The sequence below is a fragment of the Balaenoptera ricei genome, chromosome 13 (assembly GCF_028023285.1).
Source record: "Balaenoptera ricei isolate mBalRic1 chromosome 13, mBalRic1.hap2, whole genome shotgun sequence".
Classification (NCBI taxonomy): Eukaryota; Metazoa; Chordata; class Mammalia; order Artiodactyla; family Balaenopteridae; genus Balaenoptera; species Balaenoptera ricei.
This window is the reverse complement of record NC_082651.1, coordinates 87,685,367-87,818,816: the sequence shown is the minus strand read 5'-3', so window position 1 is coordinate 87,818,816 and position 133,450 is coordinate 87,685,367. Positions and strand designations below refer to the sequence as shown.

The window sequence follows — 133,450 nt, the reverse complement described above, 5'->3', positions numbered from 1 at the left end:
AGCATGGCACCAGGCAGGGCTCCTCCAAGGAGCTCAGGGGGTCCTGGTGGGGTAAAATGCCCTTTAAGTAGAAGACTATGAAAAAAAAAAGAAGACCATGAGTGTGTCTGCCAGGGGGTGGCCCATGCTCTGAAGTCAGCTCTCTAGCCCTTTCAACCCAATATGGAGGAAAAGTAGGTACGTTTGAAATCTTGCCTTTCTCTAATGAACAAAATAAAGAAAATTGAGGTCAGGGAGCATTTGATGGAGTCTTTTTATATTATAAAAATGACCAGTTCACTGTTTCTTTCAAACTGAGTAAATTTGCCCCAGATCAATGTATATTTCTTTGGACAGATTAGGAAGAGGAGGGGACTCAAGGAGGACACTTAAACAGAGAAAGGAAGTAGAGGGTCAGGGCTTGCCTTGACCCAGCTGATTCCTGGCCTGCTTGCTTCTCCTCCCAACCCAAATTCTGCAAGAAAATCTTCCTCCCAGAAGCTCTCTCAGAGTCCCATAGTACCCAGGACATGTGCCTCCTCAGATCCCCAATGACCCCTTGGAATGCCCCAGGGACGTCAGCCCATATGCACTGCTGTGGTCACCCTGTCTGCACTCTCACCAGTCCCTTCCTTGGGATTCCCCCAGACCTTCATAGATCTGACAACTAAAGGGTTAATGTCTGGCTGAGCAGAGGGCCTCTAGCCTCCCATCTGGAGGCACTAAGGCAAGGCCTCCTCCTGATTTGTGTTCCTAATACGGAGTATTAAATATTTTTAATATCCCTGTTGAGTCACTAACTGCCTTCAATGTTGCTTCCTTCTCCCGTGAGAGCAAAGAAGTTCCTGGAAGGCAGGGCCAGTGTCTCCTCCCCTCATTTATGTCGTTCTTCCCACGTACGCACAGGGCTTCCTTCTGGGAGAAAGGCTTGCTGTTGCCACTGGGGTGGCAGCTGGAGGAGAGAAGGTAGGAAGAGGCCGGCAGCTGTGTGTGTGGGCGGGGGGAGGGTGAACCTTGGGCACGGGGGCTGCCCCTTTGATGCATTAGGCACCTACATTGGCACAAGCATTCTCTGGGCAAGTTGACATCTATCAAAACTTAAAATGCACTTATCCATTAACTCAGGAATTCTGCTTCAGTGAATTCACTCTTCATAAGTATTTTCACCAGTGCCCAAAGAGGCATGTCTAAATGTTCACTGATAAAGGAACAGTGAAATAAATGTGGGTATTCCCACACCATGGAATACTATACAACACTTTCTTAAATTAAGAAGATGGTATGGAACATTTTTCAAAACCTATTTTTAGGTAAAAAATGCGATGCAAAGAATGATCTATATGTAGTATAGCCAACATTTTCTTAAAACAAAAACGTGAGTAAACATAGACTGCATATGTATATAGTAAAAAAGGTCTAGGGAAGGAAAATGGGATGGGGAAAGCGAAGGAGAACTTTAAAATTTTCTCAGTATTATTAAGTGTTTATAATTAGAATATATATATTACTTATATAATTTTTTAAATTAGAAGTTATTTACTCAATCAGTGAAGATGCTTTCAACCTCAACTAATAGCTTCCACTCAAGTCGCTTGAATAATAGGACATTTATTGCATGTACCTATACCTGTATTACCCACTCAACAGCCAAAAACTCCACAACGCTGGAACTTAAGCCCCTCCTACCCTTCGGCTCCGCCTTCTCCTCTGTGGCTCCACCTTCAAGATGGTGGCAGAATGGCAGCGTTACAGCCACGCCCAGAACCGAGGCCACCTTCTCCTAGTGTCTTTCTTAGGAGTAAGGAAATAGTTCCTGAAGTTCACTCCCCACCACACACACACACTTCTTTTCCCATCTCACTGACCTGAAGTGTGTCCCGTGCCTTCATGAAGCCAGCACTAGCCAGGGGAGCTTGAATACCGGTGTGGGTGTAGCTTAACCTTCTAGGGACTTTGATTTGGGGGAGCCAATGCCACATCCACTAAATATTTCGAGTTCTTAAAGAGTATGAGACGCATGTAAAGGCATTCTTCCAGACGATACGTTTTCAGAGTAACTTCTTCCCATTATGAAGCATTTTAAAATACCGTTAATCGTTTTACTGTGAACCATTTCAAACATATAATAAAAAATAAGGTTCCCTTATATGTGGAATCTAAAAAAATGGTACAAATGAACTTATTTGCAAAACAGAAATAGAGTCACAGATGCAGAAAACAAACTTATGGTTGCCAAAGGGGGAGAGGGGTGAGGAGAGATTAAACTGGGAGATTGCGATTGACATATACACACTATTAAATATGGAATAGATAACTAATAAGGACCTACTGTATAACACAGGGAATTCTACTCAATACTCTGTAATGACCTATATGGGAAAAGTATCTAAAAAAGAATGGATACATGTATATGTACAACTGATTCACTTTGCTGTACAGCAGAAACTAACACAACATTGTAAATCAACTCTACTCCAATAAAAATTCTTAAAAAAGAAAAATAATAATGTTCCTCAGAAAATTAAAAATAGAATTACCATATGATCTAGAAATTTCTCTTCTGGATATATACCCAAAAGAATTAAAAGCAGGGACTAGAACAAATATTTGTACACCCATGTTCATGGCAGCATTATTCCCAATAGCCAAAAGGTGGAAGCAACCCAAGTGCCCACTGACAGATGTATGGATAAATAAAAGGTGGTATATAAGTACAATGGAATATTACTCAGCCCTAAAAGGGAAGGAACATGCCATAACACTGATGAACATGCCATAACACTGATGAACCTGGAAGATTTTCTGCTCAGTTAAATGAACCAGTCACAAAAGGACAAATACCGTATGATGCCACTTACATGAGGTTCCTGGGGTAGTCAGACTCATAGAGACAGAAAGTAGAGTAGTGGTTGCCAGGGGTTGGAGAGAGGGGAGAATGAGGCATTATTGTTGTTGTATTTTTTTTTTTCTTGGCCATACCGTGCGGCATGTGGGATCTTAGTTCCCTGAACAGGGATCAAACCCATGCCCCCTGCGGTGGAAGCACGGAGTCTTAACCACTGGACCGCCAGGGAAGTCCCCATTTTAACCATTTTAAGTGTACAGCTCAGTGGCATTTAGCACATTCACATTGTTGTGCAACCATCACCATCTATCTACAGTATAGATCTTCTTTCATCTCCCCAAAATGAAACTCCATATCTGTTAAAAAATAATGCCTTGGACTACCCTGGTGGTCCAGTGGTTAAGACTCTGAGCTTCCCTGGGACGAAGTGAGAGAGTGGCATGGACATATATACACTACCAAATGTAAAATAGATAGCTAGTGGGAAGCAGCCGCATAGCACAGGGAGATCACTTCAGTGCTTTGTGACCACCTAGAGGGGTGGGATAGGGAGGGTGGGAGGGAGACACAAGAGGGAGGGGATATGGGGATATATGTATACGTACAGCTGATTCACTTTGTTATACAGCAGAAATTAACACAACATTGTAAAGCAATTATACTCCAATAAAGATGTTTAAAAAAAAGAAAGACTCCACGCTTCCACTGCAGGGGGCATGGGGTTTCATCCCTTGTAGGAAACTGAAATCCCGCACTGCCAAAAAAAAAAAGTTAATATGGTAAATTTTGTTATATATATTTTACAGTAAAAAAGAATACAAAAAAAGAACCTTCAATTGCAATCCTGAAAAAAGAATACTATAATGAACACCTGTACAATAATAATATGATGATGAACACCTAGTTTGTCAAATCTTCACATGATGTCTTTTTCTTTTTTTATGAAACGAAACATCATAGATTCGACTGAGTCTTCTCAATTTATATTTTGAAATGTATCCATGTTGATACATGTGGTGCTGGGTCATTTATCTTCATTGCTGTATTATAATTCTTTGCATGCATATGCCACAATTTATTCATCCATGGACATGTGGTTGTTTCCAGTTTTTCAAAATTACACACAGTGCTGCAGTCAATTCTTTTTTTTTTTTTTTACATCTTTATTGGAATATAATTGCTTTACAATGGTGTGTTAGTTTCTGCTGTATAACAAAGTGAATCAACTATATGTATACATATATCCCCATATCTCTTCCCTCTTGCGTCTCCCTCCCTCCCGCCCTCCCTATCCCACCCCTCTAGGTGGTCACAAAGCACCGAGCTGATCTCCCTGTGCTATGTGGCTGCTTCCCACTAGCTATCTATTTTACATTTGGTAGTGTATATATGTCCATGCCACTCTCTCACTTCGTCCCAGCTTACCCTTCCCCCTCCCCGTGTCCTCAAGTCCATTTTCTACGTCTGCATCTTTATTCCTGTCTGCAGTCAATTCTTATACCTTTCTCCTTGAGTGCATGTGAGGTTTTCTCTAGAAGTAGATAGAGCTCCTGGGCTATAGGTATAAATATCTTTGGTTTTCTTAGGAGTTGCTCTAAGCAATTTCTCTAAACAAATCTCTAAAGCTCTCCAAAGGGCTTACAGCAATTTACACTCCCAGCAGCAATTATGAGAGTTCCCATTTTTCTACATTCTACGTGACTTGACACTTATTGGATCTTTTGTACTGTGCCAATCTGATGCATGTAAAATGATACCTCATCACCATTTTGATTTTGAATGGCTCTCTTGCTGTGAAACATTTTGCTGAGGCCTTTTGTTGCTGACTGGACAGATGCTGCTTGTTGCTTCCCACATCTGTTTTACTCCGCTTTTTCAGTAAAAGAGCCCCTAAATTTCAGCTGGGCTCATGGCCCCTTGTGATAAAAACTACCTTTCCCAGCATCTCTTACAACTAGGTGTAGCCACGTGATTAGTGTTTTGCTGATTAGACGTGAACAGAAGTGGCGCACTTTCAGGGAAGTGTCAAAGGGAGGAGGCATGCCCTTCTCCTTCCCTTTTCCCTTTCCTTTTGGCTGGCATGCAGATATGATGGCTGCAGCTGGAGCAGTTATCTTGGACCACGAAGTGAACTTGGGAACTAAAGCATGCATGGCAGAAGAACAGGTTAGAAGGAGCATGGGTCCCTGACCCATGAAGCACCACGCCAGCCCTGGACTGCCCACCCAAACATACTCACGATGGAGAAATAGACTTCTGCTTTGCTTCAGACACTGTTATCCTGTATTTTCTATCCCTCACCAGCTAATCCAATCTAACCATATACTGATCAATTCAGTCTTCTACACAGGACCCAAGGGAGTGTGGGAGGACAGTTGTCCCTGGGGAGGACGGAGAGAGGAATGGCTCTGAGGATGCCACCAATACGCCCCTATAGGAGGAAACCCAGCCAGTTTCCTGGTCTTGGACTGTGCGTTAAATTCTGGATTTGACTTGAGTCACCTAACAACATCCGTCCCCAAAAGAAGTATAGACAAGAAATATCTTGTTGGAATGAGGGGGTTCTTTCAGAGTCTGAAGGGTGTGCAGACCCTTTGCTTCTCTTGGGGACTGCTCCTGGGGACCGCTCTCGCAGGGTGGCAGGCAGGCACGGCCCCGACCTCCACGGAGGCTCAGCATGTAGCCCCTCCCCCAAGCCTGCTGTGGTGCTGGGCTTGAATCCACTGGGAGACAGGAAGAATAAAAGCCGTGGGACAGTTTTGTTTCTTCTAAGCAACTAATGTACTTGTTCTCATAGAAAGTGAGAAAGATGTAACTGCATGTGTTCTGTTTTTACTGAAACAGACCAACGGGTGATTGGGTTATTACCAGTGTACTGGACTGGACATCCTGCTTCTCTGGTACCATCCTCACACCCTGCCTCACCCCCCATGCTACCTGCCCACTTCTGATGTATAGTTTCCCTCGCCTTCTTTTTTTTTGGTGGGGGGATGAAGTAGGAAATAATAGCTTTATCGCTTTCCCACAGCAGGCTAATGCCCTCAAAACTGTGTGTCCTGACCTGGAGGGGGTAGTGAGGAATTTTATAGTAATGGTTCAAAGAAGGCGTGATCAGCTTGTGGACATTCTTCTGATTGGTTACCTTCCGTGGTGAGGTAAGTGGGAGTCAACATCATCAAGCCTTCTGGTTCCAACCGGTCTGGGGTCTACATGCTTGTGGGCAGCATACAGTTAACTTCTCCCACCTGGTGATGGTTTCAGTATCTGCAAAACAGCTCAAAGATATTATGTATATCTCTTGATGGGGAATCCCTCGCCTTCTAAGGTGCCTGTAATATTTGATAGAATATCATCAGCAGGGGAGAGAATAAGTACATCCTATGTAAATATCATTAGAATTTACCTGTCCAAATCAGAGTATTACTTTCCCAAAGTGGTGCCCTCCGGAGACCGTGCTTATCTCCTGATGCAGTTGCTACCCATCCCATCACCCCAGGGAGGAGTAGGACTCTTTGTCTATGAGAATGACTTTTTTTTTCTTTTTGAGGAGAGTGGAGTGTAGTAGTTCATGCACTTGATAAATGTGTCCAAAGTAGCAGTGTTGCCCAACTCCCCGGAAATGCCATCCCCAGTGCCTTCCAGGTAAACAGTGTCCCTTGGGATTGTGCCCTAGGGATTCACATCCCATAGCACCTGGCCCGAATGGTGGCCCTGGAATTGGGCAGTGCAGCACTGCGACAGCTGAAAGAGTACCTGCTGGAATCAGCCCCCAAATAAGGTTCTCAAGTTTGAGGAAGTCATAATTTTGGGGAAGAAACAGATATAGACAATCATTATAAAACAAAGAACAACGTGTCATATCAGCCTGTTTATTGATAGCTGGAGGGAACAATTGATTCAGAAGGCAGAAAAAGGTTTCCTGAAAGTTTCACGGATGGGGGTTGGGAAAGCCATTAGTACCTGTCCTTAGATGAAAAGAGGGTTTTGCAGTGTATTAGTTTCCTGTGGCTGGTGTGACAAATTACTACAAATTTGGCGGCTTAAAATAACACATATTTATTCTCTTACAGTTCTGGAAGCCAGAAGCCCAAGATCAGTTTCACTGGGCTGAAATCAAGGTATCGGCAGGATTGCACTCGCTCTGGAGGCTCTAGGGGTGAATGTGTTCCTTACTTCTTCCAGCTGGTGGTTGCCAGCATTGCTTGGCGTGTGTCCACCTCACTCCAATCTGCAGGGCTCTCTCTGCTCTGTCTTAACATCGCCTTCTCATCTGTGTGCAGTAAAATCTCCCTCTGCTTCCCTCTTTTAAGGATACAGGTGGTTGATTACCTTTAGGGCCCACCTGGATAATCTAGGATACGCTCCCCATCTCAAAATGCTTAACTGAATCACATCTGCAAATCTGCAAAAGACCCTTCTCTCAGATTTTTTTTTTTGTTTTTTGGTTTTTTTTTGGTTATGTAAAGTAATATTCACAGGTTCCGGGGATTAGGACATGGCTATTTGGGGGCCATTATTCAGCCAACTACAGAGAGAGGACTTTCCCGACCTGGTTCCAGGTGGGGAACCCAGCAAAGAACAGCCAGGGAAGCAAGAAAGAGCTTCAGAGTGTTCTGGAAGTGGAAGGAGTCTGGACTGGCCAAAGCACAGGCCCCCCGGAGAGCTGGGTCAGAGGTCAGAGGGAGACAGTTTCCACTACCTGGGCCACACCCAGGCCAGAGGAGCCACCGAGCAGAGGAGGGACTCAATCAGGGTCGTGTGTTACGAAGATCCTGTGACCACTGCATGGAGGACTGGCTGAAGGGGAGACTTCTGGATGGGACACAGGGAAAGGCAGCAGAGGGAGAGGGGACACGCCTGCCTAGAGAGGGTGGCATTGAAGATGGAGGGGAGGGCAGGATGGAAAACTACGGAGGAGGTAGAATGTGATGGAGCTCGGAGATGGATGGCGGGGAGGAAGTGTGGGATTCTGAAAATCAGCAGTGGCATCTTTCCACCTGGTTTATGTAAATAGCGCGCGTCAGCGTGTGAAGTGGCCGCCAGGGCTGGGGCAGCGCCAGCACTGAAGTCAGGCAGCGAAGCCCCCTGTGGCTCGTGACGCAGCTCTGGGCTACCTTGGGAGCCCCCTTTGCTGGGACAGGAAGCTCTCCGCAGGCAGCTGTGCCAATACCAGCCGTGCCTGCCCAGGTGCAGCCAGGCAGATTATTCCTGAGCCATTCCTGGGGGGGACCGCTTGCTCCTGGCCCACACCAGCCCATCCCCACTCGGCCATCATCAGTGACCTGGTGTCTGCGAAGCCGCCTGGCTCTCTGACTCAGTCCCGGGTTGGGAAGGGGCACTGATACCGCCCCGTGGAGGGCCAGGGAGCAGGGGAGCTGAAGGCCAAGTCCATCCCACCCTCCCCCTCCCTCCCAGCTAACGATTTCCTCTGACAAATTCTTAGCACTACTTTAGCTGTGTGACCTTGAGCAAGTAATTTAACCTCTCTGTGCTTTAATTTGCTCCTCTGTGCATCGGGGAAATGCTAGCATCGACCTTGGAGAGTTGGGAGGATTAAATGAGGTAAGCACTGTGAGGGGGCAGGCAGGGTGCCTAGCACACACACAGGGGCTCCCTGCACGTTGGTGATGCTGAAGATGTGACAGTGGGACTGGGAGAAACAGATAGACTGGAGTTTGAACTTCAGCTTTACAGCCTGAGCCCTGTGTGACCTGCAGCAAGTTCCTTAAGTATTCTGAACTCCAGCTGTTGTGAAGTTGAATGAGAAAATGCACATACGACCGTTAGCACCTTACCCGGTTCCAGGCCAGGTAAATAGAAATAATTTTTAGAGAAGTTAAGCATTCTAAAGCCCCCCAGGGGAGACCCCGAGGTGGGCTCTGAAGAGATTCCTGAACTCACAGCAGTTGGGCTGTAGAAGACATGGTGTTATGTGGGTGCAGGTACCTGTGTGTACACACGTGTGCACATCTGCACACACACGTGAGCCTCACGTCCAGCCCCAGGATACATACGCAGATTCACTCCACAGATAGTGACTTCGAATTCCATCTGTCGACTGAAAAAAAATGCACAACCTAAGAGTTGTGAGTTATGTGTTTTTTTAATTTCATAACCATAAACTTAACTTGGCAATTCAGCTAAACTTGGAGGGGAATAAGGAAAATATGGAACCCAAAGAAGTGCAATGAGAGCACAAAGATTATAGTATATTTTGAGCAGATGGGAATGAAGGGGTGCTCTCCTGAGCTACAGAAGGAATGATCTGGTGGTTAAGATAAAACACAAGTCAAATTCATTATTAGATTTGTCCACAGTCAGCAATGTGATCTTCTTGCTGGTCTTGCCATTCCTGGACCCAAAGCGCTCCATGGCTTCCACAATATTCATGCCCTCTTTCACCTTGCCAAAGACCACATGGTTGCCATCCAACCACTTAGTCTTGGCAGTGCAGATGAAAAACTGGGAACCGTTTGTGTTGGGGCCAGCATTTGCCATGGACAAGATGCCAGGACCCGTATGCTTCAGGAGGAAATTCTCATCATCAAATTTCTCCCCATAGATGGACTTGCCACCAGTGCCATTATGACGTGTGAAGTCACCACCCTGGCACATAAATCCCGGAATTATTCCGTGAAAGCAGGAACCTTTATAACCAAAGCCTTTCTCCCCAGTGCTCAGAGCACGAAAGTTTTCTGCTGTCTTTGGAACTTTGTCTGCAAACAGCTCGAAGGAGACACGGCCCAAGGGCTGGCCGTTGACGACGATGTCAAAAAACACGGTAGGGTTGACCATGGTTGGGCAGCGAGGGAGGTTCCGGGGTGGCGGCGTCTGCAAAGCCGTGAGTTATGTTTTATTCGGCAGACTTACTGAGGACTTAAGCCCAGGATACACCTCTCAGATAGCTCTGAGAGACAGTTCCAAGGGGGTAAGGGAGGAGACAGGATATATAAGAGTTCCTGCTGAAGAAAACAAAAAAACAAACATGTTGTTGGACTTCAAAAGATTACTGCCAATCATAAAAAACCAGACATCTCAAGTTAATGCTTTTAGTGCTTTTCCATGTATGAGAAGATGCAAGAGTCTAGGCTCATGGAAATTGTTCCTTTGCTATGCATCTTAACTACCTAGGGTTAGTATCCTGTTTTTCTGAATTCCCTTCAGGGTACACCATGGGGAGGGTGGGGGAGTGGCTCCCGTGGCTGATGGCTTGGTGGCCGTAACATCCTTTGTTTACTGAAATGGCAGGTGACATTCTCTGTCCACACTTTACAGAGACTGTATTAGGCAGAGGTTGCAAACTGATAGCTTCTAGGGCTGCATTTGGCCTGTAAAAGTGTTTTGCCCTCACAGTGTTTTACTTTTTGGCGGGGGAGAGGTGGCACGTCACACGGCTTTCAGGATCTTAGTTCCCTGATCAGGGATTGAACCTGGGCCCCTGCAGTGAAAGCGCCGAGTCCTAACCACTGGACCGCCAGGGAATTCCCACCCTCACAGTATTTTAAAAGAGATTTCCATAAGTGATTACACATAAGAATCCAGATTTCTGCTTTCCTAGAAGAATGAGAAGAGCTAGTAACAACGGACCCACATCCCTTCACGGCAAAGACCAAGGACCAGCTGAAGCCTCGAGTCGTGAGGTGTGTGCATTTCCAGCTCATCCACCAGCTGCTGGGCCTTGCGGGGGTCTGAGTTCCAGACTCTGGCATCAGATTGGATTTGAACTCTGGCCCTGCCTCCCTGGACAAATCATACAACCTCTCTAAGCCTCAGTTTCTTCATCTGTAGAATGGGTATAATAATTGTACCTTCGTCATGCATTGTGATGAGGGTGAAATGAGATACTATATGTAAAGCACTTAGCACCTGGCCCTTAGGAAGCATGCTATACTTTCCACCTATTGCTGTTATTATTGCTTCTGGTACCAGCCCATGATTTTGGGATCAAAGCTGATCTCTATGAAGACTGGGAGGAAACTTCCTTAATTTGGATAGCTTGTTTTCCCTGGTCTCACCCCTGCCGGTTGATAATCCCTGGGGACCGCACTGTAGGAACCAGAACTCTCTCCCCAGACCTGATGTTTCCACATGTGTACGTGTTGACCACCCGATACTGTCCCCCCACGTTGCCCAGACTTTTTAGGCCTAATCAGGAAAAACACTTATTGTTGACGCAGAACCCCTGTGAGTTCTCATGGGGTACCATATTTGTTTATCTCCCTATCCTCCTTTTGGAATCCCGTGGTATGGAATGTTGGTGAAGCTGAAAAGAAATTCCTTTAAGTGAATATCAGGACTAAGCTGTGGGGTCAGTGGAGGAGAAGATGATGCTTGCTCTCTGAGACAGATGGACATGCAGGCAGACAGACACTTATTCAGGATACTCGGCCCAATAGGAGCCAGGCAGTGAGGCCAGGCAAGTTCAGAGGAGGCCCCTGAGATGGTGGGAGCTTCTAATGACAAGTAGGCCTTGTCTCTGCAGAGCAGAAAGGGAAGGGCCCTCCAGGCAGAGGACACAGAGTGAGCAAAGTGGGAGGGGCTGGAAAGCGCCTTGTTTTACTGGAAACCAGATCACTGGGCTTATGCTGGGAAGGTGCAGTGGGCTGGGGTCGTGGAGGGCTGTGAACGCCAATGCTGGGTGGTGGTCCTGCACCCGCAGGTGGTGGAGAGCCCTCTGATGAGAAGGCAATTTCCCCACACTTCTCCTGGCCTGAGGGGGAGCGTCTGGGCCACCCTCCAGTCCTCCAGACGAGCCCTCTTTGGGGAGGAGACAGGCTAGGAGTGAGAGCCTGAACTTCCTGCCAAAGGGTCTCTTAATTTACCCATCTTGTTGATCCATTCAATCGTTCAGTTATTCATTCATCAAACCCTTCCTTAGAAAATGGGCTTTATTGTTATTTTTAAAGTTTGCTGATATATTTGAGGTGGATTAACCAAGATGGCAGAGTAGAAGGACGTGCTCTCACTCCCTCTTGCGAGAGCACCAGAATCACAACTGTCTGCTGGACAATCATTGACAGGAAGACCCTGGACTTCACCAAGGAGGATACCCCACGTCCAAGGGCAGAGGAGAAGCCACAGTGAGACGGTAGGAGGGGCGCAATCAGAGTAAAATCTAATCCCATAACTGCTGGGTGGGTGACTCACAGACTGGCGAACACTTATACCACAGAAGTCCCCCCACTGGAGTGAAGGTTCTGAGCCCCACGTCAGGCTTCCCAACCTGGGGGTCCGGCAATGGGAGGAGGAATTCTTAGAGAATCAGACTTTGAAGCCTAGTGGGAATTGATTGCAGGACTTCGACAGGACTGGGGGAAACAGAGACCCTACTCTTGGAGGGCACACACAAAGTAGTGTGCGCATCGGGACCCAGGGGAAGGAGCAGTGACCCTGGGGGAGACTGAACCAGACCTATCTGCTGGTGTTGGGGGGTCTCCTGCAGAGGCGGGGGGTGGCTCTGTTTCACTGTGGGGACAAGGACTCTGGCAGCGGAGGTTCTGGGAAGTGCTCCTTGGCGTGAGCCCTCCCAGAGTCTGCCATTAACCCCACCAAAGAGCCCAGGTAGGCTCCAGTGTTGGGTTGCCTCAGGCAAAACAACCAACAGGGAGGGAACCCAGCCCCACCCATCAACAGTCAAGTGGATTAAAGTTTTACTGAGCTCTGACCGCCACAGCAACAGTCAGCTCTACCCAACACCAGAGCCTCCCATCAAGCCTCTTAGATAGCCTCAACCACCAGAGGGCAGACAGCAGAAGCAAGAAAAACTACAATCCTGCAGCCTGTGGACCAAAAACCACAGTTACAGAAAGATAGACAAGATGAAAAGGCAGAGGGCTATGTACCAGATGAAGGAACAAGAAAAAACCCCAGAAAAACAACTAAATGAAGTGGAGATAGGCAACCTTCCAGAAAAAGAATTCAGAATAATGATAGTGAAGATGATCCAGGACCTCGGAATAAGAATGGAGGCAAAGATTGAGAAGATGCAAGAAATGATTAACAAAGACCTAGAAGAATTAAAGAACAAACAAACAGAGATGACCAATACAATAACTGAAATGAAAACTACACTAGAAGGAATCAATAGCAGAATAACTGAGGCAGAAGAACGGATAAGTGACCTGGAAGACAGAATGGTGGAATTCACTGCTGCGGAACAGACTAAAGAAAAAAGAATGAAAAGAAATGAAGACAGCTTAAGAGACCTCTGGGACAACATTAAACGCAACAACATTCGCATTATAGGGGTCCCAGAAGGTGAAGAGAGAGAGAAAGGACCAGAGAAAATAATTGAAGAGATTATAGTCGAAAACTTCCCTAACATGGGAAAGGAAATAGCCACCCAAGTCCAGGAAGCGCAGAGAGTCCCATACAGGATAAACCCAAGGAGAAACACGCTGAGACACATAGTAATCAAAGTGGCAAAAATTAAAGACAAAGAAAAATTATTGAAAGCAGCAAGGGAAAAACGACAAATAACATACAAGGGAACTCCCATAAGGTTAACAGCTGATTTCTCAGGAGAAACTCTGCAAGCCAGAAGGGAGTGGCATGATATACTTAAAGTGATGAAAGGGAAGAACCTACAACCAAGATTACTCTACCCGGCAAGGATCTCATTTAGATTTGATGGAGAAATCAAAAGTTTTGCAGACAAGCAAAAGCTAAGAGAATTCAGCACCACCAAACCAGCTCTACAACAAATGCTAAAGGAACTTCTCTAAGTGGGAAACACAAGAGAAGAAAAGGACCTACAAAAACAAACCCAAAACAATTAAGAAAATGGTCATAGGAACATACATATCGATAATTACCTTAAACGTGAATGGATTAAATGCCCCAACCAAAAGACATAGACTGGCTGAATGGATACAAAAACAAGACCCATATATATGCTGTCTACAAGAGACCCACTTTAGACCTAGGGACACATACAGACTGAAAGTGAGGGGATGGAAAAAGATATTCCATGCAAATAGAAATCAAAAGAAAGCTGGAGTAGCTATACTCATATCAGATAAAATAGACTTTAAAATAAAGAATGTTACAAGAGACAAGGAAGGACACTACATAATGATCAAGGGATCAATCCAAGAAGAAGATATAACAATTATAAATATATATGCACCCAACATAGGAGCACCTCAATACATAAGGCAACTGCTAACAGCTATAAAAGAGGAAATTGACAGTAACACAATCATAGTGGGGGACTTTAACACCTCACTTACACCAATGGACAGATCATCCAAAATGAAAATAAATAAGGAAACAGAAGCTTTAAATGACACAATAGACCAGATAGATTTAATTGATATATATAGGACATTCCATCCAAAAACCGCAGATTACACGTTCTTCTCAAGTGCACACGGAACATTCTCCAGGATAGATCACATCTTGGGTCACAAATCAAGCCTCAGTAAATTTAAGAAAATTGAAATCATATCAAGCATCTTTTCTGACCACAACGCTATGAGATTAGAAATGAATTACAGGGAAAAAAATGTAAAAAAGACAAACACATGGAGGCTAAACAATACGTTACTAAATAACCAAGAGATCACTGAAGAAATCAAAGAGGAAATCAAAAAATACCTAGAGACAAATGACAATGAAAACACGATGACCCAAAACCTATGGGATGCAGCGAAAGCAGTTCTAAGAGGGAAGTTTATAGCTATACAAGCCTACCTAAAGAAACAAGAAAAATCTCAAGTAAACAATCTAACCTTACACCTAAAGAAACTAGAGAAAGAAGAACAAACAAAACCCAAAGTTAGCAGAAGGAAAGAAATCATAAAGATCAGAGCAGAAATAAATGAAATAGAAACAAAGAAAACAATAGCAAAGATCAATAAAACTAAAAGTTGGTTCTTTGAGAAGATAAACAAAATTGATAAGCCATTAGCCAGACTCATCAAGAAAAAGAGGGAGAGGACTCAAATCAATAAAATCAGAAATGAAAAAGGAGAAGTTACAACAGACACCGCAGAAATACAAAGCATCCTAAGAGACTACTACAAGCAACTTTATGCCAATAAAATGGACAACCTGGAAGAAATGGACAAATTCTTAGAAAGGTATAACCTTCCAAGACTGAATCAGGAAGAAACAGAAAATATGAACAGACCAATCACAAGTAATGAAATTGAAACTGTGATTAAAAATCTTCCAACAAACAAAAGTCCAGGACCAGATGGCTTCCCAGGTGAATTCTATCAAACATTTAGAGAAGAGCTAACACCCATCCTTCTCAAACTCTTCCAAAAAATTGCAGAGGAAGGAACACTCCCAAACTCATTCTATGAGGCCACCATCACCCTGATACCAAAACCAGACAAAGACACTACAAAAAAAGAAAATTACAGACCAATATCACTGATGAATATAGATGCAAAAATCCTCAACAAAATACTAGCAAACAGAATCCAACAACACATTAAAAGGATCATACACCACGATCAAGTGGGATTTATCCCAGGGATGCAAGGATTCTTCAATATACGCAAATCAATCAATGTGATACACCATATTAACAAATTGAAGAATAAAAACCATATGATCATCTCAATAGATGCAGAAAAAGCTTTTGACAAAATTCAACACCCATTTCTGATAAAAACTCTCCAGAAAGTGGGCATAGAGGGAACCTACCTCAACATAATAAAGGCCATATATGACAAACCCACAGCAAACATCATTCTCAATGGTGAAAAACTGAAAGCATTTCCTCTAAGATCAGGAACGAGACAAGGATGTCCACTCTCACCACTATTATTCAACATAGTTCTGGAAGTCCTAGCCATGGCAATCAGAGAAGAAAAAGAAATAAAAGGAATACAAATTGGAAAAGAAGAAGTAAAACTGTCACTCTTTGCGGATGACATGATACTATACATAGAGAATCCTAAAACTGCCACCAGAAAACTGCTCGAGCTAATTAATGAATATGGTAAAGTTGCAGGATACAAAATTAATGCACAGAAATCTCTTGCATTCCTATACACTAATGATGAAAAATCTGAAAGAGAAATTAAGGAAACACTCCCATTTACCATTGCAACAAAAAGAATAAAATACCTAGGAATAAACCTACCTAAGGAGACAAAAGACCTGTATGCAGAAAACTATAAGACACTGATGAAAGAAATTAAAGATGATACCAACAGATGGAGAGATATACCATGTTCTTGGATTGGAAGAATCAACATTGTGAAAATGAGTATACTACCCAAAGCAATCTACAGATTCAATGCAATCCCTATCAAATTACCAATGGCATTTTTTACGGAGCTAGAACAAATCATCTTAAAATTTGTATGGAGACACAAAAGACCCCGAATAGCCAAAGCAGTCTTGAGGCAAAAAAAATGGAGCTGGAGGAATCAGACTCCCTGACTTCAGACTATACTACAAAGCTACAGTAATCAAGACAATATGGTACTGGCACAAAAACAGAAACATAGATCAATGGAACAAGATAGAAAGCCCAGAGATTAACCCACGCACCTATGGTCAACTAATCTATGACAAAGGAGGCAAAGATATACAATGGAGAAAAGACAGTCTCTTCAATAAGTGGTGCTGGGAAAACTGGACAGCTACATGTAAAAGAATGAAATTAGAATACTCCCTAACACCATACACAAAAATAAACTCAAAATGGATTCGAGACCTAAATATAAGACTGGACACTATAAAACTCTTAGAGGAAAACATAGGAAGAACACTCTTTGACATAAATCACAGCAAGATCTTTTTTGATCCACCTCCTAGAGTAATGGAAATAAAAACAAAAATAAACAAGTGGGACCTAATGAAACTTCAAAGCTTTTGCACGGCAAAGGAAACCATAAACAAGACGAAAAGACAACCCTCAGAATGGGAGAAAATATTTGCAAATGAATCAACGGACAAAGGATTAATCTCCAAAATATATAAACAGCTCCTTCAGCTCAATATCAAAGAAACAAACACCCCAATCCAAAAATGGGCAGAAGACCTAAATAGACATTTCTCCAAAGAAGACATACAGACGGCCACGAAGCACATGAAAAGATGCTCAACATCACTAATTATTAGAGAAATGCAAATCAAAACTACAATGAGGTATCACCTAACTCCTGTTAGAATGGGCATCATCAGAAAATCTACAAACAACAAATGCTGGAGAGGGTGTGGAGAAAAGGGGAACCTCTTGCACTGTTGGTGGGAATGTAAATTGATACAGCCACTATGGAGAACAATATGGAGGTTCCTTAAAAAACTAAAAATAGAATTACCATATGACCCAGCAATCCCACTACTGGGCATGTACCCAGAGAAAACCGTAATTCAAAAAGACACATGCACCCGAATGTTCATTGCAGCACTATTTACAATAGCCAGGTCATGGAAGCAACCTAAATGCCCATCAACAGACGAATGGATAAAGAAGTGTGGTACATATATACAATGGAATATTACTCAGCCATAAAAAGGAACGAAATTGAGTCATTTGTTGAGACGTGGATGGATCTAGGGACTGTCATACAGAGTGAAGTAAGTCAGAAAGAGAAAAACAAATATCGTATATTAATGCATGTGTGCGGAACCTAGAAAAATGGTACAGATGAGCCGGTTTGCAGGGCAGAAGTTGAGACACAGATGTAGAGAACGGACATATGGACACCAAGGGGGGAAAACTGCGGTGAGGTGGGGATGGTGGTGTGCTGAATTGGGCGATTGGGACTGACATGTATACACTGATGTGTATAAAACTGATGCCTAATAAGAACCTGCACTATAAAAAAACAAACAAAACAACTAATACTAAACTTTCATTGGGTTATTTGTATGGAAATATGTTAATATAAATGTTTCAGACATTACATGAAATTTCTAAAAATCTTATATTTGTATTTGTATGGAAATATGTATGGAAATATGTTAATATAAATGTTTCAGACATTACATGAAATTTCTAAAAATCTTATATTTGTATTTGTATGGAAATATGTATGGAAATATGTTAATATAAATGTTTCAGACATTACATGAAATTTCTAAAAATCTTATATGTTCTGGTATAATGTTATAAGTAATAATCCTAGTTATTATTTTAGAATGTATATCTCAGAAATAACTAATTTTCTTGTCAACTGCATTATTATGAACTTTCATCAAAAAAAAAAAAAAAAAATTATTTATTTATTTGGCTGTGCCGGGTCTCAGTTGCGGCATGAAGGATCTTTAGTTGCGGCATGTGGAATCTAGTTCCCAGACCAGAGATCAAACCCAGGCCCCCTGCATTGGGAGCACAGTCTTAACCACTGGACCACCAGGGACGTCCCTCTAATGCTTTTCTTAATGCATTGTCTAGGGCCCCCCGCTTTATGCTGAATAGCGGTGGCGATTGTGGACATCCTTATTTGCTTCTGTCTTTAATGGGATTACTTCTAATGTTTCAACATTAAGCTTGCTGTTTGCTTTATTTGTTTATTTATTTATAATACAAACACCAAGCCATTTTATTTTATTTTTTTAATTAATTAATTAATTTTTGGCTGCATTGGGTCTTCACTGCCGCATGCGGGCTTTCTCTAGTTGCAGCAAGTGGGGGCTACTCTTCATTGCGGTGCTCAGGCTTCTCATTGCGGTGGCTTCTCTTGTTGCAGAGCACGGGTTCTAGGCACACGGGCTTCAGTAGTTGTGGCACACGGGCTCAGTAGTTGTGGCACACAGGCTTAGTTGCTCCAGGCATTTGGGATCTTCCTGGACCAGGGCTCGAACCTGTGTCCCCTGCATTGGCAGACGGATTCTTAACCACTGCATCACCAGGGAAGTCCCACTATTTACTTTAAATTTTTGATAGATACTACTTTTTAGGTTAAGGAAGTTTCTCAACATTGTTAGCTTGTTATGAGTTTTTATCAGCAATGAGTATTGAGCTAGCCACCTGAAACTAACACAACATTGTAAATCAACTATACTTCAATAAAAACTTAAAAAAAAGAAATGGGTATTGAAATTTATCAGTTACTTTTCTTACTGTTTGATATGATTTGTTTTCCCTTATGTATTAATGTACTAAATTACATTAATAAAATTTCTAATGTTCAACTATCCTGAATTCCTGTGATAAAATTCTGCTTGGTCATGAAATATGACTCTGCTGGATGTGATTGGTTTACATATTACTTAAGAGTTTTGTATCTATACACATAAATGAAAATAGCCCACGGTTATTGTTTGTGTGCGTACTATCATTCTGTGTTGTTTTCCAGGTTATCATAGTTTTGTAGAATAAGCTGGGAAACTTTCATTATTCTCCATGCTCTGTAAGTTTATATAAAGTAGGAATTACATGCTCCTTGAAGATTTACAGTAGGTTCACTGCCCAGACAGTCTGGGCTTGTGCCTTTATTTTAAGGGTATATCTTTATACCTTCTTTTTTCTTTCTTTCTTTCCTTCCTTCTTAAACATTTTCAAGTGTACAGCTCAGTAGTGTTAAGTATACTCACATTGTTGTGCAACAGATCTCTAGAACTTTTTCATCTTGCAAAACTAAAATTCTATATTCATTTAACAGCGACTCTCCATTTCCCCCTCACCCCTCCAGTTCCTGGCAACCACTATTCTGTTTCTATGAATTTAACTATTTAAAATTCCTCATTTAAGTGGAATCATACAGTATGACTTTTTGTGACTAGCTACTTCACTTAGCATAATGTCCTCAAGGTTTATTCATGTTGTAGCATGTGTCAAAATTTCCTTCTTTTTTAAGGCTGAATAATATTCCATTGTATGTATATACCACATTTTTTTATCCATTCATCCATCAATGGACACTAGGGTTGTTTCTGCCTTTTGGCTATTGTCAATAATGCTGCTATAAACATGGGTGTGCAAGTATCTCTTTGAGATCCTACTTTCTTTTGGATATATACCCAGAAGTGGGATTGCTGGATCATATGGTAATTCTATTTTTAATTTTTTGAGGAACCGCCATACTGTTTTCCATAGCAGCTGCACCATTTTACATTCCCACCAGCAGTGCACAGGGCTCCAGTTTCTGTACATCTTCACTAACACTTGCTATTTTCTGTTTGATAATAGCCATTCTAATGGGCAAGGGGTAATATCTTATTGTGGTTTTGATTTGCAGTTACCTAATGGTTAGTGATGTTGAGTATTTTTTCATATGCTTGTTGGCCATTTGTATATCATCTTTGGAGAAATGTTTCTTCATATCCTTCACCCATTTTTTAATAGGGTTGTGTTTTTTCTTCTTGAGTTGTAGTTCTTTATATATTTATATGTATATATATATATTTTTTAAGATTTTTTTGATGTGGACCATTTTTAGAGTCTTTATTGAATTTGTTACAACATTGCTTGTTTTATGTTTTGGTTTTTTGGCCAAGAGGCAGGTGGGATCTTAGCTCCCCGACCAGGGATGGAACCCGCACTCCCTGCATTGGAAGGCAAAGTCTTAACCACTGGACCACCATGGAAGTCCCATGTAATTTGGATATTAACCCCTTATCAGATACATGGCTTGCAAATATTTTCTCCCATCCTGTAGGTTGCTTTTTCACTCTGCTGATTGCTCCCTTTGATGCAGGCATTTTAAAATTTGATACAGTCCCATTTATCTACTTTTGCTTTTGTTGCATGTACTTTTGGCATTACATGCAAGGAATCATTGCCAAATCCAATGTCATGAAGCTTTTCCCATATGTTTTCTTCTAGGAGTTGTATAGTTTTAGGTCTTGCATTTAGGTCTTTAATCCATGTTGAGTTAATTTTTGTACATGCTGTAAGGTAAGGTCCAACTTCCTTATTTAGCATGAGGATATCCTGTTTTCCTAACACCATTTGTTGAAAAGACTGTTCTTTCCTCTATTGAACGTTCTTGGCACTCGTGTTGAAGATAATTTGACCATATATGTGAGGGTTTATTTCTGCACTCTCTCTTCTATTCTGTTGGTTTATATGTTTGTCTTTATGCTAGTCCCACACTGTTTCTGTTTGTCTTGTTTTGATTTTTTAAGATATAATTGACACATAACATATTAGTTTCAGGTGTACAACATAATGATATGGTATTTGTATGTATTGCAAAATGATCACCATAAGTCTAGTTAACATCCAAACACTGTTTTTTGATTGCTGTAGCTTTATAAAAAGTTTTGAAATCAGGACATGTGAGACCTTCCTTCAACTTTGTTCTTTTGACTACCTTCTTAATTTCTTTTATGACTATTGGTCTGTTCAAGTTTTCTACTCTTCTTGAATCAATACTTTTTTTTTATTGAAGTATAGTTGATTTACAATATTGTGTTAGCAAAGTGATTCAGATATATATATGTATATATATACACACACACATATACACATATATGTATATATATATTTCAGATTCTTTTCCATTATAGGTTCTTACAAGATACTGTTTCCTGTGCTATACAGTAAATCCTTATTGCTTATCTATTTTACGCATAGTACTTTGTATCTGTTAATCCCATATTCCTGATTTATCCCTCCCCCGTTCCCTTTCCCCTTTGGTAACCATAAGTTTGTTTCCTATGTCTGTGAGTCCGTTTCTGTTTTGTATCTCAATTCATTTGCATTATTTTTTAGATTCTACATATAAGTGGTATCATATATTTGTCTTTCTCTTGAATCAATTCTTGAACTTTATATTGTCCTAGAGAATTATCCATTTCATGTGATTTTTAATTTACAGGTAGACTTTTAATATAAATGGTCTCCTATAATTAAAAAAATAGATGCGCAGCCTGGCGAGTACGCGCCTCAGATTTCAGGCAAACAATGAGCAAGAAATTCCCTTTCATCTTAGAAGTTTATTACAAATCCATTGAACACTCTGGAATGTATGGAATCAGAGAGCAAGATCAAGAAAAATGGCTGAACAGCAAAAATTAGGATTTGACCATCGATCAAAGTTTGCCCTATTTCATAGTATCAGGCAAGATTAAAATTCCAAAGTTGACATGGATGGATTTTAGACTAAGTGTAAACTCTAATTAAGTCAGAGGTTTTGTTCTTTGGACTGTGAAGAAATTGATGGAAGGTTTGTTTATTATGTGATAAATGTTGTTTTGCTTACTACTCAAAATAAACCTGTTCTTTAAAAAAAACTCCCCAGTAATTCTAAACATATAAACCTTTCAAAATAGATAAGATAGTAAAGTATCTATTTTTAATATTTATTACATTTTTTCTTTTCCATTATAGTTTATTACAAGATATTGAATATAGTACCCTGTGCTATACAGTAGGGACCTTGTTTATCCAATTTATCCCCCTTTCCTTTGCCCTTTGGTACCACAAGTTTTTCTTCTATGCCTGTGAGTCTGTTTCTGTTTTGTAAATAAGTTCATTAATGTTTATTACATTTTAACTCAAACTATCTAAAACTATATTAACTAAAAATATTGCTTTTATCCATTTTCACTTTACCTGAAACAATACTTAAAACTCTACATCAATGTCTCTACTAGAGCCACTTTGGAATAAAATTCGTCATAAAATAAAAAAAAAAAAAAATAATAATGTTATATCTGATTACTGTTTGCATCTTCTATTTTTCATAATTCAAATTTGCCAAAAGCATGTCTAATTCATTATTGTTTTTAACTGACTCTGTTCTTTTATGTGGGGTTTATTAATTCCTTCTACTTTTTTTTTTGGTAACTATTTTATTTTATTAAATTATTAAATTATCTTCAGATATTTTTTGCTAAGCATTTTCTCTGAATAGGCTTTGGCTCGAATCCCCCAGGTTTTGTATAGCACTCTCACTGTAATTAATTTTGAAGTTAGCCCAAATAGTTTATTCCAGATTAGGTTAGGTCTTTTACCTAGGAGTTATTAAGAATGAACAGTATTTTAAAGATTCCTAAGATATATTTCTCGTAATAGATATATTTCTAAGATATACTTTCAGCCTCCTTTTTAAATTCTATTCAGTGAATCCTACTGCATTCCATTCAATGAATGTGCCCTGTATGATTTCAGAACTGAGTTTCAAAGAAGTAGGGGCAGGGAGGGCTCCCAAACATCCCTCCTCTCCTCTGGGTGATGCACATGCTTTCCTCCTAACCTTTGGTGTAAGATGGGCCCACCAGATGTTGAGACTCCCTGACTTTTCAAGGCTCCTTCTCATGAAAGGCCTGGGTGAGACTGAGGCGAGAGATGGGAGTTGGCAGTTGTAATGGGAATTCTTTAGCTCTGTAACTCGCAGAGCTAACTTCACCCTCCCTCCAGTTTCTCCCTACTTCTGATGCTTTGCCCATCATGTAGGTGGGTCCTTTCCAGCACTGCACTTGTCACTCCCTGCTCAAGAACTTATGACGATTTCCTATTGTTAACCACAGCATTGCTTCAAGGACCTCATTCTTTGAGGTGCTCATCAAATACAACTGTAAGAAAACATAGTAGCTGATGCCACAGCCTCAACCCCAACCTCCCAGGTCCTCCTACTCATCCTAGTGTAAGTCTATTCACCTCTCCTTCCCTTTCCCAGCCCAAGGCACTGCATCCAGTGCTGTGCTTTTCACCAGTATTTATCTTTGAAATCTTGATTTCTGTCTAGATTTAAAGCTATTGAGGTAGAAACTAATTTTTTCTCAGGCTTACTCTCTTTCCAAACAATAAATGGGACATAATATTTTGTCAGCATGATCTTACTTGATCATGGAATAGATTAGTGGTGTATTCTTCTCCACTGTTTACCATTCTTTCCATAAGCCCTGTCTGGCCATGACCTAGGTTCTGGATACACAGTAAAGACCTGGTCCTGAACTTGAAAGGAATCTCCTACTCAACTGCACGGGCACCAGCACTGCTCCTAAAATGTCTGCTGAGGTGGGAAAATCATAATCTTCTCAAGCAGCCCTTGACTTGCCTAGGAAGTCAGACGGCCATGTCCATGAGGAGTTATCGGGCAGACTCTGAAGGCTGAATTCTGTGATTGGTATCAGGAGTTGGGTGAGACCCTCTGGGTTTCTGATTTCTAAACACCTACTTTGAGGAGACTTCAGCTTGTCTTAACATTGTTGTGCAGGCAGATGCCAGAGGGATTGATTTAGAAGGCCAACAGGCATTATTTGTCTCAATTAAATGCTTTCCTTGTTATAATAAGCCAAATTGGCAGAAATTACTGAGGAGTGTTACTGTGGCTTCAAGTCACATCAGTTGGATGGACCCATACAGAACGCTTTTCCTCACTTGGCTATCACTAGAGCTCACCTCTCAAAGCAAGCAGATACCCATAAATGATCCAAAGCGACTCTTCAATCTTACACTCAGCAAAGCATCAATACAGGGCTTCCCTGGTGGTGCAGTGGTTGAGAATCTGCCTGCCAATGCAGGGGACACGGGTTTGAGCCCTGGTCCAGGAAGATCCCACATGCCGCGGAGCAACTAAGCCCGTGCACAACTACTGAGCCTGCACTCTAGAGCCCGTGAGCCACAACTACTGAGCCGGCGCTCTAGAGCCTTCGAGCCACAGCTACTGAAGCCCGCGCACCTAGAGCCCGTGCTCCGCAACAAGAGAAGCCACCGCAGTGAGAGGCCTGTGCACGGCAATGAAGAGCAGCCCTCGCTTGCCGCAACTAGAGAAAGCCCGCATGCAGCAACAGACACAACACAGCCAAAAATAAATAAGTAAAATAAATAAATTTAAAAAAAAATCAACATATTGGCAGACCACTCTTTTTACTGAAGCATAATCCCAGAACCAAGGGCTCCCAAACTACTCAGTGAAAATGATGTAAGGGATGGGTGTGAGGAATGGCAGAGACCAAAAACCTCAGTGGCTTCTGAGCCTCTAATATGCTTTCCTAGGTGTGTGTGTGTGTGTCTGTGAGAGAGAGGGAGAGAGATCTTTCCCACCACATTGCCTTTGATTTCCTCGCGTTGCCTCCATCCTGGCAGCCATACACATCAGGGCAAAGCTACTGTTACCTGTATTAGTACCAAGAAAAAAAAGACTAACTGTACCAAGAAAAAGAATTAAAATGCTGTAAAGTTCCTTACTCCTATCTTCAGTAGTTTTCCTACTTAGTGATTTATCTGCAGCTTGAATCGAGAGCTCATTTGCAGAAACATGAGCTCCAAGCCACATGTTTTGAGGCTGTATGTAGGCAAATTAAAAACAAAAAACCCCTTTTCAGTTAACTGTAACAGGAGGCACTGAGTACTCACTGCCCCCGCATGTCACACATATTTTCATTTAATCCTCACAATTTTAGGAGGCGGGTATTTCTTCCCTTGCCTACACATGAGGAAATTAAGGCTTAAAAGATGAAAGTGCTTGCCTAACAATGTAAAACTAGAGGAACCTGGGCAGTCTAGTTCCAGAATCCAAACTGAACCATTACATGCTAATGCCCAGGAAAATTTGAATCTTAAGGTAGCCAATTTCTTTCTTAAACTATCAAATAGAATACAGAGCTATTTCATTTAAGTTCCTGGTAAATATTTAGAAAAAAAAGTTGTATGACTGGAACATAAACAAGAAATTACCTACAGGATGAGGAGGTAATAAAGTTCAACAAATATTCAACCTAATTTTGAGCTTCCCACAGGATCCATCCTGTAGTTGTAAGGTTTTTAGCATCAAAAGTACTCTCAGATCTGAGGTTCTCTGGGAAGTCAGGATATTATTCCTACTTTACAGATAGGTAACTTAAAGGCCTAAAGGGTTACCATACAGACCACACGCCTCAGGGCCCAACCTAGGCCTGACCCACTCCTTTTCCCTCCGCAGTGCCTTCCAGAGGCCCACTGCAGCCTCTTCCAAGTGGGCACTATTCCTTCTCACCTCTGTCTAGAGATGAATTTACTAAATGTCTGTAGCATCCAAATCCCATCAGATATGTTAATCCAGTCCTTTCAAGTTAGATGGGTAAGGCAGACAGTGAATGCTGCTCTGTAGGGCTTTCTCCGCCTTCCCCTACTCGCCCACCCCCTTCTGAGAAACCACTGTCATTAGGGCAGATATTATAGAACACTACCCAGGTCACTTTAGGAAGCTACTCTTCTGAAGTTGATAAGCTAGGGTGGGAGGACATGACATTTATTTCCTTTTTAGGATCTTTAATTTCATCACTACAAGTGGCGCAAGTAAACAACTCCAGAGGGGCTTTCAGTTTGGAATAGAACCAAACCAGGATAAAATTAAAATGGAGGATAAACAATGTGTGTGATGAAAACTCCTTTTCCCATTTAGTTTTATAAGATCACCATTTTGGATTCTACTGAATTATCTGTATAGATTAAAAAAAAATTAGCTATAGAAGGGAAAGGAAAATGGAAACAGTATTAGCAGCGGTTGAGAATTAGGTTCTAGGTATCTTTTTATATATATTCTCAATTCTTAAAACCATGGATTTAAAAATAGTTCCATCTCATAGTAAAGATGAAGGCACTGAGGCTGAGATAACAGACCTAAGTTCACAAGGTTTGTAAATAGTGAGGTTAAATCCATGCCTGAACCCAAACTGTACTTAATCTCCTGAAGTGCATGTGGAAAGGAAACAAACACGTGTGGGTGAAGATATGTGATTTAATTTGATCCTCAAAAACCATCATTTTATCAGTATCATTTTATCAGTAAGGAAACAGGCTTAAAGTTTCATCATATGAGGTGTGTAATCACGCTATGTAATTAGATTATGAATATTAAAAGACAGAATTAATACCATCAGTGTAATCAGTGGCCCTAGACTAGCATCCATGTGATAAAGATATTTTTGTTTTCCTTAAATCAGAGTAAACCTGAATGGTCAATGGAACTGTAATTGAGGTACAGAGGGGTATTTTATCTAGAGAAAAACACAAGACCAGGTTTATTTCATACAATGTTATTCACACATTTTTCATTTTCTAATTTATACATAATATACAAAGAAGTGAAGATAACATTATTTCATATGAACCAATAAGAGCCAGGACTTAAGACAAACTGGTCCAGAAACAATCCATATCAAGACACCCAAGAGTAAAGCCTAAGTGGCTCTGCCCAATTAAGTTTATTCTGAAATGTCATTTTCAGATTATACCAAAAATCCATGCCAATTTATTAAAAGGTGGAATTAGAGAGGTGGGCACCAAAAATAGCAGATCGCAAAATTTCTAGAAAACAAAATAAACCCTAAAATACTGGGAAGATTGGTTGTCAACACTGGGATACATGGGAACATCAGGAACCCAAGACAATTGCTCAGTTTCCCAGTGTGCCATTCTCTAGGACTTTCTAAATTTGCAGAAATAATTTGCCTGTGTGAACAGAAGATAAGGGTAAAGGAAAACCAGGAATTCAACTGTGCAAATCCAGGAAAGTCACCACCAATCTGCAACAAGGACAACTTTGATCCTGAAACCATGAGCTGATACTGGGAACAAAAGTTCAACACAGGTCCAAGACATTCTGAGGCTGGCAAAACAAAGTGGGGAAGAGTGGCAGAGAGCAGTTTTGTATGGAGGGAAAAAAGCTCTGTTACTGTGACTGGGACATGCTGATGAACTAGTGTGACTATGAGAAGGGACCGTGACAGTGACAAGTGGTTAAATTTTATGGCCTCAACACGGAATGTTGGGTTAGAAAACTAGAATAACTCAACATCAAACATGAAAAAGTATGCCTGGCACCCCAAACTTTATGCCGTTATTCTTAGGTTCATGATATGAACAGCTATGTGAAAAAACCTTTATATTCAATATTGTGCTCAGAAGGTAGCTTTTCTTCTGCAGACTTCTAATAAAAAAATCCCTCACGTGTTCATTTGAAAGAGATAGCATGGTTCATTAGTTTTTAGCACTAAACATAAGTGGGTCAACATAAAAGTTTTATACAAAATACTGACTTCAACAAAATACAAAGCACTTTCTTTATCTTTCAGAAACTGAATATACAAAGCAAGTTTTTTTTTCCAAAATATTTTCATAGGCAAAGGATTAAAAACGATTTTAATTATACACATATGGTCACAATTTTGCCTTAAAAAGATTGTTGGGAAATGTACATAAGGCCGCTTGTAAATGTACATCATGTTACTGTTATGTCTTATGTCCAGAGAAAAAATGTTATCATACAGATTTGCTACTACTTGGGAGTAGGCTATTCAAAAATACAGTACTCTTCTGTACAAAGAAAAAAAGTCACATCACATTTAATAAGATGGAAAAAGCATTGGCCTCCATGGTAACCAAATATCTCAGTCCAATACTTTCTATTATGCACAATACCCTGACTTCTTGAAAGTGATCCAAATCCTAGCATGTCCATATTAACAGAGTCAACAACTATGTTATAAAACAAAATGTTTTTCACAATAATAAAAAGAAAGCTGGTTCATACTTCTGAAACCATATAAAGATAAAAAATTTTTAAAAAATCACTCTTGATTTGGAGAAATAAATTTACATTATACAACACTATATGCCAGGTCAGAGGGCAGGGACATAAATGTACACTAAAATGCAAATGTTTCCCAAAGAGATAAAACAAATTCCATTTACAGCATTAAGGTTTACAAATGTACACCTGTACAACCAAAGAAAACATCATTACTAAATTAGCAAGGCTTTTTATAATAAACATTGAAACATGATTTGCTTTCAAAGTGTAAACTTACATCTATTACTACACACACACAATGCATATATTTATAGGAAGCAAAAAAAGCTATCTGAATATGTAATCATGCTTAAATGTTGAGCTATCAAATTCACTTTTCAGTGGCCCCTTTTCACCTCTATCTGGTTCCTACTTTCTGAATCTACTATGAAAAAGCAAAATAAATCTCAACACTTTTTCAACATGTCCTTGTAATTCTATAAGCAAAACAATATACAAATCTCCACTCTTTCTCATCGCAAACCAAACTGAAAAGTTAAAATGGAACTTAACTTTTCGTTTAGCGTACTTAACTGGAAGTGTCACCATGATTTTGTTTTTTCTACCTCTTACAACAATTACATATGTAAGTATATACAATACTTCTGTACATTGCCAGAGACATTTTGGGGGGCAGTATTTGTATTAAAACCACATCTACTGTAAATAATGTAAGTTCTTTTCATTTCAAATCACTTAATTCTTGTCTTACTTGCCGAGATTTTATTTGCATGATAGTTTGTGAATTACCAAAATACAACTTAACTTTCTTTTAAAAATATTAATAATATTTATGCAGTTGATTGTTAATCTGTTATAAAAGGCTTCACACAAAGGACAAAAAAACCCCATAAGGACTATATTTCTATGTACATTTCTAGAAACCTGTTGTGCTATGGGGTCCGTAGACCTACCAGACTGCAAGCCAGTTTATTAAAAGAATACTGTACTTTTTCCTTTAAAAACTATTTTTGTGACTTTACAAGGTAAAAATTTACAAAATATGTGACAGCATTTTTTGATACAGTTACATCATATACAGGCATTCTGTGCTTTGCCAGCAATCCAATCTGATAGGTCTCCACTCAGGGCTGAATATAATTTATAATTCACCACCCCCCACCCCCAAATATACACAAGAACCTTAAAAAATTTACAAATGGATGAATAAAGTCAATAAATAGTTTCACTTTAAAAAAAATTTGAAGATTCATAGTTGAGTTGTGTTTTGATAATTCACAAAAGAAATGTTCCTCTCACACGGTTACATCATCTTCTCTTTTCCTTTACAGCATTCCATTTGGTGGTCCTCCAATAGGCCCTAGATCTGGGCTATTTTTCAAATAATATTTTTCCAACTTGGCCAGTATATGCTTCCCATATGTGTATTTGCGCAAAGTAGTAATGTGAGGTCGAATCTGAAAAATAAATGATCTGCTTAGGAAATCTAAGTTATTTTAGTTTCTGATTCCTTAAAAAAGCGCCCCCAAATTTGGGTGATTTGGAAGAATAATTGAAATTTTAAAATTCAAATCCAAAGAAAGTTGTTTGCAAAAGCAGTTCTGTTCCACTCAATCTCTCCCAACTTCTACTCTCAAAATTGTTCAATGAATAAACAAACCACTATTCCTATAAACTATTACACATGCAAACAAAACAGTAGAGGGGCTCCAAACATAGCAGAGAAGTATCACTAATGAGCTATTATGTTCTTGTAAGGTTTACGAGGGCAAAGTTCTATAACTCTAAGCAACTGGACAAAAATTCAATACAAAATGGAGCAAAAGACACAAACAAGCAATCAGACGTGTGATGGCTAATACATTTAACACGTTCAATATCTCCTTAACTGTTTTAAAACTGGAAATGAGAAGAATCATATCATTATCTTTCCATCCAGACTGGCAAAGATTTTATAAATAATAACTGGTATTGATGAGATAACAGTAAAACAGGCACTTTTCTCAAATACTAGATAGATGTGCAAACTTCTACAAGATTTCTGGAGAGCTACTTGGCAGAAATCTATTAAAATGTAACATGTTCACATACTCTGTGCCAGCAATTCCACATCTAGGGATTTACCTTACAAAAACACTTAATTATGCAAAGATGTTTATATAAACACTGCTAAGAACAGTTATTAAATAATCAAAATGCCCTAAATATGATATTGATTAAATAATGCAGTTGTTAAAAATAAGACTGAAAAAAATGTTATAGTTATATATTCTTAAGCAGAAATACTAAATTTTTAAAAACACAGAAAATCAAGAGGGCAGTGTTCTTTTTAACAGTAAGTTTTCCTGTGGAAATTAATGATTTCTTAAAGAATCATTTGATTCTAGCAGGACAGAGAGAGAAAACAGCTTAATTGATTAAAAAAAAATTAAACCGATATAAATTTTCTCTTTAAGAAAATTTACTAGGTTGGTAAGAAAATTTAATCAGATTTTAAAATCAATGTTCAGCCAATGTATTATGGCAAATCAAATATACCTAAATAAGATGGTGAAGGGAAAAACAATGCTAACGGTAGGTAAATAGATGAGAAATGAATGTGATTTTACTGAGTTGATTACCTTAAGAATTTAATAAAGGGGTATATCATACCTACATCTGCCAATGGTTTTCCACTGATTTTAAATTTTCTGCAGTTGTAACAATTCTGAGGAAATTAAAGCCTAGGGAAGTTAAATGAGTAGCCTGAAGTCACACAAAGTGAATCATCTATTTTAAGTGCTATAAACTGTATTACCTTGTGCATGATTATCTTTCTCTGAGCAGGTTCAGCCATATCAATCATCTTCTGAACTACATAGTTGGCATACTGGTCCTTCATCATGGTGTATAAGGCACTGTGAGGACCATCATTCTGGCAGCAAACTTCATCAATCAGTAATGCTCTCTCAGCACGGGACGCATGAGTAACACACTTTTCTACTACATTGCTAAAAAATTAAAGTACATACAAAAAAAATTATTTTGTTATTTTTTAATAGAAAAATCTCCTTGGTTTTTGAAAGAACTTGCTCAATGCACTGGAAGACAGAAGAGCCAAAATAGGATTCTCTTGTAATTCTCTTACAGTTACTTTCAAAACAGAAATTAATATCATAGAAGAACCCATATTGGATACCTGCAAGTTTAATTACAGGCCTCAAAATTATAATTAAATAAAAATTAAAACTGTAATTCAAGTGTGGGGGAAGTAGGTCATTAATAAGGTCTGAGGCTTTCATGAACATGCACTAAATAAATTAGATTTGCATTTATTTACACATCTTGGGGAGAAATAATTTTCCAAATACACATTTCAAAAATGGAATACATGAGGGCAAACCAATTTGTTGTGTAGATTCTGTAAGAACAAAAACAACATTCTATTATGTACCTTTTGCCTCTACTAAAAAAGACTATATTCCAATGCTATATTTTACATGCATTTCTGTGCTTACTAATAAAAGCCAGAGAGTTGAAAGACTTGACCCCTGGAATTAAAACATAACGCAATACCTGGCAAACTTGTGTTGACTCAGGGCTAAGACCTTTCCTCTGATTTCAGAAACAATTTTGCTCTTGTCTTCAGGTCGACCATGTTCCAGTACATGCTGAATAACATAATTGCCATACTGATCCTAAGTGCAGATATTAAAAAATTACTTTCCTTAAGAATAATGGTAATTCTTTAAAAAGATGTTCGTCAATTTTCTAAAAATCCAATAGTACAATCAGGAGAATACAACAGGCTTTTGTCTCACTGAGTGTTTCTATAATGTGTTAACAATAAATTGTATTTCCTTTTAAAAAAGTCAGAATATTTTCAAAAATATATAAACATTTCAAAATATTAGGGAGTTTATACCTGTACCAACTGCTCTGTATGTTGGTGAAGTTCTTCTAAGATAGGTAAGGTCTGTTCTGCAGTGCAGTGCTCTAGGATGCGCTGGATTACTCTGCAGCCATAAGGATGAGTTGAAAGTACAAACACCTTAAAACAATTAGAAGAAATAAATTTCCATTTTGTGACATTTTTGGAAGGACAAGGTTTTGATGACATGCTGAATTAATTTAAAATAGAACGGGGAATTCACATTTATTGATAATATGCCAACTGTCATGTGACAAAGGCTGGGAAGCAGGGTACTGAATTTAGGAGCTAACGGATATCCTTTTTGTTTGTTTTTATACTGATTTTTTAAAAACTTTTTATTTTATATTGGAGTATAGCCGATTAACAATGTTGTAATAGTTTCAGGTACACAGCAAAGCGATTCAGCCATACATATACATGTATCCATTCTCCCCCAAACTCCCCTCCTATCCACGCTGCCACATAACATTAAGCAGAGTTCCCTGTGTTATACAGTAGGTCCTCATTGGTTATCCATTTGATATACAGCAGTGTGTCAATCCCACGCTTCCTAACTATCCCTTCCCCCACCGCCGGTAACCGTAAGTTCACTAACGGATATTTTGATCAAAAGGAACCTAATCAGAAGATGGAAGGCATGTAATAATGACAAGGAATGGATTGTGCAGTAGGGGTAGTGCATGTTGTAATTAGAAGCTATTAATTATTATGTTATTAATTACTAACTGATATTTATTTTGCCTTTTATTATACAGTCCTAAGTCTTCTTCCCTCCTCTCCCTCTCCCAGAAAATTTGGAAAACACTGTTGGGCTTACAATTCTAACAGTAGTTGTCTTTACTTCTTAGAGTAATATAAATTAAACTCATATTTCTACATTTTTCAGCTGCAAAAAATGAAGCTATCTATTGACTCACTCTATCAAAGAGGCAGAAATTAAGGCACATTCAGTATTTATCTCCTATTTTTGTATGAAAGTACTGGGTATTATCTTTTGATTTATAAAAAATATGTTAGTTAACACTCAAATTCTAACTAATTAGAAGCCAAAAAACAATCTTACTTGTCCTTTGAAAGCATCAATGATGAACTGTAGTGACTGTGGCTGAACACATTCAATACATTTTTGTACAACATGGTTTCCATTTTGATCTTTCACACATTTGAGTACATGACCATCTAGCTCCTTTACCATTTCACTCTGCAAAAGAGAAAACATTTAAATTACCTCACCAAACAGCATAGAAGGATTTTACATAAAAGTACTGAGATAGGAACAAAAGTACACTCAAAAATTTATTTGCAATTTTTTATATGTCACAGTTTAAAATTCCCACCCCATCCCCCAAAGTGTAATAAGCAGAAGCCACTGAAGGTGAGAATTACTAAAACATTTTACAGGATTATAATGTAAATGATACCTGCTGAAATATAACTTAGTGATACTCAATTTGCTATACACTACTATCTTCACTGTGTACATCTTCCACTTATCTTTCTCAGCTGACAACTAATACAATGATTTTAGAATTCTACGTTTTTTCTCTACTGAGCATACCCCTTCCCCCATTTAATAATAATAATTATTATCATTTTTTGGCTGTGCCACACAGCATGCGGGATCTTAGTTCCCCAACCAGGGATTGAACCTGTGCCCCCTGCAGTGGAAGTGAGGAGTCCTAACCGCTGGACCGCCAAGGAATTTCCCCAAATAATTATTTTTGATGGCTCCTTGAGTTTATCAAGCACCCGGAAAAGGGTAAGGAGTTGAGTGAGCACTGATGGGCTATGTGATTTTCACGTAATATCTCAATTATGAGAAGAAATTATTGTTGAGCATTTTACTCTTCTTTTTAATAATCTTATAACAAAGAACTTGATTCAGGGAATTCCCTGGCAGTCGAGTCGTTAGGACTCCGAGCTTCCATTGCTGGGGCCTGTGCTCGATCCTTGGTCGGGGAACTAAGATCCCACAAGCCGCTTGGTGCGGCCAGAAAAAAAATAAGAACCTGACTCAATATAACTTTCCTTTATCATTTGATACCTTCTTCAGGGACAGATTCTCAGGAGATTTTAGATTTTTGCTCATTTAATGGGCAAAAATGACACCTTTCAATTTATATTTGATTACTAATAAGGTTAAACTTATTTACAGTAAGGTTTATTTACTAGGTGCATTTTCTTTTAACTAACAATCTTAGTATTTTAGTATACTAAGTATAATCTTAGTATTCTCATAAGTTTGTAAGACTTCATTAAATAAACATCTCAATCCTTAGGGAAAAATACAGGTAGCCACACAATAACCTGCGTGCCTTATTAGTGCAATAGGAAATAGTACTGTGAAGAAATGGAGTACACCTAGTGTAAACATATTCACATTTTTTTTTTTGGCTGCGCCGTGCAGCATGCAGGGTTTTAGTTCCCCGACCAGGGATCGAACCCATGTCCCCTGCAGTGGAAGTGCAGAGCCCTAAACCCCTGGACCACCAGGGAATTCCCGGTATTCACATTTAAAATTTCTCTCACCCAGGGACTTCCCTGGTGGCACACAGGTTAAGAATCTACCTGCCAATGCAGGGGACACGGGTTTGATCTCTGGTCCGGGAAGATCCCACATGCCATGGAGCAACTAAGCCTGTGCGTCACAACTACAGAGTCTGCGCTCTAGAGCCCATGAGACACAAAAACGGAGCCCGCACGCCACAACTACTGAAGTCCACGCGCTCTAGGGCCCTCATGCTGCAACTACTGAAGTCCCGCGCCTAGAGCCCGTGCTCTGCAACAAAGGAAGCCACTGCAATGAGAAGCTGCGCACCACAACAAAGAGTAGCACCTGCTTGCTGCAACTAGAGAAAGCCCGCGCACAGGAACGAAGACCCAACGCAGCCAAAAAGATCCCCAAAACTCTCTCACCCAAAAAACTCTCAACTGTATTCTGACATAACTAGAGGAATCCTTGAAGTCAAGATATCACACAAATGTTAGTTATAAACTAAATATGAACTAAATTACAAAATCAAATGTACTTAAGAATCCAAACAGGAGGGAATTCCCTGGTGGTCCAGAGGTTAGGACCCTGCACTCTCACTGCCGAGGGCCTGGGTTCGATCTCTTGTCAAGGAACTAAAATCCCATAAGCCATGCAGAGCGGGGTGGGGCGGGGGTGGGGGAAGAATCCAAACAGGAAATGTAATACCACTAATCATCTGAAGCTTACTCCCAATGCTTTATATTTTCAAATATTAAAGACACGTAAAATATCGTTTTTTTTTTTTAAAAAGAAAGAATTGGGGCTTCCCTGGTGGCCCAGTGGTTGAGAATCTGCCTGCCAATGCAGGGGACGCGGGTTCGAGCCCTGGTCTGGGAAGATCCCACATGCCACGGAGCAACTCGGCCCGTGAGCCACAATTACTGAGCCTGCGCGTCTGGAGCCTGTGCTCGGCAACGAGAGGCCGCGATAGTGAGAGGCCCGCGCACCGCGATGAAGAGTGGCCCCCGCTTGCCACAACTAGAGAAAGCCCTCGCACAGAAACGAAGACCCAACACAGCCATACCATACATACATACATACATAAATAAAAAGAATGTAAGCAGACAAGAATAGCATTAAAAAATAAAAAATAATTTAAAAAAAAAAAAAAAAAGAAAGAATTGGAAATTTTTACTCAAGCCAAACTTGAGGATTATAACCTGGGAAGGGCATCTCAGAAAGCTCTGAGAACTGTTCCCAAAATATCTTTAAAGTATCTATACCAGTCTGAGAGTTAAGAGCAGAGAAGTTCTAAGTACCAATACAATCAAACTGTTACTCTCTCTCCATTATGACACATCTTCAATGACTCTAAAACTCAGGATTTCCTCAAGAGGAACAATGCTATTTTCTCACAGATGTTCACTGCTGTGATTAATGTATATACATAACACATACATATCCATCCATCCATCTATATATTATTGCCTTTAATTCTGGTATTTATCATATGAATGTAGGTTGAGAGTCAAAGCCAATCTCTTTCCAAACTTACTAATTACCAATACCTTTTAAGAAATATTTTCTTTACTCTTATTATATTTCATTGTAATACATAAACCAGTTATATACAGTATCTATGGGAGGTTATGAATTTCATTTTAAAAGTCTGTTTGTTTACCTCATGCGCAAACCATGCTAGTGATGCTACACAGTTTCTTTAAAAAATCTAGTGGATAAGCAATTTTCCTCATCCCTTACTCTCCTTAATATCCTTGTCTATTTAAAATAATTTAAAAATTTATTTTGATCATTTACAAGAAAATTCCTATGAGCACATAATTGGAATTGTACTAATCCCTTTTTTACTTAGAATACTTAGACCTTTCCATCCAAGAACATTGTATACTTCCCAATTAATTTATATGTGCTCTCTTTTCTCTTAAAGAACTGTAAATCTTGTTAAGAGGATGCTTTAGGCTACTTTTCCTGTTGAATGAAATTTTAAAAACTTTGTATATACTTTTTTTTTTTTTGGCCACGTCATGCGGCTCGTGGGATCTTAGTTCCCCGACCAGGAACTGAACCACTCCCTCAGCAGTGAAAGTGCGGAGTCCTAACCACTGGACCACCAGGGAATTCCCTGTATATACATTTTTAACTGGCATATAGGAATGCAATTGGTTTTAAAATATTTATTCTTATGACAGAAGTATAAGTGCAATCCAAATAAACACTGGGAATAGTAAAATATATTCCTGATACTACAGAAAATCAAATGAGTAGTGGTAGCAGAAACACCCACCATCTAGCACTCTGCTTGACATATAGTAGGTACTCAAATACTTTCACTTAGAAATGAAAAGATGAAGAAAATGAACAGAGGACAGATCAAAGATCTGTTGTGTAACTTTCAATTAATTACATACTCTTTTGAGATAGATTTAAAAAAATATTTTAGTCTGTGGAAATATTTAACATTTCACTCCAAGATTATTGTAAGATAAAAATTTAAAAATTGGATAAAATAATACAAAAATTTTGTCTTAACTTACAATTACCTGCTGGTCAGATGAAATAGACTCTAATGCTTTCTGAATAACACGGCAGCCATACATCTGCAATGCTAAGGGTAGAACATGACCACGAATACGAGTAGCCAGGGCTAATTTTTGATCCAAACTCCCAAACTGACAGAAAAAAAAAATTAATAAAAATGACTATAATATTACTTGGTTAAACTTGAATAACCCACTGTTTGCAGTCTATTTAATCTATTTATAAAATATCACATTTGGCAAGTATGTAGGGAGAAGGCATTTAGGTAAAAGCGAATTAAGATAGACCCAGAGGTGCTTGAAATAGTATCACTTTTTAGAGGGTAAGTCATTCTATATCTACTATTCCCTTTTTACTAACATATTAACCACCTGTTATTCTTTTAAAGTAAACATCTTCACTCTTCATTTCAAACAAACACCCCCACTGTCTTTTAATAAAATTAATTTCTGAGGCATACATTCAGACCAGATAATTCTCAACTATATTCTGACTGTGGAGGAAATCTGTTAAGTCAAGCTACAACATAGATGTTTAGTTATAAACTAAAAAATTTGCTGAATTACAAAATAAATGACACCTAACAAATCCACATAAAGACTGTACTACTATTCATTAATTGCTTCACATAAGACTTACTCCTAATGCTTTATATTTTCAAATATATTTCAAATATTAATCAGGATTGGTATTAAACTTCTCATTTAATGTAAGACCATACACTTAAAAAACATATACCATAAAATATGACATTTTAACCATTTTTAATTCAGTGGCATTGACTATATTCTCACCATGTGCAATCACCACCACAATCTGATTCCAAATCCTTCCATTGCCCCAAACAGAAACACTGTACTCATTAAGCAATAACCCCCTATTCCCCCTCTTACCCCAACCGGTCTACTAGTAAGACTAGGAAACCCTAGCCGACTTTATGTCTCTATGAATTTGCTTATTCTAGGTATTTCACATAAATGGAGCCCTGTAATGTTTGTTCTTTTGTACCTGGCTTATTTCACTTAGTTCCATCCATGTGTAAGCATGTATCAAAGCTTCATTCCTTCTTATGGCTGAACAATATTCTATTGCATGTATATACCACATTCTGTTTATACATTCATCTGCTGGATTGTTTCCACCTTTTGGCTATTATAAACAATGCTGAAATGAACACTGGTGTTTAAGTCCTTGTTTTCAATCCTTTTGGGTATATACCTAGGATGGAATTGCTGGGTTATATGGTAATTTTATGTTCAGTTTTTTGAGGAACTGCCAAACTTTTCCACAGTGGCTGCACCACTTTACATTCCCACCAACAATGTACAAGGGTTCTCATTTCTCCACATCTTCACAAACATTTGTTATTTTCTGTTTTTTAAATTACAGCCATCCCACTAGATGTCAAGTAGACTCTCCTTGTGGTTTTGATTTGCATTTCCCTAATGACTAAGGGTGCTGAGCTTCTTTTCATGTGCTTACTGCACATTTGAATATTTCCTATGGAGAAATGTCTATTCAAGCCCTTTGTCCATTTTTTAACTGAGCTGTCTTTTTGTTGTTGAGTTTCAGGAATTCTTCATATATTCTGGATATAAAATCTTTATCAGACATATGATCTGTAAATATTTTCTCTCAAGCTCACATATTTTTATATGAAAATAAACTCACCCAACTTTCAGAGCTTTTCTAAGCATTAAGCATATACAAACATGTATGTGTGCTTACCTCAAAAAATTTCTGTATAACATAGTTGCCAAAAACATCTGTCATTAACTGATAGGCTGCTTGTAGAATTTCATTAAATACCATCTGTCGCTCAGCTGGAGTAGCTCTTTCTAGCTTTTGCTGTATGAATCTATGTGGGAAAAATTTTAATGCCATGACAGTATATTGATAATAAGCTCCAGCAATATCCGAATCTGACTCGAGTATTATACATCCCGATATATATTGGATATATATATATACATGGATATATATATATATATATATATATATATATATATATGGATATATACATATCCACATAAATAAAATCATTTCCAGAAATAGTACTAATATATTTTATTCAATTTAAAATAAAAAGAACAAAAGTTATGGAGCATTTCTTTGTTAACACCTTAATTTAAAATAACTTCTAGTTAGACTGGCAAAAAATCTGGACATGAAGATGTTTAATGCCTCTTAAGTTAGTTCTGGTTGTATTATAATCAATGAAAAACTACAAAGATATTACTGGTATTCATTTATTTTTAATAATCATATTATTACTAAGTATTTTTAGAACATAATAAAAGAAACCTTTAGCAATAAAATTCATGAGACACAACTTAATTCCTAACTAAGCTAGCCACTGTGGACTTCCTTGGTGGTCCAGTGGTTAAGACTCCATGCTCCCAATGTAGGGGGCATGGGTTGGATCCCTGGTTGGGGAAGATGCCGCATGCCACGGCCAAAAAAAAAAAAGCTAGCCCTTGTGAGTGACACAAGGTCGATTTGCTACTCTTAAGGAACTTTAAGAACTTTCAACCATAGGGAGATAAAATTTGTATGCAACTATATAATCAAAAATTATTTAAAAAAATTTTAGATTTACTCTAAAACTATAAAAAGATACCTCAAATTTAATAAATGTATTAGAATTCTACTACTCTTTTCCTTTCTGTGTATTATCTTGAGAACACTAATTTGCATGTACCTCAAGCATTACAGTACATGTGGTCTGTTTAATGTAAACTTTGTTTTAAACATTTTTTTAGACAAAGTATATATATCAGGGACACAAGTCCATAAATGTAATTTGGAGTATTATTTTCAAAAGGAAATTTAAAGAAATTAAATGTATTCTGTCAATGTAATAAAGATAATCCAATAAAAGGACATTGCTATATTTTTATTATAGAAAACTGAAGAACCATAAAAAATAAATTAAAAACCTGTATTTTTATAGTTCATCCTAACAGGAAAGAAAAATCCATATTGGATATTTATTTTTTAAACAATTCCAACTTTTATAAAGGTTAAATCATTCTAGTCAAGAAAAACTTTGGCTCTTTCAAAGTAAAAATGCAATAGAAAGTATCATAAATAATAATCACCTACCTAGAACCATGCTGGTCTTGAGAAAACTCAACTATGTGTCCAATCAAGTCTCTAAGTTGAAGGTTTGGGAAGCGGTTGTTTCTGAAATCTTCCAATAATCTACTTCGGCCAGAAGGCATAATATCAGACCTATTATACCGAAGCCGAGAAGGAGGAAAGAGCTGGCTGCTGGAGCTAAACAGACTGGAAGTGCCTGAAGCACTTCGATATTTTGCTTCTGCTCCAGGTGCTGCAGAGATATATCGACCACTACCATTTGTCAGTCCTCCTACAACAAAGCAGCTGTGGTCAGCAAATATTTTTGACAAAGTCATTCCTCAAATAAAAGTCATTTAAACCAAAAAGTCAGTCAATATAGAAATATTCACCCCACTAATTCCTATACGGTATAACAGAAAATTAAAAGTTGAAGGAGAAATCTCACACATTTACTTTTAATGTGTGTGGCTATAATATGGGGGAAAAAGAGACTAGAAAACATAAGAAAAATAAACCTGTATTTGTTCTTGGCAGTGTAGTTTAAAAACATCTAATGTCATACACAAAACCTGTATTTGTTCTTGGAAGCTTAGTTTGAAACATAATTATAACAACTAATGTCATACATACTAGTATCAATACCAGAATACTGAAACCACCAACAAAATTTTCAGTTACATTAACAAGCAAGTTACAAACAGCTAGCAAACTCAGATTTTAAGCCACTAAAAGTTTAATTGAAATTTACTCACAGTGTTAATAGAACACCAACTAAATCTGTACTTTTTTGGAATATATAAAAATTCATTAAGTCATATATACTTGTATGTAAAGAAAAATGATTTCTTAGTTAACCCGATTAAATTTCAAACTTAAAAAACCCACAATATCAGATAATAAAGCCAAATAACACACTATTTAAATTTTTTAATTAAAAAATACTCTCCATAAAATACTACTGTTTTACAGACAAGAAATAGTAGCAGTAAAAATATTTATCATTCCTAGAGCTTTAATGTTGACCATTTAAAACAAATGAATAAAAAGCTTTTTTAACTTATATCCCATTCCAAAGAATACTACTAAAGGGCAGTTGATAAAAACAATAGAAGCAGGTAATTGTTTTTATTACAAATAACCATTTAAAAGTACTTGACAGTGTCCTTTTAAAAAAGAAAAATGTATAGAAAATTGTAAAATGCAGATTTAGTAGTTCAGATAAACAAAACCCACCGTCAGCTTTATACTATTGTGTATCACTTCTATTTAGAGTAGTGCTGTATGTACAATCCAGGCCACAAAGTATAGATGGTGCCAAGGACACACTGTCAGTGCAAAGTTATAGAGAGGCATTGAAGGCCAAAAAGAGTTACAGGGACAAGGAGCAGTAAAAGAGTTATAATCCTGGAGGGTGAAGTGGGTTAGAATATCCCTCTTTTACTTTCAGTCCCCACTGCCCTAGCTTTATTTTTCTTCATTAAATTTCCCATCATCCAGTATATTATACATATTTATTATTTACTTGAATCCTCAGCCCCATTTCCAATGTAAGTGCCATAGAATTACATTCACCTACATGCTAGATATGTGGTACCTAAAACGATGTCTCATAGACAGTGAGTACACAAATATTTATACATATTTAATGTAATATCAACTGTCTACGGTCTAGTTCTGTAATATCTTTCTTAAAAGTGTGTAACTTTAACAAGCCGTTTTATACACCAAAGTCATTGACATCAAATTCTCATGTTCATTCCAGTTCTACATAAACTCGTGCTCATGTATGAAAAGTCTAAAAAGTAAAAGAATTCAGCTTTTTAATACTGTCTCGATCTCTTCATTATTAATCCTTCTAGTCCCCTATTTTTATTTCTGTTTATAGTACCATCAACCGTTCACAACAATAACTGATCATTAGCCCATTCGAGTCTCGATAACAATTCTTGAACCTTTTTGTAGGGTAGGGGCGCTCTGCTTATCATTCTAATCTGTTTTCATAAACAACAATTATATCTTCCCATTCAAAGGCCACTTTGACGATGTCATTTTATACTAAAAACCTACAGCATCCTGCTAGAGTACCTTCTCTATGTTCTTCAGCTTACTTTTCAAGTCATTATTCCAAACCTACTTTTCACATGAATTTCCTAATAGTACCCTAATTGTTCACTTCTCTCCTTCTTATTCATTACTATCTCTGTACCACTGCTTACCACTACCTGAAACAAGGCCTAATCCTACCTCTTTATTCTTAATGCACTAAAGATTTCAACACCAAATTCAAAATACATACTTACCCCAGAAAATGACAATTTTATTTGGTACCTTCCAAGTAGTCCTATCAGTATCCAACAGGAATTCCTCCTGTGTCTAGATATTTCTTGATTATATTCTATCAGCTCCTAATATACCAAACTCCTGATGCACTTTGACAACTTAAAATGTCTAATGATGCCAAATGCCTTGAGTTTTAAAAAATCTTGGAATTTCAGTTCTAGAAGACTAATTATAATTAGCACTTTCATTTACAAAGTTGAAAGATTAATTTCACAAAGGGTCAGGATACCTTCGTTTCCTTACAAATTAATTAAATAAGCATTTCAACTCAATTTAAAATATACATTAAACATTTAAAATTTGGTTTTTTAGGGAATTCCCTGGCAGTCCAGTGGTTAGGACTCCTCACTTTCACTGCTGAGGGCCTGGATTCAATCCCGGGTCAGGAAACTAAGATCCCACAAGCCACGTGGGAAAAAAAAAACAAACAAAACTGGTTGTTTTTAAACACTGAAAGCATGTCATTCAAAACTATTTTGGGATTGAGGAATATTTTACAAAATTGGCCTATACCTTTCAAAAATGTTGAGGTCATAAAAGACTGAGAAATAGTTCAAGATTAATAAGAGTCATGACAAATAATTGTCATGTGTGAGCCCCCAAATCAATCGCCCTCTCCGCCCCAATGCTCCCCCCCATCGCCTTTCTTGTAAAGGATATCAATGAGACAACTGGCAAAGTCTGAATAAAGTCGGCTGATTTGACAGTAATATTGTTAAGTTCCTGACTCTGACAAAAGAATGTCCTTACTTTCAGAACACACACACACAGTGATATGTTCATGAGTAAGGGACACTGTGTCTGCAACTTCCTTTCAAAAGTATCAGGGAAAAAAATGGGTGTGAAGGGACAGGCAAATGCAGAGAGGGGAAGCGAGGAGAGGGAAACAATAATAAAGAAAATTCAGTTAAATAACATTTGGAGAATCTGGGGATAAGCTAGATTTTTTTTAATTGTTAATGATTTCCTCTTAAGTCTGAAATTATTTCAAAATTAGTTAAAAACAAACATACAAATTGGTCATCTATACTCATACCATTGCTACTGGTCATCTAAAAGATGCGTTCTGCACCAAAGGTGTTAAAAGGTAACAGTCCCTTCAACTTATCACTGACCTCACCCTATCATTCATCACTTCTTAATCACGAGCGTAGTAAGAGCATATGGGACGTGGAGGTCTGCACTGTAAGTTCACAGATGAAACCGCTATAGCCCGAAAGTGATGCGACATGCAGCTAGGCAGCCAGGACTCTCAGGCCAGAGCTCATCACACAGAGGTGTGCTGCCCCTCATACGCTATTTACATAGGTATCTATCAAGTTCATCCATGACAACTGAAGGAAGGCAAACACCTCATAACTATCCTAGTAGAAATAATATGATTTTGTAAGTTTTCATTAATTTCCTTGAGAAGTCCATTGTTTTAGAATCCTTCCCTATTTAATACCAGAAATCAAAAAGATCTTAATACTGTGAAAAACACAGGGGAGAAAAATATAAAACAACTGAAACCACCACAAAATAAATCTCACAAGTTTTTTCTTTTCATTATTTTCCACCTCCCTGGGATCTGGAGTAACAACTCCTGAGCCTATTCTTTTATATATTTACCTTTTCTATTTTTTAAAAAATAAAGATTCTCAAATCTTTCCCAGTGGATAGTTGTTATTAAAAAATAAAAAAGTCTACCTGAAGATTATTCTGATAGAGGTTTGGAGGCTAATAAATTAGAATCAAGATAAATGAAGGTTTCATTTTAGAGCAGGTTATCAACTACTAATTTCAAATAAAAATGGTAATCCAAGTAGATTCAGGGTCCCGAAAAGGGTACAACTACATATAGGCTACTAGGCAGAGTCCCTTTCAGAAGGCGAGGCTCTGGAAAGCTCAAGAATGATAAGATGATAATGAAAGATGACTAGTTAGTTGGAGTGGGCGAAGAATAAATGATAAAGAATGCATACGTGGAAAAAACCTAAAATGAGGATGACCTATTTCACTTTAAGGTATTACCTTCAGTTACTTCTAACCCAGAGCCCATACACTTAGTACTTTCAGTTCGTTATTTTTTTTCTCTGATTACTTTTCAAAAGAAATATATGGCACATTCAGAGTAGACTGTAACAGCCATGTTAACTCCTTTCTTCCTTCCAATTTCTGCCTTTTGCAAATGGGACTGTCTAACCTATGCCTGTCCCATGACTGTATTTTGGAGGCAGATAACTTGTTTCCTAGGTTTCACAGACCCAAAGATGGAGAGGAATTTTGCCACAGGATGGACCACATTCAGAATCTCAGCTGATTTAGAAAATAAGATTTGGGATTTTTGGAATGGTTCAAGACTCTTGGGGATGCTGGAATGGGGTGAATGTATTTTGCATGTGGGCTGAACGTGAATTTTGGGGGACCGGAGTTCAGACTGTACTGGGCTGAACTGGGCTTCCCCAAAAGATATGTTCAAGTCTTAACTCCTGGTACTTGTGGATTTGATTTTATTTGGAAATAGGATCTTTGCAAATGTAATCAAGTTAAAATGAGGTGTCATGCTGGAGTAGGTTGGGCTCTTATCCAATGACTGGTGTCCTTATAAGAGAAGGAAAATTAGGACAGACACACAGGGAGAATGCCAGGTAATGATGGAGGCGGAGACTGGCGTGCTGTGTCTACAAGCCAAAGAATGTTATGTGTTATCAGCAACCATCAGAAGCCAGAAAGAGGCAAGGAAGGCTTGTGCTCACAGCCTTCAAGGGGAGTATGGCCCTGTTGACACCTTAATTTGACTTCTAACCTTTAGAACTGTGAGACAATAAATCTGTTTTAAGCCACTTAGTTGTAATTTGTAACAGCAGCCTTAGAACACTAACATATAATGCTATCTTAACAACACTCTGAGACAAGGATATTATCTCCATTTTACTTGTGACACAATAGGCTTAGAGAAGCTAAATCCTTAATAAATCCTTATTCAAGGATGCATAGCTAATAACTAGACTGAGTTTTTTTTTTAACTATTATATCTGAATAATTCCCTTAAAGCTTTCGGTTATATTCTGCTATACCTCATGAAGAGCATTTAATGTCATATACCATACTTAAATCTGGGATATGCTTGAGGTTACATGGGAGAATAAACCACGTAAATTTTTTAACTATAAAATTTTAACTATATATTTGCCATACAAAGACACAACATTTTTACTCAGGAAAAACCAAGGCTTCAATGAATTAAAAAACCTACATAATTCTAGTTAAAAGTATAATCTTCCACATCATCTTAACAGACTAATATAAAAAGCAAAAAGCATAAGTATGTCACGTGTGCTACCTTAAATATGTACATTTTATGACCATATGTAAGCAAACAATATCAGGTGCAAACTACAAACCAAAATAAAAATCTGTTGTTTCCATTTCTATTGCTTGTAATTCTTTTCTAAAAGCAACTAAGTAATTAATCTACCTTTTAGCATCTAGTGCTTCAACTTTTTAAAAATATAAAGGTAAGAGGGAGGCCATCTTCACAGAAGATACTTAATAATCTTCTCTCATTCATCAAAGAGCATTTAAACAGACTGAGTTTTTAACACATGAACTATGTAGCTCAGACTAGTATTATATCTCACTTCTACCTCTACTCACCTTGCCAATTTCCATGATTCCATCAAAAAAGGCTTATGTGATTTCAAGAACTGTCTGACTCTTACATCTTTACTGAAAACTAAACTACTTCTGTGATTACTGAACATGAGGACACTCTAAAAACCTACCCCTATCCCAAACCAAAGAACAATACACACAGGCAAAAATAAAAACTCACAACTGTCATAAAACTTCTCAAAGTGCAGTACTCTATAGAGTATGATCTTAACACACTGATCAGAGAACACACTGACTACCAGTCAAACAATGCTTTAATGTAGAAATCTATGTAGGATGTAAAATACTTTTTTTAAACAAGTAGCCAGTGTCCAAAAATAAATTCATCGATAAAACAGAAAGAAACAAAGCCACTCAAATTACTCCAACCATTTTGTTGAGATCTGAATACAGCTGACCCTCGAACAACACGGGGGTTAGGAGCATCGACTCCCATCCCACCAAAGTGTATGTATAAATTGTGACTCCCCCCAAACTTAACTACTAGTAGCCAGCCTACTGTTGACCAGAAGCCTTACCAGTAACATACAGTCTATTAACATGTTATATGCTACATATATAATTATAATTTTATGCATTCATGAAATACCTAACTTTTAAATTTTTTTGATATTTCTATGCAGTCTGTGAATTTTTTCAAGTTGTTGCAAATCTCCAAAAAAATTTCCCAATTTTCCCCGTACTTTGGGGGGAAAACAATCCATGTATAAGTGGACCTGGGCTGTTCAAACCTGTGTTGTTCAAGGGTCAACTGTACTGTTAAAGCTGTGGAGAATGGTTTCAGCTTTCTTGTTTCTAATCTAGTAGGGAGAAAAAACCCAGAAACAACTCTAATATAGTCTGTGGTTAATTTGGTACAAAAAAACCAGAAAGGAAAGATAATAATTCTAATGGAGAGAATCACTGTGTTAAATAAAGTGCAATAAGGCAATAGCATTACAATCATTATACTGTAATTGCTGGTTTACTCATCTGTATTCACCACAAAAATATCAAACTTGATGATGGTAGGTAGAATGATGTTTTCTTCAACAGTGTCTCTCAAGTCAAGCACAGTCTGATATAGGGATTTGACACTGGTTGAATAAATTAAGTGAATTAATTAAGCAAAATAAATTAATTAAATAAAAACTTTACAGGTTTCTGGTAACTGAATGTACTGCTGAACTGAATGAATAAGCATTTTCAGAACTCTAATGAAAAACTGATGAACTCATAAAAGTGCTAACAAAAGATCAAGATGAAAAAAAAAATTAATTACATGGGACTGAGTGAACTGATGAGGATGAGTATAATTTTTGTGACTTTCTATCTGAATTAAAAAAAAAAAAAATCCAACAAGGACTCAGAGGCAAAGAATATACAAATCAATTTTCACTGCAAAGTAAAGGAGCTGTTACAGTGGAGGATAACTGGACTGAATGTCAATATTATGACATAGTATGAGTGTGTTTCATGTTTGGTAATTGCAATCATTGTTGCTTTTGTTGTGGTCATCCATGTACAATGCTTGGTGTCAGTCTATTTATCTCTTGTAAAAATGAAATACAGTGTGTGTGTGTGGAAAAAAAAAAAAAGACAAAATAAATAAATAAATAAAAAACAAAAAAACTTTCATGAGACCCCAGAATTCTTAAATGGGGGCCAATAAAACTACACATAAAAGATAAACATAAAATAGGGATTAGTTTCAGTATAAATTAAGCTTATTACTATTCTATTTAGAATATCATGTAAAGACCCTTATCTGATCAGTTTTAATTTAAAAATTAGCAATAAAATATTATGAGATCCTTCAAGTAAAAAGTATTTAATTTAGATTAAAAGTCAATTGCAGGGGGACTTCCCTGGTGGCACAGTGATTAAGAATTGCCTGTCAATGCAGGGGACATGGGTTCAAGCCCTGGTCCAAGAAGATCCCACATGCCGCGGAGCAGCTAAGCCCGTGCGCCACAACTACTGGGCCTGCGCTCTAGAGCCTGCGAGCCACAACTGCTGAGCCCGTGTGCTACAACTACTGAAGCCCGCGTGCCTAGAGCCCGCGCTCCACAACAAGTGAAGCCACCGCAGTGAGAAGCCCGCGCACCACAAGGAAGAGGAGCCCCCGCTCGCCGCAGCTAGAGAAAGCCCACACGCAACAATGAAGACCCAAAGGAACCAAAAAAAAAAAAAAAAAAAAAGTCAATTGCAGGCAAGTGAAAAATGCCAATATACTGACATTCAAACTCACTTTCCCCACCAACTCACAATAGGCTAAATATATTTTACCACAATTTTATAAAAAGTTCACAAAAATTCTAAACTTAGGGAATAGGAAAAGATCCTTTATTTATTTAGAGCGATAGTAGACAGAAATAAAAGCATTCTTTGAGAAGCAGTGTGACACCTTGGAATGAACCAGGTAGACCTGGACTCAAAATTTTTGTTCCTTACTAACTTCATGACTACAAGCAAGTTCCTTGATTGCTTTGAGAATGAAGTTGTGTGTGTGTGTGTGTGTGTGTGTAGTGTGAAAGAGGAGGCAAAGTTAATTTCTCCCCATTTGGATATTCAATTGCTCCAGTCCAACTTACTGAAAAGACCATCCTTCCTAAATACACCAGAGTGGCACCGTGGCCACAAATCAGGTAACTAAATGAGCAGGTCTATTTCTGGATCCTCTATTCCACCAATCTATTTCTCTACCCTTGTGCCAATACCACAATTTTAGTAAAACTACCACTGCAGTTTTAATAAGTTTGATATCTGGCCAAGTTATTAAATTCTAAATTTGTTCTTCAAGACTGTCTTGACTACTCTTGGCTCTGTTTTTCCATTCATATTAAATAAATCAGCTTGTCAATTTCTTTAAAAAAGCCTGAAAAATTCTTATTGAGACTGTGCTAAATCTATACATCAATTAGAAGACAGTTGGTATCTTTATAATACTGAGTCTTTCAAGCCACAAACATGACATGTCCTTTCATTTATTTGCCTTCTTTAACTTCAGTCAGTGCTTTTATGGTTTACAGTGTAAAGACTTTGCCCTTCCTCCAATGGACTATTCCTGGTTAAGGAAACAGTCTCATGTAAAAATATTCTAAACATAAGTCAATTTTCAGTATTACCCCATGAGACCCATGCTGCATTCATTTTTAAAGGTTATTTGGCTAAACTTGCAGATCTCTCATGAAGCACATCTGCCTATATTTTAAGAGTTAGTTTTTTGATCCTATGTTTACTTAATGGACATTATTTAGTATATAAACAGTGCAATAATGTAAGTTCTTGGTGAATTCTTGATAGATTGTTTTTAAGGCACATGAAGACTTATTTGATATCAGTAAGAAGGGAAGGTAGAGAAACAATTGAGGGAGGAGCTGAAATGCAAATATGAAGGAAAGGTAGAGCCAGTGAATAAAAAGTAAAACAACCAAATGATAGTAAACAATGATATACAGAATTATAGTCAACAACATTAAAGAAATGTCTCCAATTTGCAAAATACATATCAAGGAAAAAAATATTTAAAAACATATTCAGTAAGAGACCAGACTTTTCTATTTTCTCTCATCCCATAAGCTTTTTTTCAAAAATTTAAAATATGCAATGGCAAGCAGACTTCAGGTCAACAGAAGGAAACAAGGCAGGAAGAAAGAAATCCATTAGGGAGATGATGGGGGACAAGATCAAAGGCTGATATAACACACTAGAGATCCAGGAATTATGAGTTACAAAGAAGTGTGAACTGGAGTAACGCCTTATATAAACTATGAATTGTTCCAAGGTGTCTCTCTTCACGTGAGTGCTACTGGAAATTTCAGTGGGATAATCCTTTTTAAATGAAAAGTTTAGCATCTGGCTGCTGGGTATTTAATGTCCACAGAATCCCCACAATCATGATGACAAGCAAAAACTGTTGCCACACATTTCCAAATCGGTCACCTCCTCACTCTAGGTATTTTAAACAAGCGCTCCGAGTGATTCTGGTATGGTAAACCACTGAATCGAATCATCAAGTATTTTTTAATCTCAAATCTGAGATTACCTTAACTGAATTAGCTGGTGAAAACATTCTCAGTCATTAGAAGCACAAAGTCATAGATAACATTATTAGAGGATAATGGATAAAACATAAGGGCAAAAATTAATCATTGTGACCCCAAACCAGAACTAAGACTAATGAATTTGTACACAGAAATGAAACATAAAATAATAAATTCTTCCACACAAGTAATAATTTTAGAACTTTTTCACAACATATTTCATACTTTTCAACAAATAAATGACTTTTAGATGCACCAATGGGTTGAAGCAGTGATTTCATTTACACCACCATGAGAACCTGTAAATAATATTCTGTTGAGAGCTGAGTATGTTGTCCTATCTATTCAGTCCTGTTGTCCAACATATATTCAGTCCCTGAATGGCCTGCCTTATGAGTAACACATATTCTTATTTCATAGAGTAGATAAGAGCTTTTCTATAAATCTCAAGAATAACTGAGAAAGGGATCTAGAAGTCTAGTAATCTTATATACACATTTTAAAAACACATAACCTACACCATTGTGAGGTTAAATTTGAGAGGCTGAGTAGAATATTGTTTTTGATATAATTTGTAAAATTGTTCAATTCATTATAGAATAGCAGAACAGAAAAAGAAAAGATAGTATCAGGAGTAAGAACAGTGTTCTAGCTTCAGTTCTGCCATTTACTGGTTTGGGCAAGTCTCTTGGGTTCATATGACCTATAACTGTTTCATCTTTAATGGGTAGATCACTCAGCCAGTCTATGTTAACAATTAGGATGAAATGAAATAATGAATATGAAAGTGCTGTAGAAAACTATCAAATGCTATTCAGTTACAGGGAACTTGCTACTTAAAGGATAATACTTTCAATGAAAACTTCAAAATAATTTATATTGTTTTCTGCTTTAAGGACCATATATGAAACTCAGAAAAATTGCACATAGCCTTACAACCAATTTGGCCATACTTGTTTTAATTCTCAAACATCTCATTCTAAGAGAAGCGGATGACCAAATCTGCCAAAGGTCAGCAATTTCAACAGATTAACTACTACTGAACAGGGAAAATGACTCTAACAGTGAATATTACCATGTCTACGTTTCAAATAAAATTTTCTGTGATTAGGAGAGAAGATAGGTTATAAAGTTTTTAAATCTACTGCAAGTTAAAGCACTATGTGACTACTGAATACATGACATTAAGGAATCTTCAAAACTGACAGCCACCTTTGAATTAACTAATTTCACTGAGTTCAAAGCTGGAATTAGACTTTTTATCACCCTTTTCTTAAGAAAAAACAAGCCAGTTCAAAAATGAAGAGGTACAGGGGCTTCCCTGGTAGTGCAGTGGTTAAGAATCTGCCTGCCAATGCAGGGGACATGGGTTTGAGCCCTGGTCCGGGAAGATTCCACATGCCATGGAGCAACTAAGCCCGTGAGCCACAACTACTGAAGCCTGCACGCCTAGAGCCCGTGTTCCGCGACAAGAGAAGCCACCGCAATGAGAAGCCCACGCATTGCAACGAAGAGTAGCTCCCACTCGCCCCAACTAGAGAAAGCCTGCGTGCAGCAACAAAGACCCAACACAGCCAAAAATAAATAAATAATTAAAAAAAAAAAAAAATGAAGAGGTACAAGGGAAGAAGCCATTAGTTTGTCAAATCCTAAGTTAAATAAAAACACAAAATGTTACTTGATACCCAAGAAGTTCCGTATCAATCTTATTATGAGCATAAAGATTAAATAAGAAATCACTAACAAATTTTAAACGTTTACTCAAAGAAGAAAAAGAAAGGAAACAAGGAAGGAAAGAACTAGTTAGCTAGCTCCAGGTAGATGAATAAAATAATACTTGAAATATTTAATCTTCTTTTACTGGGAGTAACGTATCTCAAAATAAAGAGACTGACTTCTATCATAAAGAATTATAAAAAACAACTACAGGTAGAAGATTTTTTCCCCCCAACTCTATAAATCAGTATAACATGAGAAAATAATTCACTTAATATTCAAGGCTGAACTTGAAGCCCAGAATTTGACATAGCTCTTTGCATTTCAAGATAAAAACCACTAATCTTAAAGTTGTTCTCCTTCCTTGTTCTTTTCCACTTGTTTCTCTGATCAGTATTTTAAGTGCTGCTTTTAACAAGTTGTAGTCAACGTGGGAACCAATGTGAAGGGACTCCAAATGGCCAAAGATAGTAATATTTTAGCATCAAGAAAAGGTATAAAAAGTGTTATCTCCCAGTCTGCAATGGACAGAAACATAACAACTATCCTAAAATCCATCAATTTACACTACAGGGAACAATGATGATTTAAACACAAAAACAAAAAAAACCCCTGCAACCTTTAGAAGTTGCTAGGGCATCAACTCATTCTCATTCTCAATTCTCATTTCCCAAGGTCAGAAAATGAAGAAAAATCAAGCATTATCCTGACTCCTACATGAACTATATATTTTAGGGTAACCTCACAACTGATGAAAGTTCTTTTCCATAGAAAAATTCCAGCTAACAAATGTAAAAGGAATGACAGAGCATCACCATTCCGCAACCTCTGAAGAAATACTTAGGTGATGATGAAAGGCTGCTAAGCCATTAGGTGGATTTGACAGACAACCTCACAAAGGAAATAACCAGACATGTGTCTCCTGATATGGTGCAGCAGAAATACAGACCCAAATAGCAAAGCAAACAACCAGATCAAACCCCTAAATTTAATTCCATTTTACAGGAAATTCAGAGAATAGAGGAACACGTTAAATACCACCATGGAGAAGAAACCATCGAGGTCCAGAATGTGGGATATTCAACAGGACAAAGTTTCTTCAACAAATAAATGTGAAGGAAAGAAAAAAGAGGATGGGGAAATGGTTCCATATTAAAAGACATCAAACAAATGACGGACCTTATTTGGACCCTGATGGAAACACAACAACTGTAAAAAGACATTTAAGTCAATTAGGGAAATTAGAGTAATGAGAATTTATAAATTTTAAAAGGTATGATAATGATTTTGTGGCTATAATTGTTTTTAAAAAAGGAATCTATCTCTTAGAAATTTCATACTAGAATATGGAAGATAAAATTACTTTTTCATGTTTCTGACTTCAATATATTTAAAAAGCAACAAGGTTGCAAATCTTAACAAAAATATTTTAGGTTACAAAAAAATGAACAACCAAAATTTATCAGTTGAAATACTTGTTCTTCAATCACAAAGCGACTACTGGTCATCCTGCTAAAAATACTTATGTTGATCAAATGACAACTATTTTTAAAAAATGAAACATCTTTGTTGGAAAGCCAGAAGCACACAATGTTGCTATTCACTCTTCCTGTGAATCAAGTAACTAGCATGAGCAAAGGCATAGGTGGTTTAAAAAAAAAGAAAGTTACCTGTTTCAGCCAATATTTTAAGAATATAGATATCCAGACCTACCAATAACTATAATGGTTACGTGTCTTAAAAAAAAAATCTCATAAGAAAATCAGCTGGAACTAATTAATTCCAACCAATTCTAATGAAACTGAGAATTTATCCCTATTTTATGATATTATATTCTTAATATGTGAACAGAGTAAGATTATTTTTTAAATGGCTATGCAAATTCATTTTCATAGGTATTTTATCAATCAGCAGCCTTGATAACTTGATTCATGAAGAAATCCACTTCAGGGATATATAACTTAAAATATATATTTTTTAGACCGGAGAGCATGTTAAGTCTTGCATCGTGATTCAATGACATGAAAACGAAAGATAGATTATTTCCATGAACACTATACAAAGAGCAAATTTATGAAATCTACTTAATTATTTTCAACTTGGCAGGGTCTATTCTTTGTTAACAAACAAGGTTGCTAGTCATAATATGACTAAAGCTAGAAGAAACTGGGGAATCACAAAAGAAAATAATCTACAGACAATTTCAATCAGAGGTGTGTTTAAATACTAGATTTCAAGGTGAAGCTAAACTAAGGAGTTTAGCTTAAACTATGGGCACAAAAGTATCAGGCTACAATGTAGAACTGCTGGCCCACACGATGATAACTTCTCATAATTGACTAGAATTCCTTCTAGAAGCATCTATATGCCTGGGTTCTTTATAGTCAAAAAAAATATCTAGATTGCTATTTAATTAGAGACATCTAAAAAGTCACTTATAATCCAATCTCTAAGCAAGCTATGTAGAATAATTAATGCCATTTACACAGGCACTAAAGCACAACGTAAGCATAACAGTTGACAGAAATCTGATCTGAAACTTATCTATGAAAAAAATGACAGGACGTGACAAATATAATCTTAACGAATAAAACACAAAACTACTACGAAAGGTCTATTTTTAGGTTTGCTTTGCTCCAAATTTTGGTGACAATTTCAAAGTCTCAAAGGCATGTTTTATATGGGAGTGGTTAGAGTGGGTCTGAATAGAAATAATAAAAATCAGGAATTGAGTAGCTCCTATGACTAAGAAAAGATAAATGAAGGAAAGTGGTAGGCTAAAAACTGGTAAGTTTACACAAACAGTGCTGCAAAGCAGATTTTAGGACCCCACTCAAATAAATTAATTGGTTGTATACAGTCAATATCCCCAAAAAGAGCAAAGGCCCAGAATTTGGGGTGGAGGACCAGTCTTTAAAAAAGAAATCTAGCCCACTTTGTAATAACATAAATCTAAATGATGATCACTGTAAAATATTCCTTTGTTACATGGACACTTACTATATTACTGAGCTTTAGGAAAAAATAACTATAGCCTTATGATGGGGGTGGCGGGGTCAAACATAATCACTAATTTACAATATATCTGCTTACAAAAGCAACATTACTTTTTAAATCACAAGCTGATTTAAATCTTCCTAAGCACATAAGAATCAGCAATAGAATCTCTCAGTTTTAGCTAAAATGACTAGAATTACAAAAATCCAAAATCTAATTTTAATAAAATACTTTATTTGAAGAGACAGGGAGGGATTCATACACAGCCTCTGATATCCAAAAACCCTTCAAAATATACTGTTAACTACATGGCTAAATACTTCCTGGAGTGGGAAAAAGGTAACCACCAATTCAAATAATCTTGGGGTGGGGGCGATTTTAATATACAGATATAAACCAAAGTTCTAAATGTTCCGATTTCAAGGGTACAACAAGCCTAGAACATTTTTTTTCTTAAACAATGTGTTCAAAAGTAAGAGAACTACATGGACCAAACCCATACATAATAAGATTCTCTAACTCACAAACATACTCAATTCATATACCCTGATATAACCCTGTGGTAAAATGGCCAGGCATTCAAAGGCCAAAGCAAAAACCATCATACTAAACTAAATTATTTAAAGTTCAATAACTATGTGACTAATGATTGCTTTTGGTGTGCACAAACTTTTTTTTTTTGAATTTTACTTTATTTTTTTTATACAGCAGTTTCTTATTACTTATCCATTTTATATGGTGTGCACAAACTTTTGATGGTGAAATCTCTTTCACTATCACATATAAATAATTGACTTTTCAGATGATCTAAAACACACACAAATCAAAAGCACAGACGAGAAAAAAAAACACACCACTGTATTTCATAAAAGGAACATACGATACAATAGGGGTCTTTACCTTACTGTACATTAGACCCTCACTTTGAATTTTCACAAAAGTAGAACTTTTTCAAAAGGCTAATGTCTACAAGCAAAAGCAATTTGGCATGTTTTATCCAACATTAAATATTTTACACATATTATAAAACACACACACAAACACACTCACATGTATACATACAAATAAAAAGGGTTTTGGTTTTTTTTTTTTACCTAAATGCAAACTGGATGAGGATCCATGTGATGAAAGTGATGGCGGTGGCGTAAGTGAATGTCCTGGAGTTTGGCTTGGCAGAGGCATGCCTATTGGACTTGGAGAGGAGGAAAATCCCAGACTATTGTAAAATGGTTGCCCTATGGGTGCTAGGCTGCTACTAGATCTTTTGTACAAGTCAGAGCTAGTAGATAGAGACTCTCTCCTTGTGGCACTACTACTTGCAGAACTGCCAACTGAAGAAGAAATAAAAAAAACCCTAATTACATACAGTGTTAACTGAATAAAACCTATCCCCAACTCTTGCTGGGAAATAACAGAAGTGATCACAATAATTATTTTTAGAAACATTATAGAGAAGATAATTACTGTGATAACTATACATACTAACTTATTAATCATAAAAGGGTATAAATGCACCCCAAGAAAATAACCAAATATTTAAGAGCAGTCACTCATATGTTCCTTATTTCACACATATTTACCATTGACACATATGATTACTGTGCTTTAATACCCTGGTATGATTTATAAACCCTGAAATTGTAAGTTGTCTGCTTTAGGATATGCTAGAGATTAAATTCCAATAAGGTTAAATTTTGGTAGTATCCTAATCTCTGGAACCAAGTTCTTAGACTTCAACCCAAAGCCAAGAAAAGATTATACTGATAAACAGAGTATTAATACATTTCCCTCACCATTCACATTTGATTTGGCTTCCAGCTTGTGTTCAAACCATAGTCCTTTAAAGTCCATATTGGCCCGAATATTAGTCAGCTGTGAAGTATAGATGGCAGCTAACTCCTCAGTACTTTTCACACTACACATTCTCCCTATCCTTCAACAACTAAATTACAAAATACATATGGAAAAATCAAACTTTCTCTTAGAAAACTGATAGCTCTCATTACTGTTATCAACCAAAGACATGTGTTCACTTACCCCTCAGGATCTTCCATTCCTAAGATTCTATTTCTGGCCTCATGAGCCCCATACTCAGGTAAAGGCTGATTAGCCTTTGTTTTCTTATATGGTATACAATTATATCACATCCCTTATTGTACTATATACCAAATTTTTTTTGTTCTTCACTTAATCCCCAATTCAACTATTAACCTTCTAGTTTTTTTCTTTTGTACTTCATAAAATCATAAAAAAATGGTAGGTTCACATTACCATGTAGCTATGCATGCTCAGAAAAGCAACAAGATCTGGCTGTTAATCAACATGTATTTGGATAATCAAATTCTTTACTAAGTGTTTAAAAGGGTTGTCCAAAACTCCCAATTCTTAAGTCTCACTTAGAGCCCATATTTTCCAGTATGTTTTTTACTGTTTCTAAGCCTTTTTTAAACTGAAGCCTTTTACATCCAAAATAATTTCATAATACATTTCTTAACCTATCAAGTTTTTTACGGACAAGCTCTATATTCGGACCAATATGGTAATTCTTTTCAAGAGAATTTTAAAGTTTCTATTAGGTTGTGGTTTTCTAATAGCAAGTCAATTATAAATAGATCATAAGGGTATAGATCAAAGAGAAAAATTAAGCAGAGCACATGATGGTAGACCAAGTTAAGCTTATTAATACAGATAGGAAACTTAATTACACTGGTTTTACCAAATTTAAAATTCTATAAAGGAAAAATACCAGGCTCACACTACTGTATTAAGCAAAATATTATATAAACAGTATTCAACCTTTTAAACCAGTGAGTGCAGTTTCTGGAAGACTGATCATGTTTTATTGAAATTCTCACTTTTTAATATATATTTCAGGGAAATACTAGTAACTATATGCATTTTTAATAGCAAAAAATGAACACTATTGTAAGAGTGGTTTTGGCAAAACTGTCAATGTATGCTATATTAACTATGCTAATTTAAAAGGACACTGTCAAAGTGATTTTTCTAAAACATGGCTACATTTAAAATTCCTATTTATTTCAGAAAACAATTTAAATGACAAGGAAAAAGACAACAGCTCTGTAATGAGAGCAGCAGCACTATCATTCCCCTGGCAGATAATCAAAGAAACCATAGTTTTGACACATGCGATATTATTTTCCTCTAAAAAGGAAAAGCCAAGCCGAACATTTAAAAGTAATTCAGAAATAGCTTTACTTTAAACCTAACAAGCTGGCTCCTTAAATTTTACTATATGCCTAAATTATCTGCAACAGTATGACTACAAAATATAAAACAAAGTATACCTAAAATATCTAAGCGGCTAGACAGTGGAGTCACTAATCATTTATCAACTGTGGATAAAATGTTAAATCACAAACTTTCAATTGTAAAAGAACATTCTAATGGGTCATAGAAATGGTGATTTAATTACTTTATTACAATGGCTAAGCTTCCTGGTGAGCTGAGTTATAAACTAGGGTATTTAACACTACTAAGCATTAATAATTTCATCATATGGGTAAAAGAATGACTGTGTATATGTTACTGTGTGTGTACATGAGCACATGAACACATTATATTTTAGATTTCATATAGGTATGGAATTGCCATAATGTAAAAAGGCAATGGGCAGACTTCGAAGAGTACCTAAGTGCAGCACTTGAATGAACGCTCATGAAATGTCCAAGAGGAGGGAGATGACAGGTTATTTACTGGTATTTAGGGGTGGCAATTGTTAATGTCCTCTGAAGCAAGGTAAAACAGAGGTACCCCAAACTGGAAATCAGAATGGAGTAAGCAATGCTCATAAATAAGGGAGGAATGAAGATGATCAGTTTTTGGGAAAGAGGCATCTGCAGGGGACATCTGTAGAGAACAAAATGTTGATGGCTCACCAGTTCCTGAATGCAGGGGGAAGGCTCTTAACAACTAAGAGACAAATGGGAATTTGGGGTTCCTACAAATCTATACCAGAACATCAGTGACATTTTATTAGAAAAGGGAACATGAGATTTATCAAGTCTTTTCTCTATTTTTCCTGGATTATTTAGGGTCTACAATCTATAGAAACTAGTTATTTCCACAAAAAAAATTTTTTTTTATAAAGTTATATGTTCTTTTGATTTTCTCCAGCAATCTAGGATTATTTGGGGAAAATGCTTGTCAATTGTGTTAGAAACAAAAAAATGAGTCTATGGGAGCACTTGGGCTAGAGATAAAAAGACTAACCTCCAAAAGGAATGAAAAAAAATCAAACAGGAAAATTAAGACTAAACAGTCTCTATGTTCACTAGACTCTTCCTCGGAAGATCCCATGCCCATTTCTTTAGGTAATTTTGTATTAGGCAAATATATTTCCCTTTTGTATTTCATTGTAACAAAAAAGCATTCTGCACCTAAAAGTTTATAGTTGTTCTAGACCATCATATTTATAAATATGAATGTTCAAGAAGTTCAGAAGATACTGTCTTAGAAAATTGGCAAGCACAGTTAGTAATGACTGGCATGTGTTAGTTTTGCCATTTTTCACACCAGAAAAGAATATAATTTAATGTGGTGGGAAAACAGATGAGAACCAGATTTTAAGACTCAAGGACACGAGAGGAATAAAAAACCTCTTGAGGTGTGAATAAATGGCCCTGCCCCTCATAAAGAAAAGGCTGTCAATTGTACCAAGAGAATGAGAGTAAGCTGTTTTTTCCCTGTTTCCTGAATACTCTGGAAACACCAGAGACTGATAATGCAATGTGTGTCAACAGGGTGTCAGTGTGGGCCTCTTCTGATTTCAGCTCTTCCTCAGTTACAAAATCAGTTTGTGTGGGTAAATTATTTATTTTGGGAAGCTATTTAAAATTTGGATTTCTTAAGGATTATATATAGAACTAGGATATGGGAAAAAAAGTCCTTTTAAATGAACTTTTAGTGATAAAGGCTAAGTTGTTTAATATAAAGATAGGCATATTTATCTTAGGGGCTTCTGTTTAGAACATTACATCGTATTTTATTTTTATATATTATACCAAATAAAGATCATTAACAACCATTAGCATTTAATAAGAATAAATCATCTGATGAGAACACAAAGATTATTATTTTAAAACACCAGAAACTTAAGATGGCAAAAATATTTACTTCCTCGAACATTAATATTATAGAGCAAAGGGAAGAGCTAGTAATTAGCATAATATATATTATCCCAAACAAACCTTACTAAAACAAAAATTACAGTAATATAATTCTTAAAGCCAGGGGAAAATGTATTATATCTGAGTAAAGCATGGGCTGCGTGAAATGAGTTAAGCATTCCTAGATGTTGCAGGAGGTGGTTTTTCAGCTACAAAACTAAACCAATAAACCAGTATCTTATTCCTGTCCTTTCTACACCACAAGCTATTACTGTTTATATTAATATTAAAAACAAATACATATACCTCATGTCCACTTAGCAGAGTACACTCATCTTAAAAAGAAACTTACCTGATGAACCAAATCCACTGAGGGCTGAGCCTATAGCAGCACCCAAAGAGCTACTGCTTCCAAAGCCAAGAGATGTACTTCCAGGTTGGCCAGGTCCGTGAGAAAATAAAGAACTGCTCTGGGAGCTATTAGTCAAAGAAGTGCTCCCATAAAATGAATTAGACTGCAGATTAGTGCTTGGCTGCTGCGGCTGCTGCTGCTGCGGTGGTGGCTGAGTGCCAAGTGGCCGGAAGAGACCATTTGTGCTGCCTGTGAGACTATTTGCAGTTCCTCCAGCTGCTGCTGCCGCTGCTGTAAATTAAATTTCAGACACTTCTTAAAACTACCCAGAAAACCATTTTCTATTTTTAAAACATCTCAAACAACACCAGAAAAATATTATCCCTGAAAATGTCAGTTACACTTACCAGCTTGTGCTGCTGCTGAACTAATTAAAACAGGTGTTGGAGCCATTAATCGAACTGGAGCTCCAAGGCCAGTTCTTGCTCCAGGGCCAACCACTAAGGCACCAGTCTGATCATAATAGGCAGTTGGAGTTAGTACTTGATAGCCTAGATAATATTAAAATAAATGTTTACCAATGAAAACATTTATTATAGAAAACATGTATTTATTTTCCCCCGCATTTGTGTTTTTATCAACCAGAAAACACAGCTATTTATGCTGTTAATATAAAAACCGTTAGTCACCATATAAAAAGAAAACACAGCTGAGAAGATATTACTAAATATATGAAAATATAGTAAAGCACAAATAAATTTTTTTCCTAAATTTTAACAGGGATGCCTCTCGCTTATAGACAACAAAATGATGAGATATATTCCTTGATATTGAAACCATAGGTAATCAAGGGCTGATGCTTGAAAGTTATTACCATTTAGTCAGTTGTCCCGAGAGGAGAATGGATAGAAAGACTAAGGGAAGTGAGGGAGAACACTGTACGATTTATTATGCAATTTTAGTAAATTTCTAAACCAAGTGCCTCATTACCAGCATTCCCTTAGATTTTCATTTGTAAGCAGCCCTTTAAAAATTAAATCATGATATAAACAGATAACTCAAAATCATAAGGTTTAACAGTCAATTTGTAAAGGTTCTCAAGCTGGAGTCTGAATAAAAATCACATAGGCATTAGTTTTATTACAGCCTTTACCACAAGGCAGGTGACAATTTGCATTATTCAGAACGACAGCTGAGTGAAGTTTATCTCTTCACAGACCTTCTCAGTAGGGACTCCTCATCTGAACCACAGAACAGAAAATGACTATTTCAAACAGAAAAGTGACTATTTTGCCAATTCTCTCAAGGATGGTGCATAGTAAGTACCACTCAAGATGCATGGGAGAGAAGTTAACTATATATATACAGTGGATACTTTAAGGCAATAGGGCTTATTCTCTCCCAGAACGCAGGTTGAGAAAGGCTGTCTTATACAGTAACAGAGACTCAGGCTCAAAAGTCTGAGGACCACTTGCAAAAATGCACTGGTAACCTTGGATACTTTTAAATTTAAACACTACTTTCCCCACTAAGACCAAAACTTTCACATGCAAAGGCTGTTTTAATTAAATACAGTAATTCTGCTTCGCAATTACCATTTTACTAATACAATGGATATGAATTAGGAGAACCAGCCAAATGAAGAGAAGCATCGGGCAAAACCTAGGAGGGAATGTAGAGCTTTCAAGCCCTCTCCTCATGGAGTGAACATGATGAGTTTGAGAAGATTATTAGATATCCAACTGTAACTGTCGCATAGGATATGCAAGTCTAGAGTTCAGGAGAGCGGTTCAGGCTGGAATTATAAATATGGGAGTGGTCAACATAAGGATGGTATAAGCTAAAAAGGACGAAATCACCAAGAAAATAAAAGGGCAGGGCTTACGGCCTGAGGGTACTTTACATTAAGAGGCTGGAGAGAGCAGGAACAAGGGAAGAGACTGAGGAAATAGCCAGTAAAGAAGAAAGAAAATTCAAACAATTTGGTCTCTTGGAGGCCAAAGAAAAAAGAATTTGAACGAAGACTGAGTGATCAACAACGTCAAATGCTGCTAAAAGCCATTAAGAGTCGAGAACCTGACCAATGAATTTAGCAACATGGAAGTCATTCTGGTAAGGATAAAAGCCAAACTGTAGTGAATTCAGTAAAGAATGGAAGAACCATAAACAAGTACAGAAATGCTTTTGAGGAGTTTTGCTGTAAAAAAAAAAAAAAAAAAAAAAAAAAGGACCAGAGGGGAGCTACAGAAAGGGGGCTAAGAGTAATTTTTTTCTTAACCAGAAAATGTACTTGATTAGCAGAGCATGATACTTAGGTGTTTAAAAATTTTATTGTTATTGTGAAATAAAACACATAAAAAGTACAAAAAACAGTACATTATAATGACTACAACACAAAAAAGTATAACTACTATCCAAGCCAAGAAACAGAAAACTGCCCAGCATCCCACCTCTCCAAAGTCCCTGCTCTACCAGTTTTCTCTTTCCCTTAGAGTTACACATTCTACTTCCCATAAATGCTTCTCTCTAAACAATCATTTGGTTGAATTATTTAAAAAATTTTAGGTACGATTCATCCATGTGGTTATACATAGACCTTCTAGTTTCCATTTTCATTATTGTATAGCACCTCATTGGACAAACACCACAATGAATTTATCCATTCTACGCTTACACGGTTCCCAGTTTGGGGCCACTGCCGACAGTACTGACATAAACATTTTTGTATATGTATGCTGGTGTGTTATGTGTACATATTTCTCTAATCTAAGGTATATATCTAGTAGTTGACACCCTGGGCCAAAGGGCATGTGTATTTTCAAACTTTGGCAAATAATGCCGAGCTGCCTTCAAAGTGGTTGTGCAAATTTACACGCTTACCACCTTGGTATTAGAGTTCCCACTGCTCCATGACTTCAGTAATACTTGACAATGTCAGACTTTTAAAAACTGGCCAATCTGAAAGATAGGCAGAAGCATTCTGTTGTGGTTTTGATTTTCTTTCCCCATAAGGAGGCTGAGCATCTTTTCATATGCTAATTAGGCATTGGGATTTCCTCTGGGGAAACAGCTGTTCAAGTCTCTTTCACCCATTTTCCTATTGGTCTGCCTTTTCTTATTGATTTATAATTCTTTATGTATGCTGGATTCAGGTGTTTCACCGTTTTAATGTATTACAAATATCTTCTTCCATTCTTAGGCTGACCTGTGATTCTCTTTATGGTGGCTTTTGAAGTAATGGGTTCAAATTTATTATTTCCTTTATTTTCATAAAAAAATTTCCCTATATTATCTTCTAATAGCTTTAAAATTCCACTTTTCCACACTTAGGTCTAAAATCCAAATGGAGCTGAGTACTGAACACAGGATAAGGCAGCGGTTCAATTTGTTGCCCAAATCATCAATTTTATTTCATCTTATTTATAAAACAAGTCATTCATTCCTCCCTACTGCTTTTTGCTGCTTTCTTTGCTATTAATTAGGTGGCCATTTCTTTTGGGATCTCACTTTTGGGGTCTCTACTTTGTTCCACTGGTCTGTTTGTCCATGCAGTAATTCAACTGCAGCTTTAGAGTAAATCTTACTCTGTAAGTTAGAACAGAGCAAGTCCTACTACTTATTTTTGTTCTTTAAGAATGTTTTGGCTAATCTTGACTCTTTGCATTTTCAATAAATTTTAGTATCAGCTGTCAAAAAGAACCACAGAAAGAACCCATCGGGTTTTTGATTGGAAATGCACTGAAACTACAGGTAAATATGGGGAGAACTGGCAAGTTTAAAATATTGCGTTGCCCAATGGTTTGTTTATTTAGGTCTCCTTTAACGTCTAAACAAAGCTGCTTCCCATAGAAACTGGGCACATTTCCTGTCAGACTTATTCCTAGGTACTTCTGACTACTGTAAATAATAACCTTCAAATTTTTCATTTCAAAACATTATGGTGTTGGAAGTTCCCTTGCAGTCCAGCGGTTAGGACTCAGCGCTTTCATTGCTGTGGGCCTGGGTTCAATCCCTGGTTGGGGAGCTAAGACCCCGCAAGCAGCGCAGCATGTCAGAAAGAAAAAAAATAAGAAAAAGAAAAGGCTGTTGGTTAACAGAAAAAGATTTTTAACCTGATTTTTATATCCAAAAACCTTAACAGAAACACATTAATTCTAACACTTTATCTGCAGATTCAGTTAATACAATCATATTTTCTGCAAATGACAGTTGTGTTTTTCTATTTACAGAACTTTTTCATTTTACTAGAATTTCTCTCATGTTATATACTGGCTAGGCTCTTTCATATAATGCTGAAGAGAAGTATTGTTAGCAGAAATCCTTGTCTTAATCCCAGTCTTAGATGGAACACTTTCAAGTATTTCCTATAAATAGGAAAGTCTATCATCCTTGGGAAGTGGGGTGGGGTGTTTAATTCCCTCCCGACTCCCCAGCATATTAAAGATGTTATCTTCTGGTTCATATTTGTTAAAGAGGTTTTTTTTTTAAAAAAAGTCAATATATAAATTTATTATGCTTTTCCTGCATCTTTTGAGAAGTTCTTATGATTATTATCTTTTTTTTTTTTTAATTTTTATTTATTTATTTATTTACTTATGGCTGTGTTGGGTCTTCGTTTCTGTGTGAGGGCTTTCTCTAGTTGCGGTGAGCGGGGGCCACTCTTCATCGCGGTGCGCGGGCTTCTCACTATCGCGGCCTCTCTTGTTGCGGAGCACAGGCTCCAGACGCGCAGGCTCAGTAACTGTGGCCCACGGGCCCAGTTGCTCCGCGGCACGTGGGATCTTCCCAGACCAGGGCTCGAACCCCTGTCCCCTGCACTGGCAGGCAGACTCTCAACCACTGCGCCACCAGGGAAGCCCGATTATTATCTTTTAATGTGGCGAATTACACTGTGATTTACTAATGCTCATCTTGCGTTCTTCGGATAAAACCAACTTGTTCATGATATATTATCCTGCTTTATATTGCCACATCTGGTTTGCTAATATTTGAGGATTTCTAAATTCATGTTCATAAGTCTGATGAGCCTACAATTTTCCTTTTCTGCACTGTTTGACGGGTTTTAATATCAAGATTATGCTAGTACCATAAAATGGCATGGGAAGAACACCCTCTTTTTCTGTTCTCTGGAATTTTAAAAATTGGAATTGTTGGAATTATTTCTTCCTTGAATGCCTGATATCATTCACCACTGAAGTTGTGTTGGCCTGGAATTTTCTTGGAATATTTTTGATTACTCAATTGATTTAATGGTAATGAACTTTAGATTTTCTATATATCCTTGAGTGTGTTTGGTTACATTTTTCTAGTTATTTGTCCATTTTGTCTACAATTTCCAATTTCTTAACATGAGATTGGTTCCTAATACCCTCTTATGATTATTTTATTTTTCTGATATTGGTTATTATGTCTTCTCTCTTTACTTTTTTTTTTGATGAACCTCTCAGACATTTATCAATTTTATTAGTCCTTTCAAAGACGTAAATTTTGGGATAATCTGACTCTTTTAACTATATGTTTGTCGTCTATTTCATCCACATCAGTTTCTATCTTTATTATTTGGCTTCCTTCTACAGTTCTTTGGGTTTATTCTCTTCATTTCATGGTTCCCAGATAGAAACTTATTTTCTAACGTATGCATTGAAGCCTATATACTCCTGCCATTTGCAGCAACATGGATGGACCTAGAGATTATCATACTAAGTGAAGTAAGCCACACAGAGAAAGACAACTATCATATGATATTGCTTATATGTGGAATCTAAAAAAAAAAAAAGATACAAATGAACTTACGCACAAAACAGAAATAGACCCACGGACAGATAAAACAAACTTATGGTTACCAAAAGGGAAGGGGGGGTGGAAATCAGAGAAGTTTCGGATTAACATATACACACTACTATATATAAAATAGATAACCAACAAGGACCTACTGTATAGCACAGGGAACTATACTCAATATTTTATAATAACCTATAAGGAAAAAGAACCTGAAAAATAATATATATATATAAATATAACTGAATCACTCTGTTGTACACCTGAAACTAACAACACTGTAAATCAACTATACTTCAATTAAAAAAAAAAAAAGGCCTATATACTCCTCATCTATGTTTTGTTTTTAAGTGTAGTCCACAAGTCTAAATATGTAGCATTTTCATAATCATTCAGTTCAAAAGTTTCTAATTTCTATTGTATTATCTTTTTGTTACTTATCTAAAAGACACAAGAGATTAAAAAAGACATGGTCCCCACACTCAAGAATTATACAATTTGTAGCAAAGATAATGTACTATATTCTTAATTCTAAGATGCCACTTATTTTCAGACATGACATTGATCAAATAACTTTCCTTAGGGAGAAATACATAACTCTTCCACTTTAATTTTAAGACACTTTACACCTCCAAACCTGGTAAAATAATTAAATTAAGAAAACAAACCACAAATAGCTAAATGAAATGCAAGGCAGACAGAAGTAGTAAAGAAAGGAGCAAGTTATGTGCCACAAGAATGGCAAAAAGAATGATTATTATTATTTTTCTTTTTTTTGGCTGCGCCACACAGCCTATAGGATCTTAGTTCCCTGACCAGGGATCGAACCCACACCCCCTGCGCTGGGAGCGCTGTGTCTTAACCACTGGACTGCCAGGGAAGTCCCAGGAGGAACAGTATTAATGAACAAGCACTGGGAAAGATTTGGGAAGGCTTCATGGAAAGGATCATATTAAACGATGAGAAGGAAAGTTAATCACAAAGTATAAAGCAAGGCTTTAAAAAGGAAAATGTAAAAGTATATACCCCAATTTTGCTTAAAATTTATAAAAGTGTATTCTAAACTAAAAGTATTAGCTAGGGCTAAAGGCATAAAAGGATGTTTGTGGAACAGTATGTGGTCTAGTGTGTTAAAGCATAGGACCAGGACACTACTGATTCGGTTAAAAGGTATCAATATTTTGGAGCTATATTAATGAAAATGTTAAGAACCAGAATGGTATAAACTAACCTGTATTTTTGAAAGGTAACTGAGAGGAGAATAAAAAGATGAAATAAACAGAAGAGATTGGAGGCAGACAGAGTTAGTGGGAGGATACAGGAGAAGCTGAACAAGAATAGCAGAGATGAAAAGAAGTGAACATGAGAGAATAAACAACAATTGGCAAGTCATTGAATGTGGAGCACAGAAGAAAACCAAGAGTTAAAGATGACTCTGAGAATGAAGCCAAAAATTTCTAGCTCAAGGGGATAGCGGGGTTAATACTGAAATAGGGTAAACAAAAAGATAAGCAAATTTGGGAGAGGTGAGTTCATTTTTGGACATTTTCAGTTTAAGGAGTGGCAGGAACATATACAGGCTAATATCTTGTACAAATGTAGAAATGTGTTAAGTGTTCAGAAAAGAATCCAAGATGCAGACGTAAACTCACTGGTTTACTGGTATAGGAATGACAGGTGAAAAGATGAAAGTAGTTAAGACTCTTCCACCAAAAAAATATAAAGTATCCCTGTTTTTCCAATATTGAAACTAAGGTTCAAAGAGGAAAGTAACATGGCCAAGGTCACACAATTAAGTGGCAGAGCAATATGGCAGATCTGACTCCAAAGCATCTAGTCACTAAGCCAGAATGTCTTTTACACTTAAGTGATATACAGAGGAAAGGGAGACTGACAAAAAGCAATGAGAAAGATGGGAGAGCCGGGAGAGTAAAATATCACACAAATGTAGTGGAGAGGAGTTGCAGAAAGTTGGACATACAACAAAGTTGTGTAATACAACAAAGAATTGAGAAAAGTAAGGATGGAGGACAGAAAGTCATACTTTGGCACTGTTACATTAGAGCTACTGAAAAGGAATCGTGGAAGCGGGGCTTAAAAGAAGTGTGGGGTAGAATGTAAATTCTGAAAGGTAGTATAAGAGGGGAGCACAAGAGAGATAAAGCTTTTTAGGATGAAGAGGCAGACTAGCATCGTGGTTATGGAAAAGGAGGTGACAGAGGGAGAAAGACGGAAAATACAAGACTAAAAAACAATGATGGCATATATAATCAAGCAGAAGGATTGAAAGTCTATAATCAATACAGTACAAGGAACAGGGATTTGATGGATAAGAAGTGAAGGGTAGAAGGTGGAAAAGCTAAGGACTGCATGAGATTTGAAGAAATAAACAACAATTTTCTAAGCAAGCTTTTGTATTAGCTTTATATCTTTAAAACGTATAAAGATACAACACATAAAACTTTATATCTATGTAACTATTTGAATAAGGGAGAATTATTTCATCATAGTCCTGGGCAGAATAAAGTACAGAAGGTATTAGAGAAAAGTTTTACAGTGAGGGAATCATATGAACAGTCAACAAGTCACTTAGGCACACAAATATTATTTCTAGTAAAGCCCTTTTTGTGAAAATGATTTTTACATTTACAGTTGTAAAGGGACTAAATGTTGTGGCTTAGAAGGTTAGGTAAAATAATCTGTTTTTTTTTTCCTAAAAGTTTTACCTGCTTTTAATTTTCTCATCACTCCGAAGATAGTCAATTGTTTTTAGACAAATATCGTGTAAAAAGTGGTTTTCTTTTAGGAGTACCAAGACAGAGTTCACTGATGAACAGAACAAAACAAAACAAAAAAAGCAATAAAGAGCTTTCTTATAGAATGGAAAGAAGTGAACATAAAAATAAATTTTGAGAAGACCAAAGTTGATAAAATTAATAGCAAAATACCTTGATGTTTTTAGTAAGTAAGAACATGAGCTGAATATGAGGAAGAGGAGCAAAGGCATTTATAAGAAATGGATAATAGGACCAGCACCAAAAGTCTAAAACAATAAGCAATAAGTTAAAGGGAGAAGCAAATAAACACAGGTCAGAAGCATTCTCTTAAATCAAAATCCTACTTAGAATCTAGTAAGACAGGACTGTTCTACTCCATGACTCTTCTCCCTTTTCTATTTATAGCTAAAACCCAAGAGGAACCCAAAATGGTCTTAGCAGTGGCTTTCCTAAACCCCCAGCTCAGTTCTTTTTAGCCCTGTTCCATGTCTCTCCATGTGCCTACAACTTCTGCTTCACAGTCCATTTCACTAAGGGCTGCTTTTGCCAGGGTCTCTAATCTACAGCAGCTCTGGGACAGCAGCTTCCATGAAGCAGGTATACAGCTGGGGTAAAAAAGGAAAATAATGAGAATGTCCCCATTCTATCATCATTTGTACTTCAGGGACAGCAATATTAACATCCTTTTTTTCATTCAGTAGGCTAAACAAGATGATAAACTCAGACCTTAGAATTTCAGAGAGAACAGAATGAATGTAATTGATACAGAAATCCTCAAAATAATATACAGAAATATTTAGCAGCATGTAAAAAAAAACCCCTCAATCGTGTAGTCAGGATCGTTTCCAATGCATTAAACACATCTCCTAAATGATCTGAATAGAAAATTTATCTACAGTACAATTAATGAAAACTGGAACACGTATTTCATTAATCAGTATAGTTGACTCTTAAACACTGCAGGGGTTGGGGCACCAACCCTCTGTGCAACTGAAAATCTGCAAATAACTTTACAGTTAACCCTCCATATCCACTATTTTGCACCCGCAGGATTGAACCAACCACAGATTGTGTAGTACTATAGTACATATTTATTGAAAAATATCCACATATAAGTGGACCCACGCAGTTCAAACCCATGGTTGTTCAAGGGTTAGCTGTAATCTACAGCTGAAGGAGTAACTACTCATATACTAAAAGTGAAAAAATGGCATGCTTGAAAGTGAGTCTTTAGGAATGAAGAGAAAAGAAGGAATAGAATGGGAAGTGATGCATTATCTACGGACGTTCAAATGTAGCCTTTAAAAACATAACAAGTGCTAACAGATAACTAATAAGAACCTGCTGTATAAAAATAAAATAAAATAAAATTCAAAAGAACCAAACATAACAAGTGCTGCTTCATTAGCTTAAGAAAAATACCTTCCTTCCATCTTCCACTATTATTATTATTTTTTTAAATTTACTTATTTATTTATTTATTTATGGCTGTGATGGGTCTTCGTTTCTGTGTGAGGGCTTTCTCTAGTTGCGGCAAGTGGGGGCCACTCTTCATCGCGGTGCACGGGCCTCTCACTATCGCGGCCTCTCTTGTTGCGGAGCACAAGCTCCAGACGCGCAGGCTCAGCAACTGTGGCTCACGGGCCTAGTCGCTCCGTGGCATGTGGGATCTTCCCAGACCAGGGCTCGAACCCATGTCCCCTGCATTGGCAGGCAGATTCTCAACCACTGCGCCACCAGGGAAGCCCTCTTCCACTATTATTAAAGTACTAATTTTGTATTTAGTTTCACAAATTTACTTCACAAAAAATGTATTTTGTTGGCCTTTTCTAAAAGTTGTACTGTGGCAACGGGCAGAAAACTTTAGTGAATACTGATGCCATTAGGTTATAAAAACCAACAGATTAAAATACTATAAATGTGCTACACAAGACTGAACAATGTTCTAAGTGGAAAATGTTAGCTGTACACTTTTCAACATTAACTAATTAAATGACTATCCTTGTAAGGCAGAAATGGCAAACAGGTTTTGTCTGACATGCCACCTAATGGTTTTATTTCTTAAAGCACTGCATTAAGAATCCTGGGCTACACTCCACTGGAAAGATGCTATGATTTACGCCATAAACAGACTTAAGAAAAAAAGGCTTTTGAGAATTCTAACACATATTTGCCATCCCTGTCATTAAGTCTCACAAACAATACTGATTTCAACTATTGGCACCTGAGTTGTAAATAATGCATTGCAGGGTAGGCAAGATTTAAAGACATTTCTTGATTATTCTCACTCCTCAGTGTGAGAATCTACATTTAACATTTTAAATCTATTCAAATTTCCACAATTAACCAACTATATACCTGGCATGCCGGTAGCAAGACCCTGACCAAAAGCCAAAGTTGGATTTGCTGCTGCTAGTGATTCAGCTTGCTGCCCTTGCTGGCCCTGATTGGGAGTAAGAGGGCGCTGACCTGCTCCAGCACGAAGAACCTACAAAGGACAAACAATTTCCTTAAAAACGAAATTATAAAATAACAAATAAATTTATCTCAGACAACTCTGTATATATTACAGATAGCCTCTGGATATTCTTTGAACATATTTACATTCAATGAAATGTCAGTTTACCATAAAAAAATACAAATAACGTAACACCAAAAACATAATCTATTAAGCAACATGGTACAGGGTCTTCAGGAACAATTATTTCTAGTATTTGTGCTCTTTAACCTACCAAAGTAGTATTAAAATGAGAGAGATATTTGGGCGGTGAGAGGGGAATGGCAAAATCTTAGATGAAGACAAAAGTTTAAATTTTATTATTTTCTGAGACTGAAAACTATAAATTAAGTATGATTATTCAATTCATCTGGTACGAGATTGTGGTAGAGTGAAAACTTCAAATTGAACCAAGTTTTCAGAATTCAGAAGCTTTAATTAAAGTGAGTAAAAAGCTGCTTTTTACTGTAAAACCTTAGGGTTAAAAAAGGAACACAAGATTTCATTAAAAAATGTGAAAACTCTTAAGGCTGGTCAAACTTTACGGCTTCGTAATACATAGTTGTTGCAGTGACTATACACAAGCATGATACACATTAATTTCACAAAGATAAATACTTAAACAATTCAGGACAAGGGGGATTCATCTTAAGTCCATCCGTGTAAGTAAGCATCACGCACAAGTATATGTAATGTTTAGGCAATGTGATATTTTTATCTGCCCAAAGAAGACACAGATTTAAAAAGAATTTATTAAATGGTGCTGTGGTATAATCTACAAGGACTGAGCTAAAGGATAGCTTTAACAGAACATCAATATAGTTTAAAAGAAAATTCAACTGCCAAGTAACAAACATTATACTTGTCATTAAGTTGCTTCTTTGGTATAAATATGATAAATTTGACAACCAGAATTCTGGAATTTTTATCAGAATTTTTCTTTTACATTTATTTATAAAAATAGTTCCAGAAAAGTGGCTGAAATTAAAAAATAAACATTTTCTGTTTTAAGAAATTAAATCTAACCTTTAGTGAAAATATTTCATCTTTCCTCGCTTAAAAACAAAGTACCCAGTAATCTCCTTTTTCTGGTCAGAAATATATTAATATTTAAAATAGTAACTTAAATACCCAGAAGAAAATAAAATGACAATTACTTTGATAGAAACATTATGAGCACACTGTAAGAAGTGATGAAAAGAAAATTAAAAATTGCTAGAGATTTCAAGACAGTTTCAATAATAGAAATGTTGAAGTGGAATACAACCAAATCTTTAAGTTCATATATATGACTACTGGAGAAAAAAAAACACATAATCAATATTTATATACCAACTATATGATAAGTACTGTGCTACATATTGGGGAAGATAAAAAGAAAAAAACACAGATCTTGAATGCAGGGAGCTCATGAAATTTCCAAGACTCTTCAGGTAGTATTTAATGAAGGCAGGCCTATACCTGTTGCTGTCCAGGCTGAGCTTGTGATGCTGCTTGCTGATTTGCTGTGTTGTTTGCCGCAGCTGCAGCCTGCTGCTGAAATAAATTGGCTGGATACACCCCCCACGGAACACCATAATACTGAGGTGGAACCACTGCCGGACCTAAACCCCACATCCCACCCCCCCAAAAAAAATAAAAAAAGTCACTACATTTTATAGATAAATAAGGTCAGTTACCATTAGATCATAAAAAAGGGACAGTGCATAAGACTCAGAGCAGATGTCCTTACAATCCTCTACCCACATACAACTGTCTTCCTCTTTCTCTTTTTCCCAATTTTACTAGAGAAAGTCTCACTGAGGTATGGATTATTAAAAAAGAAAGTATTCAGAGGTGACAGCAGTCGTCTTAATGAAAAGATGTGAACTAAACTCAAGAAGACCAATGAATTGACAGGACACTGAACCATCTATTCAACACCTATTTAATGCTAGTTTATGCATCTGATATTGGCAAATAGGAACATTAAACACCATAAAACTGTAAGATTTCCTATACTCAATTCAGCATTTTCTTTAAAAAGGAATTTTTAAAATTGAAAACATTTTTGGCTTTTAATTTGTAATCTATAACATAAAACTAGGGAACACGTTGGTACTAAGCTTGCTACAACTGTATTTTAATTGTAAACTGTGAATTTTAAAATATTCTTCATATCTGAAACAGAATTAGTTACAATTCTCACAAAACAATTGAAAATCACATAAAAACAAATGAAACATCAGTGTCTTTATGGTTAGGAAGATGGAACTAGTAAGTTAAGACAAGAAAGAACTATGAAATATAATCATGGGCATAGACATAAAAAAGCAAACCAGGAAAAATAGAATGAATTCTTGCTCTATTTTACTTTATTCAAGATAAAATTTGATTTCTGGACAGTAAATAGTATCACAAAATAAGCCCTGTCATTAAACTAATGATTAGGATGTCATGTTTCCTGACTGATACATGTCCCTAAATTCCACTGATATGATTTTAGTATATCTAATGTATATACTTTAGAAAGTCAAACTCTTGGTTTCACTTTGTTTTGGAAGAAAATAAAGCCCAGTGTAACTGACTGAATCACTAAAATGAAAAGCTGTAAACAGTTTAAAGGTAAAATATATTTCTAAAGATAGTTTAAGCACAATCTACAATGAAGACTCTTAAAATATAGAAAAGGATTTATGAAGAAAGGATACACTGTCAAAACAAAACAAAAGAATCAGACATCCATCTAGAACCTCTCTGTCCAAAAGTAGCTAGAAGTCATCTGTGGCTAAACAATTAAAAGCTGGAGAGCCTGAGTTAAGATGTGCTGTAAGTATGTAATACACACAGGATTTTGAAGACTTAGCATTAAAAATAAATAAAATAAAGTATCTATTAATAATTTTTAAAATATTGATTACATGATATACTGGGCTAAATCAAACATACTGAAATTAATTTCACCTGTGGTTTACTTTTATAATGTGGTTACTCGAAAAATCTAAGTTATATTATCTGGCTCATGTTCTATTTCTACTGAACAGTGCTGATCTTAGAAAGCCTAAGTAAGTTCAGAACACCAGGAATCCTTATCTCAAAACTAATGACCTCTTAAAGTTGCTTCTTTCAGTTCCATAGATTAATGATTCTATGTATGTATGATATGCTAGCACTTTACATACTAACATCCGTTAAGTAGTACCAGGAAAGCTCACATCTTTATGGAATCACATGCAGATCTATACCAAAAACTACTGAATGTGACAGGTTAGTTTCAGTCTAAGATATCAAACAAGAATTTGAAATTAACATTTTTTTCATGTCTTAAAGTCTTGAGTATAAAAAAAACGCCTATGAAAAGACTAACTGTTCTGCAGTCACAATAATAAAAAACTACCAGAAGCGGATTTAAAATTAATTGATCAGTGATAATTCAGTGAACTTATCAGTGACAGCTTAAAGTTATGAAAAGTTAGCCAATCAGCAGACTCAACCCAAGGAACACACTTCTATGGCTGACATCTCCCTCTTCCTGCCTTGGTAACCAACATAAATCATGCTTAAGACAAATTCATTCCTGTCTCTGTAACTAACTCAACATAAAACAACCTTCCCCCTAAACCTATAGAAGATAAGCAAATCACTCTGCTCAGTAAGACTGTGCCTAAATGGTACACAACTCTCCCTTACTTAAATAAGACATAAATACAGTTTGGTTTTAAAAAAAATTTTTTTCCAGCTTTATTGCCATACAACTGACATGTGACATTGTGTACTTTTGGTTTTTACTTCAGATTTTGAGTGGTGGTTATCAGGCTTTGACAGTTAATAAGTTCTTTCCACCTCAATCCCACCTTTTTGTTCCTCAGCTTGCCTGCACATTTTAACATTGCTAATTTAACTTTACTTTTTAGATACTCATTCTCTTCAGATCACTGAACCTCTTTACCTTGTACTATCCCTGACCTGGGTATTTATAGCAGCTACCCCCAGTTTATTTTCTGAGAAGTAACTTTATTTGCACTGTCTCTGTGGGTAATGGGATCAGTCACAAGAATAAAGATTTGTGGCTGCTAATGTACGATTTCTGAGACTATAAAACTAAAATGTAAAACAACTATGTACAGGAGGAAACGAGTTATCAGACCTAGGTTTTCTCCTGTAGCATTACAGTCGAAAAATAAACTAACTCTGGAAACTTCAGTTCATTCTGGATAAATGTTTCAGGTTTTTCCTAGAAACTTCAGTTTGCCCAAACAGACAAAAATAAAGCTTATCCCAAAATTAAAACTAAATCCATAACAAGCAACAAGTATGAACAGTAAGTTACCTGCTAATGTTGCTGCTGCAGCCAATCCTGCTGCAGTATACGGATCAGTCCCTGGAGGAGCAGCACTAATAATATATGGATTTGGCACAAATGCAGCTGGAGCAAGGCCTGCTGAGAATACACCAGCTGTATTTTAAAGGGGGAGAAATAATAAATAAAAAAATATGTATGATTTTCTTCATCAGGTTAAAAAAAAAAACATTTCTTCTGAAATTAGGGTTGGTGGGGGAGGAGAGGGTGTATAATGATTCTAATTCTTATTAACTAAGTGACCTTGGGCATGTAATACAACCTGACCCTGGGGTTCTTTGTTTATGAAACTGGTTTATCACCAGTGATTTTTGTTAAAATTAAATATATATGACTGTATAGTACTAGCATATACACACAATAAATGTTTAGAGCTAGAATTGCTATTGTTCAATAGTGGTTTTTCATTCAATCTTTATTAAGCCATACTGTTAGCTAGGGATTCAACACTGAGACAGATAGGATCTGCCCTCACAAATCACTCCATCGAGTGAGAAAAACAAACAAGTACGTTGGCAATTAGAATACAGTGTAAGTGCTATATGAGCACAGAAAGTAGAGGGGTAGCCAAGAAGCTTTTGGTAGGATGGAGTGGGGTTGTAGTGTATAAGATAAAACTGGAGCTATAATCTGAATGAAGACTCATGAAGAGTTTCCTGGGTCATGCTAAGTAGTTTGGACTTTATCCTGAAAGTAAAACAATGAAGAATTTTAAGCAGGAGCGTAAACCCACTTCTGAGTCTAATATATGCCAATATAGATTTGGTTAAGGCTACGAAAGATTTTAAAATATTCATTTGCAGTACTTATTAAAGAAAGAAGAAAACTGCTGGTATTGAGCAGGAATCAGTATGTAGACCTTTTATCATAAGGTACTAAAAAATTACTTTGAAAATATACTGCGAAGAGTTTCCTCTTCTGGAAACCGTGACAAGTACAAGGTAGGGAAATAATTAAAGAGAATGTGTTTAAAGTTAAAGGAGCTCAAAAAGGTTCAAGTTAAAAGATGATGGTGGGGAGATATGGGCATAAAGCAGGTGGACATAAAACGATTTTTAAAAAAGTATTCAAAAGGTACATTTATCTTAAAATCTAGGTCTTAAAATCAAGATTCAGAAACCTAATTCTAACTATATTAAAGTGGCTTCCACATTTTTTGACTGTGACCCACAATGTAAAATATATTTCCTTAGTGTCCATATACACACACACGCCACAAACAAAAATCTCAAAAAAATATTTATCCTTATGAAGTTCCAATGCACTGTTTTCTATTTAATTTTTCTCTTCATTGATTTCTAAATTACTTAATTTTAAGAAATATTGGCCATAAGCTACAATACTGATTTCATGCCCAGACATAGCATGGCCATTTGAAAAATCTGCTTTTAATAAAAGAAATAAGAATTAAACAGAGGGTTCAACAAAATCCTTGCACTATTTAAAAAATCATTTGCTCAAAGTTGCATTCTTAGCTATGCCCTAGGTCGAAGGTTTCAAGATTTCCTTCTGGTTCCTCTACTGTGATTATCTTTATGACAAGAATAAAGATGTACTGATATCCATGTTCTACTCCTATGACTACAAATCGAAAAGTCAGGGTCTAATTTTATATTCTATATTTTTATGATTAAAAAAGATTGCTTTTAAAAAATGAAATACTATTGAAGTATATAACGTGGAAAGCCAAAGTCCTCATGTAACCTTTACTGACAGGTGGTTTATAGCCTTCTAAAACTTTTTTTTTAATTTTAGACATGATTTTAACACAGCTCTCTCCATATTTATATTACAAAGCAGATAAAAAGCAGGAAGGTTTCAAATATTTTAAAAACAAGGAATTAGTGTGACCTAACGGATATATATTGAACCTTCTGCCAAAAAAATGAAGAAAACTTATTTTCAGCTCACATGATTCACTTAGAAATATTTGCAACACATTAGACACCAAACCATATGCTTGTTTGTGTACATACAAATATGTATATGTTTGCATGTATAAATACATGTTTTTGAATCTGTGTTTACATATGCACATATGTATAAATGTATACCCTTCTAAATTTTTACATTTATATAGACACACACTCATACATTTTATATTACAGGGTATAACGGTATTTTAATATGCTTTTTTCACTTGCCAATTAACCACAGATCCTTTCTATGTCAACAGATACCTATCTAATTCATTTTGGGGGGATGGGGGTGGGGGGGAGGCAGGGGTGCTGCGTGGCTTGTCGATCTTAGTTCCCCAACCAGGGATGGAACCCTAGCCCTTGGCAGTGAAAGCACGAGTCCTAACCACTAGACCGCCAGGGAATTCCCTAGTTCATTTTTTTATAGCTTCATAGTTTTGTATCCCTCTACATAGAAGGAACATGATTTAACCAGTCTACTACAGATATATATTTAGATGATTCACCAGTTTTTGCTATAAATAATGCTGCTATTATTCTTTAAGTATAATACAGTATCATCATATCCTCATGAAAATTCACGTAAATGGACAAATATATATAAATTCTTGATCCACATTTCCAGATTACCCTCCAGGAAAGTTATACCAATTTACATTACTACCATAAGTACATGAGAATACCACTTACACTCCCACTGAAATAGGATATTATCAAACTTTTTAAAAGCTGTCAACGTCAGAAGTAAAATAAAGCATTAAAATATTTTGGTTTTAATCTATAGTTCTTTGGCTATCAAAGAGAAAAAAAACATATCAAATCTTTTATACCTTTATTTTTTCTCATTAAAATTTTTATTCCATCAGGAATATGACCCAATTATCTCCAACTTATTCTCCAAAGATATTCTTTTATAATTAGTTTGCAATGTCAAGGTTAAAATTACCCTACCACTGCACCCCAAACACACACACACACCCATTTCAGAGTGTTCTTGTTTACTGATCGACTTGTATGTTTCTAGGCCAGTGCCACACCGTTTTAATCACTGCGGATAATAATTGTTTTGAAATATGGTTGAGTACGTCCACCTCTCATTTTAGTGTTCTATTTATTTTCTGGTTTCACTTTTCTGAGATAAACATCAAAAGCAAACTTTCAAGTTCAAAAAAAAAAAAATCCTGTTGGGATTCCAATCAATATATTAAATTCACAACTTAAGGAGAATTGACCTCTTTACAGTAATCAGTTTCCCCCAAAGGGCATGTGTCCCCATTTACTTAAGCTTTCAGAAAAAGTTTACAGTTTTCTTTACATACACCTTGCACTGATTTAGTTACTCCCTACTCCACCCCACATCTTGATTACTATGTGCTATATTTCAGTGTTCATAAGTTTTATCTTCTGGTTCATTTCCTCCTAGGTGATAGCTAGTTAATTATGCAACCCACCTATGTCTTTTTTTTTTTTTACAAGGTTCTGAAATGGTCTGTTTTCACATCATTCTGTTGTTTCAAGACCTCCGATCTTTGATGACTTAAATCCTTTATCTCTTAATATTCTAAATAAACATTTTAAAGTTCTTTTCAGAACTTCAAAGTTCTCTTATTTCTACATCTTGGGTGTAAATTCTACTATATGTTATATGACTGCCTTCTGACTGCTCTTTCTTGTTTGCATTGTAATTTCTGTTTTAGATACTATCTTATATGAGAGATTCTCTTACACTTACTCATCCCAATTGCCAACTACACACCATAAGGTGAAGTCTCCAAACCAAGTCTTTATTAGTGACTTGGGGGTCTAACCCTCCAACCCCAATCCTGGCACTGTGCAGGCCTTCTGCTTATTTATCCCTCTTGCAGCCCGCTACAGGCCTCACAGATTTATTTCCAGTTTACTCCTATGGATCACCTCTCAATTTCCTATCCTACAGAAATTCCCCAGCCATCAAAACAACCCCATCTTTTTCTTCTCTCTCTCTCTCTCCCCCTTTTGAGTGTGGCTGTATATTTTAAAACATAAAATGTATTGTATCTATACCTCTTTCTGGTCCAGTCCATGGGGCAAGTTCTAGCCTGCTACCTATTTTTGTATGAATTAGCTAAGAATAATTTAAACATTCTAAAATGGTTGAAAATAATAATTTGTAACAAATGAAAATTATACAAAATTCATATAACAGTGCCCATAGTAAAGTTTTATAGAACACAGCTGTACTCATTTATGTATTGTCTACGACTGCTTTGTGCTGTAACAGCAGGGTTGAGTAGTTGTGACTGAAACCATATGGCTTGCAAAATTTAAATATTTACTATCTGGGACTTTATAGAAAAAGTCTGTCAACCCCATTCCAGAATATGCACTGTCTGTTATGGTAGTTATTACCATATATAGCTACTGAGCATTTAAAATGTGACTAGTCTAAACTGAGATCTGCTCAACATGGGAAAATGCATACCTGATTTCAAAGACTTTATATGAAGAAGAGAATTTAAAATTTCTTATTAGTAAGTGTTATATTGATTACACTTGAAATATTTTGGATACAATGGATTAAATAAAATATTATTCAAACTAATCTCACCTACTTCTTTTTATTTTTTAAAATGTAGCTACTAAATAATTTTAAATTCTATGTGGCCCATATTATATTTCTCTTGGGACAGTGCTGTTCTAAACGAACTATCAGCCAGCTAAGAGATGACTGAGCACACCTGGATAAAAGGACTACGATCAACACTCTCTCTTTCTATTTAACTATGGAACAAAGATGAAAAGATGGGATCCATTTTGCTAAGTTATGCTTTCTTAGAAATTTCCATTTTATTCAGGTTTTCAAATTTATTTGCATAGTTTCCCAGATGGCTTCACAAAGTTGTTCTAAGTTGTGCCAAACCTTTAAAGATCATGTAAGACCGAATGTAAATGAAAATACTCCAAGGCATTAAAAAAAGGAACATTTCTAAATTATTTTTATGAAGCAAGTATATTGATATCAAAACCTAACAAGAAATGCAAAAATGCACACACACAAACTTAAAAACTAACTTCATTATATGTTGATTAAAAAAAATCCTAAATAAAACATTAGCAAATTAAGAGCTCATTAAAATAATTATATACAATTCTTCCAAATTCTAAGAACACAGGAATGATTCAATTATTAGAAAATATCATTCATAAAATTAATAAATACTAATCAAGAGCTTTCATAGATACCAATTGAAAGATATAATGAAAGACAGGAAGGTATTTACAATGATAGCAAAAGATAAAATACCAAAGAACAAACTTATTGAGAAATACGCAAACTTACATGAGAAACACTTTAAAGCAATCATAAACAACACAGAAGCAGACTTGAACAAAATTAAAGATACACTATGTCCTGGATAAGAATACTTAATGTCATAAAGATGTTGATCTTCCTAAGTTAAGATTTTAACCTGATCTGGAAGTAAATAAAAGGATTCTAAAGTTCATATGAAAAAGCAATAAGAACCAAAAACTTAAAACTCCCAAAAGGAAGAGCAATAATGGGTATCCTAGCCTGCCACATATAAATCATACCACAAAGCGTCAAGAAATAAAAAGTGCTGTACTGGCCCACGAGTAGACAGGAATCAGTATGTTTCTAACAACAAGTAAGAAGTACTGAAGGACAGGGATACAGAAGGCTGAAGAAAACTGGAAAAAACAGGTCCAGAGTACATGCTGCTATTAGAAGTCATCTAGAAATGTGTGGTCATCTTTGATTAAAACCAAAAATAAAATTTTAGACCTGGAAAGACTTCTTGGATTGACATAGAGCAATACACAGTTAAGGGAACAGAACCAACTTAGTATGTCCCACCCCCTGCCCCCAAACATACTGATGTTGAGAGTGTTCACAACTTTTCCAACCAGGAAATAAATCAAGGTCAGCCAAAATCAGGTGTAAAAACGGTTCCACGAACATGATAAAATAACATAAATCTATACACACACATTTACCAATGTCACACACCTGGTTTAGGTATTGTACTATAATTATGTAAGATGTAGTCATTTAGGGAAAACTGGGTGGGGAATCTCTTTGTACTCTCCTTGCAACCTCATGTGAATCAGTAATTATTTCAAAATAACAACAACAACAAAAAAATCCAAGACACAAAAACACATACTAATGCCTGAACTCTACCAGTAACACATATGTAATTGTAATAATTCACATTATAGTAAAGACTATAAAGGTCAAAGACTAAATAGCTTAATGAATTAAGGAAGAAAATATTCAAAGAAATTTTCTTGGGATTCCTATTTCCAACCCATTTTAAAAATAAACATTCTGACTTGATATGAACACCCATAACTACACTTGAATTTCCAAGTGTTTGATGCTCTCGACTTCACACTGAGAAAAAAACTTATGTGCTCGGACTTCCCAGGTGGTCCAGTGGTTAGGACTTTGCCTTCCAGTGCCAGGGGTGTGGGTTCAATCCCTGGTCGGGGAGCTAAGATCCCACATGCTTCATGGCCAAAAAAACCCCCAAAACACAAAACAGAAGCAATATTGTAACTAATTCAATAAAGACTTTAAAAATGGTCCACATAAAAAAAAAATCTTTAAAAACAAACTTATGTGCTGACAGTTTTTATCAAGTTATAGATTTTTATTTCACCAAGGATACAAATAAAAGCCAAACTGTTCTTCCCTAATCTTTACTCTTGCCATGTAATCTACTACTGTTTTATCTCAATGAGATGTTTCAAAAGTAATGAAATAACACCATTCAGTAAATACGAAAGGAACATTCTAAACACTTTAACACAAGATTTTCTAACAGTGTAATCAAAATGGTAAGTTATAAAGACTCACCTATATGTGGCTGCTGAGCTGTGGCTAATGCATATTGCTGCTGTTGAGCTGCAGTTAACTGTTGAACTGTCAGTGCATTAGTCCTCTGAAAGAGCTATTAAGAAAAATATTTAATACAAAGATTAGTCTCAGAGCATTTCATTTTTGTTTAGAAAGCTAAGAACAGAATATTATAAATACATATTTGAATCACTTTCTCAACTACAAGGACATTTTATTCAATAAAACACTAAATGTTCAAGAATACCCCTATTATTTATGTCAATGTCTCATAGCACTTCAGGCTATACTAGTACATAGTTAAGAGGAACTTCTTTAAAGGAGTGGCATGCTTTACCTGCTGCTGGGAGTTGTAGTCGAAAAGGCCTACAGTAGCTCCTGAAGAGTCCATTGGTACCTGATTACCAGGATAGTCAAACTGTAAGGAATCCAGACCAACTTGTTCCATGGCATCTAGATTCTGAGTTTCAGGATTTGAAAATTCTTCAACGAGTGGTTTATTAGCTGTAGGATTAGGAAGAGGCCCCAATCCTTCTGGGGGATTAGTATTGGGGCCCAGGCGCTCAACTACTTCAGTTGGAGAGGCTTGACGACTTCCAGGAGTACGACTATGTAAACAAAACAGAAATGAATAAAAGTAACAAGTATGTCAAAAGGTGAAATGGGAAAGTAGGAAAATCATGAAAAAACAAATGGCTGTAAAACACAGAGGGCAAATTAGGCACCCTAGGTCACTAACCATTCTACTTTATCACATTTTTTTCTGTTTAATCTAGCTTCCTCTTAAGAGCTGACATGGTTTCATTTTTTAAATATCATTAGTGACCATTGTCCCCGATTTGAATAGCATAAAGATATAACTCAATTTTACAGATAAGGAAATTTGACAATACCACAATTTAAGCTTAGACTACCCAAAACTTTTGTCTCAAATCAGACAAAATGAATCGTAGGTATGAACAGCAGACTATCAAGTGACAAATATGGGAAGGCTGAAAACCAAAACCCGCCTACCATACTCCCATCCTGTCCACCAGCACATAATTTTCCTAACATCTTGCTTAATATTTCAGAAAAAAAAAACTGGCCATAAAGAATCATATGGCCTTCGTGACTTAAGGGTATAAAATACACAATATGACAGAAAAGGGCAGTGAACCAAGACAGAAAGCTGACTCCTGATTCTATCTTTAAGTATTATTTTGAGCAAATCATTTCATCTTCCAGGCCTCAGTTTCCTTACTGAGACTGAAGAGGTGACCTTGTGGTTCCAAATAACAAGAACAAAAAGACTATTTGTGAAAACCTTCTATGAGCTCTCCAAAAACCATCTTTATCATACCAAATTGTTTCAGTTTAAATCATGAGAATAGAAATGTATAACATATTAATCAAAAATTAAGTATGCACATCAATGAAAAATATAATCCTACACACACAAAAAGCAACTTTCCCCACTGACTAGCCTTCTTAATTTTCTGAAGAAATTTATTAACATTGGACTAAATTTTAAGCACCGACTCTTCTCTTTTTATCAACATCCTTCACAGTCTAAACTTTATTTTCATTTTATTTCTTGACATAATTAATTCTCATTTACAGTCTCTTTCCTTCTACAGAAGTATTTTATGTAAGATCCTTCCCCTCACAAGAAACAAGTCTGCTCTGGAACCATCAGTTCATAGTATATTCAAATATAAGTACATTAAATAAATGGCAATAACTATTTTACCTGGCTTTCAATGTCAGTTGTTACACCTATGTAACTGACCCCAACTTCAGGTGCTTTACATTGGGATAAATTTGTTAACATGTACAGAACATTTCACAAAGCAATTGCTTAATTACAATAATTGTTTTCCAGATATTTAGGCAGACTTACATTTTATTTCAAAATTAACCATTGTCCTTGCAACATCAGAAGAAATTTCAAACTCCTTTCCCCTTTATCCGCACCTAATTTTTCATATGAATAATCCCAAGGCTTGTTTTTCATTCAGAATATAGGGGAAGAAAAAAATAAAACTGAAAGGGTCCTCTTTAAAATCGGCCAATTAGAAAAAAGAAAGAAAGCCTGCTATAGTTCTTTCATTCCTTTCAGTTCTACTCCAATAATATATATATATGTTGATGATGTATCAGTTAATGTACATAATAATGATGTGTTGCCATGACCAGATGACCACAGCTATTAGTTTGAAATGGTTTTATATTGTTGAAGACAATACTGTATCTGAAACATTTTATAAGCAATTTTAAATACATACCCCAAACTTAAACAGAATAAAATTAGAATGCTATTGAATGTAAAGTTCATATTAATATGAAGAAGTGTAGCCTCTCATACAAAACAACTCTAAAAGCAAAAAGTAGAGGATACAATAGAAAAAAGTCATTATGCTATGAGTGGTGCTATTTTCTTGCTATAGTTAACGGTGTATTAACACTTCAATTATAAATGTATACTCTGCAGGTTTATAGTCAACTCAGTTTTAAATGCATACCCTTGACTAAAAGATAGATTAAGTAATAGCAGAAGCGCTAAATCAGAATTAGGTCCTGAAACAAACTGAATAGCATTAATTTCTTGTCAAAAGAGGTTTACTGGTTTTGGATGCTTTTTTGTATTTACAACAGATAGAAATGGCACTGTTTTTAAGAAGCATTGTTAGTCTGCTTTTGATAATTAAAGGCAATAAACGTAAACATGTACCTACAACTAATTGATATTCCATGGTTCACAAGATCGCAAAGAAACAGCTTATTTTCAGGTATAGGCCCCAAGGCAACTGACTACTGAAGTATAAAGTATAGGAAATCAGTATGAAGAAACAACTCCCTGTACGAAGAAACAACACCCTAATATTTAGATAAATGTGCACTGCCTAATCCAAGTCCAAAGGTTAGAAGAAAAGAAACAATTACTTGTCATAAAGAGACAATAAAAAATCTGCAACTGAACTTAAATTCTGAACTTAAAACTAACTTTGGAAGTCTCTAATATGTTCCCCCCCTTCCTAATTTCAGCAAGATTAAGTATTAGCACAAACTCAGAGTAAAAGCGGGGATAGGAGATACAATACAGGGATAGAAGAGGAAACTCTACAGAAAGGTGCTCAAGAGCAAACCCAAGAAGAGTTTGCCAAGAAAAATCACAGATTAAACCTAAAATTCACTAAATTTTAGCAGGGAGAAAACAGTTAAAATTTAGACTACCATATTAGCAGAAAGGTAACGGCAGCTTCTAACATTATTCCTTCAATGGAATGCATTGTTTTAGAGACTTTAAAGAATTGTTTTTTTAAAAAATGGCACATAATCATTAACTAATATTCCTTACAAAAAATTTTAAATCTTCCTCCAGATTAATACAAGGTACAAAGGGAAATAAAAAAACCAAAATTGGAAAAATGTCTACATCAGTCACATCAGCTAGTAGCAATAATCCCTAAAGAGATATGCTTTTCTTCTTGAGAAAGTTAAAATCTTACTTAAAATCTTTGCAATCGGCATCCATTCCATTTGGCAAACCTCTGCCATTTATTTTAGAATCATCATCATCTCCTTGTTTAAGATCTCTGTTTTGGTCCTCCTCAAATGGAGAAGCCTTGCCTTTTTGATCTCCTTTCTCAGGTCCATCTGTTTCAGCATCTCTAGTGCCCTGAGGAAAAAGAGTCTGTTTGATTCTGAATATTTAATAGAACACAAAAAAAGGCACCATGAGGTGACCTAAAACTATACTATAGTGCATGTAAACAATAAAAACATTGAATCTTATTTTAATTTCGTAGTCAACTAATTTATAAAAGGCCAAAAAAATTGAGTACAAACCAGTGATTTATAACAGAAGGGCTAAGGCAACCTTAACTATAGCGGTGCTGGAAAAGCAGTAACACCACAAATCAGATAAAAATTCTACTTAATGCACAGATGATTTTGTTTTTTTACTTTCATATCAAGTACTATCATGAATATGCAATTTTAATCTTACAAATTTTGTTTTTTAATTAATATGGGTTTTTTTGGTAACATGGTTAAGATTAGAAATATTCCCAGTGGTTCTACCATTTCATGTATTTCAAGTGGCCAAGACAAGAAAACAAGAGCACCAATAGCTATGAAATTTCCTTTAGTTCTAGGAAGGGCCAGAAAAAGAAACTGGCTTAAGGACAACCAAATAACAATCAAGCAATTTAAAAACCTTTCTTTACTCAAAATACTTACAAAAGTTCCCTTCCTAAATCGAGAATCCAATTTATCAGCAGGAGAAGAACTTAATACATATTCTACCATGCTCACACCAAGGCCTCCACTTTCTGATCGCGGAGACAATATTGCATTTACTTCACTGTTTCCATGAAAACCCTGTCCAGATCTTCTCTGTACCATAATAGGCTGGGACATTGAATGGTCTGTTTGGAAGAAAGAACACAATTACACATTCGTACTTTTAAGCTAACAAAAAGTATTTACATGAATTAATATACTAAAGTAAGAAAAATCAGCATATTGTTTTATTTTGAATATTACTGTAATCCTTATAAAAAGATCTAGAGTCTGTTGAGACTCACTGACCTGGGCACATTTCTTGAGAATACAGATTAAGAAAGCCATTTGCTAAAAAGCAGGTAAAAGCCTATGTGAAGAACAGTCAAACCCAAAGTTCAATGGAGATAGAAACTAACTTGACATCTCCACTGCCTGTAAGCATCTTATTAAAAAGTTCTAAACAATTCAGAACAAAAAACTTTAGAGATAAAACCTGAAATAAAAGTAACTTCTAAACTGGCAGAGGCACTTCTCAAGCTCACAGTTACGTACTGGACAGATTCAGAACATACGGCTGTACTGCTATAAACACAAATGACTAAGTTGAGAAAAACCAGTAATATCACAGAATTTTCTATTCTTGGTATAAAAAATTAAGTATCCCTTAAGATTTTTTAAAAAACACCTTCTAGTCTAAAAGTTTTCCATTTATTTTTAACAAAAAATTCATCCATATGGTATGAATACATTTTCTACATATTTTTGTGACAAAAAGAAAAAGCAATACTTAAGATCTGAAAGCAAAGAAGATACAAACATAATAAAACATTTGAGGAAGAGTCACACAGATTTGCAGAAAAAAATTTTAAAAAGGAACCAATAAGCCACAATTTATATCTGGCTCATATGTGAACACGTACCACACTAAATACTAGGCATCATCCTCAAAGGGTTGAACTATCATAGAGGTATACTCACTCATCATCTTATTAACTGCAGTAATTTTTAAATGACTGGTACTTTTGTTAAACCATATTAAAACACTTCCATGTCAGTACCTTTATCCATGAGATTAGTCATTATATTTTTTCATTCAGTCATTCACCCATTCATTCACAGTTTAAATGTTGATTTACTGTCTCTCCTATGCTGGGCACTGTGCTATGTATGGGGAATCCAAGAACAAACAGTCCCTGACTTCAAAAGAGACTATAGGTGTAACAAGAGGCAATCATAATAGAGTAAAAGCACTTCAATAAAAATAACCCAGGATACTATGGGGAACAGAAAGAAAGGGCATCTATCAATTCTTCCCAGTCTTAGAGTGAATCCCAAAGAAGTGATATGAAGAGTAGAGAACAAAAAACAGGTGAAAATGGGAGTGGAAAGAGCATTTCAGTTTGAACATCCTGGTTTCTCTAAGGCCTAAAAGTGCAGGAGAAGACAACGAAATTAACAATTACAAGTAACTCAGTTCAGCTGAGAAGGAAATATGTGTATGATAAAATCTCCTGTAGTCATGGAAAGAATCCTAGAATGACAATTCTTTTAGGACAAGGAATGTGTTATTCGTATTTGTACATGCTTGGCATTCAATAAATGTTTGTTCAGTAAACACAATAATCCATTCATTTCTATTTTTCTCATTTCTCCTGGTAAAGACTAATACTCATCTTCAAAATTTTATCCGTACAACTAAAAAAGTTAAGTTGGAAGAGGGAGTGGTACAAGGAATTAACTAAAATTATAAACTTGACACTAAAAAGATACATCAGGAATATATAAACAGTTGCTTAAATGTTTTATTGCTGGTACTAGTTGTCCTCCAAATATAACATACCAAAGATATTTCCCCACCATCCATCTTGAAAATATCTCTCATTACCATGTTGTGCTCAAGATGTTTTGCTTTGGAATGCTTTAAAAAATTTTGGTTCTGGTAAATAGAGCAATTAACCATTCAACTTTCAAAATAAAAAACCAAACACGTCTATCAACCAAGTTTTCAAGCACATTATTTTAGCAAAGAAAGTGCCTTTTGTGGGAAAAATGTATCCTAGTCCTTATGAGTGCAATCTATATAGGTTAATACAAATCCAGAAAAAAAAATTCCTTGAGGATGGGGATCATATATCTCACTTATCTTTGTATTCTCCAAACCTGGCATATTATACTACATATTGTTTGAAATCAAAGAAAATTCCCAGTATTTTAGTCTAATTTAGTAGTTAGCAAAGTTTTCAATCTTTTTCAGTTTTGACTATAAAACAGTATTAATCACTAAAATTTTCCAGCTTTTCCTAACTTAAAAAAATTATTTTACCCCTTAAAAACAAAATTTAAGACTATATAGGAATTAAAAATCTTTTTAATAATTTGGAGAATAAAAAAGTACCTGGCAATTTACACCCAAAATATAAGGTTAAGTTGATAATTATCATCCAGAAATTTGTTTTTATATTACTTTGATCATTTTGTATAGCTTTAGTAAGCTGCATTAAACTTAGTTACAAAGGGAAACTTATTTGTAAAATACATGTTCAAAGTTCCATGTGTATATCTCAAATTTTACTAGTCAGAAACATTTAAAAATATAATCAGTACTATTTTAAGAATATAACTATGCTCTTTAATTTACCAATAAATACTGTCACCCTTGTGAGTTATACTCCTTACACCCCAGTTCCTTTTCCCTTAAGAGTTTCTTGGACCTATGTCTCTCTTCACTACTTACGGATATCAAAAACATTCAAAGTCTGCTCCCTTTCTGGGAATTCTACCTTACTAAGGGGGTTTACTTCCTTTGTGGGTGTGGCTGACGTCTAATAAAGCTTGACTGAGCTGCAATTAAATAAATCAGTCACTGTCCATTAATACAATTCAAGCTTAAAAATTCCTATGGTTAATGTGTCCTCTATTTTAATTGAAATTCAGAATTTTATAATCAGAGTTTAACCTCAAATAAAACTTCTTAATAAAATCTTATTGTGACAGACATTCCTAATCAATAAGTGGACCATTAGATATGAGTTACTTTACATAAGAAAATGTGCATTATAAGGATATATGAAATCCTCACAGATACTGCAAAGTTTCTCCAAATACTGTCTGGGGGGCAGGGTTAAAAGAAAATTCAAGTATTCAACAAATTCAGAACTCTCACACATACACCAATAACTTACGAGAAGTTCCCCATGCAGTCTCTCTCCATTCATCATCTCCAAGAAATATGCCTTTTTGTCCATCTTTTGTTGAATCATCAGGTTCCCAAAATTTTTTGGTAGGCAAAAGCTATTTGGAAGGGAAAAAAATATTGTATTTAAATTTTATTCTAATTACAAAGAGCTAAAACATAGAGGAAAGTAAACTTACCACCAACAGGCACAAGTTAGTTTTCAATGCTAATGAAAATTCAGATGACCTATTTCTTAATTTGTCCAGTTAACAATAACTCCCCACTTATGCTTAGATACTGGCTCTAATAATTCTAGACCTGAAAAGTCGACTTCAGACTTTTCTACATTTTTCAAATGGTTTTACTGTCATGTGATATTTTTTATAATTTTTTTCAAAAGACTAAATTTCTTAATACAGTAATACAATAAAAATATCTAAACAAATGATTAAAATTTTTCCTTTACTTCCAAGTATTGCCCTTGGATCACCTCCTATCCTACAGCTTCAATGATAGAAAATTTTCATTCTTACTTCACAATGTAATGGAGGTGAACTACACAATTCTTCCTAGGTCCTCAATACTAACAATCTATTGATCCCAAATCAGGAAGCTATGGGATGGCAGAAGAGACACATAGAAAAGACCCTTAAATACTTTTTGAGGTAACAATGTCAAAGCCCTGTGCCCTATCCTATACTGTAACATACACAAGTGTATAAAAATTGTGTTGATGTAACCATTCAATGATGATTCAAAATGTACATTTGGCCAATTCCTAATGAGACTTTAACGTTCATCCAGGTCTCCCCTCTCTACCTTTCCTGACACTCAGAGGAGGCAAACTGAGGATATGTTTGTTTGAAAAGAACAGACTGGTTTCTAAAACATGCATTTGACATTTAAATAAGCATCTGTAAGACACCCATCCCTCTCAGCCCATAATTAGGTCCTCATAATCAAACCTGTATATACTTCTATTACTACACTTATCACACTAAATTACCTGTGTTTGCCTCCTTAAGGGCCTGGTGACCTTATCTTCAGAGAGCTCACAAATATAAACCAACCATAATAAAATGAACTTAGTGAAACCTGAATTGGGTCTGAGAGATAAGACTGTATGTGTGTTGGAGGTTTAAAGTGTGAATGGAAGGTGGGGAGGACACAAGAAATTATGAACAGAGGCACAACTTGAGAAAATGCACAGTTTGTAGAATAGGGTGTGAGATGGAGGAACAGATGTGGAAGCTGATGTTGTTAAAGCTATCTAGGCAGACTATGAGGAACCTCAAAGACATGCTAAAGAAATACCAATAGTATATTACATTGAAGCAACAGGGACTCAAGAGAGGATGGCAAGAGTGACACTGTGTTTCAGAAAACAATTCAAGTTGTAAGTTCTAAGAATAATGGATATTCTAGACTAGAGGCAAAGAAATCATTAAGGAGAATTACAACAGAGCCAAGACGACAAGAGCTGAAACAAGGTACTGGCAGAAAGAACTGAGAAAATAAAATGGATTTCAGAAACATTCAGGAGAGTCAACAGGATATGAATAAAAATAAGGGGAGGTCTGGGACTCCCCTGGTGGTCCAGCAGCTACAGCTCCAAGATCCCAATGCAAGGGGCCTGGGTTCGATCCCCGGTCAGGGAACTAGATCCCACATGCCGCAACTAAGAGTTTGCATGCCGCAACTAAAAAGTCCCGCACGCTGCAACGTAGATCCTGCATGCTGCAACTAAGACCCGACACAGCCAAATAAACAAACAAATAAATATGAAAAAAAAAAAAATAAGGGGAGGTTGATAAAAAGAATAAAAGTTTAAAATGTGGGTAATGAGGTAAATGATACTACTGACCAAAACAGAAAAAAAACAGGATGAGCGGCTTCGGAGGGAGGAGGGAAAATTCAATTTGGGCATATATCCCTAGGATCTTTTGCTAAACTAAATATTATTAATTTTACTGCTATTTTAAGAAAGAAAACTTTTTGCATGTTAGGACCTTCCTGAGCTGCAAACGATTTGTATTTAAAGTATAGACATTTTATTTACTTATTTTTATTATTTTCAAAGATTTTATTTATTTATTTTGGCCACGCTGCATGGCTTGAGGGATCCTAGTTCCATGACCAGGGATCGAACTTGTGCCCCTGCAGTGGAAGGGAGGAGCCTTAACCACTGGACCACCAGGGAATTCCCTAAAGTATAGACATTTAAAACAATAATCTGCTCTAATAAAGATCCCGGTAAAATACAACCTCTGTTGCTGCGATTTTTAAAAATCTCACTATAAAAGTTTTATGAAAATATTCAAACAAAATGTAAATCTGATAATACAGTACTAAAACACTGAACTTGATATATTTAAATAATTGAACATTTATTCATAGTAAAACCCAAGTTAATCCCTTTAAAGTACTGTATAAATAAGCCATTTCAGGCAGAAGGAAATGGCTCCTGAGCAAATAATGCTTTTATCCTATACTTCATAAAGAAAAATGTTTTAACAGCAAAATAAGGATAACAAATAAGAAATCAGAAATGAAATTACAACAACTTAGTAGAAGCATTTATTACAGACATAGAAGTGGCTGAAACAAACTAATCTTCTGAGGTAAGAGAGATAATAGAATCTTTTTGAGGAGCCTATTCCAGTCTTTCGGGATAAGAGTCCATGTAGTACAGTAGTAGTTCATAGATCACTGCTTTGACACCCAAACTGTAAAACTGGGGGCGGGGGGGAGTCTATGTCAAGCACTTACCCAGTGTGCTTACTTTCTGCCAGGCACTGGGCTATGAATGTCTCTTCATTTTGCAAACATTTATAAGTTATCACGGACTGGCAAACAATTTAGTAGTTAATAAAATTAACACTTTTCCTAACAAAGGCCCTTATCACCATTCCAGAAACAGCTGTGACAGTACAGACACTGATTTCAAATATTTTTAGAGAAACTACTGGCTTGTGACCAAGAATTAAGGTAAAATGGACTAAATATAGGGGAAGGCAACAATTCAGGATATCCAGGATAGAACAGTTAAAAAGAAAAGAAATGAAAAGAAAAGAAAAGAAAAGATGAAGTGGTACAAAGGTTGGAATAGCAATAAAAGTAGTGTTTTGCCCCTGGAGACTCTTTTACTATAGTAGAAATGGGAGAGCACAAAAACAAGGGCTAAGAGATCTTGAAGATCTGTAAAACATATTATCCAATACTGTTTCATATTAGTTCCCTAATTCACAAAAGCTCTAAACCAAGGTCAAGCAACTCAGTATTTCTTGTCAGCCTACTCCTCCATCCTTCCAACTCAGAAATCACTGGGTGGACATACAAATTCATCCCTCCACTATCCACCATTTTATTAGTTCTTTCCTTCAAGAGGCACTTATGGCTTGCCCTTTTCCATCTCCAAAGAAATCAGTCAACACCATAGTATACTACCACAAAATAAATAATTATTAAAATTCCTGCTAGAATTTATACTATGAGGTGCACTTACACTTCAGATTTTTCTAATACAAATTGTTATGTAAAATCACCAAGCCAAGCAAATTAATATAATCCTAAGAATTAAAAGAACTTGAAGGCTCTATGTCTACATTATAGTGTTCATATAACATCCAAACTGGGACACGTTTGAGAAAGGGAGTGCTATTAACAATTATGCCACGAAAACACGTATCTGGACAGTCTGGGCAAATTAGGATGTAAGGTGACTCTATTTACAATGGAAGTTCATAAAAGATAGGCAGGCATAGATGCTAATAACCAAGTGTGTAGAAAACAACAGCCACAAGGGAACTCCAGAATGGTGCTTTTCCAGACTTTAATCTTTTCCGTTAATGAAAGATATCAATACTTAATGTTTTCAAATCATACTACTTCCCCGAATCTTCTACATCCCCAATATCCCTTAATATCAGCAGCAAATATTATTAGATGTCATCACTTCCAATGGGAAGCAGTACTGTAAATAGTCAAGGCACTCAAGAGTTCAAACTGCTCTTCAAGCACTGTTTACTTGGTATTGGGCCAGTTAAGTAACTGTTCTGAGCCTCAGTTTCTTCATCTGTAAAGTAAGGATAATAATAAAGCTACTGTTATAGAGTTTTCTATGAGGCAATAATGAAATAATATAAGTAAACTACTTAGAACAGCATCTAGCACGTGACAAACATACATATTACGTATCTTCACTACGAAAAGTATGAATCCTTTAATATTCTAAAACATGAGTAACACGCTGACCAGCAACATTTAACTGGCTGATTATTTTAAATGATTATAAGAGTATTCATTACAAAAATCTTGTCTATAGCTGTTTGCCTTCTTTTTTAGTTTGAGTATCCTAGGGGGATCATGAAACTACACTACTTACATCAATAAAAAACAGCTGCCTAATAAAGTCACATTTTGCATAAGGAAAAAGAATCAGAGGTTAAATAAACTATCCAAGATTACATGTAAGATTACATATATAGCTAGTAAGTGGCAGCATTAGGAGCTGAAACCATGACTGTTTAATTCTAAAGCCCATTTTCTTTACACTTAACTACCACAGAAGATGGTTCTTTCCAATCATAGTCTAACTCATCAATATTTCTAAAAATATTCAGTTATTAGGCCACGACTAGCCATAATGAAAAAAATAAAACAGTTCAAGATGTTATCAGGATATTCAGACTATATAATGTGGGAATTCATGAGAGTGGATAAAGTTTATGATAGAATGTCTAAGATAGGGATTTACAGACATTAACGATAATCAGCTATTTAAAACAGCTGGTTTCCATTCCAGTTATCCCTAACAGCTCAGATCAGAGCTAGAGCATTTGGGAGATATATGTGATTCATACAAAAGGCTATTCTTATTACTACCTTCAAAGAAGTCAGTCTTTCTCACTAGTGATACAGCACTAGTGATAGATCACTAGTGTTATATCACTAGTGATAGATCTGAGAGAAATATATAGCACTAGTGATAGATCTGAGAGAAAACAGAAGTCTCCTTACTCTTCTCTCCAGTACATTTTCCACTTCACCATACTACCTGGGATCTTAGTACAGAAATTTTCTCTAATGTTTTCTTTAAATATTACTGTGTCAGAAAAGAAAGGAGGGAGCTTTATCATACTAAGCTATGAAAATACTCCCCCAAAACACATTAACTCAGTGATTTAAAGTTAAATTCTGGGTTCCCTAAAGAATTTCAGCCAGGAGCCTCTTTTTCCATACACACACACACACACACACACACACACAAAGTTCCTGTTTAATTTTCATATATAAAAATAAATAGGCATGTGTCTCTGCAGTGCGGGTTTAAAAAACCACACTAATGAAGCTGAGTTCAACCGCCTATGGGTTAGCTTTGCTCTTTTTAAGCCATGTGACATAACACAAACTGTTAGGCCTTTTGACAAAAATGTGCTATGGAAAAAATTGGAAAGGATGAGTTTATGAATGGATGAATACAAATCTGCTCCTATTCTGGATGAACAACTAGAAGAAACCGCCCTTCTGATGATGAGTCAGTAAAAGTTATCATGATGTACATAACCCAGTACATTTGAAAATAACCCTGTATGTAAGGCAGTGCTTTGTACATTATAGATTTACAGCAACTTAAGACATAATAAGTAAAGCTTTATTTTTAAAGAAAAAGTCAAGATAGGGCAATATATTAGAAAAGGATGTCACATTAAAAAAAATAAACAAGCAATTTTAGAAAACTCAAGAGCCAGAAACTCAAGGCTGCTTTTAGGTTATTAAAATGAATGAATTCTGGGATAAAACAAAAAACCTCACCTGTCAGGAAAGGAGGAGAAGACTGGTGAGAGAGAGACAGGCAAAGAAGGAAATCCCAGAAGGTTCCCTGCTGCCTGCGAGATGAGGAAAGATAGAAAGGCTTGTGGGAGAGAGAACCCAGAGACAGAAACCTCAATAGGTTTCTTAGCTATCTCTTAGAGGTAACAGAATTAGTTGGTAAACTGTTAAGAAAAAAACTTAATTAGTGAGTAACAGCTTATTTAAAAATACATTTTTAATAGATGAAGGTCACAGAAGCACTGACCTGCTGCTACCTGCCAACAACCAGACAGCCTAACCCTAGCCATTTTTACTCTGCATATCTGACATTTCCATTAAGAAAAGCCTAGATTTAAGCTTAGATCATTTAACATGCTATTAAAACCAGCGTCTCTTCTCCAGAAACCTCAAATACCCCTCCCTCCACCCCCCAAATACCTAAACTCTCTCAACTACTGTTTCTGATCATGACATTTATTTTTAAAACTGCCAACATGTCTTTGGGTTTGTCAAATACTACTTAAAAAGGGAGAAAAAAAGAGCCAATTTGTAAATACATACACAATGTAGATCTGCAAAGTAAAGTGTCGTGGGGTCTAAACAGAATCAAGGTAAGGGTGTGACTTTGTCTGGTCTTTAAGAAAATCAAGTTCAAGTTTGTCACAGACTAGGCTGAAGCACTGTTCAAACCTGCTTTTAAGATATGTTATTCTGCTTTCTAAAGACCAAAGAAAACAAGTAACAGGGAAAAAAACAAAAGCCCTTTTCAACTGCTGCTTCTTATTCACCCATAGTGTAAATAATACCTAAGCCGCCACTGCAGCGCAGTGAAGCCGCAAGGTTCTTTTTTAGCTAAAAAATTATTCCCTCTCTCAAATTTTCTTAGGGCCCAGAGTTTTACCTTAAGCGCTGGACTAACAAGTTTACTTTGGCAATACTTATGCTTAAGCACCTTAACTCACCCTTAAATCAGTCCTCTGAAAATGACAAACTCTTTGGAAAACGCTGTTCTGAAGAAGGGGAGGGTTAGCTAGCTGCAGGGTGCCCTCTTGTGGCCCAGAAGAGTGACTGGACTCTTTTTCTGCATCTGAAGAGCACAGCATTGGATGGAGTGAGTCTCATGAAGGTCTACCAAAGTAAAATAATCTCCAGGAGCAAGCGGTTAATTACACATCTTAGGTCTGTTCATGGTTATTTTCTATTATCAAAGTCCACACTATGTTAGTACTACAGAACATGACAAAACAAAAATGTGACGGCAAGGGTTTTCATAATCAATTAAAGTTGTCTAAATATTCATTAAGTATATGGAAAACTAAGTATTTTTGATGTCTTAAATTATGTAATGGTGAGGTTAAATGGGATGCCCCAATGAAAATCATAGATTAACAGGACTGATAAAAGCCAAAATTTTAGAGTGCCCACTGTGCCCTAGTCATTCAAAGCTAACAATCTACAGAGGAGACTAATATAAAACAAATAAACTGTAACCAGTAATATAATAAAAGTATGTACAAAGATCCATGAGAAGTCAGATGAGGAAGTAATTAATTTTACTGCAGATATCAATGGGACAATTAAGAGTCTTTTTCAGTAGAGTCCTGCAGAGGATTAGAAGTTTATTAAGCAAACAATGAACAAGGAGAAATTTTTCTAAGAAAGAGCAGTGAACAATTAAGTGTGGCTAAAGCAAACATAGCATACATATATAAAACAGCAGGACAAAGATCAAGGAAGGCTCTTTTCTGATCAAAGTGATTAAGGTCCATTACCAAAATAGAAGACATTATCTAATCAGGTCAATCAAATCAACTAGACACAAATAACCTCACTAAAATTACTGCTAAAAGTTAAAAAAAAAAGCTGAAAATCCCACAACTATAGATTTCAAAAGCCCACATCATTTGGAAGATATAACCACTATTTTCAAGGAGATTTATGGTTAAAAAACAAGTCTCAATGGCTCAAATAATCAAAGTGAGGTATACATTCTTAGTATTCGTAAATATTTACCTCTCCCATTCCCCGAGATTCTAATGCAAGAGCTTGAAAATCATGATTCATTTCATCCACAGATCAAACCTGTTGAATAACAAAAAGAAACATTAGTAGAAAGAAAAATTTGAACAACAGACTGCATCAACTATTTTTATATTACATTGCTGCTATTACTGATGTTATAGCATGAGCTGAGATGGACAAGAATCCGTTTCTCTATAAAGACAGGTTTTCCTAAATAGAGCACCATAGCAATCTACACTAAAATTAGTGGGAAACCTGGGGTCAACGGTTCTTGGATTATTCTGTGTGCCAAAAGAAACCCCTACTAGTTTCCTGCGCAAAAGAAAAGATGGAAAGTAAAGAACAGAAAAAGTGAGCTCACGTACTAAAATACAGTTACCTTTTTTTTTTTTTTTTTTTGGCCATGCTGCGCCGCATGTGGGATCTTAGTTCCTGGACTAGGGATTGGATGCCTGCCCCCTGCCGTGGAAGCGTGGAGTCTTAACCACTGGACCTCCAGGGAAATCTCCAGTTATCTTCTTTTAAAAAAAATGCTGTAATTCCTATTGCAAAATTATTACTTTGCACTACTTCTTTAAGATTTCTCAAAATTTCTCAGAATTTCATTATTTGTACATCTTATACCAAAGATAAAAAAATTTTTTAAAGTGGTGATCCAGTTCTACCTCAAAGCAACATATAATCTGCTGTGAGAGTAATTATAATATTCAGAGGTTTCCTTAAGAATAATTCCTTTCCCTACAATAATCAAAACAGCATGGAAATGGCACAAACACATAGATCAATGGAACAGAAGAGAGCCCAGAAATAAACCCATGCACTTATGGTCAATTAATCTACATAACAAAGGAGGCAAGAGTATACATGGAAAGAAGACAGTCTCTTCAACAAGTGGTGCTGGGAAAACTGGACAGCTATATGTATTAAAAAACAATGAGAACATTATCTCATACCATATTAAAAAAAAAGCTCAAAATGGATTAAAGACCTAAATGTAAGACTTGAAATCATAAAACTCTTGGAAGAGAACATAGGCAGAACACTTCTGACATAAATCGCAGCAATATTTTTTGGATCTGTCTCCTAAGATAAAGTAAAAGCAAAAATAAAGAAATGGGACCTAATTAAACTTAAAAGCTTTTGCATAGCAAAAGAAATCATCAATAAACTAAAAAGACAACCAACAGAATGGGAGAAAATGATTGCAAATGATATGACTGACAAGGGGTTAATATCCAAAATAAACAGCAGATACAACTCAATTTAAAAAAAAACAAAAAAACCCCACCCCCAGCCAAAAAAAACACACATCCCAATCAAAAAATGGGCAGAAGACCGGAAGAGACATTTTTCCAGAGAAGAAATACAGATGTCTAACAGGCACATGAAAAGATGCTCAACATCACTAATTATTAGAAAAATGCAAATCAAAACAACAGAGATATCACCTCACAACTGTCAGAATGGCTGTCATCAAAAAAATCTACAAATAACACAGGACTTCCATGGTGGTGCAGTGGTTGGGAATCTGCCTGCCAATGCAGGAGACAAGGGTTCGATCCCTGGTCCGGGAAGATCCCAAACGCCGCGGAGCAGCTAAGCCCGTGCACCACAGCTCCTGACCCTGCGCTCTAGAGTCTGCGAGCCACAACTACCAAAGCCCGTGTGCCTAGAGCCCGTGCTCCGCAACGAGAGAAGCCACCGCAGTGAGAAGCCTGCGCACCGCAACAAAGAGTAGCCCCCGCTTGCTGCAACTAGAGAAAGCCAGCGCGCAGCAACGAAGACCCAACGCCACAATCAATTAATAAAAACATGGGCCAGAAATTCCCCTGAACTTGATGAAAGCAATATTTACGGATTCAAGATGCTCAGTGAACCCCAGGCAAGATAAATAGGAAAAACAAAAACGAGACCACACATCCACACACATCATAATAAAAGTGCTGAAAATCAAAGAGAAAATCCTGAAAGCAGCTAGAGGAAAAACATTATAAAAAGGGGGAAAATGATGAGTGACCACTGACTTTGCACTAGAAACAATGGGGACCAGAATAAAAAGGACAGACTTTAGAGGGCTGAAAGAAGAAAAATGCTAACCTAGAATTTTTATCTGATGGAAATATCCTTCAAGAATAAAGGCTAAAAGACATTTTTAGATAAAAGGAAAATAAAATTTGTTAAACAGACTTCCACCTCAGAAAATCCCTTAAAAAAATTCTTAGGCTAAAGGAAAAGGGTACCAGATGGAAATTCAAATCAGGAAGGAATTAAGAGCACCAGAAATGCTAAGTACGTGCATAAGTACAAAGGACTAGTTTTTCCTCTCAATTTCTTTAAAACACATATGCCCATGTAAAGAAAAAATTTCATTATGGGTTTGATAACATATGCAGATGAACCAATTTACATGTACAACCAATATCTACTATAAAAAATATCTCTAGCCATACCATCATGACACCTAGTGATTTAAAGCAAAACCCAGTTTGAGATCAAAATACTCTTATCACACAACATTATACAGTTGGCCCTCTATATCCATGAGTTCCACATCTGCAGGTTTCACCAATCAGGGATCAAAAGTATTAAAAAAAAAAAATTCCAGAAAGTTCCAAAAAGCCGGGAATTAAATTCCCTGAGGGCTGGCATTTATTTATCAATCCATAGCACTGACATTGTATTTACAACTATTTACAAAACATTTACATTGTATTAGGTATTATAAGTAACCTAGAAATGATTTAAAGTATACCCTAGTATGCACACAGGTTATATGCAAATACTACACCATTTTATACAAGGAACGTGAACATCCTCAGATTTTGGTATTGGGCTGGGGAGGCACCTGGAACCAATGCCCTGCAGATACCGAGGAACTGTACATCCATAAATACATACATAGTTTGGAGGGGCCCCCAATTATCTGATAAGTAAAGGAATCTTAGTCCAAATGTGTCCTACACTTCTCAGTCACGCAATCAAAGTTCTACATCTCACATGACACAATTCACTCTAATGTCTAGTATGGTCTGCTCAAACCATCTTTGATTTCCCTTGTTTCTTTAAAATTTCCTAAATTTGGGCAAGGTCCATTTTATTTTTCTATTTAAGTACTTCCTAGGGTCTCCATATTGCCCTAGACTCGATGTCCTTTATATTTTTTCTTAAGATGATTTACATTTGTGATTTCACTTTCTTTAAAACTTACATTTTATAGACCTTGTATTTTCTAGATTTCCCATCCCATTACAGCCTCAACTTCTTCCAAGCCATCAACTGTTTCCCAAACCTAATGGCCAATCATTTGAAAGCTTTGAGATACTGCTGACATGTTATCAGGAATCATGTATTGATATTTTCAGTCACCTAAAGAGGTGTTCTAATTTCTTAAGAACGCTTCAAATTTAAATCCTACCAACTTGACAACGCAGCCATATAATTCTGAGTTCATAATTCAATTTATGAACATACACTAAATGATATTAAGCCCTGAAATCTGGGCTCAACATACAAAGATCACACCAATTACAGTCATTAAAAAAAAATCTCGGGCTTCCCTGGTGGCGCAGTGGTTGGAAATCCGCCTGCCAGTGCAGGGGACACGGGTTCGTGCCCCGGTCCGGGAGGATCCCACATGCCACGGAACGGCTGGGCCCGTGAGCCACAACTACTGAGCCTGCGCGTCTGGAGCCTGTGCTCCGCAACGGGAGAGGCCGCGACGGTGAGAGGCCCGCGCGCCGCGATGAAGAGCGGCCCCCGCTCGCCGCAACTGGAGGAAGCCCTTGCACAGAAACCAAGACCCAACACATCCAAAAATAAATAAATAAATAAATTTATTTAAAAAAAAAAAAACCTCCCATGTGACATCTTATTTATCTGTATCCTCTGAAGACAGACTGTCCTTATTAAGATAATTATTCCACTAGGGCCAAAAACATAAGATTCTTATTATTTAGGATGGAAATAGTTCTAAAATGGATTCATTATTCTGCAATCCTGAAGAAATAATGGACAAATTTTATATTTAAGATAATGTGATAGAGTACAAATAGTATGTGATTTTGATTCAGAATATAAGAGTTCGAGTTTTAACTTTTGCCCGTTGTCTAACCTCTAAATCTTACTTATCTGCTGTGAAGATCAAACTAGATAATGTATCCAAAAGTGTTTTGTGAGCAATAAAAAGTGTTCAACAAATAACTAGTTATTATTAAGACCATCATTACATACTACTCAAGAAAGAACTGATACTTCCTTAGACTCTTGGGGTGCTCAATGTTTTGTGTTTCTTGTATGCTTCTGTTAGTATTTCAGCCTCCTGCCTTCTTGCCAGGTTAAATATCACTTGACTTGAACATACAGTATCCCTTCTGACCTTTCTAATTAGGTTGCTTTTAATTTGTAGTAATCTGTAGCCTCAGATGAGTGTGGTAGACTTGTAAGAGTAAATAAGCTCTAAGAAGGAAACTACCTCCAACAAACAAAAAAACACATTCTAAAGTTACAATCCTTTCTTAGGAAAGCAATTTGGCATCATATATACAGGTTCGTATATCTTGAGCCAGTCTCCCCAACTTTGAAAATCAATCCTAAAAAGAAAACCTAAATACAAAAAAGTTTTATGTAGAAAGATGTTTGTAGCAGTGTTGCTTGCAGATCCTGAAATTATAAGCTGCATAACTGTCTCACAATAGTTAAGTGATATAACACATCTATAAAGTATCGTGTAACTATTAAAAATATTAAAAATCACAATTTTTATTTTATTACAATAAATCTGTATAATCTATGAATGAGAGAAAGAAGATTTTTATTAGTAAAAAAGGAGTAGACTTAAGAAATCTTCTCAGGAGTAAAAGCATCAGAGCTTTACCAAAGCCCCTTCTTTGCTTACTTCTACATTTTCATCTGTGGTCCAAAGAGATAAGGTAATAAGTTAAAGAAACTTTGGATAAATGCGAGAGGTCTCTTAGCTATATGGATCCACATACTTTTGTGGTGAATCATGCCCTAGTGCAGGGGTCAACAAACTTTTTCTGTAAAGACCTGGACAGTATACATTTTAGGCTTTACAGGCCATATGGTCCCTCAACTTCTCAACTATGCATCTGTAGCACAAAAGCAGCCATAGACAATAAGAAAATGAACGAGCACAAATGTGTCCTAATAAAGCTTTATTTATCAACAGTGAAGTCTGAATTCCATATTTTTCATGTGTCACAAAATATTATTTTTCTTTTGATTTTTTTCCCCAACCATTAAAAATTCTAAAAGTCAATTCTAGAGAGCAGTTCAAACAAAAACAGGTGGTGGGCCAGATGTGGCCTGTAGGCCAAAGTTTGCTGACCTCTGCTCTAGTGCATTTACTCTCGACTGTTCCACAAAAAATCAAATGCAGATAATTCACTCTCAAACTCGAGCAGACCCAAAGTTAAGCATCAGGGCTTTGCTTTCAACCTTTTCATTTATACTCTCACCATGTACATTTTTTATTTTAATAATGAACGGGAATTTCAGATTACGTTTAAATGGAGGTTATTATTTTCTTTCAATGAACAGGGTGGGTTATGGGGAAAAGACTTTAAAAACAAGACAAAACAAAACTCACAAAGCAAGACTCAAGCTCAGCTTTTCAGTTTAAGGTGTTATCATTTATTTCAACTATGAGAACGCAAATGGAGGAGAAAGTGGGCAAAACAATGAGATACAAAGAAAATAAACACTTTCGATTCTTCTGCAATGACCTTCATATTAACCATAATGAAACTGCAGGGGTAGGGGTCACACATATGCCACTAAGGACTCTTAAAATTTCTGCGCTGGTGTCACCTGATGGCAAGGGAAAAGAATCTGGACATAATTTAACAACTCTCCCCTGCATGGTTAGACCTAAGGGAGAAAGGGAACAATGTCTTCTTTCAACAAGCAATGGAGTATCTAGCTATCAGTTATATAATACTGAACTAACTAGTTCCCTTGAAGAAAATGTATCCCAGAATTATATAGTACACACTATACTGCTTGGGGGTGTAAAGTCTGTCTTCATTGTTTTTTTTTTTTTTTTTTGGTCTGCATTATTATTATTATTATTTTTTAAAGAAGATCCTTGCAATCTAAGTTTTTTTTTTTTTTAAAGCTTCTTTATTTATTTATTTATTTTTGGCTGTGTTGGGTCTTCATTTCTGTGCGAGGGCTTTCTCTAGCTGCGGAGAGCGGGGGCCACTCTTCATCGCGGTGCGCAGGCCTCTCACTGTCGCGGCCTCTCTTGTTGCAGAGCACAAGCTCCAGATGCGCAGGCTCAATAGTTGTGGCTCATGGGCCTAGTTGCTCCGCGGCATGTGGGATCTTCCCAGACCAGGGCTCGAACCCGTGTCGCCTGCATTGGTAGGCAGATTCTCAACCACTGAGCCACCAGGGAAGCCCTGGTCTGCATTATTAAGCCATGAAGTTTTCCAATATTATTTCCTTAAACAATTAGAATTTGCTAACATAGAAAATACATAATAGAAACTTTTCTATGGACAAGACCATGTGTAATCTTGAGGTAAATTTAAATTAAAAAGTTAATAGTTTTTGAGGTTATGTTTCCTAGCAAAAGAAGGGTGTCTTATTAAGTTCTAAAATTTAACAGTATTAGCTAATTTTTCTGTAGACAACATTTTTACTAATTATGTGAGAAAAACAGATAAAGTACTTCAAATAACAACTTGGTTAGGTTTTGTGGGTTTTCATATTAACTAATGCATAAGCCAAAAGGTTTACAAATAGTTGGTGTAATGAACCAAGAATATGCATTATTTTCTCAGGTAACATCTGATCCAATTCCTTACCATATGCCTACCATAAAAAATAGGTTGGGGGGCAAAAACCATTTAAAGCTACAATAAATGGTATTAAAGCACCAGCATATAACACCAATTACATTTTCATAGTATTATAATTAGTTCTATTTTAAAGCCATAGTAGTAATTAAACTCTGGAGTTAAAGGGGCTAGGAACTGTGTCTTAGCCACCAAAATGCTCAATATATACTGAATTAAAAAAAATCATTCTATATTTTATGAAATGTAAATTCAGATCATGAAATCATCTAACATCTGGATAGTGACTGTTTATAAATGCCTTCATATATATTATTACACAATGCTCATTTTAATAGAGACGTAAACAAGACTTTTCCTCAGACTTTTTGTACAACTGAAAACATTTACCGAACATAAAATGAGTGCAACTTCCCATTGGCACTACTTCTCCAAACTGGTCCTCTAACACCTGGAGGCTGTTGCTACCTCATGCATCCATTACAAAAACAACAAAATTACATGAAAACTGGGACTTCCCTGGTGGTCCACTGGGTAAGACTCCGTGCTCACAATGCAGAGTGCCCGGGTTCAATCCCTGGTCCGGGAACTAGATCCCTCAAGCGTGCCACAACTGAAGAGTCTGCATGCTGCAACTAAGAAGCCTGCATGCCCCAACTAAAAGATCCCACGTGCAGCAACAAAGACCTGGCGCACCCTAATAAATAAATTTTTTAAAAATTACATGAAAACTTAATTGATTCACATAAGTCAATACACACAAAGAGTAACTTAAGCTGCTTACAAAATATTCTTAGTCATACTCCTTGGACTGTTTTTAGTGAACATAATCATTGAGCATTAGTGGTATCCATTGAAAACAGGTACTAAAGTCCTTAAGAATACCTTAGTCTCTCCAGCATAGTAAATCACGCAAATTTTCCAACAAAATTCATTTGTTTAGCAATGTCTTTTCTTATCCATATGACAAAGGTAAATGTAAATCCAGGTTTAAGTATTTCTGGTAGACCATTAGCCTTCACAGACTTAATATTAAAAATCTCTAGGAACCACCATCAACACCTAGTAATCTGTTATTTATCTGGGGGTACAAATTGAATCACATACTTTTCTAGTGGTGTTGGACAAGTCACTCAGGTGGTAGCTAAGCCAGGAGCCATAAATATTTTTTTGATATTTGCTACTCATTTGTCCATGTACTTCATGGGGGAATTACATACTTGTTTTACCAGCATTAAGAACAGTACTGTATAACTGACTTGACTATATTAAGGGAAAGTCAGATTTTACATTTTGAATAAAACTTGGCAAAAAAAAATGTGTTATCAATATACAGACTCCCAGAAACTAGAAATCTTCAGAGACCCTAGCTCAAATCTTCTAACTAAGATTAGAAATTAAGATTGTTTCAGCACCGGCATTAAGACATTAAATAAATGCTTACCAAATATTTATGTGCAAGAATACTTTAGCTCTTTGAGGATCAATCTCAGATATCATATTTCTCAAGGAGACTAAATAGGGTAAATATATACTTATGTAATGCAAATATAAGGCAAGGTATTTTTTTTTCCTTAGAATTCTCTCAAAGGCGAATCACCATATATTTGAGTCCTTACAAAGTCTCTTATATTACAAGGCATTCTCTCAATTGGTTTGGTTTAAGAAATAAAATACTGCTTATGGAAATTCTTTTTTTTCCTTTGAAAAACAAAATACTGTTTAGAGAAGATCTACACACTAAAACAACCTCAATCAACGCTAGTTTTTCATGCTTTTACATATCACCTGAGAGAAGTAGGTCAAATAACTTAGATGGAAATGAAGATAATTATTAGATAACGCAAAGTGGCTCTAATGAGTCCAAGATACATGTGAAATGTCCAAGATATATTATGAAGTGAGTCCCCCAAAAGCAGTATTTCTAAATTAATGTTCTTATATGTAATCTAATATGCCATCACCCTAAAAGTGGAACAAGCAGACATCATATGCCTCATGACATAATGTAATACAAAACAGTACCACCAATGAAGAATTACTGCCTAAAAAAAACCCCCAGTAAACATCAATCTAATAATAAAGCTGCTAGATCTAAATACTGATTTATCAGAAATATGAGACAGAGAGAGAGCAAAGTCAATAGATAACACAAGGAAGCAATCGCCCAATCTAGAATATGGAAAAAATAAAAAATTCACCTCATTTCACTATCAATGAAATTTTAAAAGAGGAGAGGGAGGATTATTATATACACTAAAAGACTTAAAAGTCAAATATATTGTATACACTTTGCTTGAATCCTGATTCTAACAAACCAACTATAAAAAAACTTTTGAGAAAATCAGGGAAATCTAGATATAGAATGGGTATTAGATGATATTAAGGAATTTTGTTAGCTGTGATAATAGCAAGAAGATTGCATTTTTTAATAAGTTCTCATCAGTAAGAGAATTTATGCTTAAACTGGCTACTGTCTGGGATTTGCTCTGAAAATACTTCAAAAAAGTAAAATATGGGTATAAAGATTTCACGCAATGTTGAATATGGATGATAGGTCTCCAAGGGTGTATTGTACTATTCTACTTGTGCTTGAAAATTTCCATAATAAGTTTAACAAAATAACAATATGACAAGCAGCCATGTGAAGCAGGTGGTATTTAAGCTGGGCCCTGAAGGATAGGTACAATTTGGACACCCCCCCACCACACACACACACACACACACACACACACACACTTTTAAACAAAACATTTATAAACTGCAGCTTGTAAAGGGGGTTACTCTCCAGAAAGTTAACTGACTTAGGGTCCAAGCTGTTGTTTAAACCTAACATCACTTATTATTTCAACCATATTTTTGACAAGTAGTATATGAAATTAAAAAAAAAAAATGATTTCCAAATGAGCATAAACCTCTTTGGACTAATTTCTATCAGACACCATCCCCCAAAGAGAACAAGAGAATGTACTGAGCACTTGATTTTATGCCAGAGATGACACTAGGCACATTATATTTAATTCTGATTACAATCCAGCAAAGTAGGTATTGTATTCCTACTTTACAAATAAGGAAATTGTGGTCAATTTACCTACCCTAATAGACAAAGCTACTAAAATGGCAGAGGATTCAACACCATCAAGACCTCAAAAGCTCCGTGCTCCTTTCCATACCAACCAAGCATAAACCATCACTCTGTTCCCCAACCTTCCTTTTGCTAAACTATTCCAGTCCCCTGGACAGCTCTTTGCCATTTATCTCTTCATGTGCAAATCCTACAAATCCCTTAAAGTTTGGCTCACATGCCACTTTCTCCATTAACACCTCCCCCAAGTCATCTTTTTCTCAATTCTCATGGCATTTAATTTGTATTTTTAAATGTATAAATATCATCTTATCCATTAGACTTTAAAACTTCTCTCAATCAGAATTATGATTAAAAAAACATAATATTATCAACTATACACCTGTTAAAAAGCATGAAATGGATGTATTTATGCATACATGGAAAAAATTCTAGGATACTAAGTGAAAAGGCAAGGTGAAAACAGTGTTTCTATCATTCCACTTTTGTAAAAACAGGAAACAATCAGAAAGAGTGACACAACCATTAACAGTGGTCACATCAGGAGAAGGGTATGCATGATTTTTATTTTACATTTTATAGTTCTATACTCTCTGAATATTTCCCATTTGTTACTTATATTTTTAAAATATATACATGTTAAAAATCACTAAAGTTAACTTGGAAATCAACAGTCTTATATGGTAGAACTCAAACATACATACTACCTATACATGAGAGGTATCATGACTTATAAACAAACATAAAAGAAAAACATTTTTTCAATAAATTAAGCATCACTTAAAAATATTCTCTGGGGCTTCCCTGGTGGCGCAGTGGTTGAGAATCCGCCTGCCAATGCAGGGGACACGGGTTCGAACCCTGGTCTGGGAAGATCCCACAGGCCGCAGAGCGGCTGGGCCCGTGAGCCATAATTACTGCGCGTCTGGAGCCTGTGCTCCACAACAAGAGAGGCCGCGATAGTAAGAGGCCTGCGCACCGCGATGAAGAGTGGCCCCCACTTGCCACAACTAGAGAAAGCCCTCGCACAGAAACGAAGACCTAACACAGCCATAAATAAATAAATAAAAATTAAAAAAATAAAAAAGATATCTTATAAAAAAAAAAAATTCTCTGGAATTCCCTGGCGGTCCAGTCGTTAGGACTCAGTGCTTTCACTGCCATGGGCCCAGGTTCAATCCTGCCCCTTATCTGTAAACTTCTAAGGGTTTTTAAGATGATATAAAGGAATTTACACATATACCCAATACCTACTACAGTAACTATCTCTAGCCACACCTTCATGAGACTTTGAGTTTAAAAAAAAATCAAAATCCAATTTGTAGATCTAAATGTTCTATCATCACCTGATTTAAAGGAATTACACTTGTGGTCAGCACTTAGTTTTTTAAATCTAAGTTAGTTCTACCTTACTCTTTGATACATTCCTGCAAAGTGTTAAAAAAAAAAAAATGGAGCCAACCAAATCATACATTTAAACACAATATATTTGACAGTATGCTATAATAAACATGATTTACATATTTCTAGCTTTCAAAGTATTTCATAGTATGTTCTTTGCTTTGTAAGTATTCTTTGACAAAAAATTAGGAAAGAAGAGGTGAACTGGTTTAGAAACAATTTACCATTACTCCCTACCACTCAAGACTATCACTGACCCGAATTCAGAAAATCCCAATGGAAGCCAAAATACTCCAGTTCTAGGCTATATTTCATTCCTAACAGCAATGTGAATACATAAGATTAATCACTACAGGAAGCTAACTCCAAGTCTGGTGCCCTGAAGGTTTAATTATCCGGGGTAAAATACACCACATTAAAATCTGGGATGGATCAAAGATGTGCCTTTCTCAGTACACATAGTGAGGATCTGTAAATTGATCCTCAGGAAGCTAAATGTGCTAACATTTTGGAAACACTTCATGTACTCCTCAGGGATATTAGCATCTCAATTTTAAGGTCACTGGTTCGCAAATCCTCACAGTGCATTAGAATCTAGACAGAAGGTTTGAAAACTACTAACACTCAGATCCCACTTATCTAAGACTTATTTGAATTAGTCTGGGCAGGGAGAAAGGCACAGATTTTTATTAGTATTTTTAAGCTCTCCAGGCAATGCTTCCCTGTGCAGATAGGATTGAAAGCCTTACATACACCATACCACCTACAGCTAAGGGATATATTCACAAGCACCCTAATGGTTTTCCAACTAAAAAATTTTGTGCCATTCATCATGGTGTAACAGAAACAGAAACCAGAACCAAAAGATCTAGAATATGGTACCATGTTTGCCTCTAACTAGCTGAATGAACTCAGACCACTTGAACTCTCTGGTTCTGTTTCCCCATTTACAAATGAGAATAACAACGCTTCCTCATAAGGTTATTGTGAAGACTAAATTAGATAATATGTGAAATTGCAATGTAAGTCCTTTCTAGAATACTGACTCACCATAATGAGTGAACATATTTTTTTCTGCTTAAGACTCAATATATAATCCTTTGACACAGTAATTTCTCTTCTGGTAATTTAACTTACATAAACAACAGCAATAACATAAAAGAATGAAGTGAATAATGGTATTTGCTGCAGCACTGCTTGCAGTGGTTCAAAAACAGAAAATGAACAACCTGAACTCGACAAAAATGGGTTAGCAAAATAAAAAACCATACACTAAGTATTAAAAGTTATTAAAGTTATACGTACTAATACAATAAAATATCCATGATATTAAATAAAAACACCAAGTTGCCTAAGATGTGTAACCTGATCCCAGTTTTGATTAACAAAAGAGGAGCAATGTATATGTTTGTGTGGAGTATGAAAAAAATAAACACCTAACTTTGGTAGGAGAGGGGTACTGTTGGCTTTATCTTTTTATATTTCTGTGTTGTAAGGCTCGTTGACATTAGCAAAATAAAGTTTTTTTTAAAAAGGTCCTATATTAATACAGTTTAAACACATTATAGTTTAGAAGCTTCATCACAGTCAATAGAGTACAAGCAATCTTGTGCTATTTTCAGTTCATTTTAGTACTAGGCTGAATGCCCAACAACCGAAGACTTGTCTCGAATGGCTACCTAGTAATTTTCAATTGTTACACAGTATCAATAGAATCAGTATGGCACCAAGGAGAAATAACTTAAGAAATGTTAATTAGGTTGTAACAGAGAACTAAAGGAAATCATTTGAGTTCCTGGTCTGAGACAACTGGAAAAAACAAAAACCACTTTAAGCAGCAGACTTCAGTGCAGTTTTTAAAATATTTTTTCTTCAGACAAAAATTTTCCAAAGTGTGTTCCTTAATCACCAACGCACAGTGTTCTTTAAAATAAGAGGTTCCTCGTCCAATACATTTAAGATATGCTGCTCCCCAGCACCCACTTGTTCTTTTGCAAGCTGAGTACACGGTCATTCTGGAATTCATTCTCTGTGATAATAACACAGTAAAGGCTCTGAGAAGTCCCACAATTAAAACTGTTTAACTGGGAATTTCCTGGCAGTCCAGTGGTTATGACTCCGCGCTTACACTGATGAGGGCCTGAGTTCCATCCCTGGTTGAGGAACTAAGATCCTACAAGCAGCACAGTGCGACATGCATGCATGCATGCATAAATAAATAAATCTGCTTAACTTTAACCCAGTATTATTGTAACTTTCTATAAGCATGTTAACACAAAGCTTATTATTTTGAGAAGCAGCTATTTCTAGTCATTTCCAAGAAAAAAATGAACGAGTGAGTTGCCTATTTCAACTTTCTTGAACTTTTGTCTAGGAAAAGTCATAACCTATGACGGTTAAAAGTTTTTAAAATGTTTAGTTTATTATGCCTATCATGAACAGTCTAAGAAAAATATTAGCGGTACAAATCTTTGAATTAAACAAATATGAGGAAATCCTTTAGGTGATGAATATGAATTGTGATTTTTTTAAAAAGTTCCTCAAATATTCAAGAACAAGCCTTGAATTGGTGATCTCTTTCCCAATGACTTTAAAGTGATATGACCAAACCAATTTCCTAAAGATATAAAAGTTAAAAAAAAAAAAAAATTCTAAGTTGTTGCTTAGAAAACAACAAAAAACCAAACATCTAGACTGCAGTGTCTGAAAAGAGAAACCAAATCTATGTCAGTTTCAAGGAGTACTAAGTTATATGCCATAAAGTGTCTGTGGTAGAAATATACTTGAGTATAATCTAAATGAAATTTACTCTATATTCATTTAAATAAAAATTTTTGGAAGAAGGCACACCAAGTAACTCATAGGAAATGTACACAATAAAACAAAAACTAATCTTAGGAAAGTAAGCAAATACTAAATAACAAAAACAGTAAGTAAACTTTAACTTTTGAAAGACACAAAGTTGGGGGTGGTGACAGAACATTACATAAAATTTTCATTATCCAATTCCTTGGAGACAACCTTATTTCTAACACTAAGCTTTAAAAGAAATCTCTTATATGGGGTATTATAGAGAACAAAGAGTTGTAATAGAAAATATGCTCAACAACTCTCTTCGCAGATGCAAGGTTTCAGAATCTCATTTTTTTAGAGTCAATCCCTGAAGGAAAGTCATGTGTCTAACTCCTCTAACACAAGGCAGGGAAAGCGATTCACAGTAATTATGTTAAGGTTCCTGGAAAATATAATCTAAATCTTCCCAAGATATAATCTTGGATCTCCAAAGTCTTCTTCAGAATTGTTCAAATTAAAAAAGGCCCTGGACTTCCCTGGTGGCGCACTGGTTAAGAATCTGCCTGCCAACGCAGGGGACACGGGTTTGATCCCTGGTCCAGAAAGATCCCACATGCCGCGAAGCAACTAAGCCCGTGTGCCACAACTACTGAGCCCACGTGCCACAACTACTGAAGTCCTCGCGCCTAGAGCCCATGCTCAACAAGAGAAGCCACGACAATGAGAAGCCCACGCACTGCAATGAAGAGTAGCCCCCGCTCGCCGCAACTAGAGAAAGCCGGCACACAGCAATGAAGACCCAACGCAGCCAAATAAATAAATACATTAAAAAAAAAAAGGCCCTTTAATCCAGTGTGCTGCTACCTGTATCTCCAATCAAATCTTTTCAATTCTCCTCCTTACCCCCACTTTAAGCTCTGCCATTCTCCCCTATCTGGGTCACTACACATACTAATCCCGCTGGCTAAATGCCACTTCACCCATCTCTTGACTAAATTAACTTTTCTAAGTCTTTTTATAGTCAACTTTACCTCTTCCGGAAAGCTTTTCCTGACCCCCTGCAGTGTCTACCTGAGTCCAGAGCACTTTTGCAACACCACCTCCAGTGGCACTTAGTGTACTGCACTGTGTAAACATGAGTTTAATCATCATCCTCTCCACTGTAAACATAAGCTTATAGTTACAGTAAAACTATAAGAACAGGGATCACTGTATCACCAACATCTAAGGACAATCTGGCACATGATAGGCCTGCAAACCTCAAAAAATGAATGCAAGTTTCTGGTAGTCTAGCTTGATGAAATGATACAACTAAGAATATCCAGAGTAACAAATGGACTGAAAGTCAAGTAATACTCCATGAGTATCTTCTCAACCAGACTTACCATAAAAATTAGCAACAATTTGTCTTTGGCAAGATCCTTGAATACTCCTATTTTTGCCAGTGTAGGAACCAAATAATTTAGAGATTAAATGAAGGCACCTTTGGATGAAAAGCAATCAATTATATTTCAACTGCAAGGTGGTCCAAGAAAACATCTGTAGGCAAAACCTGGAGCTATCATCTTCTCTAAACTTCAAATCTTAATTCTGTTTATGTTAAATTGGTTTCAAATGACTCAGGTTTTGCCACAGAAAGTATAACGTTTTGCATTAAATCATGCTAAAAGTGCTAATACTACATAGATGTTAAATAAATGACCTGGTCACCAAAATGGAAGACACAAGTAGCTCCTTTCTGTATACAATTCTTTGTTGGTATGTAACAAAGTCATACCATAGTCCATATTTTTCTCTACCAACAATTTGCCTCATTGACTGCTTAGAAAAGACCTGTACTTAAGAGTCAGCCTGCCTCTGCCATTTATTTACTTTTTAAAGTCAGAATGAATAAAACCATCTTATACATTAGTGAAGACTATCTCCTGCTGATCTCTTTCAGAAACAGTGCCTAAAATCAGAGATTACCACCTTGAGATCTAGAACTTGCTACTCTTGACATAAAATGTCCAGTAAAACTGAACCCACAAAGATTTCTCTAAAACTAGTCTCTCTACACACTTTTTTTCTGGGGGACTAAAGGAAAAAAAAAAAAAGTTAACCTCCCTCCCCATACTATCTTTTATGTACTCTGGTGGTCAGCTACAGGTTTTATTTTCCTAGGCAGGTATCAAATAGGTGGTTTTGTAATGTCACTTTATAGTCAATTTCACCAAATCCCTTCCAGGAAGCAGATTTTTGGAGATTTTTATGGTTCAAATATACATATCGCCGTAGGTAGGTGAAAATGTCTGCCTTCTTTTTCTGTCCCATTTGCAGTCAAAGTATACTGACACCCTAACTACCCCTTCTCCCTTCAGACTTCTTCCCCCTTTTTGTATTTGGTAGCTACAGTGAAATTCTGGAATATATATATAAGGTGTACACAATCTAGTACTAGATGTTTTCTAGTACTCTAAAATCTTTTCTCGCTCCACAATAGTAAGAGAATAAGAAGTGAAAATCTGTGATATGTAAACTGAAAATGGATGGGAGTACAGAAGCTATATTTGCAGAGGTGGTATATACTAAAGAAACTATCTTTTTGCCAACATGCTTGAATAACCATCCCTTTTAACTTTTTTTTTGAATTTTTGAATTTTATTTATTTTTTTATAGAGCTGGTTCTTATCCCTTTTTAATTCTTTAACGCACTTTAGAAAAATGAGTCAGGCAAGGGCCAAATTTAACTTTTCATTTTAAGAAAAATCAATGAGGGACTTCCCTGGTGGCGCAGTGGTTAAGAATCCGCCTGCCAACGCAGGGGACACGGGTTCGATCCCTGGTCTGGGAAGATCCCACATGCTGCGGAGCAACTAAGGCCCTGCGCCACAATTACTGAGCCTGCGCTCTAATGCCCGTGTGCCACAACTACGTGCCTAGAGCCCGTGCTCCGCAACAAGAGAAGCCACTGCAATGAGAAAGAAGCATGCGCATCACAACTAAGAGTAGCCCCCGCTCGCTGCAACTAGAGAAAGCCTGTGCAAAGCAACGAAGACCCAAGGCAGCCAAAAATAAATAAGTAAGATAAAATAAATTTAAAAAGTCAATGAAACAAAACCTTCTGCAATTTCAATAAGAATTAAAAATGACCCTCTGTGGGAATTCCCTGGCGGTCCAGTGGTTAGGACTGAGCGCTTTCACTGCCGTGGGCCGGGATTCAATCCCTGGTAGGGGAACTAAGACCCCGCAAGCCTCGTGGCATGGCCAAAAAAAAAAAAAAAAGACCCTTTTGGAAGCTGACACTTGTGTTCAATTAGGCAAGCTTTAATTTCTCATTTATAAATAAATTGGATCTTTTGAGTTACTGAAAGGAAAAGTCACTAGGGAAAAAATATTATTAAGCTTATGTCTCTAAGCATACTGCTACATGAAAATCTGAGAAGAAAAAGCATATGCCATGCACCTACCTATGTAATAATTCTATACAATGTTTCACTGGAAAAGCATGAAAATAATATTTCTCTGTAAATTCACTTTTCCACTGCAAAAGCAACTTTTAAAAAAATGTCTTCTATCTATATTGCTAAATATAAAAATCACTATTTAAACGTTAGCTTCTAAATGACAGGGTTTGAAGAAACCTTTTTCCCACCACATCAGAATTCAGGAGTGAGAGACATTAGGAGTTAGGCTGATGGTAATCCAAATAGCTCCTTTATTACTGAAAAGCTACACTGGAAAGCATAATCTAAACCTAGACCAACAGGGCTTCCTAACACCACACCCCATAATTATCCTAACCCAGTCACAGGTAGCACCGGACAACCATGGTCCTCCTCCAAAAAGGGACAGAGTCTATCCCTGGTGGCCTCCAGAAAAAGCAAAGTGCTTTCTGCAAGGGGGCAGGCTCTGAAAGAGAAAGAGGAAAGGGGCTGAGCCGTACTTGATCAGTTCCTTCTTACAAACTCATCAAAGGGAAGAGTGAGAAGGTGGGACAACAGGAGCAAGTCAGACTATTTTTATGCTTTCTTAAGAACAGCAAAAAATCTATCTAATATGTCACAAACCAATTTACACTATTATAAGTACAATTATTATCTTAATCACACCTGTCAGTAAAAATGGCCTTAAACTGTGAATGCAAGCTAGACAAAGCCATATGAGGTACAAACATTCAGATGTTTAAAATATGTATCCACAAGTCTTAAAAACATGAGAAAATACAGAATATTTTCCTATCTTAGAAACCCAACGAATTCAAAGGTTGTTAATTTATAAACTACAAAGAACTTGGAGTCCAGGAGACAGAACCAACCTCCACTTAAAATTATGAAGATCCTATCAGTATCTATAAAAAGGGGACCATCTGGTCACTGAGAAGATTGGTTTTGGATGTCACACCTGGCCCAAATCTCTGATAATTACTTCTGTTAAACAGGATAAGTACCTGCACGAGAAAATAAATTATCTTTCAACACCAGAAACGTTTATAGACAAGTATGGAAGGTTTAAGAGAAACAAAATCCTTATATTTGTATCTGTGTTCAGACAGCATTATTTGGTTTATATACCTGTAATGCCTAAGAAAAATTGGCCTATTTAAAGTGACCACCTTGTAAGAACAACTTTAATACGGCAGTAATTAACTTACTTTTAAAAAAGCTGAAATCTTACTGATATCAAAACATCAAAGAACTTTAGACTCAAATTGAGAAAACCATGTGTTAAACAATTTAAATTGTTTGACGATGTTTAAGCTTGTTAATCGCAAATCTAACTCGAAGATAAGAGACCTGTGCAAATAACAAAAATGAACTTTACAAAAAACTGAACTTTAGAAGTGAGAGAGTGGCATGGACATATATACACTACCAAATGTGAAATAGCTAGTGGGAAGCAGCCGCATAGCACAGGGAGATCAGCTCGGTGCTTTGTGACCCCCTAGAGGGGTGGGATAGGGAGGGTGGGAGGGAGATGCAAGAGGGAGGAGATATGGGGACATATGTATATACATATAGCTGATTCACTTTGTTACACAGCAGAAAGTAACACAACATTGTAAAGCAATTATACTCCAATGAAGATGTTAAAAAAAAAAAAGCTTAAGAACCAGAATTCTGAAATATAACTTTAATTTTTTAAAAAATACGGCTTACTTCATACAAAAACCGCCCCCAAGGACACCGAAAGACAATTCTAAAATAACTCAATTTCACCAAAAATTGGACTTCTAAAGACATTCTTGAAATAAGGGAAATGCCAGCAACTATTTAGGACTGTGCAGATAAAGCAAATCATTTCTTAAAAGCAGGATATTAAAAAACTAAGAATAGAAACGTAGACAATTAAAACTATTTATCTTTGTGTTTTTAACCGGATTCCTAGCCAGAAATCCTTAAATCATCCTCCAATGCACCAGGTCACATGGTGAAGAGTCACCTATTAAACACGAATCCAAGCAGTAAACAAGCTTTTAAAATCCTTAGGTAACACCCTTTATTAAAATTTTCTCGGTATACAATACCTTTACAAGTATTACATTTCTCTCAAGCATTTAAAAGCCTTTTTCTAATAAAGCTTTCCTCAAAAACCTTCACCCAAAAAAATCTGTCACCAGTTTTCTGAAGTTAAAATCTCACAAAGTACTAAAGTCCAGATTTTAACATGATTGTCTTATTACACCTAATACGTCCGCAAGTCCCATCCTACCCAAATGTTTAAATATGTGTTACAATGTACAGCTAAGAAAAATCGGTTTTCCCTAGTTCTCAGAAGTAACATTAACTTTTACACGCGTGTTTGGGCATACAACTTTTAACAATTTATCTTCCCCAAATTTGGCCCAGTTAAGATACAAAACGACTGCTAAAATGTTTGAAGCCCCTAATCTCTTCTTTGGTTTTAATTTACACATTTCCCAAAGTATCGAAATCTGTTCCGATAACAAAAACACAACATTCCTAACACACCGAACCCAAGTCGCCTTTTCTTTCAAACCCACACCTGTCTACCGGAAGCTTTTCCTGCACACACTCGGGCCCTCGAGAATTCCCACACTTGTTTTCATAAGCCCACGCCTTCCTCTTCGCCCACTTCCAACTCGCACGCTTCTCGGGATCCACCCGGCCTCTCCCCCCATTCCCAGCCCAAGGGCTGGGCGAGCGGGCGGACAGCTCGGTCTCTAACCCCGAGCGCGCCGAAACCAAGGAAGAGCCGGGTGGGCCACCCAGCGCCGCGAGGCTGAGGCGTGGGGAGGAAAGGAAGCGGGAAAGCCGAGAGCACCCCCCGCCGGGCCCACACCCCCTTCCGGCACCCCTCCCCCTGCATTGTGCGAGCGGGCCCAAGGCCGCAGCCGTTCCGGGCAGCCCGCAGGCCCCGTCCACCCTCCCTCCGGCAGGCGGCCCCCGCCGAGGCCGCCACACAAAGCCCGGGGAGCCAGCCCCGCGGCGCCAGAGCACGGGGAGAGGGTGCAAGCGCGACTGACTTACGGGGCTGCTGCGGCCGCGCTACCTCAGCCGGGGACACCGACCGTTGGGCACACGGCGGCGTCGCTCTTGGCCGTCCTCCCCTCCTCCGCCTTCGGTGGCGGCAATATCTTCTTTCTCCACCTACCTCCCTCCCCCCCACCCCACCTCCTCCTTCTCCTCCCCCTCCTCCTCCGAACCACCGAAGTACCGAGGGTGAGACACAGAGACTCACAACAACATGGCTGCCACCGCCGCCTCCCCTCCCCTCCCCCCCGGCCACCGGGCGCGCGCAAGGCACTCCGGGAGATAAGGGAGGGGGCGCGCTCACCGACGTGCCGCTCCTCTCAGTGGCTTCCGACGCTTCTCCCGCGTTCCGGGCGCCGGCCGGCGGGAGCTCTGCGCGTGCGCACGCTCTCTGCGCTCGCGCGTTTCGGCCTTCCCTCCCGCGTGTGCTCACCCGCCCTCACCTTGCGGGCTAGCTGCTGGTTCTGGGCTCGGCTGGGGCGCCAGGCGGGAGCGCGCGCCGGGCTCGGGAGCGCGCGTCGGGCTTCGGCGGCGCAGGCGTGGTGTTTCCGAAGTCGGCTTACGTCTCTGTCTTCCCGCGTGGGGCCTAGTTTTCCGAACTCGCTTAACCCTCGGCTTCCTGCCCCGTAGCTCATTGTTCTCCCCCAGCTGCCTGTGCGGGTGTCAGCGCCCCCGACCGTGGGGTACTCCTCGCACTTCGCTTTCGTGGTGCTGGCACCCACAAGAGCCGGACAGTAGTCCAGGCCTTTAGGTTTCACCCTTACCCTCTCCCCGAAGCAAGACGGTGGAGACCCAACTTGGGTGGAAGAGTGAACCCTTTAAGTGGACTGTCATTCTCCTAGTCGTTGCTGAATGGGCAGGTGGAGCCGGCTCAGCAGATTGTCGCCCCCCCCCCCCCTTGCTTGGCCCGGTAAACACAAAGGAAACTCAGGTTGTTCGCTCGCGGCTCCTTCCCAGGTCTGGATTTCTGTAGCAGGCTCTTAATAGCCTTCCTGTGTTCAGTCTCACTACCTCCAGTGAGTTCTGGTCACTGCCATCTAACATGAAAATCTGATTCCTGGCACTCATCTTCGCCTTCAGCTTCTTGGTTTCTGTTACCCACACTGCATTTCCCAAGTGTGTTCTGTTCAATGCTAATAGATGTCCCTGTAAAAAATGTCCTATAATCAAGTAAGCATGGGAGACACTGGGATGTAAATATTTTGCCTGCTTTCTCCTTTCCCGCCATTGAGCTGATAACAGCAAAAGAGTCTTTATGTACAGTTGCTTAGTCTGGGTAAAAAGAGGCCCTCCCTGAGAATTCGGAACTGGGACTAAGAGACCCTAATCTCTCCCTAAGAAGTCTCTTAAACCTGGGATCTCTGGGCTGATTGGTCCCACCGTGTGGATAGGAAACCCATGGAGATGAGTGGAGTTGAGAGAGGAGAGTTCTGACATTTCTCTTCCCCTTCGTTCCTGGACCTCGTTGGCGGCCTCTTGGGTTCTGAAACAAATGCCTCGATTCAGATAATAAAATCTGCTTTTTTGCTTCAGCTAGATAAAGAGAGTTTCTGTCACAACCAAGAGTTCTAACTAAAAGCCATGCGTATACCATAGTTATTATTTATTTAGTGCTTGTAGTATGCAAGCACTATAGCTTTTTCCTTGTCCCATTTAATATACTCATAAGCAGGGTGCTTCACTAGCATGTGACCTGTGCAGTCCCACAAAGCCTCAAGCTTTAGAAAGAAGCGTTCCGCAATTGGTTTAATGCTTTGTTGTTGCCATCTAGAAAGTCTTAGTTTTTGGAAAAGAGAGGGCCCTCGTTTTCATTTTGTACTGGGCTCCACAAATTATATAGCCCGTCCTGTCTATGAGGTATTATCGCTGTTTAACAAAAGGCTTCTTTACTCCCAGACTGCTTAGCACCCTTAAAATCAAAATATGCTTTGCAAATATCCAAGTGAGGGACATGGTATGCAACATTTCCCAGACAAATTTGACTGTATAAGACTTTTTTCCATGGTAAATCTCTTAGAGGTTTTGTGCTCTGCAGAACACAGACCAAAGCCCAGCCCTTTAGTGATTCGACTGCCTATCTACAGCTCCTGGTTCCCTGTGCATGGTGAGCAGTTTCTTGCCTCTGTGCCTTCACGTATGCTTTGCAATCTGGCCTTGCTCATTAAGCACCTTCTGATTATAATTGGTTTCTCTTGTAGATTTACCTGCAAGGTAAGAACACGCACCTCAGCTACTATAAATATCAGGTATGCTTGATATTTAAGGTGGACATTGTAAATGTCGTTGACATTGACGCCTGACAGCCACTTTAATCACCTGGGAGCTCATTAGAAGTGCAGAATCTCGGCCCCACTCCAGACGTAATGAATCAAAATCTGCATTTTAACAAGATTCCCAGGCAGTTTCTCTACACAATAAAGTTTAAGAAGCATTGGTGATCCAATCACAATAATTCAATCTCACTTAATAGGAACTGTTTCTGGAATGGGTGGGTTATCCATTTTGAGCGAGTGAGACATGAAGATGCCAACCCAGAGCATCTGGGAGGGGGGAGCGGGATCCAGTCTCTCTCTCCTTCTGGATGTGAAAAAGACAGCAAGAAAGCATGTTGCCTCAGTTCCTGCTGTCAGGCATCTTATGACTACAAGGGAACCTAGACTGTGGCCAAGTAGCCTACCCAGAGTATTCATTCTCCCCTTCTTGAGTAACAAACAGGTCCAGTGGATATTCCCATGGGACAGAGGAGGCATAGGATGGAATGAGTGCCCTAGACCTTCCAGCAACACGCATTGCATCTTAGGAATGTGTCTATATGGCCTGTTGAGACAAGTGGTTCTCAACCAGAGTTTCATATCAGGATCACCCAGGCAACATTTTAAAGATATCAATTTCCAGGCCCCGTCCCAGAGATTTTTATTTAATGGGTGTGGGCGGAAGTCTAGACACATGTTTTTAAAAAGCTCCTCAGTGGTTATACTGTGTAGCCATTGAGAACCACCAGCTTAGACAGATCACATCTTACAGCATAATGCCATTTCAGTATTCCCTATGCAAATGCCCCCTTTCCACTGGGACTGCTCAGGAAACTTCTTGTAAACTCCTTTTATAACTTTGTCATTTTTATGAAAATAATTTAAACCTTTTATAAAAGCTTCAAGAAATAAAAGCTCATATCATCCCAATTTTAATATCACAGAAATACTACAAATATCCACAGTTGGTGAACACCATTATTAAATAGATAAATACAGATAGAAGGATGGATAGAGAGCTACACAGATAGAGTGTAACAGGAATAGGCTCAATTTGCACAGGCTGTTTTTAAAGTACAGCGTTGAATTTAGTCTTACTTGAGTTTAACAAAAGAAGTAAATGAAGGAAATACTCAGATGCATGTTTCTTCACTGCAAGAGAAATTGACTTGTAAAGGGTTTCTCAAAGGTTAAACACAATTATAAAAATCACTAATAAGACAGAGTAACTTTTTCAAACTACATGCTTCAATATTGTTCAGTACTGAGTTCCCTGCTATGAAAGATAGATCTGCACACTTTCACTTCCTTCTACCTCCTTCCTGTACTTCCTAATTTTTTGCTCATATTATTTTTCACTTTGTCAGGGTTTATAACATTTACATTCTATTTTAATCCATCATTTCCATATTGATTTGTCTTAATTTCAGTATTTAAATGTATTTTTATTTATTTTTTTAATTGAAGTATAGTTAATTTACAGTATTGTGTTATTTCTGGTGTACAGCAGATTCAGTTATACATATATATAATATACATTCTTTTCAGATTCTTTTCCATTATAGTATATTTAAAGATACTGAATATAGTTCCCTGTGCTATACAGTAGGATCTTGTTGTTTATCTATTTTATATATAGTAGCACATATCTGCTAATCCCAAACTCCTAATTTATCCCTCCTCCCCCATCTTTGTTTCCCCTTTGGTAACCGTTAAGTTTGTTTTCTATGTCTGTGAGTCTATTTCTGTTTTGTAAATAAGTTCATTTGTATCTTTTTCTAGATTCCACATATAAGTGATATCATATGATATTTGTCTTTCTCTGTCTGACTTACTTCACTTAGTATGATAATCTCTAGGTCTATCCATGTTGCTGCAAATGGCATTATTTTATTCTTTTTTATGTTGAATAATATTCCATTATATATATGTACCACATCTTCTTTATCCATTCCTCTGTTGATGGACATTTAGGTTGCTTCCATGTCCTGACTATTGTAAATAGTGCTGCTATGAACATTGCAGTGCATGTATCTTTTCAAATTAGAGTTTTCTCCAGATATATGCCCAAGAGTGGGATTGCTGGATCATATGGTAACTCTATTTTTAGTTTTTTGAGGAACCTCCATACTCTTCTCCATAGTGGCTGCCCCAGTTTACATTCCCAGCAACGGTGTAAGTGGGTTCCCTTTTCTCCACACCCTCTCCAGTTAAATGTATTTATTGTTCATTGCTTCTTCCTTTCTGTCTTCATTTTGATTCGGTTATATGCATTTCATCATGTATCAGCCTCTACTTGGGCTGCAAACCACCCCCAACAGTTGTTTCCTAGATCCCAATTCTGTGGGTTAGTCAGCTGGGCTGCATTCAACTGGGAGTTTCAGCTGGTCTCTCCTGGGTTCACCTATGCAACTGCAGTCAGCTGGTGGCTTGGTAGGGAGCCTTGGCTCCAGTCAGGTGGTCAGCCAAGGCCCTTTGCAGCCCCTCCAGCAAGCTTGCTCAGACCTGTTCACGTGGTGGCAGAGAGGGAGACTGGAAGATGCAATGTCCCCTGAGGCGTAGGTTCGGACCTCATACAGTGTCCCACCCATTACAAGTCACTGGCCAAAGCAAATCATAAGGCCAGCATGGATTTGACAGAGGAAGACACAGACTTTATCTTTTGATGACAGAAGTTTCAAAGTATTTGTGTCTATTTGCCATCTTTCATGATAGCTTCATATTCCCTAAGTTATTTCATGCTTGAAAATGCCTTTCTGTTTTAATTAAACTCAAGCAACAACTATTCTTGGGTCTTGCTGTTTTTCCCCTCAGGACTTTGTGAACATTGCTTTTAGGGGAAAGTCTTACGGAAAACCCGAGGCTGATCTGATTTTAACCTACTTTAAGAATTTTTTCTCCACTTTTGAACTTCAGTGTCTTAACCACAATATGTCTCACTGTCAGTCTCTAACAGATTTGCCTGGTATTAAAATATAACCTTGATATTTGGAAATTAAGTGGTTTTCTTTTATCATTTCAGGGAACTTTTTCTGTTTGTACATTTATATATTCATTTCTTGTTACAAATCCAAAATAAGTTATAATTCATGATTTCTGTACTAGCTCTGAATATTTTTTCTCTGACCTTTGATAGATTCTCTACTTCAGGGACAATGATTATTCTTATTTGAAACATTTTGTGCAACTACTATTGTAAAGCTAATGTAAAGATACTATTAAAAAGAATTTTTTTTGGCTGCGCTGCACAGCTTGTGGGATCTTAGTTCCCTGACCAGGGATCGAACCCTCACCCCTTGCAGCAGAACCTGGGAATCTTAACTACTGGACTGCCAGAGAAGTTCCTGGAACTAATTTTTTTGAAGTCATGTTATTAAAGTATATTATAGTGTAAACATTTGCAGAAAATGTGGCTGTTTCTTTTCTTTCTTTCTTTTTAAATTCCTTTTCCATGCCTTCATTGTGAATATTTTCTGCATCTTATTTTTTGTTTAAATGAGTCTCTTTTTAGACAACTTTGCTGGCTTTTATTTTTAAAACAGATTTACAGGCCATGCAGTTTGCCTGTTTAACGTGTACAATTCAGTGTGTTTTAGCGTATCCACAGATAGGTACAACCATCAGCACAGTCAATTTTAGAATATTTTCATCACTTTAAAAAGAAAACATACCTTAGGCTATCACTCTACTGTCCCTGATACCTCCTAGTCCTAAGCAACAACTAACTCACTTTTTTTCTGTGTAGATAATTTGCCTATTCTGGACATTTTATATAAATGGAATCATATTAGACGTGGGTTTTTGGTGACTGTCTTCTTTCACTTAGCATAATGTTTCAAGGTTCATCTATGGGGTAGCATGTATCAATACTTCATTCCTTTTTATGGCCAAATAATATTCCATTGCACAGATATGCCACATTTTGTTTATCCATTCAGTTGATAGACACTTGGGTTGTTTCTACCTTGTGGCTTTTATGAATACACTGCTGTGAACATTTGTGTACAAGTTTCTGTGAGGAGTGCTTTTGTTCTTTGATTATGGTTTCTCTCATAGTGGGTTTGCTGTCTTTTGTGTGATGTATTCCTTCTCCTCCCACCCCACCCCCTCCCCCCTTGTAGTACGTTTGCCTAATGGAAAGGCCCCTTTTATTTTCTTGCTACTCAAGGTCACCCTTGACCTTGCCAGGGCAGACCTGGCATGCTTTCTTTTTGCTTTGAGCAACTGCCAGTGAAATTTCTGATAGCGTTCTCACTCATCTGGGACCAGTGTGTCTTCCCTTCAAAGCGTTAGTTTGAGTACTGGGTATAGTTTGAAGCCACTTTTCTGTAGCCTCAGGACACCATGGTGGGAGAGGGAAAGAGCTCAGTCAGCACTAAGCTGATTTCTTGCTGGATGACCTAGATTCTGGTCACTCAGTAGAGGTTCTCTTAAACGTTCTTTGCCAAGGTCGATGACACCCGGTCAAAGGTCTGTTCCACTCCCCTGGGCTTCAGCTTGTTGTGTCAACTAAGAGTGCCCTGCAGGTGGCAAACTATGGTGACATCCACTTTGCTTCCTGGTTTGCCCTATCGTAGCAGCTTGGTCTGTTAGCATCCTATCTCACTGCTAAAGTGAAGCAAGAGTCCTGACCAGCCCATGCATAGCTGCCATAAGCCTCCTTCCCCTTCCAGGACAGAGCCCAATTATTTAAGGAATTGTATATTTGTAGAGGCTTGGTTTTATAACAATTTTCCATTTTCAAAATTATGAGGAGAAATTTTTCTTAGATGTTCTTAGTCTGGTGAGTTTCTGTAACATGGAATAATCCCTTGCTCTCAAAGTGAAACATCCAGTCTCAAGTATAGCATTTCTCCAAAGCTTTTATTTCCAATCTCAAAGTGGTTTCTACAGTTTCCTTCTGTGATTTTGGTGGTATTCTAAGGAACACACGGCTTGAATTCCACTCCCTTGCCCTAAAGCCTGTACAAAATAAAGAACCCCGCTGTTAGCTAAACCTTGACTATCATTGCTCTTCCATGACAGGCAATTAAACAATAGGATCTGGATTGTGGTATGTTTTGGGTTTGGGGAACAGGTGTTCTAGCTGGGGTAAGCTGTGGTGGCTGTGGTTTTATTTGCTTGTGTTCTCTAAATGTTTGTGCATAAAGCCAGGGCTGCTGTGATCTTATATATTCCATTGCCCCTGAAGGAGAGGCCAAATGAATATTAGAGGGAGAGCCAGAGGGGTTTCCCTGAATATAAACATGCCTGGATAGGGTGGGTTTTCCCAGCTTTTTGTGGTTTCTCAGAGGGAAAATCCTGGCCATTTGGGCATAGTGGAGAGTAACAGCTTCCTTGGCTTGAAATAAGGAAGGTAGGTCCTAGAAACCGGGAGATCTATGACTTTGTCCAATGTCTCTGACCAAAGCAAGGGCAAAACTGGAACAAGAGACTTTATACTATCTCAGACACACCGCACTTCCATAATTCTCAGAGTCTGACTTGCATACCATTGGGGTGCTTTTTGAGGCTGTGAGGTGAGTCAAGGAGTCAAACTATGCTCATAAATTAAAAAATAAATCACCATCAGTCCATAATGTCTAGGAAAATCTACTAGTATCTTCTGCTTTATAGACTGCCAGGGATGGAGATTTGGAAAGTAGATTGTATTTTCTCATTTTGTCATTAAACTAGAGATGCATTCCCATGAGAAAAAAATATATATATAAAATATTATTGGAAACTTCCTAGTAGTGCAGCAGGCTCACTGTGAAATTGTGATTTATAATAAGAAATGTATATTTGGTCGTAGGCCCCATTCCTGGCACAGAGCTCCTAAAACCCTTGTAATCTTCTATGTGAAAAGAGAAACAAAGGTGTCTTTTGCTATTCATAACAAGTCTCTTTCAACCACACCTGAGTTTACATTAAGAAGGTGACTTTTGGGCTTCCTTGGTGGCGCAGTGGTTGAGAATCTGCCTGCCAATGCAGGGGACACGGGTTTGAGCCCTGGTCTGGGAAGATCCCACGTGCCGCGGAGCAACTGGGCCCGTGCGCCGCAACTACTGAGCCTGCGCATCTCGAGCCTGTGCTCCACAACAAGAGAGGCCGCGATAGTGAGAGGCCTGTGCACCGCGATGAAGAGTGGCCCCCGCTCGCCGCAACTAGAGAAAGCCCTCGCGCAGAAACGAAGACCCAACACAGCTATAAATAAATAAATAAATAAATAAATTTATAAAAAAAAAAAAGGGTGACTTTTGGAAAACCTCTAAAGATGGGGACCGGTTGCCAGGGGAACCAATTGGGTAATTAAAAGATTGGAACTTTCAGCCCCACCCCTTGACCTCCAGCAGAGCAAGGAGGGGCTGGAGATTGAGTTCCATCACCAAGTCCAATGATTTAAACAATCATGTCTACAAATGAAACCTCCAAAAACCCTAAACAACTGGAGTTTGGAGAGCTTCCGGGTTGGTGAACATGTGGGGGTGATGGGAGGATGGCACACGTGGAGAGGGCATGGAAACTCTGCGCCCCTTTCCTTGTGCCTTGTCCTATACATCTCTGCCATCTGGCTGTTCTGAGTGGTATTCCTTTATAATAAACTGGTAATCTAGTAAGTAAACTATTTTCCTGACTTCTGTGAGCCTCTCTAGCAAATTATCAAAACCAAGGAGGTCATTGTGGGAACCTGGGAACCTCTGATTTATAGCCAGTAGGTCAGAAGCACAGGGGACAACCCAGACTTGTGATTGGCATCTGCAGTGGGGGAGGGTGGGCAGGTCTTCCGGGACGGGTGTCTGCTCCAGCCCTGGGTAGATAGCGTCAGAATTGAATTGAATTACAGGACACCCAGTTAATGTCTACAGAGAACTGGAGAATTGCTTTGTGTGGGAACCCGCCCTCCCCCACCCACAATATATTTGGTGACAAGAAGTGAAGTATGGAGAGTAGCAGAGGGAGAAAAGAGTTATTCTATTAGTTGGTACATGGAGGAATCAAAGAGTTTTTCCTATTCCCTCGCCCTCTGTGTTCATGGTCCCCTGTATGCTACACGTGTCCAAGGGGCTTTAAGATATCCCTCCCATCGCTGACGCTCACAGAGAGGGCTGATCCCAGAGAGAAAACAGCGTGGCAGGGAAAACAGAACTGCCCTGTTGCACAGTCTTCTCGGGTTAACAAGTAGAGCCAACATTCAGCATTTTATAAAGCATGTTAGAGAGAAGCAAATCCTCCTTTGAAATACAGACATAAGTAAAAGCTGAGAATCCTTGGCCATGAATAGTAACAAATGGGTTGAAGGAAGAGGTAAACCTCCTAGAGCAAACTACACCCTGTGGGACAATCTTGGCATGGGTCCCACAATGTTGGACATGGAGGAAACCTGAGGGGAAGAAACTATTCTCTTGGCCACACTAGTTACAGACTTTCACCAGTTTCTAAGTGAGAAGAAACTGGAGCCAAGATCAGAACCTTCTGCCCAGCATTTATAATTCATTGTCTTTGAGAATTTAGAGTAAACCGATTGTGGTTCTCATTCCAGGGTATGTGCTCCTCGTTCTCAACTAATCCTTTTGGTGTCTACACATAGTCCCACATAAAACCTCAAGATTTTGCTATAGTTGATATCAGAGCTGGGAGAATCTTATTGCACTATTCAAGGCAAAAGTCTAGGGCAGGGCTTCCCTGGTGGCTCATTGGTTGAGAATCTGCCTGCCAATGCAGGAGACACGGGTTCGAGCCCTAGTCTGGGAGGATCTCACATGCCGCGGAGCAACTAGGCCCGTGAGCCACAATTACTGAGCCTGCACGTCTGGAGCCTGTGCTCCGCAACAAGAGAGGCCGCGATAATGAGAGGCCCGCGCACCGCGATGAAGACTGGCCCCCACTTGCCGCAGCTGGAGAGCGCCCTCGCACAGAGACGAAGACCCCACACAGCCATAAATAAATAAATAAATAAATATTAAAAAAAAAAAGTGTAGGGCATACATTGGTCAAAACAAGATGAGTAACTGCTCTTTCAGTGCTGCTTTAACGGGATTCTGTCTGAGAGTACGTTATGGTACATGCATCTCGTGATGCACACCTGTAGTGTCACCCTCCACGTGTGCCGTGTGCTAACCTGCATCTGCACCCACATGCCCACCATCAGTGTCCTGTCTTCACTGTGCCCCTTGTGCACCTACATGCCCACCAACAGCTTCGCAGGGTCACCATCGTCAGTGGGCTAAGATTACTAAGTCCAGGTCCTTGGCATGTCCTGATTTTCGTTTCCTTTTCAGAGAAATACAAGATCCCAGGGTGGAAAGCATTTACTCGTGGTAGCTTCATTCTTCCTCTTTGCTCAGATCAACAGTCTGAGTCATCCCTGGAGTCATCTTTGACTTTTATCTTTCTCTAATACCACACATGCAATCTACCTGAAAATCCTTTTGGCTCTGCCTTTGAAATATACTCAGATTCCACCCATTTCTTACTACTTACACCATAACCTCCAACCACTGTGGTCTAGGCTACCATCATCCCCCAGGTGGATTATTGCAAAACCTTGTCTCCCTACCCCCTTCCTTGCCCAGCTCTAGTCTATTCTGCACCCAGCAGCAAGTGTGTCCCTTTTATAACTCAAGTCAGATCATGTCTCTCCTCTGCTCAGAACCCTTTAATAGCTTCCCGTGTCACTTGGAATAAATCCAGAATCTTTGCCATGACATTTGTGATCTGGCTCCCAGCTATCTCTCAGATCTACTCCTCTTACCCTTACTTAAGCCACACTGGATGCTGGGCTGTTCCTAAAACACACCAGACACTCTTGCTTCAGGGTCTTTGTGTGTGTGTGTGTTTTAAAATAAATAAAATTTATTTATTTATTTATCTATTTATTTATTTATTTATTTTGGCTGCGTTGTGTCTTCGTTGCTGCGTGCAGGCTTTCTCTAGTCACTCACATTCTTTGCAGCCATTTTGTATCCTCTTACTCTGATTGATTTTTCTTCTTGGCATGTAGCACCGTCTCAAGAATTACTTGTTTATTTATGATCTGTCTTCCCATACCAGGATGTAAGCTCCATGAGGGCAGGGACTTTGTTGTGTTCAGTGCTGGACCCCAGCTCCTAGGACAGTGCTTGACACGGAGAAGGCATGTGAGAAATATGTGTGGAGTGAATGAATGAACTCCTTGTGGGAGGTGTCTACTCACACTTGCATGTCTGGGGAAAAAGCTTTTATAGGGATTTCCTCCAGACCCTCTGAAGAGAAGCAGTCAAGGAAGCTGCTGTCTGGCTCTGCTTTTGTCCTCACCGCAGCTGGTACCTGTCCTGGGAAAGGGAGGTTGAGGTGTGGGAGAGCTGGAAAAGTGAGATGCTTATGCCAGTTTTTAGGAGTGCAGGCCCCGTGAAATGGAGCCATCTAAACCTGTCTGACGGGAGTGAGGGCGGGATTCTGTCCAGACTTGTCAAAATTCTGCCCAAACTAGAGAATCTTGGGGCCTTCCCAAGTCCTGATTCTGTCCCTGCCAAGTGAGACTTGCAGAGAGGGCACTGTGACAGTCCCAGTGTCCTTGCTAAGGGCCAGGGACCAGGGACTGAGTCAGTGAAGGAATGGGGCATCATCCCAATACACAAAGGAGGTAGAAGCTGCAACCTGTTTTGCCATGAAACCAGCAGCTACAGGTAAGCAGAGTCTTACTTTTAGAGTCATCCATTCATTGGGTGAATATTTCCTGTGTATGTGCTATGTGCTAAGCACAATTTTAGGCCTTATAGGACTGCTCTAGGAGCTGAAGATTCTGGGATGTGGATCACGGGGCCACAGGGAGGGACTGAAGTTGGCTCAGGAGAGTGCCCAGATCCCCTTCAAGTCCCAGACCCCCTCCCATCTCCCCTTGTCTCTGTAGGAGAGGCAGGTGAGGTATCAAGGGCTGCCTTTCCACCTCCAGCAGGGATCGGCACTGCCTAGGTCACCGAGGCTGCTGGTGACCCGCGGAAGCACTGGGCAGCCTCTGAAGGTTCCTCCCTTCTCCTCACCATGAGGGCCCCTCGGCCCCTCCTCCTAACTCCCTAAGGGATGCAGGGTCATCTCCATCACCTGCTGCCCTGTGCTCTGGACCCAGAGCTCCACCTGCTGACGGACTATCCCCTTCGGGAGAGACAGGAGAGGGCCAACTTATAAACCAGTCAGTCATGCTGGGTGTTTAGAATGGAGCCCAGGCACTGACGCCCAGAAGCCAGTCTTGACTCAGGCAGAAGTTTCCCCCCCTGGGTGCCTCAAGGCCTGGAGGGCAATGGGAGATCCAGACTCTCCAGCAGAGCATGACAACCCTGAGGTCTTACAGGCTGGCCTCACCCATTCACACTCAGGCACAGGGGCCTGGGTGCCAGCTCAGATTCTACAGGACTTTGGTAGTGGCAGGACTTCTGTGATAACTGTCTTCTCCCTGGCAGCTGGAGGGGGTGTAAACACTTGGGTGGACGTCTGAAACAGCAGGTGAGGCTAAGAACTCACAATGGCTGATATGATCCGGTTTCCAAAATTTGGCACTCCCTGCCTGGCCCATGAAACCCATCCTGAGCTCCTGTGATGACCAGCCCAGTGGGGCTGGGGCTGTCCTCACAAGTAGAACAATGGCATTACGTTGGGTCACCTCTGCGGATGCTTTCAGCACTGCTGTTCTCTGACTCACGAGAAGAGAGCTGTGTCTACTGAGCTTTTATTTATGTATTCATTTATATTTATTTATTTATTATTTTAAAATTTTTTTGGTCGAGCTGTGGGATCTTAGTTCCCCGACCAGGGATCGAACCTGTGCCCGCTGCAGTGGAAGTGCCGAGTCTTAACCACTGGACAGCCAGGGAAGTCCCTCTACCGGGCTTTTAGACTTTTCGGTTTCTCTATAAGAACACTCTGAGCTCTGAGCACAGCACTTTGTATTTTTCAGGGCATATTTATACATGGTTCTTCGAGAGAATCCAGACCCACTGGTGGCCTGGCCAGAGGTTGGCGTTTGCAGAGTCTGGGCACTGGGGTTGTGCTTGAACCTCAGTTCTCCAGGAGAGGGAAGCTAGTGAGTGACCAGAAGGGTAAACCACAGACAGCAAAGCATTCCCGAGGGCCTCAAAATACCTGAAGGGAGGCGCTACCAAATGGGCTTCCACCTCAGAAAGAGGGAGGGAGGTGGGACGTCGAGGAGGATCTCATGATTGTTAAAAATTAGTTTGATTTTTTTTTTAATGACCTTATCTGGCGGCCAGAGGTTGCTGAGATATGATCATTTGGGTGAAATAAGCAGGGTTGCTCCAGGGCTGGGGAGGTAAAATATTTCACAGAATCTGGGACATTTCTGCCTGGAGCCCAGCACCTCTGGCACCTCAGGCAGCAGCTTTGGACACAGGGGAGAGAGCATTCTTGGGAACCATGGCATTTGCATGAGGGGCACTGGTGCTGAGGCAGAGGAGAGGTGCCCTCCCTGCAGGATCCTGGGAGGGGACTTGGAGGAGCCAGCAGGAAGGCAAACAGGGGGAAGGTGGTCCACGCTGACTGTAGCTGCCCGACTGGTTTGTGAGCACGCATGAGGCACTGCCTGAGAGCTCCTCAAAATGCTTAAGAAGTTTTCAGGGCCCTGGAGCCCAGAGTGGGCGAGTGGGAAGGAGAGTAGGAATCTGACTTATTGAATTTGCATCCACAGGCGGACGGGACGTGGGGACTTTTGGGTTGTACCTACAATGTTCCTCTAGTCACTTAGGATTTGTGTTTTACAGAGTGGGAAGCAGCCCGTGAGGCTCATGGTAAAACACAACGTCTAAAGCACAGTGTCCTGGCCCTGAGGTGCTGCCCTTCATCCCCCGAACCCGCTGCTGAGAGCACGGTCTGCCTCCTTGCACGAGTGATGACAACCCAGCAATGGCTTCATGGGGACCCTGAAGCGACCCCCACTGTAGATGCAGGACACTTAGGCCTGACAGGTGGGAGACGGCTGGGGAGGACAGGTTCAGGTCAGTCACAGCCAACAGGCCTCAGCCTCCCCAGTCCTCTCAGACCGAGAGCACCCTGAGCTGGCTCCTTCCCCCCCCCCACCATTATTTTTTTGGCAGTTCTAGGCTCTAACCTTATTTTCCTTTTTTTAACTTAAAAAAAAATTTTTTTTTTTTTCGTTTTTGGCTGTGTTGGGTCTTCGTTGCTGTGCGCGGGCTTTCTCTACTTGCAGCAAGCAGGCGCTACTCTTCATTGCGGTGCGTGGGCTTCTCATTGTTGTGGCTTCTCTTGTTGCGGAGCACGGGCTCTAGGCGTGCAGGCTCAGTAGTTGTGGCACACGGGCTCAGTAGTCGTGGCTCGCGGGCTCTAGAGCGCAGGCTCAGTAGTCGTGGTGCACGGGCTTAGTTGCTCCGCGGCATGTGGGACCTTCCCGGCCCAGGGCTCGAACCCGTGTCCCTTGCATTGGCAGGCAGATTCTTAACCACTGCACCACCAGGGAAGTCTCCCAAAATTGCTGGCTTCTTACCTCAGACACTAGATAATTTCCCTTTCCTGCTGACCGCATTCTACCCCTCATTTCCCATCTATTTTCTTCTTTCCCAATCTTTGCTACCCTCTCTCTAGTACTTCCCCTGCATAAGACCCCACGGGTGCTGGTGGGAAGAGAACCACGCTGCCTCTTCTTTTGGCCTCTGTCTGATAAGCTTTGTGGAGAAGGTGTAGGTGGGAATGGGATCCCTGGGGAATTCTACTCCACTGAGAAGTCTCCGTGGCACTTTACCT

General features: G+C 37.6%; 1 protein-coding gene and 1 pseudogene across 9 annotated transcripts; both read right to left on the bottom strand.

Moving 5' to 3' along the window:
• Positions 1-9,061: 9,061 nt before the first annotated feature.
• Positions 9,062-9,658, bottom strand: LOC132377076 (peptidyl-prolyl cis-trans isomerase A-like; annotated as a pseudogene).
• Positions 9,659-26,659: 17,001 nt separating this feature from the next.
• On the bottom strand, positions 26,660-118,792 carry PUM2 (pumilio RNA binding family member 2). Of its 9 annotated transcripts, XM_059942146.1 has the most exons (22): positions 97,888-97,956; positions 96,837-96,961; positions 95,875-95,948; positions 90,068-90,176; positions 86,841-87,028; positions 86,108-86,277; positions 82,954-83,224; positions 82,617-82,710; positions 75,807-75,932; positions 72,959-73,101; positions 71,359-71,488; positions 60,853-60,996; positions 60,446-60,736; positions 56,059-56,295; positions 40,251-40,518; positions 38,874-39,003; positions 37,142-37,276; positions 33,177-33,314; positions 32,105-32,230; positions 31,756-31,877; positions 30,998-31,190; positions 26,660-29,657 (listed from the first exon to the last, which is right to left on the bottom strand). In XM_059942146.1, the coding sequence occupies exons 5-22, from the start codon at positions 87,018-87,020 to the stop codon at positions 29,526-29,528; spliced, it is 3,030 nt and encodes a 1,009-aa protein (XP_059798129.1). In that variant the 5' UTR covers positions 87,021-87,028; positions 90,068-90,176; positions 95,875-95,948; positions 96,837-96,961; positions 97,888-97,956; the 3' UTR covers positions 26,660-29,525. The 9 variants fall into 9 exon arrangements, with proteins under 9 accessions (XP_059798129.1, XP_059798125.1, XP_059798126.1 ...); XM_059942142.1 differs by lacking the exons at positions 95,875-95,948; positions 96,837-96,961 and adding an exon at positions 118,774-118,792; XM_059942143.1 differs by lacking the exons at positions 95,875-95,948; positions 96,837-96,961 and adding an exon at positions 118,678-118,696.
• Between the last annotated feature and the right edge of the window lie 14,658 nt (positions 118,793-133,450).

Excerpts from the sequence above, each read along its gene's own strand:
- PUM2 (XM_059942142.1), bottom strand. The coding sequence starts at position 97,938 with ATGAATCATGATTTTCAAGCTCTTGCATTAGAATCTCGGGGAATGGGA. Across the intron at positions 83,225-86,107 it reads GCCGATTGCAAAGATTTTAA|TCGTACTCCTGGAAGTCGTC; the intron begins GTAAGATTTTAA and ends TTGTTTACATAG. Across the intron at positions 60,997-71,358 it reads TCTTGCTACCGGCATGCCAG|GCTATCAAGTACTAACTCCA; the intron begins GTATATAGTTGG and ends AATATTATCTAG.